Below are 144,179 nucleotides of genomic sequence, written 5' to 3' on the forward strand. Positions count from 1 at the left end.
TGCATCCAGCAACGCTGGGATTGCACAGGGTGAACAATGAAATAGAATGTGACAACCAGAGGGAGGTGAAGGCTTAATCATCATCCCTTCCTTACATGTTATTCAGAAGGGAAGATGCAATTCCATGAGTGAGGAAAAATTACTAACGACAGGAGGATGTTGTCCAAATGTCAGTTCTAACATTGACTTGAGATTGGAGACATTTCTGTCCCATAACAGTGGACAGTGGCTGAAAACATCTCCAGAAGGTCCTTGAGCTGCCTGTATATAATTTTTTATATATATATATATATATATATATATATATAAACAAACAATACCTGAGATGTGTCAGTATGGCACATTTGGCCACCTACTAGTAAGACCTATTTGGATGTAGGTCCTGCATTACCAGATCTCAAAGCCCTAATTAAGACTCAAAGATCCTGAAACTATTTGGACACAGGGACATCATGAGTCCACCTCAGTGTGAACATGACAAGTTGATTTCTTCAGCTTGTGAACAAGTCACCCCACTGCTCTTTTATTTTTTTCGCATGTTATTTTATGAAGTGTGTACTGAACCAGACAATATTTGCCTGAGGAACTACAAAAAATAATCATTGGCAAAAGCAGCAAACATGAAAATAAACCAGCCCATGGCATCTAATTCTCTTTTGTTAAAACATTTTTTTAGGGAAAAGTAACTCACGGAATTATCACCAGCTTTAAAAAGAATCTGAAGTGTACGGATTAAGTTCAGTCACCTCGCTTTATGGAGCCACTTCATGGCTACCAAACTCGGAGCACCTTGTTGACCGTAGTACCCTCAGCTGAACATTTTTAGAAATATAGCAAGAGACCTAGAAAAAGATTCATAATTAAAAGAAACTGAAGCACCCCGGTGAAGTTACTCCTCTACTTTTATGATTACTAAGATAACAAAACAGGGAGCACTTTGCAATTAATTTCCACTACGGGCAAGACCACAGCAAATATTCTCCATTCCACACGAAGACTGAACACACAGACCCTGAGCAGTTTATTGCAAAGTGGACATCAGCACCTGACAAAACCACGGGGATCTGCAGAGCTGAGAAATGCAGATTCACCCCACCCAAAAATCACAATCTGACCACTGGATGTCCTGAGCTGGAAAGACCCACAGGATCAGAGTCCAACCCCTGTCCCTGCACAGGACACCCCACAGGTCACCCCGTGTGTCTGAGGACGTTGTCCAGTCTCTTCTTGGACACTGTCAGGTTGGGGCCGGGACACCTCCCTGGGGAGCCTGTTCCAGTGTCCAGCACCTCTGGGTGAAGAACCTTTTCCCCATGTCCAACTGACCCTCCCCTGGCACATCTTCTGCCGTTCCCTGGGTTCTGTCACAAACCTTAAAAAAAGTTGGGGACTGTCAGGGCTTCCTCTCCGCCGCCTTCCTTCAGCGGTCACGTTTTCAGATGTCTTTTTGAAAAGGGAAGACAGGACAGTCTGGTTCTCAGGTGGCAGATTAGCCCAGCTCAGTAAAACCCACGGCAAGGGGCAGAAAGACAGAGGAGACACAGGAAAACAGAAGCAGCGATGCCGGAAGGTGGAGCGTCTGTGGCCAAAGACAATACAGCTATAAACAAGGGGCATCAGTCGTACCGAAGTGTGAGGGATCTAAAGGAGCATGGAACAAGAGGAGGTGCTGGTCTTGCTAGCAAAACAGAAGGTGCAAAACCAGAAAAACTGAAAAGTAGAAAAAAAGCGTGAACAGACACCATGGTTAGATGAGGTAAACTGCAGAAAGAGGAGGATGAGAAAAGCTGCAAGAAATAAGAACTCTAATGGGAAAGGAGGGCAGGGGAAAGAGGACGTAACTGTTCAAATCAGACTGCTGTGAGCAGCGAAAGGAAGGCTCTGGGCCTTGACGAGCAGCCAAACCAAAGTGATTTTCAGAAGCACAACAACGGCAGCTGCAACAGCATCTCGTCACCCTCGCAGAAATGAACCCAGCAGGGACACAGGGGGTCTGTCTGCACAGCGAGCAGACGCCAAGAGCTCAGGTCCTTCGGCTGACTTACTGTCTAAGCAGCTGTTTCTATATAAACCAATACAGATAATTCTTCTAGTTTTTAACTCATGAACATCTGATTCTGATGATTTAATTTGTTTAAAGTATTTAATAAAACACACTCGTAGTGGTAGCCTGGTGTAGCAGCCAAGGGACCACCAGGGAGAGCTGTGATTCGCTGTTACTGGTAGGGAAACAGTTGCACCAAATTCTCAGATAAGAATAGAATTGGTCCAAAAATATTATTCTTCACAACAAAACAATTAAAAAAAAAAGCTCTGAGAAATTCTACACTATTTGTAGCGACCAGATTCTAGAGGGCCTTGCGCAAGTACCAAATTGTAAATACATGTACAGGTAGGGGAAAAAAAAAAAAAAAAACCTAAAAACCCTCCAGCTATAGGCCTGACTTTCCAAAAAATATCTGCAGAGTCTAAGAAGTCCCTGACCTGCCTGGTCAAAGGTTGGGTGAGCTTTTGTAAGGCCATTCTACCAGCGGTATTATACAGAAATTCATGGCTGAGTCCTTCCAGCAGACGCCGGGACAGACTCTCAGTATCTTCACCCCGCAGAGTCCACACGAGCAGACCCGTGCTCCCGTCACTCCTCTTCTGACACCTCTGACTTCTCTTACATGCTGGTAGGTTGTTGTTGAGGGACCCCGGGTGTGGGCTGGCGAGGCAACGTGTACATGGCCCCGAGAAATTGGTCCGCGATGCGACCGGCTTCTCTCAGTCCGCTCAGCAAAGCGCCGTGAACGGTCGCGGGGTAGTTGCGAATCGTGTGTTCGCCTGCAAAAAACAGGCGAGGGATGGGCTGGGGGAACAGAGAAAGAACACGGTTAAGGCTTGTTCACGTTCTTCCAGATTCTGCAGCAACATTTGAATGTTTTATCTACAACTCTGCAGCCAAACTGATAATGTGTTTAAGAAGAATGATGGTTTCTGATCCTGGGACTCCGGCAATTCACTCAAATTAGCATCTTCTCTTTAAACTGAATCCTAAACCAGCTATTGACAGTGTCATAAAAAGTAGGACGAAAAGCAGACTTCTATACTCTGCATAGAATCATTTTGCCCATAGTTATGTTTATTGGCTTGTATCAGTTTTTCTAGCATACAAATGACACCAAAGACAGAATTCATGGATGGACTGAACTATTTTTCCAGGTTCTAATGATACACAACTTACCAAAACTTGTGATTAGATACACAGGCAGGTTACTTAGAAAAATCAGACGGTTTGAGGTTTTTCTAGAAAGAATCAGACATTTCTCACCTGAGGAGCACCTGGAATGGCTGGCCCTGGAGTAATGGGCTGGGCCATCAAATCGTAGTCATTTCCAGAAGATCCAGCTGCCACGTAGGAGTACGATCCCCGGGCCCACGGGTCCGCACGCCAGCGGGACACCACGGTCTCTTTGGGCTGAGACAAGACCGAAAATTCAGTTGTTGACACAGCGCGAGTTGTATGGTTCGGGCAAAATACAAAAAAATGCAAATTGCAAGAACAAGAGACACAAAATCCTGAAGGATGCGACAGTGAGAGCGTCACCGGGACTCAAACCACTCTCACTTCTAAGGCATACGAGAAAATGGGACAACTTTGTACCCACATGGACAAAACATTGAAAAGTGATGGGTGTGAACCTTAAAACAGCCCAGACTTCAAACGTGTAACCGAGTTTTAACTGGAATAATACCCTGTAAAAATACAAACATCGAGACAGGAACCTCATCTCCTCTCCTTGGGCGTGAAGACAGACACTCACTTGGAGATCTCATCACAACCAGAACTGCTTTCTCCTCTGAATGACTAACCAGATAGAGTCATTCGCTAACAGGATATTATCGGTTAACGCACTAAAATATTTTACAAGCTCAAATAAGTTCTGTAAATTTGATGTTTATCTACAGTAGAATCCACATTTCTTAAGAGTCTGCAATTCACTAGTGTGTGGGTTTTTTCACTTGAAAACCCTACTAGGGAAGAGCCGCAGTAACACACTTTCCTCCTGGTTCACTCCAGAGTGATTTTTACACCTTACATTAATCTACAGCACCTGCAGACAGAGAGAGATCTCATTGGGAAGTGAAATGTTCTTGTGAGTTCAGAGAAGGAGCTGTGGGGTTATCGGCCTGTGGTCTCCTTCTCTTGTGGTCTCTGAGATGGAAAAATCAACTGACTGTTTCTGAACTAGGTCGTCCGCTTGTTAATTAAAAATCTGCACGAACCTGCGGCACGGCGCTGCTGCCAAAGATGCCCTTGAGAATGGCGAGGCACCGGCCCACGATCACGTCGTCGCTGATGTTCTCCATGATCCCCGCTGCTTCTCCTGCGACCAACGCCAACAAAATTGGTGCTGGAAGGGGCAGGAAAGGAGACAGAGAGAAAACAACAATTGAATTATTGAAATGAAATTACCAAAATAAACCCAATGGCAAGAAACTCGCATTGACAAGAAGTGACTCAGGCCTGAGCACAGTTACTTAATGAAAACTCTTTCTCCTCCTGGAGAAGTTTATGAGCTCCTAAACTTAGCAAAGGAAAGTTTATTAGAGAAAAAAGATACTGGATTCTTCTCGTAGTTAAACTCCACTTTCTGAAAGATTGAGCCCAGTCTTTCAAACAATTGAAGGGAATTACAAAAACGTGGTTTCCTATCATCCATAGGCATTGGGAATATTTTTTGTCATTTCAGCAGCAAAGTTTTTCCCTCTTTTGCCATCCTTGACACAACAAGATCCTTGAACTTTCCAGCAATAATTCGGTCAATGTATTTTTTCTTGCTCAAACGAATGCATATTCAAAATGCAGCTCCCAATGAATTTTATTTCAATGTGCTAAAACTAAACTGGATGCCAGTCCCACTTGCATAAGAAGCTTCATGAAAGAGGGGAAGAGTTCAGACAGTGTTCCATGGAGCCAGAGAAACTCAGCTCCAAAGGGACTTACGAACTAAGAAATGGCTTTTCATTCCAAAATGCTGCAGAGACAAATCACCCTTTTCTTGGAGAACTCAATAAATCAGACATAGCCTGGAATTCAGAATTAGCAAACCCACACTCATCCATGTTCTGCCCTAATTTACGATAGAATTGTTTGCAAGTCAGTGGTGCTCCCTGCTGCCATTTGTCTTCCGACAAATATTATCTTCTTATTGTATCCACTAAAAGCATCCTAAAAAGTGCTCTTTTCTAGATCTGAAACTACACAAAGACTCTAGCAAAACCAGATGCAGGTACCTTTGTACAGGTTCCAAAATAGGAAGAGTTCTCCTCTGCTTGCAGTGGTGCTGCCAACGTGACCGAACAAATTGACGCTTGGATCCCAGAAGACGCGATCAAAACACAACACAACCTAGAAACGAAAAGAATCATGAGTTAGGGAGAGCGCACAGGAAAAATAAAAATAAAGACAATTACACTCATTGAGTAAAAACTCATTAAAAATTGTGTGGGAAATAGAGAAGAGGTCCTTAGAGTTCTTTGGGTAATTTTCAGCATCAAAATCTAGCGAAACAGCAGTGGAAAAAAAATACTTCCTCTCATCCGCTGTACATATTCCATACATATTTCAGATTCTACCTATTGCGACCCCGCAGTGACCGCGTCACCTTGTTGAGGTTTCCAAATCCCATCCGCTGCACTGCAGACGTTTTCCACTCTGGAAGAGGCGGCACAAACTGCACCGCTGGCGGCTGCTGCTTCAGAACGCCCAAGGGAAGGGTGCACAGCACAGCGTCACATTTGTAAATGAACGTCTGGCTGGTAGAGCGGGTATTGACAGCTATCACTTCACAGCCTGGACAGGGGAGAGAAAAATCGATCGTTTAATAGGCCAGGAGGCAAGCGCATTGGATTAAAATCTGAAGAAAGTACCATAAATCATATCCACATCAGAAAATATTTGGTTTATGGAGCAGCTTTACCTTAACAATTCCTTAAGTTGTAAGCAAGTTAATGTTAGTGGCCACATAGCTCAACTCCAGAAAGTGTAATCTGAAAATGGCCATACTGAGATAAGCCTAAAGGTTCATCTAGGCCAATAAATGATCCTTAAATTGGGGATCTGGCCTTGGCTGGATCGATGGGCTGAGCCCAGTTGTCTGAGGTTCACCAAGGGCAAGCGCCGGGTCCTGCACCTGGGTCACAACCACCCCATGAACGCTGCAGGCCGGGGAAGAGCGGCTGTAAAAGGAAAAGGAGCTGGGGGTGCTGGTGCCAGTGGCTGAACACGAGCCAGCGTGTGCCCAGGTGGCCAAACAGGATCCTGGCTGGTGTCAGGAACAGTGTGGCCAGCAGGCCCAGAGAAGTGATTGTGCCACCGTACTCGGTGCTGGTGAGGCCAAACCTTGAATCCTGTGCTCAGTTTTGGGCCCCTCATCATAAGAAGGACATTGAGGGGCTGGAGAGAGTGCAGAGGAGGCGACGGAGCTGGCGAGGGGCTGGAGCACAAGGGTGATGGGAGCGGCTGAGGGAGCTGGGGGTTCAGCTGGAGAACAGGAGCTGAGGGGAGACCTTCTGATCTCTGACCTGCCTGAAGGGAGCTTGGAGCCAGGGGGGGTCGGGCTCTGCTCCCCAGGAACAAGCGCCAGGACCAGAGGAAACGGCCTCAAGTTGCGCCAGGGGAGGTTGAGGTTGGATTTAGGAACAATTTCTTCCCCAAAGGGCTGTGGGGCATTGGAACAGGCTGCCCAGGGCAGTGCTGGAGTCACCATCCCTGGAGGGGTTGGACAGACGGACATGATTCTCAGGACATGGTTTAGAGGTGGACCTGGCAGTGTTGGGTTAACGGTTGGACTCAATGATCTTAAAGGTCTTTTCCAATTGACATATAATGGGAGGTTTTTTTACAAGACCAATCCTCACATTGGCTTCTGGAAGCACTGAAATCTAATTTCTATGATCAGCAGTTTTCCGGAGGAGCTCATTTCACTTACCTGATGCTGTATAGCGAACCTGTCGAACTGCTGTGTTTAATTTAATATCCAACCCTTCTGCCAAGGCCACGGGCACGCAGGAATATCCGTTCCTCACAGTTAAGTGACTGCCTGTGAATTCGAAGTCATCGTCCTAAAACGAAGACACATAAAAAGCATGAAATCATGGAATTCAAGAGAAATCTACACAATGGCAAAATTCGTTTCAAAGCTCTTTTCCAAAGAGTGAGTCGAATAAATTCAGAATCCTTTCTGTTTATTAGTCAAGAGAATGAAATAAACGAAGCTCAGGGTTTTAGTATATTGCTGAATGAATAAATTAATCAGCTACCTGGTCCCAGTGCTTCAGCGAAAGCGTAGACAGGGGTGTCGCATTAGCAAATTCCAGGTTTGCAAAATGCCAGTCGAGTATTTGCCTGTCTCTAGATGATAGATAAACATCACTAGGAAAAAAAAAACCCAAACATAATACATTTAGTTTGCATTGCTTTTGGAAATTTACTTACAATCCTTTTTGCTTGAGTCCCTCCTTGGTGGAGAAATTAAAAAAAAAAAAAAATGAAAAAGAACACAAGGATATTCTGTTTCAAATGTTCAGACCCCCCTCTTCATCAAAGTTGAAAAGTAGTAAGAAAACTGCTTTCCTGAGTATTTATTTTCATAGTTTGTATCTTTACCTTGGTGGATTGGCCTCAAGTTCTTGTAACTTCTCTTCTAGCTTTCCTTGTGTTTCTGCCAATTCATCGTACTCCTGATAAGATTAAAAGCCAACATTAAAATCCCTTTACATTTAAAAGGACTTAAAGACATCATGTAGCATCAGACTAGAGCTGATCTCAAGAGAAATCAGTGAAAGATTAATGGTTTTAGTGAAATCTAAATCAAGTTATTTTTGCAACATTTATTCCAGCACATTTTGCCTTTCTGCTGTTCGAAGTCTATTCTAATATTTCAAAATTTTACACATTCAGATTTGAAGAACATGAAGGTCCATTACAGTCCTGGTATTTTAAGGACTCAAGTCCTCAGAAACTACTGACTTTAGTGTTTAAATGTGTCACCCCTCACCTTGCAAAGCGCAGTCAGATCCCGGTGTTTGCTTTTCACGAGGAACTCGGCTGTGATATCCCGAGGTGGCTTCACTTCTGACGCTTCCTTATACTGTTGATGAAGCTCTTTAATCTTCTCTTTTAAATTCACCATCTTTTCCAGGCATGGTAGGAAAAGGGAGGAAGAAAGGGCAAAAATATATGTGAGGGAAGGTAGATTTCATGCAATTTGTGGTGTAAAATGGATATTCATCTCATACTATGCCATTATTGGCATATCCTCAAGGGTACACGTGGCTACGGTGGATCTTTCTGCACTGCTCATGGGAAACCCGCATGCTCGATTAGTTCTCTGAAGCGTCTGGACACCAACGCACGTAGCACAGGGAATAAACAACAAGAATTAGAGATCTACATGCGTTCACAGGGCCACGATCTCATTGCTATTACGGAGATGTGGTGGGACAGCTCACACGACTGGGACATTGTCATGGAAGGCTCTTTAGGAAACCCTCACAATCATGTGCCGTGGTTGTCATGGGAGATTTCAATCACCCTGACATTTGCTGGGTGGGCAACACAGTGAGCACGCACAGTCCAAGAGGTTCCTACAGATTGTCGGTGACAACTTCTTGAAACAAGCGGTGGAGGAGCCAACAAGAAGAGGTGTGCTGCTGGACCCTGTCCTAACAGACCAAGAGGAGCTGGTTGGAGATGTCATGGTTGGGGGCAGCCTCGGCTGCAGCGACCATGAGGTGGTGGAGTTCAGGATCCTGTGTGGAGGAAGTAGGACAATAAGTAGGACTAAAACCATGGACTTCAGCAGGACGAACTTTGGCCTCTTCAAGGTCCTGCTTGGAAGAATCTCATGGGTTAGAGCTCTAGAAGATAGGGGGGTCCAAGAGAGCTGGTTCATGTTCAAACATCACTTCCTCCAAGCTCAAGACCCTATGAGCAAGAAATCAAATGAAGGGAGTAAGAGTCCAGCATGGATGAGTAAGGAACTCCAGTCAAAACTGAGGTGGAAGGATGTTTATGTAGTGTAGAAAAAGAGACAGACGATCTGGGAGGAACACAGAGGCTGTTAGAGTGTGCAGGGGTGCGGTGAGGAAGGCCAAGCTCCACTTGGAATTACATCTGGCCAGGGGTGTCAAAGACAACAAGAAGGGCTTCTTCAAGTACATCAGCAGCAAAAGGAAGGTTAGGGAAAATGTAGGTCTGCTGCTAAATGGGGTGAGTGTCCTGGTGATGGATGATACAGAGAAGGCAGCGTTACTGAATGTCTTGCTAAGCCACTCTCCATCATCTTTGAAAGGCCGTGGAGAACAGGAGAGGTGCCCGAGGACTGGAGGAAGCCAATGTCACTCCAGTCTTCAAAAAGGGCAAGAAGGATGACCCAGGAAACTACAGGACAGTCAGCCTCACCTCCATCCCCGGAAAGGTGATGGAACAACTCCTTCTGGACATCATTTCCAAGGGCGTGGAAGAAAAGAAGGTTGTCAGGAGTCGTCAGCGTGGATTCACCAAAGGGAAATCATGCTTGACCAACCTGATAGCCTTCTATGATGGTAGGACTGGCTGGGTAGACAAGGGGAGAGCTGTGGACGTCGTCACCTTGACAAGGATTTTGACACCGTCTCTCACAACATCCTCACAGGCACCAGTACAGGTTGGGGTTGACCTGTGGGAAAGCAGCTCTGCAGAGAAGGACCTGGGAGTTCTGGGGACAACAGGGTGACCATGAGTCACCAATGTGCCCATGTGGCCAAGAGGCCAACGGTACCTGGGGTGTGTGAGGAAGAGTGTGAGCAGCAGGTCAGGGAGGTGAATCCTCCCCCTCTGCTCTGCCCTGGGGAGGCCACACTTGCAGTTGTGGGTCCAGTTCTGGGCTCCCCAGTTTAAGAAGGACAAGGAATGACTGGAGAGAGTCCAGGGAGGGACACAAAGATGCTGAGGGGTGTGGAGCATCTTTGTGATGAGGAGAGACTGAGAGAGCTGGGGCTGTTGAGCTGGAGAAGAGAAGCTGAGAGGGATCTGATCAATGGGATCAATATCTCAGAGTGGGTGTCAAGAGGACAGACCAGGCTATTTCTGACAAAATATGTTGCAAGTAACTTAGGATATGAAAGCTGTCCTCAGATATTTTTGAAAAACTTCCATGGAGAAGATGTCATTTACCACAACCACAAACATTCTAGGTAGGTCTAGAAACAAGAACATAAACATTTAAAAATAACCCCTCAAAACCTCAGTCATTATCAAGACCTCTAAAGAAACCTATGACACAGTTTATCATGTCTGTCTGTTCTGATAGTTTTCCACAGAAGTTTTTTTGTATATTTTGCTACTTTCTGAAGAACACTCTTGTGTCATCATCTGACCTTGTTAAGAAGATCTTTCAGTTCCTCCTGTGTTTTCACTATTTTTTTCCAATGTTCAATCTGTTCATCCTTCACATGCTTCTCCTGCAGCCTGGAAAAGGGGAGAAGTGAGAGTCAGTTCAGAATAAAATCCTTGTGTTATCGAGAATACTCATTCTCACAATCTAATCAGTGTAATGCAATGCAAGCACATGTCATAGGATATTTTGGTAATACAAGTTTCTGTAAATAAGGGATACCTGATTAGCTAAAACATAAATATGAAGTTACCTACTATTATTAAAAGGCATATTACAAACGCCATTAGCATGGGCTGTATGTACACCAAGTCAATTATCCACCACCAGTTACTGTAGCAGTGATTTTCAGAAAGCTTTTAAGAAAAGACATCGGCTTCTTTAACCATCTTCGGCATATTTTGCTTCAATAAACAAGAAACACATATGCAAACCAGAACTCAGCAGAGACCAAACACTCTATTAAGTGGGTGATGCTTACCCAAAATTGTTTCAGATATCTTTTGGAAAATCCTCCACAAAACAGGAAAGTTTACCACGAAGAGAGACATTACTTACTGTATGACAACCTCCAGAGCCTGCCCCAGGGAGACGGGCTTGTTATTGAGAACGTTAAAATCTAGCTGATGGCTGAGGTAGGAGGTGGCTTCCAGCAGACGGTTAAATTCTTGTTCCACCATTTCATCTTTCTCTTTTGGAACCTAGGAGTCAAAAGAACAAAGCTGCTTCTTAATAACCTATTCATAAATCAAAAAGAAGAAATATAACAGCATCACACCTGAGCAAGAAAATTCAAATTTGCTTTCTAGAGCTTCCATTTTCATTTACTTAATGTTTACCATATTATGTAACAACCTTTTAACAGTTCAGATGTTACAGGCAATGCAGAGATACATGATCAGATAGATGCACAGATACTAAATGTCACATAATGAAGATCATATTTGTGGCATCTGGATGGTGGAAGATTGAAATATTGGTCATCATTACTCATACCACAACTTCTCTTTCTAATTTCCTGTCCTAGTTCAAATATCTTCATATTAGATAGTTCAGTCAAATGTTCCAGAAGCTAAACATGACAGACATGCTAGGGAACAAGCAACTTTTGTTTATTTTTAAGCCAAGGAAAAGCACTCTGGTTCATTATGTAGACACCAAGACAACATTCCACACAAGGAAGTGATAAAATTCAGTCTGGAAAATAGATGCAGTCACACATACCCAGCTTTGTTTGCAACAAGCTGACAGATTTTGTGACATGCCTTTTTAAAATAGGTCCAGTGTTATAATACAGACTGCGGGATGAGATGCTGGAGAGCAGCTCTGCAGAGAGGGATCTGGGGGTTCTGCTCGATGGCAAGTTGAACATGAGCCACCAGTGTCCCTGGAGCCAAGAGGGACCCCTGTCCTGGGTGATCCAGCACAGCATCGCCAGCCGCACTCCATGATCCCTGTGGGTGCCTTCCAACTCAGGACATTCTATGATTGTAGGGCCAGTGTTGCGGAACAGCACAGACAGCAGGGTGGGTTTTCCCTGGAGCCTTGTGCACTCTTCCTTCAGAAGGGAGGGTGTTGTGTCATGTTCCTGCAGGATGTTCTCCACGCTCCAGCCACTGAACTCAGCTGTCTCTAGGGGTATAATGACCTGGCTTTTCCCCAGCCTGTTTCCTTTGGGTTGCCAAGGTTACACCAGGTCACCCACTGGATCTTTGGGACTCTTAAAAGACCTGATTAATTAACCTGATTAATGCCCATGCCCCGATACCAAGCCCAGAAGAGGCAGAATTCCAACTGTGCCTTCCCCGATGGTCCAGTTAACGCTATGTTGATGGATTTGGACCTGATGCAGGAGGGAGTAAGTTCTCTTGCCAGAGCTGTGAGAACGGGCTGCCCAGGGTCACAGAATTGTTTAGAGAGGCCTCTCGAGATCATCTCCTTGGCCCCAATCTGCCACTCGAGAAGGATCAGTGAGAGCAGGTTCCCCAGGAACGTGTCCAGATGGCTTTTGAAAGGTGGAATATATATCCACAAAGCCTGACAGTGTTCAAGAAGAGACTGGACAATATCCTCAGACACACGGTGTGAACTGTGGGGTTGTACTGTGCAGAGACAGGAGTTGGACTCGATGATCCGTGTGGGTCCCTTCCAACTCAGGGCGTTCTCTGATCCTATGGTGAGTGCCCTAGGGGCTGGTGAACAGAAAGGAGCGGGCAGCTGAACTCTGTGTGTCTTACTGGGTGGTGTTAACAGCGGGAGCCGCTTCAAATCGCACAGGGATGCATTTGACCCCAGCGAGATACTGAAGCACCACTTGGGCACATGCAGGTGCCAGGTCACAACAGGTTGGTGCCAAGGTTTGTTCTTTTAGGCCTCTAGCAAGAAGCTCAGTATCCTCACCCATTTTCTTGCAGAAGCTATTTATTTTTAAAAGGTTCACCAAAACAATACCAGACTTACAGCTTGTCCATTTGCTTCATACAGCGGGCATTTTTGTTTGATCTTGGCCAATTCCATATTCACTTGTTTGCTGACCACAGCCATGGGATTTCCTCCTGAAAAACATTAACAGAGCGCTCTTGCAAAGTTTGTCTGCAATTAAATAAACTCTGTGTTACCTCATTCAAGGCAAAGGCGAGATTCTTTTGGAAAGGAAACATTCGTGATAAAATAAATGTAAAAAAATATTACGGTCTTTCACTAGGAAACCAACTCACCAAGTCCTGTTACCACCATTGCTCCCAGATCAGCAACGTAGTTCCCTTTGCGAAAGGTGGCGACTCTTCCTCCCACTCGGTCCTTTGAAAAGCACAAGATATTAAGCGTCGGGTAACATTTGGCAATACATCTCAGTTATAAATCGCTGAAACTTGTACAGAATGTGGTATAAGCATCTTATCCAAAGGCTCAATAAATAGAATGTACGCTTTTCCAAGAACCTCTGCAAACGAACACTTAGATCTCAACTCATCTGCTTAAGTTAAGGAGAAGGGGAGAGGGAAAGGGAAGGGGGGAAAGGGCGGGAGGGGAACTAAACGGGGGGAGAAGAAGATGACGACATTTTCCTACCACTTTAAACTTAATAAGGCAAAAAAAAAAGCTGCCTTTCCCTGTTCTCAGCCCAGCCAGCAGGATGATAACAGAAAGAAATAAAGTACAACTGGGCAAAGATCCCCCAAAACTACCATTAATATAAAAATGTAAAGTTTTATTTTTAGTAATTAAATCAGAAGCACATAGACTAATATGGAAATAAAACAGCACAGAAATTCATACCCTGGCTTCCAGAACTGTGACGTCCATCCCAAAACTCTGCAGCTGGCGAGCGGCTGCCAACCCCGAGACTCCAGACCCAATGATGATCACCTTGCCTGTCTTCTTGGCTGAGGAAAGAGAAAAATCACAAAAAGGAAATTCAAGTAATTACGTACATAACATGGTACATAACATGTACATAACACAGAAAGGACAGACAAGTTCAACACTTGTAAAATTCAAGCATCATATAAGCACATAACAGATGTCAGGACAGCGTTGTTTGTCTTATGTTATTCAAACGAGGAACAAGGACAAATCTTTAGTGACAGTCACCAAATTATCTACAGATTTGCAAACATTTTCCCTCTCATAGTGATTTACTTAAATAATGGCCAAAAGAAAAAACATGATGATCTATAGCCAGAGAGCTTTCGAGCCCTTTGTTCTCAGCACAACAAACCTTAAAAAAAAATTTCACTTAAAAATTTGTCCTGACAAATCACAGAAGAATAAAACTTCAAGCTTCTTACTTGGCAGGGGCTTCACTCTTTTATAGATCCCGAAGTTGATGAGGCCGTGCCGCTCCAGATAGCTGTGCACTCTGTGAACGAGCACCGTGTCACCTAAAAAAGCAACACTTAAAGATTATTGCATACTGCAATATCCCATTCCGTACATGAACACACCAACAAAAGGATCCATTTGATATCCTCTCTTGATTCTGAGCAGCTTTTCCCCAACCAAAACTGAAAAAGAACAGCAATGACATGTACAGTATTGTTTTTTCCAGTAAAAGACTTGACTTACTGTTATAAGGTGCTTCCAACTGTTGGATAGTTGCCTCAAACGTCAACTGAATCTTCGGGTTATCCAACCAGAGCTGCAGCTGGATTTAAACAAACAATAAGATATGTTATATTAAGCAGATACCAAATTAAAGTGGAAATCATGCGAGTATAATACATAGGAAAGATTAAGAAAGGATTTGCATATAATTCGGGAGGCCATTTGAGGCAAATTTACTCACAAGTCTTCATCTTCTGTAGTTTTTGTAGTCTTCATTTTACTACCTCAAATAACTTAGTATGTGCAGCAAATTACCATTTCTTAAAATTCTGATTTTTAGACCCTCTACGAATACACAGAACAGTGCAAGACTTAAAAGATTTCAAGGCTTCCAAGCCCTGAATCCTGGGTGCGTGCTGAGGAACTAAAAGTGTTGTCACAATTTAAAACCATCATCTGCAAAACACAATACTGGTGTTTTACTAAAGTTTAAATTTCAGGCATGAAGTAAATGAACTTCCCAATTAATTATTTGAATGTTGCTTCTTCGTTCGATATTTGAAGTGGGGCAGAAATACTATAAATGTTCAGAAGCAGAATTTCATTTCTTCAATGGTACAATTTCTTTTATGAAATCCAAGCTGGCAAAATAACAATTGCGTTTGGAGAATGAGCCACACGACCAGCTCGATGTCTCAGTATTACAGCAACTGAATGCAAAGCAAAATTAAAAAATAATAGCGGAGAGGTTTGCTTTGTTCTAAGCAATGTCCTTGATTGCATATATTGTAAGTATTCTACAGAGACTTCCTTAAACTGAGATCAAATAATAGAATGTTTGCATCAGCTTTCGGTTTGTTTAAAAGCTGTATTAGCCGAATGATGTAGTTTTGATGGTTGTTATGGATATTGTAAATATACTACAGATTCTTTATGCTGCCTCACACCTTCCTTGGCAACTTCAAGCACAACACGATGCCAGAAATAAAACGCCCAGCATCTCAAAAACTAAAAAAAGTATCAACTGTTAGACACGGGAACTCGCAAAAAGCCTTTGCAAGGTACCCAAAGTCCTCCCTTTTTTTTACCGATACATCTATAAGAAACTTACGGTGCGGTTCCTGATGTACAGAAACACCTTCTGCGTCTGCTGCGGCCCGCTGATGATGTCGGGGAAGCAGGCGGCTTCTTGAGACGTCATGCGGTCGTGCGGGAGTCTGCTCTGGAAAGCTGCGCCCTCCACACCTGCAATAAAAGGACAAGTTGCCTCCAGGAACCGCTAAAATAAAGCCAAAATATCTATTAAGGTCCAAGCACAACAGACCCTTCTCACCTGGTTTTCAATAATTTATTTGCACTGAGCTCCTCCAGCTGGAGGAACCCACCTTAACCTCTCCTTTTGTATATTTTATATATATGTTCATATTAAACACAATCCTACTTATGCTTTTCTGTGTCCCCTCCCCAGGTGCTGCCTACGAACGACTCCACATTTCAGACTTTTAAGCGCTCCACGTGTAAAAGATTCATGTTGAACATACACAGGAGACATTTTCTCTATGGAAAGATTTCATTCGTAAAGGCACCTCTATCAAGGCAAACACTGGCAATGAAGCAATAATACGGGTGCAGAAAGTGGATCTTCAGCAAAATGAAATGCTGAGACGTGAAATACAGCAAGAACAATATAAACCTTGTATGTCCTAAGAAGTGACTTAAGATCAGGACAGAGTAGGGGACATTCAATCTGGAAAGACAGAAGCCAAGGGGAAAAAAAACTACAAGTAATGCAGTAAGATTAAGATCGTCTGCTGACAGTGGAATAGCTAAAAATACTATAATAAATACTAAAGAAAACATAAGCTCGTGGTGTGTTACACGAACCAAGCCAACTGTTGGGAAGTTTATGTCACTGTATTGGGTAGAGAAATTATCCTCTTTTCATACACACCTTGAACTTCCAAGTGTTTACACCTCAAAGGTGAAGATAAAACTTTAAGCAAGGAAACAGTTGCGAAGCTCACAAAATTAATTCACAAGCAAAGATGGGAAGATCTACATCTCTGATGACTCCAGGTAAAGAAAACTGATTATGATCATTTACAGGAATTTTACGACAAGGAGGAATTGGGGAGAGAGGCTACGTAGCACTGCAATAAAGGAAAATTGAATTAGCCACAGGAAAAGCTGACACATTCGCGAGGCTTCTTGGCACTAATATTCAGCTATGGAATAGAAACCTGGAGCTTTAGAACTTCAGCTTCTCCAGTAACCAATATCCCTTCTGTTGCCCTTCACCGAGCCACTGGGTTCATATGCATCCACATGATAAACTGGGAACTCCATAAAACCGTGTGGGTAAATCAAAGTTATCAATTCTCTGATACTATATTAACATTAACAAATCTTAATCAAGGCTGTAGACCGTCAGTAAAAAAGCTCAGCAGCGCAATTTTCAGAGTTAAAGATTCGAAATGCTGAACCTGACGCCCTCTCACAGGCTCATGCTAAAATAAACGTGCCTTCACCAGATACTTGCTAAGAAGTGTTAATTGTCACACGGCGATCGACTACCAGGAAATTCTCAGATGGGGATTTAAAGCGACTCACCAGTTCCTTGAAAAGCTTTGCGATTTATTTCCTTAAAGTGAGAAACCAGAAAAACTGGTGCTCCCGACAACTCCAAGGTGGGTTTTTTGTTGTTTTTTTTTTTTAAGGCCACATGTTGTTTGTGGCAACACCCAAACTTTAAAATGTCAGAATAGCTCCAGATGAGCACTGGGATTTAAAAAACAAACCGAAACCACCACACAACAACCAACCAACAAGGTTTGACACCAGAATTTAGGAAAAGCCTTGCTATTATTAGCAAAGATATCGATGTCTCTGAGTTTACTTTTGCAACTACACAGCTCAAAGGTGAAGAAATCCCCTCCCTACCCCACGCCTTTCCTGCATACATAGAAAATGCAAAATATACAGGATTTCCAAACAGCCAATGCCTGCCTAAAAATGAAATAGGCAACGCATCCTTAATCTGTAATACACCAAAAATTCTGTGCAACATTAAGATCCCAAGCACAACCAGGATCCTCTCCTTACAACAACAAGGATACTCAGATGAGTATCTTGATATTTGCTTCAATAAGGGCAACATGGAGGGACAGAAGAGGTTCTGGAGCCTTCGAGTCCTTTGCTTAAAACCCTCATCCTTAATCCCCGAGCGAGACTGAAAGTGGTAGAGTTGAAGAAGATTTTCAGTAGCATTTTTAGTACTAAAGACACCGATTCTGTGGGTTCAGCGATACTTCTAGCATCAGTACTTAGGACAGATGGCAAATCCAATTCACAATCCAGTCTGCCGAGAAGCAGACTATGAACCTCCTCAACTGACAAACCTCCTGGCACACAGCACAAACCCTTTCCGAAGAGAAAAAAAAAAACAAGGAGCAAAGAGGCTTTTCTGCAGCAAATTAGAAAAAGGTTCAACTGTGCTGAAGCCCAGGGGTTTTTTGTGTCATTCTAGGTGGTGGAAACTGGCTAAATAATAAGCATTTTTTTGCACATTTGGACTCCTCTAAACATGGAGAGGAGCGGAGGGATGAGAGATCGGCCTGAGGCGTTTCAACAAAGGCTCGCGGCCTTTTCCACAGACTGAAATTCATTTAACAGGTGGGTAAACTCCTCTACCTCTGGCTAAAAACTCCGGCCAACCGCACCCGTGCGCACTGCAAGCATCGACCCCTGGCTTGGCGGCTCTTGCTAAAGTTGCAAGCATCAAACGCCACCCTCACCTGATGCTTGGCCGTCTCCATACCCTCCAGAACTGTCGTCTTGAAGTCCTCCTGCTTGCCCTGTGGAAGGAAAGAGGAGAACTCAGGGACCTTACTCCAGAAGTTAAACCGTACTGGACATTAAGGCCTGGCAGTTGGCTTTGTAGGGGTTAAATTTCACCAACTAACTAAACGCATTTTGCTGAGAATCCCATTTTCTGGAACCTACGGCACCAAACTAAAGTGTTACCTGTGTTACTGGAATGGGAAATAAAGAAGTAAACAATATGTAGCATTTCTGGCGGCTTAATACTTATGATCGACTTCATTAATAGCTGGGATTTGAATAATAAGATCACATTTCTCACTGCCAAGATCTGGGGATGCAAACCATCAGATTCGACGGATCTCAAACCATAAGGATTTTATAATCTCACCCTTGCCACTCCTGAGTCTCCCCATACACAAAGGGATAGTTTGACCCATTCTCTTACTTTCAAGAGAACCTATTCTCTCTTTTTTTCCCCCCCAGAAGTCCTTCCTTGAAGCTTGATTTTTTTTTTTTCAGCTCAGGCCACCTAATTTTGGCTCCAGCGACCTCGATCCACCGACAAGTTCCAATACACTAAAACCACCTCTGAAGCCAAAGACACATCAATACCTTAATGTGATCAATACCCAGCACTGAAACACATCAGCCTTTCAACGTATCCAGGGCTGGAAACGCGGGGAAAGGCAAAGAACCCACCTAAGAGATCTGGAGAAGTCTCAAAATTACTTTATCCTGCACGTAAATCCTAAGTAGCAGCCTTGACAGCACTAAAACACAACCAGGAATAGAGTGTTTCTACAACAGAGAGATGTCTGTAGGAACACAGACACACTAACAAAAGAATTTCCTCTGAACTACAAATTTAACCCCTAAAGCAAGACACAGAAAGTCAACCAAACATTTTCACCCTTTGATAACATGAAATAACATCCGGAATGCTGGAACATTACAGATCTATAGATAAAGTAAAATAGGAACTGACACAAGAAATACATTTTCACTCGGTACTTTGACACCATCTGTCTACCAGCAGGCCTCACAAGTCCCGAAGTTGGGATTCTATGAGATCATGTACCTGCGATAGCAAGAGAAAATCCCTCACTTGACCTACACTGCAAGTATTTTATTTTGCTGGGAATATTATACGAGCTGCTTCCATTCTGGGAGAGACCAGAACGACTCAAACATTTATATTTACACTCTAGCACAGGACATTAATTTACAGGAAAAGTAAAGTAAGTTAAGAAATTGGAAAAATGCTGCCATCAGCCTGTGTCATTCATTATTCCCAAATTAGCAGATAATGAGTACAGGTCTACAAAGGAGCCCGCTTCATACAACCATCCACCGGCTTAAGGAACAGTGGCACAAATTACCACCAAATACTGAATTTATTTAGGAAAACAGACAGATGACAGACAAGACTAAGTTTGATTATTCACTTGACATTAATCTGGATCATACGCGTCTCTGACTTCCTTGGCAAACAGCAGCTAGAAACACAAGATCACCACAAAGTGAGAACATCGACCAAACTAAAGAGGGCTGGGAAAATAAATCTGCACAGCGTTATATAGAAATGAAAATCCGATATGGTGAGGGCAAACTAAAAAAGATGATGAGAGGAGAAAAACCGAAAGAAGTGAGCTCCCTAATTTCAAACAAAACCACAAGTGTCGTTCAGCACAAAGTGGGTTTAGAAGCTTTTTGCTATTTCTCAAGTAAAAGGAGAGATACTTGAAAGAAATAATCATGAAATGCTCTTATGCCTTTTAAAACTGCTCTGCAGTAACACGCGGTAATCTTGAAAATCCAGATTATAACAATCTGCACAGCCCAAACTGCTGGAATTCCCCACATTGATGGAACCCACCCCAAATAAACCCACCGTTTTTCTATCACCTACTTAATAACCCCGCTCTACTGTACACTGTGAGAACAGGCTCACGAAATACCAGCTACTGTCATTGTTGCTTTTTTAAGTTTGCACAATTGGGCTTTTCAACACAAAAGGTCATCACCTATAACATGACAGCTTTACATCTGCACTGAATTACTTATGTTTTTGCAGGCTTTAAACATACGAAGGAAATTATTAAGGTCTGCAATGAGAATAAATTAACAGCAACACACAAGCGAACTTTTTGTATTTTGTTAATTTGCAATATGCAATCCTGCTCTAGGATTACTGCCCTATTTAATATTTCTTATTGAATGCTTATATGTTGCTCCAAAGACAGGAAAGAGAGAGAAAATCTCAATTATAATCATTGGTCCTATACACAGCACTCCACGCCTCTTCCTGCTAACAATTATTTAAATTAGAAGTTTCAATACACTTGACAACATGATGCTCTTGACATTAATGAAGATAAAGATGGAGAAATCCACCAATGAATATATTTTCAGAAGCCTTTAAAAATACAGCAAGACTAACGATGAAATAACTGAAAATTTGGCATCTTCCTACATCATTGTTTCATTTCTAGGAATGGAGAAAGGATGTGATAACCTGAAATCTACTTATTTCTAAGCAGCTCGATATAGCCTGGTTAAAAATTGGGTGTATTTAGATGAAGATTTTTATCATTGCAAATATTTTAGTCATTCCTGTATCAAGCCAGGAGCCAAAAGCTGCAACTGAGGAGAGATTACAGGGGCAAAGCCGAAGAGTTGTGGCTTTTAATATATTTAATGAAAACGAAGGCGAGTGTCCGTAGACTGACCGAGTCTTGTTGTCTACGTTCGCAAACCTGCCAGCCAAAAAAGAGCTGACTAAGAGCAGCAGAACTAATAGTTATTCACACCAGCGATGAAACAGTGGAAGTTTCAGTAAACAGTATCCAACCAGAACTTAAGATCAGAATCATAGTTTAAAGCCACAGGAGCCACTGTAGATTAAATCTGTTCTCCTCCATAGCAGTAAATCCAACCCCTTTTCTCTCAGAGGAATAAGTGAATGTTGGTACATGAGCAGCAAACACCAAAGAGGCTGTTCTGGTCAATAAGCTTCCAAAGATGAGGCAAAGAATCTAGTAGGAGAGGTTTGGCTTTATTTGCAATTAGGTCTGTTCTTCTACGTTTTTCCCCTCCTTGTTCAGCAAAGAACACACTGCAGAACGATCACTCGAAACCAGCTCAAAACCAGGGACACGATTCACGATGCTGCACCCAAGCCCACTTAATTTAACAATAAACCAGGAAAGTGGTGTCAGAGGAGGTTTCTTTACTCACCAGACGGTTCCTCCGGCTCGCTCTCATTCTCTTCTTCTGCAGGGGCTGGTGGAGGTGGCGGCGGCAGCTTTTTCTCCTTCTCGGCTTTAGCGTTTCTCTCTTCTTCAGAGTAATACTCATCTTCAGAGAGGTTGGCAAGACTTTCATCCATCTCTCTGTACTCCACCTGGGAAAAGCAGAACGGAGGATAAACTCACTGAAGGTGTCTTGAAGTCTCACCACTAATATGAACATTGCAAGCAACAAAATTGCTCACAGCTCAAAGAAAAGGCCTGAGTTACCTTGTCCTGAGTGTTATTATGGCTACTGTGTTACAAAATATTCAACAGCTTAACAAGTTCCACATGTTTTTATTTCCTCTAAAAAAACATCCAATAGTAGGAACTTCCTACTCAACGTGAGCCCAGTTTCTGTGTATTTGTTACATCATCATTTAACTTTTCTCCTGTTCCATCACCTCCTTGTCAAACTCGGGGACAACAAATCGCCTCTGTGTCTAATCCATATGTTCCACCTTGAATTTATCTGTCAGAGGTGACCAAAACCATACACAGGATTTCGTCTTGCCCTGGTACAGGATCACATTTGACTCTGATGGTCACACTAGTGGCTCAACACAAGAAAAAAAAATCCTTTATTGCTATAGATGTTTTGTTCTGTTCTTCAGTGAAAATAAATCACATTAGTAGCTCAAAGCTAACGGAACATGGAAAGCCCAAGACATAACCTAAAAGGGACGCAGCTCATATTGTTTAACAATCCAAAGCTTTTTTCCAAAGTAATTCCATCCCTGGAGGGCTTTAAAAGGCGTTTAGACACGGTTCTCAGGGACATGGGTCAGTGCCAGAGTCAGGTTATGGTTGGACTCGATGATCCTGAGGGTGTCTTCCACCCAAAATGATTCTGTGATTCTAAGAAAGCTTTGTATACGGCTATTGAATTTCTCTACCTATTGGAAAGGGGAAAAAAGCACTTCTGACAATATGCAGCCAAGGGAAAAATAAGAAACCGGCTAGTTTACCTCCAACATCCTACAGGCCAGGTTGTACTGTGAGATGACGAAAGCAGCTCCGCATTTCTCACCAAAAGAATGACAAATCTTTCACAGTTGATGTTTGGCCACTAAGAAAAGGTATTAACGGGCACAATTCAAAGCAGCATTGGGAAGCCTAAATTCAGTAAAACACCTGGCCTTGAACACTTACAACAACAGGGCATCCACAGCTTCTCCGGGCAGCTGGTTCCAGCGTCTCACCACCCTCAGCATAACAAAATCCTTCCTTATGTACAACCCACATCTCCCCTCTTTCAGTTCAAAAAAATGTAACAGCCTGACCTACCCAACAGTTTCGATATGCAAAGGACCAGTCCAGCTATCACATCACGTAAAAGCTCTGAAGAGCAAGATATTCGATGCCACAGTTCCTAGAAGTAATTTCAACTTCCATATCAAACACACCCAGCTTTGTTTACAGCCCGGATCTCCAAGCTCCTCTGCAACAAGGTTTCCAAGAAAAAGTGTCACAAAACTAAAGGTACTGCTCTCAGACGTTCAGAATAACACTTGAGAATTATATACTACTGGAAGCTGTTGGTGGCCTTTAGATTTCTTTGCTAAATCTCACACTTCACACAGCATCAGCTCAACTCTCTGGCGGGGGGAAGCTGAGGAGCTGAGCGTGACAACCACCTTTATAACCCTGCAACACCAGCATCATTTCACACACAGAAGCCTCATCCACACATGCCCAGTAACAACACGAATGTGCTCTTAAAAATGTAAAATCGTTAAGAACTCAGACGCAATGGGAGAGTGTCTGTATGTTGTTTACCTCACCAGGCAGCCCCAGAAAGCTCCGGGGACCCAAGTTACGAGGGGGAGCTCTGACAACTCACATTGACTCCCTGCGCGTTTCATCTTTATCGCAGAATCCCAGAATGTCAGGGGTTGGAAGGGACCTCGAAAGCTCATCCAGTCCAATCCCCCCGCCGGAGCAGGAACACCCAGATGAGGTTACACAGAAGGTGTCCAGGCAGGTTGGAATGTCTGCAGAGAAGGAGACTCCACAACCTCCCTGGGCAGCCTGGGCCAGGCTCTGCCACCCTCACCGGGAACAAGTTTCTTCTCCTCTTTAAGTGGAACCTCCCGTGTTCCAGTTTGCACCCATTGCCCCTTGTCCTATCGCTGGTTGTCACCCAGAAGAGCCTGGCTGCATCCTCCTGACACCCTATTAATGTGCTCTTAAAAATGAGTAAGAACTCAGATTCAACGGGAGGCGGTTTTGTGTTGTTTATCTGACCAGGCAGCCCGATAGAGCTCCCGGGACCCGAGTTATAAGGGTGATGAGCCCTGACAACCCCCGCTGACTCCCCGTACACCTCATCCTCAGCCCGGACACCCGCCCGCCGCGCAGCACAGCCCGGGGAACACCCCCCCGCCCCGCGACGGAGCCGCCCCGCGGGAGCCCCGCACACCCACCTTGGCCCTCTTGCGGCGGCTGGTCCTGCGGCCCTCGGGGGTCTCGGCGATGCCGGTGGTTTCGGCGCCGGGCGCGGGGGCGGCGCCGGCGGCCGGCGGGTCGCTGAGGCCGCCCGGGGGGGAGGCCCGAGGCGGCTCCTTCTTGCGGGGAGTGCGCTCCGCGGCCCCGCCGCCCTCGGCGGAAGAGCCCAGGGCCCCCCCCGCGGCGGGCAGGGGCAGCGGCGCCTCCGGGCCGCCCTCCCCGCCACCCCCCACCGCCTCCGCCGCCTTCTTGCCCCCAGACAGCATCGCTGCGGCCGCACAAAGGAGGCCGCGACCGCGCCCCGCCGCAACGTCACTTCCTTCTGGACGTCACATCCGGCGCGCGGAGGACTGCGCCCAGCCAAGCCGAAGCGGCGCGGCGGCTGTGAGACCTCCGGGCCGCGCGGGGGCGCTGCCGCCTGGCGCCCCCCCGACTCCCCGGTCCTACCGCCATAAAGTCGCCCTGAGTCCCCAAGTTGTTTTTATCATTTTCCCCAAGTTACTCCGCTGGCCCTGCAGAGCTCAGCGCCAGCTCTGCATCCCTCGAGCGCACCCATCCCTTCAGGCAGCGCAAGCGGCGCCCGGCCGGCCGCTCGGCGCCACCACGCACACGAACCAACGCGTTTCTTCCACAGTTCCCTCGCCTAAAAAGCCTAAAAAGCATCAGGAGCTGTTGGCGACGAGGAAAGCGGGCGGCCCTGTGGCCACAGCGGCTCTGCGGATCCACAGGACGAGTCACAGCGTGCCCTGGAAAGCGCCAAGGCGGCCGAAGCGGAGACGCTTGTGCCCGTTCCCGTAAAACGTTCCGATTTTCAGCCGTCCCGGCTCCTTCCCAGGGCTGGGCCGGGCGCGTTCTTGTCCTGTCCTCTCAAGAAAAAGGTGGCGAGGCGGGGAATGGGAAGCCGGAGCTGTCGGCGTCCGGGCAGATGTTCCGCTCAGGTTCCCTTGCCTTGAATTATTAGCTAAAGGTACCAGAAAAACCCACTCTTGCTGTTTTTCTTGCCTCTCTCCTCAAAGCTGCTCATTAACGAGAAGGGACGCGTGGCTCATCCTAGTAGATGGCGTCACCAGGCCGGTCCTGTGGCTGTGCAGACGCCAGAGGAGGATTTAGGTCCCTGCACAGGATCCCTGCAGCTGCACAGGAGGACTGAGGTTTGATCTCAACCGTCCCCACAACACGCTGGAGACCGCGGCGCTGCGACGTGGAGCTGACGCGTCCCAGGCGTCTCCACAGGCAGGAGGTCAACAAGGCTCGTGCTGGGAAGCGACCGGAGCAAACTGGAACCAGCTCTGAACCCTTAGATGATGAAATCCAGCTGGGAGAACTGCAGAGATCAACTCCAAGCAGTGACGGGGAAGAAGAGGAAGCAGCAGGCAATTCCAAAACCAACACTATCTTCGCCTGCAAGACAAGGTGTTTCAAGTATTTAATGCTTCCTTCATTATACTCTCCTTTTGTTTGTGTTGAAGTAGCCACAAAAATAATTTTTGAGTCTGTTTTAACCATTTGTCTCGCCCATTAGGTTTCTCAGAGCACATTTAACATGTTTTCCATAGGTTTACATCAACCAACATCTCAAGCTCAAAACCTGACACATTCATGTACTCTTCTGAATTGACAGATTCGAGTTAATACTTTTTTTTTTTTTAAGGGCCATTTATTAAGTGCAGTTAAAATGACAAATATTTGTAAAACTGCCACTTAAGTCTGTATCTGTAGCTTAACTTCATATTCACCAGGGTATAAATACAATTAGAATAAGGCATACAAAGGACTTCCAGCAACATCTTGTGTCTTGTTGCACCTGAGACATCATCATGCCCATCATCTTTATAAGGCATTTTTCCCTGTCATCAGAAAAGCAAATTTAATCTGACAGTAATTTACTCTGACATCTGGAACAATGAGAATTTGCTTCAACGTCTCTCTTTGTACAGAGCCAGCAGAACTTTTTAATTTACTGCAAATATAAAAATCTGATTTTTAAATGAAGTATGTGCATTTGGTCCAGAACATTTCTGTGGCACATACACACTTGTATTAACTTTTATTACAACAAAAGTAAATTTAATTCCACCTTTCATCAAAAAAAATCTGAAATAATCAATGCAGAAGCCATTTCCACAACTATTTAGTTTGCCCTTCACTAATATATATGAACAAACTGTGTCTTGGGCTGGTTATATCAGAGCAACGATGAGGAATATTTTCTAAGTATCCAGCTATTTCAGCTGGATTTGTATTAATGGAAGGAGGACAAACCCCCTCTGAATGAAAGTTTGGCTTTGATTCACTGTCTGAGCAACCAGACGCTTCCACATACCCCAAAAACATAGACAAGGAGGTTTTATTAAGTAGCTTTTTCAATTACGACAGACACGAATCCAGAAGGCCTGTACTTGCGTTCAGCTTTTTGAAAACACAAAACCAGTGACCGGCGAGTACAAATGTTGTTCTACAGGAAATCACGTCGCTCAAACCCTCTTCGTTGTGAAGAAGGCTGAGACGGGGAAGGGTCACAGAATGCAGAGGATGGGAAAAGGATCAAAAGCAAACTGCAAAAATAGGTGTTTTGAAAGCTGTACTTTCGTTTTCCTCCCTTTTCAAGTCTATACTATGATATGGAGATAAAAGCCAGTGTGTGTGTGTGGGGAAGGTCCTCACCCGGTACTTTTTCTAAACTAAGTTCCACAGTTTTGTTTCTGTTAAAAAAAAAGTAATTTATAATTTAATTCAGGATTCTCAGATCTGCGGTGCTGTTAACATTGCACTTAACTGGCATTACCCATTTTTAAAAAGAAATTTAAAAGCAGCTCTGGACTTTGCTCCGGAGATGGAAGCGCTATCTGTGAATCAACGATTCCTGTCACTCCTGTTTTGCGTCTTTCAAGGCCTGAAGTCTCTCCAGGAGGGGCGGATGGGAGTAATGCCACATGGAAAAGATCCAGTCAGAGACAGGGAATCCTAAATTATCTTTGTTTAGCTTGATCAAAGCAGAATACAGGTCTTTAGCCTTCCCGAGCTCTTTGGCGAATGCGTCTGCTTGGAACTCGAATCGTCGGCTTAATACAGTCAAACAAAACGAGAGAACCTGTGGAGAGAAACGTATTCAAAATTATTTTACGATTCAGCTGCCTGTACATCCCTTACAATGTCAGTAAATATGACTCTATCTCCCTTCCCGCATTTTTTAAATAGTATGATACATCTTGAAAATAATTTACCTCATTGTAAGGTGAAAAAATGAACTGGAAAATAATCATCAAGCCTATCAGGGTGGGCTGGGTGTCATAGAACCCAAACGCAGCAAAGAGTTCCTTCCGACCAATTAACACAGCAAACAAGAAGAAGCAGAGGAAGGAATTCATCTAGAGAAGGGAAACAACGTTATTGATTAAGATAAAAACATTATGGAGTAAACAGACCATCAGTTTATCACAACTCACCTGGCTGATGATGATGTTTTTGATAGTGTGACCCAGTTTCCAGTGACCCAATTCGTGACCAAGCACAGCCAGAACTTCTTCATTTTTACATCCCTGTTTCTTATTCTGAGGGAATAACGAAGCAGAAGTAGCATCAGGTATGAATGAATGCAACTGAATAAATTTCTTACCAATTAGTTTGCTTTTTTCCTGGATTGTTCCCTCCAACCAGTGGTTTTCTATGTCTCTTTGGTGCCATCTGCACCACTCACAGAGCTCCAGAAATTCCAATTAGGAGCTCAGGGACACTTTGGTGTTGAAATCTTTAGGTTTTGGCTTTTAGCAACTCGCTCAGGACCTTTGATACATTCAGCAAACACAAGAGAATATCTCACCAAGGAGTCAATGTAAATAGCATGATGAAAAACAAAGAACAACTCACTTTGGTTTTAGACTTTGTCTCTTCATTCTCACCATCTTCTCCTTCTGCTGGCTCTTTGTTCAATGCAGAATAATCTTCCAGAAGGGTGTCGAAGAGAACTATCCGCTTATTCTTGAAGAATCCATAAAAATAAGCGTTGCTATGAGAGGAACGTTTGGAACCTGATGGGGAAAATTGACATTAAAGACCGTGATCTGAACAATCCCAGGCAATACTACATAGAACAGATTCTTCCAAAGCAATTCTCAGGGTCCCCAAATGAACAATTCTTTCAATGTGCCAGCAAAGATGATTCATAACAGATACAGATGGAGAGGTTGGCAACAGATAAGCAGAAGATGAACTACAGATATCAAGCAGTCCCTCAAAATTATGTTTGTTTGTGTCGTGGTTTAACGCCAGCTGGCAACCAAGGACCACGCAGCCACTCGTTCACTGCTCCCTGCCAGTGGGATGGGATTGCTCTGGTTTTTGCAGCAAAAGATAAAGATACTTCAAGTTGAAGGTATTTGTATGAGCTGCATGAACTCCGTAGGACACAAAAATATCCATGTTTCTCTCGCAAGCCAACCTGCAGTGTAGTAATGGGAACTTCAGCAATTTATTACAATATTTATACAATATTACAATAGTTGAGGACTATAAACAACAGCCCTACTATAACACCCACAATCAAAGCTAAAAAGCCACAAATTCAAAACTACAAAGTCTTTTTATTAAAAACATCCCACCTTCGACAACATACACTTTGGTCAACGGGAAGTCGATGCTCTTGGCCATGGTTTCGATTTGTTGCTTGAGCTCTCCCTCGGGAAGCGGGATGAATTTATCGAATAAAGGTGCAATATAGTCTGCGTAGATTGTAACGAGCACCTGCAAACACATACAGATACTAAATACAGATATCCTTTTAACGAAAAGATGGCAAGAATAAAAGTCGTCAATGACTGGTCTAAAGGAAGCTACGGAAAACATTTTTCACTTTCAGAAAATCCTGTCTTTTCTTTCAATCCCGAAACTACCAGTTCTTTTAAAATTTTAGCTTAATCCTTCTATGAAAAAGTCAATCTTTAAAGCCTTTAAGAGTAAAGACTTAAAAATATAAGCCAGATATCACACGAGACACTAATATTTCCCCAATTTTGCAAGTCACAAGGCTGCACTAGATTGACGGAGCAGTAGCTCAAATGCTGAATGATGATTTAAGAAAGAAAAATACTGATCAGAATCTGCACGAAATGTTCTTGGCCAAAGCACATTCTGCCTTGGCAGTTGAACTTGTGCCCTTTCTATATTTAAGAGAAAGCAAAACCCATCACCACATAGTGCTGGATTTCCGGCATCTATTCTAAAGCTTTTTGAATTTAGAGAAAACCCAATCTTCTCATACTCACCAAGGAAACAACTAACGTGAAGAGCCAGGCATAGATAAAGAAATAATCTCCTCCTATTTTAATAATATAAAGCAGAAGGGATGTCACTGGCAACAGGATACACTGAGTGACGATAAACTTCTTGATGGCGTCCTTAAGAAAGAACCCCAGCGTCTGCAAAGAAAGGAGATCGGTGATATTTTCAGTGTAAATATCCACATGCCACGGCGGTTCGTGAACTGAGCCCTTTGGCGGATGCGCAGAAACAAAATACAACGAATCACAAACCAGCAAGACTGATGTGATTGAAATCAGGGCTTGTTAAGAAAAGGTGGAAGAAGCTTTTTTACCACCTCTCCTGGGAGCTGTGGCTCTACATCCATATGGACCCCAAGCCAAACCGGATGCACTTTTCCTTGGTAAGATCTGACCCAAACCCTTGTTTTATGTTCACATATATAATTCATTAAAGGAAAAAACAAAAATTTAAGCGTATCTGTCCCTTAATTCCTTTACCAGTCTATATCCTCGACATTACAGGATTTTTAGAGCATAGGAAACTCTTCCTCCATTCATCTTAACTTTTAGTTACCACTAAGCTGATTGTCTCAACTGGAAATATATAGAAGTCATACTAAAGACCTTCAGATGTATATTGGCCGTTTTACTCCATGCTTCCACTGACACGCAGTTACTACTCAGGTAAGTGTCTTCGGTTTTAAAATTAGCATAACTTTAATAGCTCTTCTACAATCTAGGAGCAGAGCTATAAAATTCAACGGTGTCTCATCTTTGACCACCTCTTTCCTGCTTTCTACAGCAGATGTGACTTCAAGACAAATCTTGGTTTTCAGCAAGCCGCTCCGGTGGAAGAACAAGTCCATCTGAAGATTGAGAACCATTGCGAACCACTGAGAAATTCCAAAGTCTGGGCTGGTACCACGTGTGAATTTGGCTCGTTCACTAAAGGACCCAGCCCATCAGTCTGAAATGAAAGATGGAGATTTGACTCTGTTCTAAGACACGTGGTACCTCAAAGTTTGGATCGGAGCTAGACTCAGCCTTCAGTTCTTGGCATGAGGACGAGTGCAGCAAAATAAACCTCGTAAAAGATGCCACGTAGGTGGCTCAGTCAAGCACTTAATGCTCACAGGTGTCAGCGCCAAGTCTTCCTTTTTGCATCTGATGAGGTGCAATGACAGTGAAGCACCCAGAGAGCTCCACCCCACGGAGAAAATGTTCAGAGGCTATGCCCAGAATCCTCCTTCCCCTCTCCGAAGCACACAGAGAAACCACGTGGATTCTGTAAGCTCTCGAAAGACACTTTTAAAGAAGCCCAAGCTGCTAAGTTAAGTGTTTGACCCTCCGCATAGAGATAGGGCTTGATCAAGGCCTGATCAAATCAAGCTCTCCATCCATCCGCTCTAATTCTAGCGCTTTACAATCTTAATACTGACAGTCATCGGACTTTCGTGTCTCGGACATAGAGCCTGCAGATCTGGCACCAAGAAGGGAAGGAGATCTCCAGGACCACAGCTCAGAACCACCTGGGATATGAACGGCCACGTGCACCATCATTCTGACAAGGATTTACTTGCTGGTGAGAGAAAAAAGTGATTGTTGGAAGTGACACCTGTGTTTTTAGAAGCACAGAAGTTTTTTTTTATAAGACTAGAGAGCTAACTGGAATATAAAAAAAGGAGTTCTGAGTTGGCCACAAGGCTTATGACTAGCACAATCTTCAGATTTGCTTCCCAAAGACCGGCGCAGGAGCAAAACTTCTGCCACTAAATAATTGACGTGAACCAAAATACTACAGGCTGTGTTGGGAGCCACGTGCTTCTCTTTTAAATAGAATTGAGAGAGGGTACAAACTGCATCAGTGCTTTTTTTCTCACTTATTGTCTTGCTTGTTTTATAAAAAGGAATAAGAAATATCAGTTTAACAATACACCAGGAATATAATGAGTTTAGAAACAAACTGATTCTGCTTCTTTAGGTCAAGCTCAGTCTTCCTGCCTCCATAAAAACCAGAAGATGAAACTGTAGACTGGGTCCAAAAGCAGAAAACAAGTCTTATGGTCTGGCATGAAATGGCCAATGTGTCCCAGATTGAGGTTCCTCTCCCAAAAGGAAAATCTGATCTCAATGATACTGAAACAGGTTAAACTAAGGCGGTGAGAGACATTCAGAAAGCCAGGGCTGATGTTGAGTGAGTACACAAGTACAAAAAAGAGCTGAATTTTCTATTTTAATTAAGGCTGATACGTTAGGTCAGTGTAAGTGCGATCTACAATACCTGTTGATTGAAGCCGTGTTTCTCTTCTATGACAAACGTGTTATACAAACTCCATGGGAGACCGGTCACTGCACTGAAGAGCGTCGCAAGCAGCAGAAATACCAACGACTGAACGATCTAAACAACAACAAAAATAAATCTCAAATTTCTTATGCTTTTACTGTGCAGGAAGATCACGTTTAGGTTTAGTAAAAAGACAATGCGCAAAGAAAAAGCCCCCAAAACCCTTTGAACCTTGTATGTTTTTAACAAACAAGGCTATTTTAATTAGTTGGCTAATTTAAAAGTCATATGCTGTTATCAGTTCTCAGACTTACGCAATCATTCTGTTCACCAGAAAATTATTTTTACTCTATTGTACCTGTAGCTAAATCTCACTTTAAGTAAATGCAAGCTTAAAATTAAAAATTATTATAACAGTATAGTTCATGGACCAAATCTTCACTAAAATTTTAAGACTCCTTACCTCATATTCTGGTCCAAACCCAGCACGACCAGAGATCCGACCAGACAGGTTCCAGAGAAAAGGAATTCCCCCGCAGAGGAGAATCATCTTGAAAACAAAACCACAGAGGCAACATGAAACAGATTCGTCTTATTCTGCTGAAATTTCAGTGTGATAAGGACCTTTCGAGGGTGAACGAGAAAAGTTTTTTCTTCGCTCGGCTGGAATCTGAGAATCCCAGGATGAATTCTGAGAGAGACACAGCTCAACGTCACAGAAAGGAGCAATAACTCATCATCACGTACACGTGAAGAAGCAGCTGCACGTGGCCTAAACATCAGGGGATTGTGGAATAGAATTGTGGAATCATTTAGGCTGGAAAAGACCTTTAAGATCATTGAGTCCAACCATTAACCCAACACTATCAAATCCAGCCCAAATCATGTCTTTAAATGCCACATTTACACATCTTTTAAACCCTTCCAGGGATGGTGACTCCACGACTACACCTCTCTTACATCATTCCAAACGGGACCTGAGCGTTCAGCCACAAATTTTGCGACTTTAACATTAAATCCATCAAGAAAACTCTACAAAAGTCCGGGAAAATCCTGCAAAGAAAGAAGCGCCCAGCACCAAGATGTAAAACTTTAACCCAACGAAGAAACCCTGCTGCAAGGGTATCAGGAATAAAATATAGCTGTAGATGATTTAGCTCTAAGAAAAACTTATATTAATGGAGCCACAAAGAAGAAATGAGATGTAGAGAGAAAGCAAAGGCTGTGCTTTTCTTACATGGGCAAAATCACAATATCACAGAGTGGTTTGGGTTGGAAAAGACCTTTAAAGATCATCTGGTCCAATCCCCTCCCGCAGGCAGGAACCATCTCCCCCGGTCACTAACCCGCTGTTGGAGAACAGCTTCATTTTTCAATAGTATTTTGCAATCCTATTTTCATTCCCATTTTCATAGCTGACCTTTCTGTGCTCTTCCTGTTCCCACAGGTTTTTCTTTCTACCTTTGATGACTTTGATTTTATCTACAAATGAAAGCAGCTGCATCCCTTTGAATACAGAAAAAAGGTCCGTATTTGCAACAATTTAAAATAATTCTAATGAAAAGTATCGCACGAATGCAAGAGCAGCTCCGGTACTTACAGTGCCCTCAACCTCTGAATACAGGCCCGACCAAAAGCTGAAGGTGCTTTTGTCCAACTGGTACAGCCGAGATTTTTCAAACGTTTCCGAATCCATGATCTGTCCCAACTCCTGCGGCACGTGTGTCGTCGTTCTATACACACGTCTCTGGAAAATTGGAAAAGAAACTTCAAGTCTATATCTGACATTTTGAGGCGATAAGATGTAAAAGTGACACGTAACAGGATCCCATGGGCCACCATGGGAAGTTGAAAAAAACAAACAATCAGAAAAAAACCAGAAAATAACACATATTTCAGTTGGAAGAGACCCACAGGATCATCGAGTCCAACCATAACCTATGTGTGAACTATTTGGACCCTCATTTTTTTTTTTCAGGATAACAAGCTGAAATGAAGAAATTCAGAGTGATTTACAAATTGGAAGCTGAACAGCAATTAAAATAAAAGGCCTTAAAACATGTCAACCACAGTAACAGACTTTTTCCCATAAAATTAGATTTTTTTTTCATTAGAGTGAGCCATAGCCACTTGAACTTTGATGATCCGCCAAAGAAGAAAAAGTTGTTGTGCTTTTCTTTTTACTTTTTCAGACCGTGCTCACAGGATCTTGGCTGCTATAGAGCATCTTCTGCTCTCCTGTGTATTAACTTCCACTTAATGTCTCTGCAATAAAACGTCTTTGAAAATCTTGACACACATCTATACTAAGAAATAATTTATGCTAGTTACAATTGTTGAGTTTCTCACTGACAATACGTCTCTTAATGATTAGTTAAATATAAACTAAGCTCTCTGCTTCTAAGCAATGTATTTACTTAATTTTCTGTCTCCCTCTTTTCCGTAAGAATCTAAAACTTGAAAAATATCTCGTTTTGCAGGTGGGCAGCAAGCACTTCTCACGCCAATCGGTTAACGATGGGTACGCCTTTTATAACTTAATCACAGCCTACATTAATTCAGCGGCTTCTCTGCACTTCCCTTCCCCCGCAGCCGGGCCTCGAACCGCTGACCCCGCCACGGCCGCCGCGCCCAGCCCGCCCCGGGCGCCGCTCGGCCCGGCACAGCCCCCGCTGCCCCGACCTGCCGGTGCGCCAGGAAAGCCTCCCAGAGGTAGACGGCCCAGGAGAAGAGCAGCACGGAGCAGAAGATGCGCTTCTCGGCCGGCAGCTCTGCCCACAGCTCGCCGGGCAGCGCCATGGCCGCTCCCCCGCGCTTCCTTCCGGCCTTCCCGCCGCCGGCCGGCGCTGCGGCGCCCCCTGGCGGCCCGGAGGAGCCGCGGAAGGGCGGGGGGGCGGCCCGGGCGGGGGGCGCCGCAGCGGGGCCGCTGTGCCCGGGGGGGCTTGTGCAGCGCTGCCCGCAGAGCAGTCGGGACGACGCCGTGCTGGACGAACGGCCAGGGTCCGGGGCGCCCCTGGTGTTCCGCGTCCCGCTCTTCCCTCAGTTCATAACACGGTGTAATTTAGGTGCTATGCGCGCAAGGTGGTCTCCACCCGGTGACACGAATCTGACATAGGGGCTTCTAAAATCCGCTCGGGCCAACCCGGGTGTGACGGTGGCACGGCAGGAAGATCCTTCTCTGTGCATCGCTCTGGGGAGACGAGCACGCGTCCTGCCCCGCTGCTGCCCCGCGGAGGGGCCGAATGGACACCGAGGATCAAAACGCTTCGCTGTGAACACGCGCCGAAGAGCCGAGCCTCCCGCTGCACAAACTTCAAAGTGCCGTAACCCAGCGCCGAGAACGCGATCAATCCTCTGCCGATGCTCTGGGGCGAAGATGTAGGGACCGATGTTATGGACGTTCCCTTCCCTAGCTATTATATCCACCAGTACTACACGAAAGTGTATTAACTTCGTTAACATATACACTAGTTCACTGCAATGTGATGAGGTGGTGGAATTTTACTGGAGACTTTGGTGTCATTCATGCTCGAGTAAAACAAACTGAAGGGCAGCCCAGCCCTGGAAATAAGGACTCGGGGGCTCGGAGCTGTCCGTGGAGGACAAAGGAGATTCCGGGTCAGGAACTCCCAGCATCACCTGGAATAGAATCCCACAAATGCACTCATTTTGCAAAGTCTTACTGTGCTTAGTGATCAGAATGGTGAGTATTAGTGATGAGTCAAACCGTGTTGTACTTGAGCATTTGAAGGGTGTAAGAACCCCGTGTGAAACCACATCCGGGGCACCCCGGTTTGGCTGCGCCACCTCACGAGCACAGATAAATATTTAGCCTTGTAGTTCTACACTTTGTGCCCCGATGTCTCCTCGGCTGGCACAGGCCAGTTGCAAATGCTCGTTAACCCCGAGCTGTGGTTTCCCAGGGCCCGCTCAGAAACCCAACGGGAGCCGTGACCACAACAAATGTAAATACTTCTGTGGAAGCTGGCCAGGGTCGCAAAGGGTGTTGAGGACCAAGAGCTGGACAGTGACCTCACGAAAGGGGAAAGGCCCGTTCGGGGTTGTGTCTCCAGAAGAGGCAGAGGAATGGCTTGATAGAAATGGGGGAGAATTGGTTGGTCAAGGGAAAAATTAATACAATTCCCAAGTGAATCTGGTTGGCTTATGTGGGAATAACAAGCTCGGCAAGGAAGAGCGTTGCAAATACGCTCAAGCAACTAGAGAAACACATGAATCACACTAATTGTAGTTCAGCCTTGTGCGCTTCACAAGTAGAACCCCTCCCTGTGTTTAGATAACAGGCCTGTGAAAAAGGCATGAGATCAAAGATGAAAGCAGTGCGGTCAGCTGTGCCTGCGTGAGTCCCGACGTAGAGGCGAAACGAGCAGGCTCGTTGATCTTCACCAAGATCTTCTGCAGCGCCTACATCTCCGTTGTGTGACCTCTGCCTCAGGTGCTTCAGAAATCCCTCAGTTAATGAGGTAACAGAAATTAATTTGCTCTTTGTGTTGCGTCTGTGGTTTGTGGTCGTTCCTGTGACCTGCCCGTGTCAGCTCACACAGTCAATACACTTCTGAACTTGACCAAGCGCTTTCTGGCAGCACGTGGTGTGCACAGGAACCTCACAGAGTGGAGGCCAAAGGAGGAGCAGCACGTTGGTGGCTGCAAACTTGACCCAGAAAGTGGCGAGGTTTGGACCCAGGATGCTCTAGGAAGTGCAGTAAAACTTGATGTCAGCCCATTGATGTCTGGAGACTTGTCAGTACGTGTGCGTGGGAGGGATGCTGAGCTCAGCCACAGCGAGAGGGAGGTGGGGGATCTGCTGCCAGGATGTTGAGGGAGGTGGAACTTCCCTTTGGTCAGCACTGGTGGGGCCAAACCTGCAAGAGAGACATGGAGCTGCTGGAGTGAGTCCAGTGAAGGGCCGTGGAGATGATGAAGGGGCTGGAGCATTATCAGACAAGGAAAGGCCGAGACTGTTCAGCCTGGAGAAGACACATCAATGTGTGTAAATATCTAACGTGAGAGAATGAAGATGAGTGAGACTCTTCTCAGCGGGGCCCACAGCAGGACAAGAGGCAAAAACCCATAATATTCCATCTGAACACAAAACAATTTTTTACCGTGGGGTTTGTTAAACACTGGGACAGGTTGTCCAGAGAGGTTGTGGAAGACATTCCACCTTTGGAGATATTCAAAAGCCATCTGGACACGTTCCTGGGGAACCTGCTCTCACTGATCCTTCTCGAGCAGCAGGTCGGGGCCAAGGAGATGATCTCGAGAGGCCTCTCTAAACAATTCTGTGACCCTGGGCAGCCCGTTCTCACAGGTCAGCTCCACAAAGATGCCTTACTCCTTACTCACTTCTGCATCAGGTCCAAATCCATCAACATAGCACTAACCGGACCATCAGGGAAGGCACAGTTGGAATTCTGCGCCTTCTGGACCTGGTATCAGGGCACGGGCATTAATCAGGTTAATTAATCAGGTCTTTTAAGAGTCCCAAAGATCCAGCGGGTGACCTGGTGTAACCTTGGCAACACAAAGGAAACAGGCTGGGAAAAGCCAGGGCAGGGATATTATTCTGACACAAGCACATCGCATGTTGAAATTGATACGATGCGTTATCCATTCCATTGTCTCTAATTTCAGATCCTATGGAATCAAAACATCTTTTTCATGCTGCATTGTTTGCTCCACATGGATCTGAATTCCTGCCCTATCTCCAGCTCCACCTCCCCAAAATACTTTTCAACCGTCTCCATCTGATAACATCAGGAAATCTTCCACCAATCTTTGCTATTTTGATACTTTCTGCTGGTTCCTGCTGTTGCTGCTCAGCAATCCCGTCTGCATCCATTGACATCTGCCATTCTTCCCACTATTGGACAACATGAACTTACAGGCTGGAGTTTAATTACCTTTCCCAAACTACACCCTGCTCTCCCTGCTCCCCAGTGAAACTACGAATTTCAGCAGAAGACCTGCTTGGCTAACTTTTTTTCTAAATTTTTTTGAATCAACTGCCACTTATGGTAACAATAAACCTGATTTTTACAATAACAGATTTTTACAAATACATCCAAAAGTCAATATCAAAATAAACCCTTCGGAACTTTGCCCGTCATCTCTCTGTACAAGTACATACACGGAACAGGGAGCTGTAAAGGCCACAGCATGGCTGAAAGGGCTGTTGAAAGTCCCACGGCGTTCAGGCGGGTCGGGAAAGCAAACACCGGTACATTCAACCCGAGATGCGAGGGGAACCCACGAGGGGCAGAAGGCAAGGATGAGGAGTCTTCCCAAAGCAACTTTCTAGAGGTTCCTGCTGGATGAAGCTCAAGTGGGTGTTTTAACAAAGGAAAAACCTCCTTTTCCTCGGAGAAGAGGTGCAGGACACACACACCTGCATGGGGGTGGGGGGTTTTTTTTGCTTTATGTGTTTAAAAATGAGCATCAATCCATTTCTTTGCCCGTTCTGTATCCTCTCTTCAGCCGTATATAGTGCACTATATAGGATCTATACATTGCACCTGCACTTTAGTCCTTTATGTTCGTATCCCAGGCAGCGGATTCTCCTCAGACTCCTGGTCTCATTTGTCACTTCAAGTCCCAGCAAAACAAACACCTTACAGGGATTTTCCCATCCGAGCTTTCCTATCCAAGTTCCTTTATTATTGGATAGGTGCAAACTTTGCTGCTGAGGCCGGTCATCTCTGTTCCATCCTTTCACAAGCCCCCAGAGGTCTCTTTCCTCACTGCTTCTACAGAAAAGATCTCCTGGAACTGCTCTAATAATTTGGAACTTCTTTTTTTTTTTTAATACTGACTAAACTAGTATTTGACTGGTTTTTCTCCCTTGATATATTTTGCAGGCGGTCCCTTGACTGTCTCCTAACAGCTGCTTTTTTTCTCCTTGCAGTGGGGTATCGTTGACTCCAATTCTACTCGAGTAAGCTCTGTTAAGTCCTTTTTGAAATAAAACACACTTGCGCAACACACGTTCCATCAAGTCATTGATTTGGCTGCTGGCTCTGGGACTCCCTGTTGCAGACAGCCAAATCTCTCACATTCATTAGCATTAATAACTCGTATCTTTGAGCTGCAGCCCCATGCACTGTAACGCTAGAAAGGTGTTTAATTGGATGTTACCGTGTCCATTTTCTAACGTTTCAAGGTGTTAAATAAATTCACAGAAGTGCCGGCGCTGTGGTAGAGGAATCGGCAGATCAGAGCTGGGACCGGGGGAGCAGCAGAGACGCTTTCTGGCAGCGATGTTTGAAAGCAAGAAACTGGCACTGCCACATCTTCACTGCAAGTTCTGGTAGCACTTGGAAGGAAAAGAGTAACGTGAAAACCAAAATAGGAAAACTCTAAACTTAACCTTTCGGGGCCTCCTTCCCCAAGACCCGCCAGCGCCAGGCAGTTCGAAACCCAGACCAACACACCCAAGGAGACATAAGGATCAGGATACGGATTCCAACCGTATAGTTTTGATCAATTACCTCACCGAGCATTTTGTAGATGATAAAGAAGTGGAGTTCAAAGATCAAACACACCGAAATGGTTAAGATATTATTCCTATGCTTGGAAGCAGCAGCGTGACATCGGTATCTTTCAACAGAAACACGAATACACCTTGAGGCCACAGTATTAAAATCCCAGTGGTGCACGGGATTCCACATCGGCAGAGGAAAATGCCTCCAAGATGCTCTTATTTGGCAGGAGCAGAATAACTTTGAGGAAATAAGTTTCACACATGACTGTTCTGGGGAATTACAGAACTACGGTTGCCACAAAATTCATTATTAACATGCAAATTTGTTTATACAACAAGTAAAGTTTTTCTCTTTTACACAGAAAAGCTTCACCCACGCCCGGCAGAAACTCTTCTGTTCCGTATTTCTGGACAACTTCTGTGGTTCCAGAATCTTTTTGATGATAAAAAAGAATTAATTCACCAACTCTATGAGGTTGTTGACCAGGAATCTGTGATCATGAGCAGAGTTCCCAGTGCTGACTCTAAGAGGCAACAATAGAAGAGAACACAACTTGAAGTACAATCGAACTTGAGTATTGCTCAAGTGTAAAAAGAAAGAGAAGGAAACTGTGATCAGGGCGTTCAAGTGAAATCTCACCCCGTGTCAGGTTGCGATGTGGGCAACGGGGGCAGCAGCTCAGATCCGCGACTGGAGCCGCACCATTTGTGCCGTTTTTAAACCCACTAACCTGTTCTCTAAGAATCTCAAGTATTCATCAGAGGAAGGTCCGGTGAATGATGTCGGAATGAAGTCTAAAACAATAAAGGCAAACTTCTCTGAAAAGTCTTCTTGTATATACAGGTAAAAAGATCACACTGAGCTGTCAGCCCGGGTAAACAAATTTCGATCGGAATAATTCCCATTTTTAATTTTTAATTTTTTTTCTGGTTTCTGGCTTGCGTAAACACACAGGAGTATTTACCTTTCAAATTCCTTACGAAAACTTAGCTGTCCCCAGGTCGCCCAAGACAGCGTGAGGTCCTTGCCGAGGGCGATTCCAGCAGCGCGTGGTGCCCCCAGCGCCCGCGGGGCCACAGGGAGCGCGCGGTTCTGTCGCCTTCCCAGCAGACTCAGCTCACCCAAGGAGTCACCGCAAAACCGCCTCCTGCCTTCGAAGCAGCGTCTCGTATCTGTCCAGGCACAACACCCGCATCAGTCATCGCGTTTATTAAGTTTGTAGTTCCCCTCTTTTCCTGTTTTGAGATCCTGAAGATCCGAAGATGTTTGAACGTGACACAAACTTGGCATCTAAACTTTTTTTTAGAGACAAAAATGACTCTGGAACACACTTTAACTACTTCAGGTGTCTGACTCGGTTGCAATATTTAACCTTTTGACCCTGACTTTCATTTTTAAAAGCTAGAGGGAAGATTCACGCTCCATATTCCTCTCGAGGAGCTCAGAGTTTCGAGAAAGGTAACGACAGGAAAAGATTCGCAATACATTACACTTCTCCTGCTTGGTGTACGACTTTGAATCTAATTTTGATTGTCAGGGTGCCCAAATAACTTCTGTGAGTGTAGTATAAAGAGCTGGTTATAACAAAGTTCTCCAGATATTTTTTTTTAGATAACCTTCTTCATTCCTGCACCCAGCCAATGTTCATGATCTGGTTTAAACATAATTTCCCAAAGTTTTCTCCATTTCCTTCCCATTGCTGCTTTTCAGCTCACAGTGTAAAACCCAAACCACCCCAAAGAAACCCAGTGAGAATCAATTAGCAGCTGCGATTGGTGCTCGTTCATTAGCATCCTCATGGAAATCGGGACATGCCACATGCCACCGTTCTTTCAAGTCCAAATAAAGCACAGAGAATATGATAAAATAAGATGTAATACTTTACTTTTCTGTATCTATACTGGTTCATCAGTCCGATAAATCATCTACAAATGCATAAAACTTAAGCGACATCATCCAATGGTCCCAAATTACAAGTAAATCACATTAAAGATTTACTGTACAGTAAACAAATGGGTGAAAAACTGTAATTTATTGAAACTCATAACTCAAAAAAATATAAGATGCTGTAGTGTACAATATGTTACACGAAGCACCCTGGGGTGCACATTCAAGTCAAGTAATAACTCCGTCGCCCCCCGAACCCTGGTGCCCCAGTACTTGTTCCATATACAATCATGCACATTTACCCTTCGATAGAAAGCCCCCCGCGTTCTGATGTGTTAAACAGCACCAAAATCCATCGAAAAAAATGGGGAGCTAAATTAACTCGGCCAATATTTTGACAGATATTATACATTCATTGAATTAAACAGTCTACGCTAAACCTAAACAGTGTGCACTGTAACGATTACGGTTCTAATTTGGAGTTCTCCCCATGTAGCAGTAGTGGAGTCGATCCGCTCTACGCAAAACTACTTACGTGCTCCCTACACAAAGCTCATCGGCCTTTTTTGTGGGAAATAAGTCAATGAGGGGCGTAGAAAACTTGGATCTTTCAAGAACAACTACCGGTCGTAAGTAATGGAGCTGTTTTAAGGCAAGGTCTCCGCAGTCCGTCAGCGCCTTGTCCAAGATCGCCCTCAGATTTTCTAGAGAAGGTGCAGACGACGATTCTGACAACAAGGGCTGGATTTCTGTCAGCTGCCCGTGATTATTTTGGGTTAAAATTACATTTTTGTCATCTACGAAGTTGTTTACTGGTGCATCCCCTTGATCGTCTCCCTCTTTTTGCAAGGTCTTATCTACTGGAGCATCCCATTCTACCACCTCACATTCTACCATCTCATCAAAATCATCGTCGTCGTCATCATCTTTCCCCTCACTTTCCTGAATGAATTTTAAAAATGAAGACTCAAATCCCATGGGTTTATATGTCTTTAAATCAAACGGTTTGGACACCGGAGGCTTCTGAAATTTATCTTTTGTAGCACAAAGTACATTTCTCTTTGCGTTTTGATTAACGGCGCTGTGCTGACATCCTTCTGGGTCTTTCTCTCTTGGCAACTCTAATTGTAAACTGGAGAAATAAGAGCTATTCTCTCTTTCACTATTTTCAGAAAAATCTTCTGTTTTACATGTAATCGTCTCCCTGACCTTATGCTCTTCAAAACTGGTGTTCTGTGAACTGTGGTTATATTTTAAAGTGCCTGAATATGTTAAGTCGCTCGCGTCAAGACTCCCACCACTCGATGGACATAGTTTTTGGTCTTCGTTGCTTCCGTCTTGAGGATCACAGTCAGTATTTGGAACAGGAGGTTTTTCACCTTCCTGCACGCACTCAGGATTACCCGATTTATCCTCTTGATCTTTTTTATCCGAGTCTAACGCCATTTCGGAGCCAGACTGTTTCTCATTCATCACGCCACACTGAACACAAACAACGAGTTTCTGCATCCGCTGCTCTATGTACATGTTGGTCATCTGGTGTGTGCGCTTGTAGTGCCTCATGATGCTGCTCTCCAGTTTGACGACGGACAAACACCCCTGCACCATGCAGGGGTACTGGGTCTGGTTCGACTTCTCTTTGCACATCTGGAGCGCTTCCTCTTTCGTTTTGAAGTTAATCAAATGCTTTTCTCTACTCCTGCTAGTTCTTTTAGATTTTAACTGCTTCCCGTTCTGCTTGCTCACGTCAAGACTGTCTTTCAAGTAACGTTGTTCGTTTTTATCTTTCTCTTGATCGTCTTCCTCCTCTCTCTCATTTCTAAAGAGACTATTGTAATATTCACTGTGTCGGAAATACACGTGTTGAGAGTAATGGCTGTAATTGGTGAAAATCCGATTACAGCCATTAAGGTCACAATGGATTTCAAAATCTTTGTTTAGTTTTTCTTCATTGGCGTGTTCTTCTATTAGGTGCCGTTTCAGCTTATTAAAGGTATAAAACACAGCGGGGCAGTGGGCTTGGTTACAAGCAAATCTTGCAGATTCAGTGTCAGAAAGCAGCTTTTGATCCTCTACATGTTCGTTGTGAAAGTCACTACAATGCTTAGCGAGAGCTTTAGAACATAAAAAGCGCTTACCGCACTCTTTGAATTTGCATGCAAATATCTTTTTACATCTGACGAGTTCCCTTTTTGTTCGCGCTTTGTCCTTTTCTAAGCAGAGCTGCTCCTTGTTGTACTGGTGAACGGTTCGATAGTGGCGAATCAAACCCTTCTGGTTGGTAAACGCCGAGTTGCAGCTTTTGTGTATACAATGAAATGGTTTGTGGTACTTATGCAATATATAACATAAGTTTCCTTTAGCAACTGTTCTTTTGCTTCCTCTTCCCTGTCTCGCCTCCAGTTCCTCCCTGTGACTGTCCAGAGAACCCACGTTGGATGTTTTTCTCATTACGTTATTGTCCGTCTCTTCGCTGGACTCCAAATCCGTCTCGGAACTACAGTCTTTCTTTTTCGGGCGACACAGCTGCTCAGAGTGGTTTGAACGGTCGATGAATTCAACATTCACTGCACAGACGGGTGTTGGAACGGTGCTATTTTTGTGCACATCGTCTGTACACAAGCCAACGTGATCAAATTTTTCATTTGGACAAACCTTGTGAACTGCCCTCTCGCAGCCAATCTGATGTTTGTTTCTATAGTGAATTCTAAGGTGTGTTTTCCTTGTAAACGATCTTTGGCAAATGTGACACTTGAATGGCGAGTATCGATGCTGGAACATATTCAACTGCAGAACCATTTCCTTTGAGTAGTTATGCTTCCTAACGTAATGCATCAAGAGAGCTTCTCTGGTCACGAACTCGCACGTGCACCCTTGGCACTCACAGAAGAACGGTTTGGCTGCCAGCTGAGTAAGGTACTGGCTGGGTAAATTATCTTGTTGCTCTTGAAGCTGAAATTTTGAGGTAGTTTCATCTGACTCAGGGCACTTGGCGTCCCTGGATGAACAGGACTGTAAGGAGCGCAGAAAAGGCTTGTGTCTCGAAGAATTCTGAACACTGGAATTTTTTAAGCTTAGATGTTTCAAGCCTAACATCAGTTCCAACATGTTGTCATCGATATTTGATTCTTTGGAACTATCGTAAAAAGATGTCTCTGGGGAAGAAGGATAAGTTTCTTCCTTCAGGCCGTTGCTTCCTTTAGTATCTATCGTACAGCACAAGCTTTCTGGAGAGTCAGCGTTTGTATCTGAATTATGACCCAACTCTGTACTAACGTCCGTAGGGGATTTACTGTCCTGAGCGTCACTCAGCAGATCGAGAAAGTCTTTCGTTTTCACCTCCGTATTTTTTTTACCTTTGAAGTTATACGGATGGGCCCTGCGAAGGTGTTTTTGCACACTCCTGGAGTTTTTGTGCGTGGAACAGCAGCCTCCAAAACCACAGGCGAGTGTTTTTTCATCCAAGCAAACCGCTCCATCAGAACATGGTTGCTTCACATCTGCTGGATGGACGACTCCTTCCTGAGACATGAGGAAACCCGGAACCGATGGATTTCGAGCCATCGTTTCAATCCGCAGAGGCAACACCTGCCCTCGGTTCACTGCAGCGTCCCCACAATGGAGGCTGCAATTACTTTCGCTGTCCAGATCTTCGCTGTCAGAGAGCACTTCTTCCTTAATCTGCGGAATTTCCTGAGAGCCCGAGGGATCCAAGTTATTCAGACCGGAATTTTCAGATTGAGACTCTGGAAGACAACTGCATTTGTCTTTTGAAACCGACTCTTCAAGCGTCACTGTCGGTTTGACCTCCCCATTTGACACTGTGATATTATGCACCGCGAGGTGATTCCGAAACTCAGTTTTTGAATAATAAAACTTTTTGCAGCCGAAGAAGTTGCAGGTGTATGACGCATCTCTGAAGTGCTGCGCCTCGTGGTGGTAGAGCTGCCCTAAGTCGCTGAAAACAATATTACAGCCATTCAGCTCGCATTTATAACGAAGGTCATCATGCGTCTGTTTGTGATTGAGGAGCTCATTAACTGACCCGAACCTGGCGTAACAATCCATGGACACGCACATGTAGGGCTGGGGCCCGCAGTGCACGCGCTCGTGCTCCCGCAGGTGGAAGGACGTCATGAAGTGCCGGCGGCAGAACGCGCACTTCTCCCTCCGGTTCTTCATGTCCAGGTAGTGCTTGGCGTTCTCGTCGTTGTTTTGATGTTCGGCTTTCAGGTGGACGCTTAAGTATTTAAACTGTTTAAAGACCCTCGAACAATCCGTCCCGGGACAGGGGTAGATGTCTCTGTCTTGCAGGTGGCAGTTCTCCAGTTGGCTGAAAGTGACATATTCATGTGCATCATTTTCAAATGTTTCAGGCAGCTGTGGCTGATGTGGCTTTCCCTGAAACGCCGGGGGAGGGCTGCTGTTTGTTTTTTGTGGCGATCTCTCTTTTTTCAGTATGATTTTCTTTTTGTGTCTGTGCGTTCTACTAGGCGGCATTTTAACGTGTTCCATGACGTGCGGTACAAAAAATTCCTTTCTCTTGAACTTTTTTGTGCACACTGGACATGTATAAACACCGTCCTCCATGTGCATCTTGGAGTGATGCAGAATTCGAGCCTCTATACACTCCCTTTTGCAGAGCACGCAAAAAAATTTGTATTGAAGCCACCTCTGGTATCTTTCTGAAGAACCAATTGGTTTTTTCACTCTTGCTTTTTCTTTTGGGTGGTTCATTGCATCTTTTCCCTCGTAATATTTTTGTTCTTTTGTCTCATCGTAGTCACTAAAGAACGTTTCTAACATGTCGGTTTCATTGATGGACATATTACAACTTGCATCGTCCTCAGAATCAGAAGCTGCCTTCCCCAACAGTTTAAGGCAATGTCGCTTCAGAGTCTTCCAGTCCCAAAATTCAGGATCGAACGGCCAATACGCTTTTAAAGCCAACAGCAGCTCACAACGGAGGGAATTTGGAACCAGCGCGTTTTCTTCATCAAATTTTTGATCTGGCTGCATGTAGAGCTCTTCCAACACATTAAATCCACTCAAAGTTGGCTCAAGTAAAAATTCCGTGAGCTGACAAGCTCTTCGCACTTCAAGGTCTTCTGGTAAAAGGCAGGCGATGGTTTTACACACCGACGTCTTCATTTCATCGCTTCCATTGGATCGGATCTGAAGGGCTCTCACGCACAACAAAACAGACACCGCAAGTCCTGCTTCTTCTGCCTGTTTAAGAAAAAACCAGCCACAAAATAATGTTACTTTTCTTTGATAAGTAGATTCTCTCTAGAACTGTTCTATTAAAAAAAAACTGTGCAATGACAGTGTCCAATAGACTACAGTCCATCCAGAACATATCAAGCTTTTGAGTGTGAAGCATCTGAGTCACTGAGCATAGGAAGACACCTATAAATATTCTTCACATGCTGATTTTAAAAAAAATAATATATTCCAAATTCTACATGGACAAAATTTAAGTTTCCTTGAACCTGAATGCATGATGTAATTATTTAGTCATTATTAGTAAAGACATGTAACAGTTAAGGTATTTATGAATAATGTAGAGAGATGACCGGTCTATAGTTAACTATGTATTTATTTTATATAGGAAGTGCACATTCGTGTACATTTTAAATTAGAAATAGGTCAGGTTTAGAGAAATCGGGAGCAAACATTTCTCTGTGCTATCAGAGAAATTTAATTGAAAAAAGGAACCTCATCTGTTTTATCCATAATCCATATGACGCCCTAACTCTGAATTAACTCAAGTCCGTATAAGAAAGCAAAAAGACGAGCACATTGGGGAGGGTACCATTAATTGAAACATCCATAAAACTGAAGTTCATGTGGCAAATTCTACTCTTTGTGTGCAAAACGATGCTACTTTTCAGAAAGAAATACCTGAAATCTTTGGGAAACGGTGAGATTCCGAAGGGAAAATCCTGTATCTAATTTAAGGTCCGTGATGTGTGTAATACTGTTACTAAGACAGTTCAAATCCTGTTAATTCCGCCATTTAAGTGTAAAGTCTTTGCATTACTCCTCAAACTGAGATTATGAGTTTATAAAAATTGCTGTTAAGCATCTTTTGAACCTTTCCGCAAGTTTCTGAAGATAGGCATCAGAACAGAAGGTAGAAGTCCAGATGTGATTGTATCAAACATTTTGAGGAAAAGGTATTTTCGCCAAGTTTCCGTCTCTTTGAGATTCTGCAGAAAATTGTTGCTGTGCCTCACATTTCTAAGCAGGGATCAGGTCAAAACACAGCTACGCTTTGTTCGCATAATTCTGTATTTTCAGAGTAACAAACTATTTCACATTGATTGAAGATTTTTATTAGTAAGTTATTAGGCACTTAACCACAAAGTATGAATACTGGAAGAAGCTGTATTTTGTATCGGGTCAGCAGAATTATTCAAAAAAACAATAAATTAATGCAAACAGTTATGGCTGTAAATGCAGCTTACTTACTTCAGACTGGATAACTCTTATCAAGAAAAATAAATGCTGTAGTGTCTTGGCAATGATGCCAAACTGACGACACCTCTCCAAAAAGGAATCTAGAGAAGGATCGATTCTTCTCTGCAGTTTGCTCCAGAAAAGTGTCAGTTCCCTGCAAAGAGTTGAAAGCAGAATGTGAGAACAGTGGAGATTTGTCCAGAGTCCAGACGCTTTTTGAAAGGTAATTAACAGCCATTTGTAGTCAGGAAGAGACACCTGAGAACTAGACAGGCCTACAAGAAACTAAGATACAAACAGTATAATTCAAGGTGTTTTATTTTTAAATCCTAAAATAGAACTAAAGCGGGAAAAAGAGGCAGAAACCCAGAATATCAGCAACAACTTCTATTGTTGTGGCAGTGTGAGGAGCAGAAAACGCCTTGACTGTGCAAGCACAGCTCAGCAACAACGCAAGTATCCGTGTGTTATCACCGTTATTTTCATCCTAAATCCAAACCACAGCACTGTACCAGCTACTAGGAAGAAAATTAACTCTACCCCAGCCAGAACTACCCTTCCTGTCTTTTGATATATACACACAGCTGTTGTTCTCTTAGTGTACGGGCCATCCCTTTAAAGTGTCCATTGAGTCCATGACTTTGGGCTCCATCTGTCATGACAGTTCTTCAGAGAACAGTGTGTGGTGCTGGATGCTGAGCTCAGCTCTGGTTTCATCACTGCACTTTGCTCAAAGTTCATTCTTCATTAATCTGGGTGGTTCTTATTGGAATACCATTGATATGTCCTTCTACAGGACATGAAAGTTTTGAGCACCAGCACCAGCTCAGTGAGTAGATCCCCTAATGTCAACTAACTAGGTGGCACATTCATGGCTAACCTGTGCAACGGTGTTCACGAGCCCATCTATACGTTACATCTCTTCCTTGATGGCCTGAGGTGTCACGGGCCCACTGAGCTATGAAGAATTCACCCATATGTTTCCCAATTAGATCCACCTTTAATCTGAGCAGCCTGATCCACCTGCTGGTTGTTCTGATGTTCTTCAGTGGCCCAGCTCTTTGGAACGTGAACATCTCCGTGGCACTTTTACACCCACAATACCACAGGACCCACCAGCGAACAGGGCACATTGCTTCTCATTTTCCTCTGCTAATATTCCAAAATCTTGGCCTTCTGGCCAGTCCACGATCTCTCCCATGATTTCTGGACAACTGGGGTTTACTATTCAAGCTCATTGCAACTCACTGCATGTGGCCTCTTTCAGGTCACTCGACATCGAGGCCTCACGATCAGACTGTAATTTGGAATAAGCATCTTCCAAAAACCCGGCTGTCCCTGCTATGTCACCTCCCAACGTCTTTTGCACCCCTGGCCCACTCGCCGGTGAGGCAGCGGGAGACACAGAAAAGGCCTTGACACTGTGACTAAAACATCAGTGTGTTACCAACATTATTCTCATCCTACATCCAAACCACAGGACCGTACCAGCCACGAGGAAGAAAATTAACTCTATCCCAGCCAAAACCAGGAAATTATTTTGGTGATCACTGCAGTTTGTAGAGAGCAGAGGCCTCTTCATTTTTGCGAGACATAATATCCACTGCCTCTGTAATATGTAATCCCATGCCTCGTCAGTTAATCTGGCTGATCTGACAAAAGTAATCCTCCAAATTAAAAATTTTATGTCATATCAGCCACTTGAATTCATCTACCTTGTGGCTAAATAATCGCTAGATCTGCATCTGTCACGGGGAAAGCAGGTGGAGGTCAATCAAGAAGGCCTCCTGGACAACAGCAAATCATTGAGTTCACCCTGAAAGAATGTTGGCTGTTGTTGGTCTATTTGTTTACTTCTTTTTTTTCCTCATTAAAAAGAGATCATGGGATGGACTTCAGCCTCGTATCTCTTTGGACATGGCTCTAATCTCATCTCTAATGACACATTTTGGCAGTGAAAGCCAGTCAGCCTCTAGGATTTCCAAGTGTGGTGGACTCTTCCCCCAAGAAATTTTATAGTCATGATTTTGCCAAGGTCTAGAACCACAGTTCTCAGAGTTATGGAAATCACAAAAACATAAACATTACTCTTGTTTGACTAACTGCTCTACTACTACAGCAAGATGAGTCCTTATTTCTTTTGTCACAAGTTGTCTAGAAAGTACTCCAGTCTGATGTACTTCTCAACTTTTTCTACATATGTTTGTGCTGTATCAGCTCAATTCTCTTGCATTGAAGCCAGCGAGGAATATTTAGGAATAACAGTCAAACTCATTACTTACCAAGAGCAATACACATTTGCTGTTTGAAGCTGATGAGTAAGGTATGTTGTACAAAGAATAAACGCAGTGTTTTCTTGTCCCTCAGATTCCAAGTTGCATATGATGTCCAGCACTTCTTTGCAGTCTACCTTTGCAATCTTAAAGAGAGAAAATTAAAAGAAAAGGCACTTTATTATCAGCATGTTTAGTGTATCAAAGGAAATGGTCTCAAACACATGAACAAACTACTGTTTTATTTGAACACCCAGAGTTCATACCCCACCTTTCAGCTACAGAACAGCATGAGGAGCTGACATATGTTAGTTCAGATCCCTTCTCAGTGTTAGTTTTCTTTGGGACTATCTTCCATTTTGATCAGCTTAGCAAAATACATACAGGCAACAGTTTATCTACAACTTCACGGGAGGTTCCACTTAAATATGAGAAGAAACTTGTTCCCGGTGAGGGTGGCAGAGCCTGGCCCAGGCTGCCCAGGGAGGTTGTGGCGTCTCCTTCTCTGCAGACATTCCAACCCGCCTGGACACCTTCCTGTGTAACCTCATCTGGGTGTTCCTGCTCCGGCGGGGGGATTGGACTGGATGAGCTTCCGAGGCCCCTTCCAACCCCTGACATTCTGGGATTCTCTGCACTTGCAGGCAGCCCTATTTTCCTTTTGAAAATCAAAACCCAGGTCCGAAAAGGTCAAGAGATGTGAAAAATCCGGTCTCTTGTCCTTTTTGTCCACAAGCGCCAATTCTTAACAATCACACTCCAAAGTGTGACGTTAAAAATTGAAATAAGTGTTTAGGAGAGAAAAATCCCATCGAAGTTCTGGAACGCTTAGTTAAAGGTGGTACCTATCCCTGGATCAAAATAGGGCATCAGCTTGGTTATAAGCCAAGTATTTTTAGACCAAACAGTAATTATGAAGTTTGTCTTTGATAATTTTCACAATTATACACTGCTGTCTCCTTAATACTGTGGCAAACATTCTTAAATAATGCAAAATGCAGCGGGTTGATACAAGCCTGATCTTCCAGGTCCTGTTTTTTAGAAAACCAAAAATTGTCAGTGCATCAACAGCTGAATGAAAGTTCAGAGACTACAGGATGAACAGTACTAAGACACTTCAAATTAGAATAACAAACCCACGTTCGTTAACAAGAAGGATGCCAATTTATTCCTCATTCTATGTATCAAACAAACATGTAAGACTTGGCTTTGTCTTCTGGGTCATTTTCGTTGGAAGGAAAAGTTTTAATATTGCAAAAATATCTCATTTCTTATGTTATCATAAAAACCTTCTCCCGGTTTTTTCATAGGACATCTTGTTAATATTTCTTACCTAGGGAGACTTCTCCTTCTTTCAGGAGCTGGAGATACACCATGAACCCACTAAAAGCCATTTAGTAAATTCCCCCTAGCTGAACCGGAACAACGTACTCTCGAGTCTGTAAATGCAACAGCATATTACCTTATTTACATTAAATAATGCCGCTACAGCTGCAAGAATGTGGGAGCTGCTGCCTCAAAATTTAATAAAAGAACATCTTTGATATCAACAATATTGCATAAAGCACAGAGAGTTTGCAGAGAAAGGAAGACTTAGGTTAAGTTCTTGTAATCTTCCAACCTAGCTGGAAATTACATGGGAAAGAGAACACTTGCCTTGCAGAGAAAGCCAGCTTAAATCACAAAACATTTGGGGCTTCACGCTTTTTGCAATAGTAGAGAGTGTTCTCGACTACTCTGTAGGAGAACCTCTTTAATTAGCGCTTTAATTGGTTCAATGAAAATGGCGAGTTCAAGCCAAACGTTGGAATCGGTAACCCAGACAGCAATTCTGAGTTCTGTTCCTTTCTCTATTTCTCACAGAGCAGCACGAGATTCCTATGAACAAATAACTAAATAATCATATTTGTTACACGTGTGCCTTTGCTATCTTAACTCATATTCACCCTTTTGGCAAAAATTAATTTATAGCTGAGCCCTGTTCCTACTCTGAACTACAAAATGTCACTTAACCCTATCTTATTTTAATACAGTGAATTCTCTCATCCCCACCAATGGGTTTTTGTTTGTTGCCACTTCTCGTTCTCCAACAGCTGCTGTTCTTGGAGCTCTTCATCTTTTATCTCTTTTCCCCACTTGTCATTAGACCTGATTAACTTTTTACCTAAGACAATACGGAATATGAGGATATAACACAATACTCGACTTTCGAAAACAAAGGTGTTTCAGAAGTCTCCGATTTCAGCAATCTGTAAAGAGTGTCAACTCCACAACGTCTGTGGGCCAAGCATGCAAATTACATATTACATATATTACATGACATGCAAATTCTCATATTGCCAATTATTTACATCAACTTTCTGGCACTGTAACACCACAGCCTTTAAACTTTTCACAGTGTTGGCTACAGGTCTGGTTAAGTCAATAAAACATATTGTTTTAAGATACTGCTTTGATGCTTAGTGGCTTCATTTTCCTGTGAAAGGTTTAATTAAGCAATTACCATCATTTGGTTCAATTCATCAATCTGTGTTCTAGTTTATGCATACTTATCGACACCAGCGGTTAATACAAATGTTCTTTCCAGTCTGCAACAGATCATTTCTCTTTCGGAATTCTGCTGCAACAGTTTCATTCTTCAGCTCTTAATGTTGCAGAAATAAATCCTAAAATTTAATAAACAGACAATACAAAGCGACTATGGATTTCTAACCTCCTTAATGGAGTCTTCGTTCGGCAGCATCGAACACACACAGGTGATGTAGGCTTGTCGGAAAGACGAAGCGTTGGCGATTTCGGGTGAATCGGCGCACAATTTGGACAAGGACGTGGCTTGTGGGATGCAGTTTGACTTCATCAGGTGTTTGATTCGCATCTGCAGAAAGGAAGGCCCTTCTCGTGTAATCAATTTATTGGCTAGGAAAAGAAAAAAGCCTTTGAGAATACACCAATTTACAGCTGACGCTTAAGTGAAATTGTCTCATTGCGTTCATGCTTTATTTTATTACAAACTTAAGTATGGTCGGCCTTCTTAGGAAACTCGGGATGTGATAAAAAGCAACGGCAATAAATGGAATAAGGAAATATGGACGCTGATCAGACCATATAGTATTTTGAACAAGATACCAGTAGTTCAGTTGAGATTTGAAATAGTCAACTTTCAACTGTAGCATCATATTCCAAAGAACCAAACACATTTCAAAGCATTACATATTTTTCAACTGAAGTTGTTAAAGCCCCACATAATGCCAAACTAGACAAAATGAAGGTGAGGCTAAAAATGTTATTTTTGTGGTACTTTGGAAGGATTGTGACATGACAGGCTCATGGCCTGGACGGTGTATCTGCGATGGGTAAAGAACTGGCTGGAGGGCCGGGCCCAAAGAGCCGTGGTGAACGGAGCCAAATCCAGTTGGTGGCCGGTCACGAGTGGTGTCCCCAGGGCTCAGTACTGGGGCCAGTTCTGTTTAATCTCTTGATCGATGATCTGGACGAGGGGATCGAGTGCACCCTCAGTGGGTTTGTAGACACCGCCAGGTTGGGTGGGAGTGTTGATCTGCTGGAGGTCAGGATGGCCAGACAGAGGGATCTGGACCGGCTGGATCGATGGGCTGAGCCCAGTTGTCTGAGGTTCACCAAGGGCAAGCGCCGGGTCCTGCACTTGGGTCACAACAACCCCATGAACGCTGCAGGCTGGGGAAGAGCGGCTGGAAAAGGAAAAGGAGCTGGGGGTGCTGGTGCCAGCGGCTGAACACGAGCCAGCGTGTGCCCAGGTGGCCAAGAGGCCACAGCATCCTGGCTGGTACCAGCACCGGTGTGGCCAGCGGGACCAGGGCAGTGACCGTCCCTGTGCTGGGCTCTGGGGAGGCCAAACCGCAAATCCTGGTGGCAGTTTTGGGCCCCTCATGACACGAAAGCCCTTGAGGTGCTGGAGCGAGTTGAGAGAAGGGAACGGAGCTGGCGAGGGGCTGGAGCACAAGTGTGATGGGAGCGGCTGAGGGAGCTGGGGGTTCAGCTGGAGAACAGGAGCTGAGGGGAGACCTTCTGATCTCTGACCTGCCTGAAAGGAGCTTGGAGCCAGGGGGGGTCGGGCTCTGCTCCCCAGGAACAAGTGCCAGGACCAAAGGAAACGGCCTCAAGTTGCGCCAGGGGAGGCTGAGGTTGGATTTAGGAACAATTTCTTCCCCAAAGGGCTGTGGGGCATTGGAACAGGCTGCCCAGGGCAGTGCTGGAGTCACCATCCCTGGAGGGGCTGGACAGACGGACATGAGGGACGGGGGTTAGTGCCAGATTTAGGTTAACGGTTGGACTCAATGATCTTAAGTGTCTCTTCCAACCAAAATGATTCTATTATTTACTTGATCTGATCCTGAAGGTAAAAACGGTTTAAGTTAATCCAGCAGACATCTAGAGATAGTCAGATATTACAGAAGCATCTGACTTCCTGGCACAGAGAAAAGAAGGGACTGAACAAAGAAATTGAAGAGAAACCCAACCAAGGAGATTTGACTGATCATAACGCATGGTACGATGCAACTTCAGAGATCAGTTGGTACTTCAGAAATAACATCTGTAGTCACCGAATTACACTTGTCTGGTGATGCCAAGAAGATAAACCAGTTACATTAGCAGCACGATTTAGAAGCCTGAAGATTTTCCATGCCATAATTTGTGGTACAGAGAGCAGGATTTCTTTAAGCTTTCATTTTGCTTTGCACCAGAGTGTAGGGTACACAAATCTGGCACTTTCCTCTTGCCTTCTGAGAAAAGTCTCAACTTTACATACGCCTGCAATCTACTTCTCTCTTTCTGTAACATTTTAGAGTTTTACGACTCAGTGGCTCATGATATGCATTATTTTGATTTATTTAGGTTATTGAATAGCTGGCAACAATACAGGAGATTGAATCCTATGCCCTACATCAGGCGTGTCAAACTAATTTTCACCAGGGGCCACATCAGCCTCACGGTTGCCTTCAAAGGGCCAAATGTAATTTTAGGGTTCGGGCCGTGGGCCTTGTGTTTGCCACCCGTGCCCAGTGTTGTCTTTCCCAGCATTACGTTCTCTCCTACGATTCCCTGCAAACCTTCAATACCTGTTCAACATGCTCTCGGTCTCCCAAGAGGCTCAAAGCAACAAAACCAACCAAATAAAAACCCCCTCCATCCTCTGTAATGTAAGGACACAGAATTATTTAACTACTGAAGCATTACTTCATCTGACAGCCTGAAAGCAAGCAAAAAAAAAAAAAACAAACCAAGGTTTCCAAGACTGCCACAAAAGCAAGATGCTCGGTAAAAGGCAACATTTCCGGCAGATATTTGGCTTCTTCGAGCTGCCCTTTATTTAAACTGTCTAACTCTCTACATTACGATTTAACTTGAGAAATCTTCCTTTGACAGACTAGTCCAATAAGGGGTTCCGGAGTCAGGTTCCAGACTGTTTAAGAATCCCCTCACACGCACCTTTGATGCCTCTGAAAGGTGGGGACACACACAATGCCTGCCCTGTGAAGCACTCAGGAAAACATTTAAAAGGACAGAGTTACGAAGAACAAACCACCTCAGGGAACAAAATTTCTGGATTTTTTATGATGGAGAAAGAAGAAATTAATTTTTAAAAAAGGAGTTTCAAATATTCAAACTGATGGATAGCATAGCCCAAGCAGAGATGCATCAGCAAAGACACATTATTCAGGGTGCCAGTGAGACAGTTTCATCAGAAATATAATTTAGCAACATAAAAATACTACTGCACAATGCAATTTAAAATACAACTCTCTTCTGACTTCGAATCGCCGCTTCCCCACCAAAACTGCACCGAGTAATTTCTTAATAACCACATATAATCTCTAAAATCACCTTCTTACCTTCCTCAGTTTCTACTGGTTGCTGGGATAGAATTTTAAGAAGAACTGGATTTTTCCATATGCCTTCCCTTGTGATGTCCACCAGTATTTGGAGGTTGTTGTTGCCAAATTCTAGTAAAGCATCATGTGAATCCTACAAAATGCAAAAAACCAAACACACACGAGTCATTAAAAGTCTTTGCTAAAGATTAAAACAATGTCATTTTACATTATGTTCTAATATTTGACCTTGTTCTAATAATTTCACACCATTCTTCCGAATGTTTTGACACGTTTGAATTGGGAATTTAACAGTACAACGTCCTTTCACTTCTCTAATCCTACAGCAAAACTTCACAACATTTAAGTACTAAGTTCACAGAAATGGCGTAACTCAAAAAGCCTCTTCGCAGTTGTAACTCTTCTGCAATTTTTATGTTTCTCCATGTACACGTGTACATATAAGTGAAATTACAGAAATTACTGTATAAAACACAAAGGATGATTTTGTATCAAAGCATTTAGTGCCATTTAAGAAATCAGAATGAAGACTGAATAGTTTTCAAAGCAAATAACAAAAAGCCGAGAGCGTAAAATTTTACATTTGGCATTAACGTGAGTGAGATGAGCCGGTAAATTTACTTCTCTGAGAATCGCAGGACCACAAAAAGATGCGTATACTCCTACAAAGCTCTTTATTTCAACTACCTCCCTGCCTGCTCATCTAGCAAACAATGAGCTGTGAAATTGGAGAGGATGAGCAAGAACTGAAGGACATGAGTATCCGCCTGGTTTTCTCCACTTTGCAAGACTGAAAGCAAAAGGAAAGCCAAGGAAAGTGTGAGAACAGCTCAACAGGATGGGGCATCATGGAATAGAAGACCCTGCAGAACCACAGGCCCGTCAGCGTAACTTGTTCCCAGAAAGACAAATGCTCCTGGAAACCACATCCAGGCACCCGAAGAACAAAAATGTGATTCGGAACAGTCAGGATTTGCCAAGTACGAGTCACATTTTATCAGCCTGACTACCTTCTGTGAGGAGATGACAGGCTACAGATGACATTGGAGTGGGCAGACTTCGCAAGGTTTCACAGTCTCCCGTAGTATCTTGAAAACCAAATTGTTAAAGTATGGAAAAGTGGACAATAATGCAGGTGAAAAAGAATCATCTCAGCTGCCAGGCTCAAAAGTCTTGTGACCCTTTGTACAAAACCCAGCTGTTAGCTGTCTCCTAGTAGCATTTCTCAGGGGTCAACACTTTTAACATCTTCATTAATTGTCTGAATAACTGGACAAAGCCCATTCTCTGCCAATCCACAGCTTATACAGAACTTGGAGGGCACGGCTGACGTTAAGAAAGACATTCAAGAGGCTGCAAAACAGCGCTGAACTTGCTGAAATTCAACATGTGCAAACACAAAGTGTTGCACATGGCACAACCCCAAGTACCAGCAGAGGCTGGTAACGTGTCGCTACCTTCCAGTTTGGTCTGTAATTTAAGTGCAGGTCAGCAGGGAGCCCTTACTGCAAACTATGCTGAACAGCTTCAATCAGAGCATCACTGGGAGGCTGGTGAAGTGGTACCACCCTCTATGTGGTACTTTGGAGGCTCCGCTGGAGTCCAACGCTCAGCGTGCGGATTTGCCACAGTGGAGCAAGTCCAGCAAAGGCCACCAGAGAACCTGTAAAACCTTAGGACGAGAGGGTGAAGAGGGAAATTTCAGAACTGCCTTCATCTTTGTCTGGTTGGAGCTGGACTCTTCTTCCTGTGCAGATAGCGAGTCAATAGACAACTCCCATAAAAGTGAAATTCTGTAAAACATGTTTGTGGGAAGTGTATCGATGTTTGAAACACCCTCACTTTTAAAGGACTACCTGAAGTTTGTGCAACCTCCATTCTTTCAATTATTGTAGTTATTAAAAAACATCTGAACAGCAACGCAGCTGTTGGCCCCAAGTTGGATCAGGAAAACAAATTCAGCACAAAGAACCTCAGGAGAGGAATGGGGGGGGTTTGTTTTTAAAAAATAAAGCATCATCACACCCAGCTCAATGGCACATCAGCAGAATAATGCAGGTGAATGACAGACCTAATGCCTAAGACTTATGGGTTGGAAAATTAAACCAGGTTTAATAAAACAATAACAATGAAAAAGAGGATAATAATTTTAATCACAGAATCATGATGCTATGATTAAAATGACTATACTCTTTTTACAGGGTTTGGAGGGGATCGTTTGAATAAAAGCACATAACTCAGACACTCCCCACTCTTACTGTTGAGAAAAAGTTTAACAAACATAAGAAAAACAATCACCTCTTAAATTAACAGTCCTTTAATATACTGAAATGTACTGCAGGACATTTGGAATACCAAATACGAAACTCACCTACGTATTAGTAACTACCTAGTGACAATACACTCTATTCTAAATGCTCAGCTGACCCTGTCATTATTGGACCTACTGAAGAATATAAGAATGATAATAATAATAATAATGGAGTCTCCTTCTCTGGAGATTCGCAAAACCTGCCTGGACGCAATCTCAGTGTTCCCACTTTAGAAGAGGGGTTGGACTGGATGATCTCCAGAGGTCCCTTCCAACCGCAGCCGTTCTGTGAAATATTGACAAAAATCTACTACAAATACTTTGAAGAAATCTAATGCAAAATTCAAGTATACAGGGCAACGTAAACAGGTCCTGAAGACACAAGGTGTTTCACTGTAGATGACATCAGGGAAAGGATAATATAGTCAGAGCCTACAGGCAAAGTTAAGGAGAAAATACTCATTGGAACAGTTTACTGAAGACGCCAGGATTTTTCAGTCCATTTAAAGCCGTCAGCGGCTACTATAGCGTCACAAAAGTTTTCCGTTTGCAGCTTTAGAACAGCCCCTACACCTTGCTGCTTTGAAATCCAAGCCCTTACCTTTTTCAGTGCTGGGATGAAAATTTATTTGAAGTTTCATTACCTCTCACTACCTGTGCAGATTGTTATAGAGCAGGAAGATGTGAAAGTAACACCCCTGTCCCACATCTGCTGCAACTGCCAGTTACACCTGCAATTCTATGAGAGATGTGGGCTGGTGTCACTCTTCTACCCCTGAAATTTAACAGTTTCCAACATATTCAGTCTGAATAAAGCCACCTCTTGTCCTGATAGGACAAGAGGTGATGGTTTAAAACTAAAAGAGGGAGATTCAGGCTGGATATAATGAAATTGTTGGCCCTGAGGGTGGTGAGAGCCTGGCCCAGGTTGGCCAGAGAGGTGGTGGCTGAACCATCCCTGGAGACATCCCAGGCCAGGCTGGACGGGGCTCTGGGTAAAGATGTCCCTGTTTTACAGGGAGTCCCATGGAAAAGACGAGGGGCAACCAGGACAAGTTCCTCCTGGGGGGATTCCAACCAGACACAAGAGGCAAATTTTTCACAATGAGAACAATTGGAAAAATCTCCACAGGGGAGCGGTGGATTCCCCAACGTTGGACACTTTGAAGGCTCAGCTGGGCCAGCTTGTCTAGCCCAGGCTTGTGCCAAGAAAGGCTGGACCAGGTGATCCTTGAGGTCCTTCCAATCCTTTTCTTTTTTTTTAAAAAAAAAGTAAATTGGAAAATAAATTCGGAACACTTACCTGTATGGACTGATGGAATCCCAACCACGCCTCATGTGGCAATTCACTTTCAGGAACTGAAAGCAGCAGCTCGAAACAGCTCCTGGAAAAGTAAGAGGTAAATAAGCAAGTTATCTGAACACATTCTGCTGTTAGGTTAAATAACATCTGTGGCATGTATTACTTTGTATTCAGAGAAGAAATGACAGTAACATTGAGCCATGTTTGATAGCATGGGAGGGGAGCATTCAAATACCTACGGTGCAAACTCAAGAGCTCAACAAACAAAAAAACCCCCACCTGCATTGTTATACACAAAGATGTTCAAATTAAAGTCAGAGTTAAACAGATCAGAGTGTAAAATTCCCAGTTCGTTAATTCTGGGAGCTGCTGCATTTGTGTAGCTCAGTTATCTACACAACACTGGTGTGAAACATCCCCTTATTTCCTCTGCACAGAACAACGTGACCTCATCAAACTAAATGTGTTAACTATGACACTCTGCCTAGAGATCCACAAGATTTACACACAGCAAAATGTTCTCATTAATTCTGACAATATAAGGAAACAAAACTGGTCTAAGACTCCACACATAAATGCTATGAGCTACATCTTCATTGTTACATAGTTCCAAATTGTGCTATTTTTTCTTCTAAACTTCCACACCCAAATATTAAATAGAAGAATGACAAGACAACATATTCGGCATTCCCATAGAAAGAAGAAATGAGCTTGGGGAAAACAAACAGATGACCATAAAGCAAATGTGAGTTTCAAATCTGCTTGGTACCCAATTCCTTAATTCTTCAATTACTTCCCTTTCCCCCTTCCTCCCGGCTTTTGATAAATACCTTCACCACTGTCATGCAGTAATTAATCACATCATCAGGCATTAGAATCTCAATCATTACTATGCCCATGAAAATGTGGGCAACAGGATCACCAGATATTCCAACTGTCAGAGATCTCAACGTCATAAAATAATCAGGACTGACTTTTCCCTTGTGCTCGAGTTCGGCAATACAAGTTAATTCATCAGTTGTCCAGACCCAGGTGGTTGTAAAAAACAACTTCACAAAGTCTCACAGCAGCTGAACTCTATTTTAACATAAGAAAAACAAAACAAAACCCCCACCAAAACCAGAAAAACAACCACAAAAGAACCACCAACCAACGAAAACCCACCAAACAACCCCAACCAACTAGATGTGTGTCCAATTTTCATGCATGACTCTCTCCATCAAATAAAACATTTGCAAACTTCACAGTCAATGCACTTTCGAAAAATCTTTTGATGCACACCTCGTTTTCAGATTTAAGCTCAACCAATCCTACCTACTTCACAATTTTTGCAAATAAACTGTAACAGGTGCTGGAACGCTTCCATTATTTAAAAAAACCCATTCATCTCAAATACTCAGCTTCAAAATATCTTCCATGAGAAGGTCTCCTCAGTTTGAATTTCTTACTTTGGAAGGAAAAGCTTGAGGCAAAAATCAACATTATTCTGTAATCACTTGATACCTCATTTGCTGTTAAGACAGAAATTTTAAAAATTGAACTTTAAAAACTTTCAGAATTCTGTTCATCTTTGGGTTGTATTCCAAAACTTTTCTTATTTTAAGCTTCTTAGAGTTAACAAGACGACTAATTACACACACTGGGTACAACAAGCAGGTGAGGCACAGCTCTAAATTTTTGAGGTAGACCAGTTTTATCGGTCGAATCCAGTTTTGCTGCTTAGAACAGATGACACTAAGATCTCGTTTCTCTTTTTATGGTTCGTCCTCCACCACAAAGTTTTTTGAATATCCAAATTACCTCCTCACACTGAAACGTGGAAGAAACCATATTAGCAGAAGCTGTTGACTTCTATTGCAATTTAGTACATGGCAAAAAAAAAAAGCATTTGAGCAAGGAGCTCATTGCAAAATCCATCTGGAAAAGAACACTTGACTTCAGACCACAAAGCAAAACTAATAACAAAGAAACAACTGTAAAAAATATTAATGTACCAACTGAAAACTTACAGCACGAGTCTGCCGAGTACCAGAAGAACATCTTCACATTCTGTGGTCAAGTAAGGTCGCGCGTTCGCAAAGCTTTGGATGGAGATTCGATAGACTTCCAAAAAAGGTAAAATATGTTCCGAGGCGCCCCGGCTGCCCGCGTACTGGAGCAGGGTCTGGAAGAAAAGGAGATATCATTAATATTTCTTTTTGTCTAAAAAAACCAAATATCATACACAGCCAAAGGATTCTGGAAGTGATAAGTTTTTACTCTGGCGGCTATTTAAAAATGGTTAGTTCTCCCGTTTATTCAAAATATTTTCACTTATGAACCATAAAACTAAACAGTTCAAGTCCCTCTCTAACAGATTAATGAAAGATTTTATAATATAACTGAAATTAGATATGGCATTAGAAGCATTAAGATATCAAGATGTAATCCCTAGAAATACTCAATGACTATCACAAATCATCTGTTTAGTCAACCCAGTGACTACATTAATGGAAGATCAAACACACAAATATTTTCTAAAAATACACCCATTAAAACCAATCTAGTTAAAGAGCCAGAATGAGCACTCGATTATTTTGATGGACCCTTAGATCATAAACTATCTGGTATGAAGTGCAAGTTTTAGTCGTCTACTACAGACTCTTCCTGGCAGTCTCTATACAAGATAAAATCAGAACATTTTAAACTTGTCAGAAATAGATCACTGTGTACATCACTGATGTGCACACAGGACGGCAAATCCATCGCTGCCCCCAAATATTTCAGCTGCAGCTCCTTCCCAAGATCATATTTAGGCCAAGGAAAATTCAGCTTCTCTCTACGCATGTTCTGTTGTAGCTTAATAAGCTTATGACAAGACATCAGTGGTAATTGTTAATACAAAATTAAGTTGAATTCCTTAAGTTTCACTTAAGGGCAGACCTTAAATTTCATTGCTCAAGCTCTGTGCAACACACACAAACACCTCCAGGCAGGAGGAGAAACCAAGACGTAAAATTAGTTCCTGGCCGCATAATAACATCACAAATTCACACTCCATTGAAGTTGCTGCGTAACAGACCATCAGGTTCATGTTTCCAGTTGCACGTTCTCCATCAGTTTCATGTTTCCATGACAATCAGAAATGTCCCAAAGAGATGGCAACTCAAGACAGACCATTTTGTTTTCATCACAGTGTTCTAAAATGAAACCACCATTCAATAACAGCACAAAGACCTAAACAGGTCTATGTTTTTCGTGAGACAGGTTTGAGTTTGGTTTTGGTTTTTTTAGGTAACAACTGTTTTTCCATCAAACTCCATGATGAAGCTTTATCTGTACCAAACAAACCTGGGTGACTGGACCTCTCTATATATATTGATCACCTTGACAACCTCTACCAAGTGTCAGCCAAATATTTATTTCAATGACCTGATGCAATGGACGCCACTGGGAATAATTTTAGTAAAACCTGAAACGTGAAACGTGGAGAGAGCCACACACATGGCAGCGAGGTCACGGATCTCAACAGCCTAGAGCAGCATCTGCAGTTTGAACAGAGTTTTGCAACCTAACAAATGAACTCCTTGTCTTGTTTCAGTAGGTGAAAAGCTAAACATCCTCCCAGAATCATATGGCAAAGTGCACGACCTGTGGATGGAACATGGGAGAATGTGAAGGCCAATATCACTTGTAAGGAACCAACAGGGTTTTGTGTCATTTGGCAGCTGATTTTGCCATTCAGAGACAGCGGCTGGATGTGCTGAGCTGTGGCTAAACCAGCTTGTAAACCAGATTTTTTTATTTTTACTTTTATCTTAGAAACCACAATCTCTTGAAATTCAACAGGGACAGCTATGCAACCCCGTAACCTAACAATTATTCAAACTTACAGCTCATGATAAATGATGTTGTGGGTGGCGCAAAAAAACCAAACAATCAACCACTGAGAGAGCTTATTTAAGGATAAGTTATTTCCATCGCTGTGACTTGATTTGAGTTCTTCTGGACATTAGTGGCTCAATTCAGAACCTGCTGCTCCTTAGTGTCATCAAGCAAGTGTTCAGACGAGACCAGCAGAGCACAGAAGCTCATTCCATGACTTATTGTGTGGCAGATAGCACCCAAGGCAGAACACGCCGTTTGGATCCCAGGCAAAGGACAGAAAAAGCTGCACTGAGCAAACCTGCCCGCTCCACAGAACCCCCAGGGCGGGAGCTCATGGGGAGCGGCTCCTCAGGAGAGATGCTCTTGGTCTTGTCGCTCTTCCTTCTGCCTCTGCAGTCACTACAGAGTTTGGAGTTGAACTGATGTTTTGGGGTGTCTCTGAGATGATGTGTGCTTTTTCCTTTTTTTTTTTTTTTGTGAGCAGAGCCAAAAAATAGCTCTCAAATGGGGATTCATGACATGTCTCAATGAAGGAGGTCAGTATGTGCTCGTTTTACATAAGAGAAATGGGTGAAGTGCCTTGTCCTGCATCACCAGCAAGTTGATGACAAAGTTCAGGAAAATGTTTCGATGCACCGAGTTGGAGCTGCTCAGGTCAATCACCACCATGCACTGTTCCTAAATAACTCAACTGTGGCTTTCCTACACAACCCTATCACACGGTACCACCCCTTGGTGCCTTCACCACAGATGCTGAGTTGGGTGGTCACGGTAAACACCTGGAGCACAGAGCTCTGAGAGTGATGGGGTTGGGGCTGTTCAGTAACAGAACTTTATCTCTAGGCATGGGGATGCTCAATGCTGCCGATCCCAGAATGTCAGGGGTTGGAAGGGACCTCGAAAGCTCACCCAGCCCAATCCCCCTGCTGGAGCAGGAACACCCAGATGAGGTTACACAGAAGGTGTCCAGGCGGGTTGGAATGTCTGCAGAGAAGGAGACGCCACAACCTCCCTGGGCAGCCTGGGCCAGGCTCTGCCACCCTCACCGGGAATAAGTTTCTTCTCATCTTTAAGTGGAGCCTCCTGTGTTCCAGTTTGCACCCATTGCCCCTTGTCCTGTCACTGGTTGTCACCCAGAAGAGCCTGGCTCCATCCTCCTGACACTGCTCCTTTCCATATCGATCCCCGTGAATGAGTCACCCCTCAGTCTCCTCTTCCCCAGCTCCAGAGCCCCAGCTCCTCAGCCTTTCCTCACACGGGAGATGCTCCACTCCCTTCAGCATCTTCGTGGCTGCGCTGGACTCTCTCCAGCAGTTCCCTGTCCTGCTGGAGCTGAGGGGCCCCAAACCGGACACAATATTCCAGATGCGGTCTCACCAGGGCAGAGCAGAGGGGCAGGAGAACGTCTCTCGTCCCGCTGTGCCCTCGGCACACGGTGCAGCCACCTTCCTGCAGCGCGTGTCCCCTCTCCCGGGGAGGGATTCCCAAAATGGTTGTGACCGTCCCCGCGATTCAGCCATTACCACCCCCACGGCCACCCTCGTCCCCAGCCGAGCCAGCCGCCCAGGAGTAGCCGCCCAGGAGCAGCCCCCCAGGGCAGGAGGCCCGGCCCCGGCAGCGAGCGGAGCCCCCGAGCCCGCAGCGCTGAGGGAGCGGCCGGCGGGCCCGGCCCTGCGGCCTGCGGCCCGCGCCGCGGCCCAGCCCCCTTCACCCGGCCCTTTACCTGGCAGAATCCCCGGCAGTAAGCCCGGGACGAAGCCTCCGACACCTCCTGGTCCCGCAGCTCCGCCTGCAGCTGCCACAGGCGGGCCCGCAGCGCCGCCACCAGCCGCGGCATCTCGGGCCGCGGAGCAGCCGCCTCGGCCTCGGCGTCCGCCATCTGCGCCCGGCCCCGCTGCGCGTAGGCAGCGCTCACGTGACCCGCGCGCACGTGACGCCGGCGCCATCCGGGGCAGCGCGGGTTGGGTGGAGTGGCGTCACGTGACGCGGGCGGGAAGCTCCCCCCCCCGCCCCAAGGCGCCTGCGCGGGCGGGAGAGGCGAAACGAAAAATTGCTTGGGTTTTAGTCTTTTGAAAGTCCTTAGTCTTTTAGTCTTTTTTAATTTGAATTTGAGAACCTAGGTCAGGGGGGCCCTTGGCTTCTTCATGGGGATCAGGTTGGGGGTTTCTGCCCTCCCGTGGGATGGGAATCTTTTCATACTGAGGCACCTGCACAGGCGAGAGAGGCAAAACAAAAAAATTGCTTCGGTTTTAGTCTTTTAGCCTTTTTAAGCTTTAATTTGAGAATTTAGGTCAGGGAGGCCCGTGCCGTCTTCATGAGGATCAGATTGGGGGTTTTGGCCCTCTGTAAAACAACAGAAACCAAATGGCCGAATAAAAACAAGAAAAAACGAACCACCAGAACCAAACGACGTAAATCGACTGTAGTAAATGTTAGAGCGACCTAGTGATTCCTGTTGCTAGTTAAATGAGACGGCAGGTCGCTCGTGTTATTGATAAGGATGTTCTGAGTCTATTTTGACGTAAACAGATGTAGCAAAACACAGGAACAGGAACAAAGAAATCGTGGACTGAAGGACAAGAAGATGACCAAATGAGGGAGATAATAGAAACGAGAGACAAAGCCAGAAGGACAGTGATTTTTTGTCTACAAGGACCCCCGAGTTCAGGTAAAGGACAAACTGAGGAAGAGGAGAGCCTTCATCCTGGCGACCACCAGATGGGGAGAGAAGGCCCTGACACCACGACAGAGCATGCATATCTATTAGTATGAATATGTATTAGTAGGTGGGATAATTCCCCAAAATAGAGAATTGTAATAACAAAGGGGGGGTATATAATGACCACTAAAAACTTTGTCAGGTGTGCGTGTAGGTGGAACGCAGATTCCCCACGCACCCAACGCTGCTTTGCTTATCTCTACTACAATAAACTTCTCTTGAGCATAGACTCTGTCTGTGTCGAGTAAGTTTATCTATCACATCAACCTTCACAAAATGACGTAAAACAACCTAAACCGAGCGTCCTGAGACAAGCAGCATGCACTCAGGGAGAGGAAAACTGCCAGCAAAACATTAACCTGACCATGTTTCTTCTCTAAAATAAGCTATTTTTGAAGCTAAATGGCCATGACTGATGCCAGAAGTACGGAAATGAAATTCTGGTTAGAATCGCAGAATCATTTCGGTTGGAAGAGACCCTCAGGGTCATCGAGTCCAACCATAACCTGGCTCCAGCACTAACCCATGTCCCTGAGAACCGTGTCTAAATGCCTTTTAACCCCCTCCAGGGATGGGGACTCCCGTGGGATGGGAATCTTTTCCTTTTCTTACTCTGGGCAGGAACAGTGGGAGGGAAACGTGTCTGTGCCCACGTGGCAGATGCACTTGACCACCCTTAACCAAACCAGAGCAGTTTGGTCCAGGCTGCAGGGGAGGGAAGGGCCTGAGCCGCGGCCAAGAGCTCCTTTAGGAAACCCACAGGGAAGCAGAGCGGCAACTGAACCCCAATAACTTGTGGGCGCAGGGAGTCTCGTGCAGCCTTTTCCTACTGTGTGCAACTGACTACGAGTCAACCCCTTCATTCTATAAATACGACAGCCCGGATGAGCCCACTTTGAGCTCTCCCTGCTAAATAACTGAGCTGTACGGCAACGGTTTTACTATTCAGAGGTCAGTGGATGAGCCCAATTCAAGTTCGATATTAATCATTTAGCTTAAGCAAATGCACACCAAATGTAATGGGTTATTCAGAGATATAAGGTTGTATGATTTTTAATATACTCTTTGATTCATGTTACTTGGTAAGCTGGATTTGCTAAAATTTTAAGCTGGAAAGTCCTGCTTGTGTTTATCAAAAGCATCTACAAACTACACTGAACACTTGCAAGATAAGGTCCAGTTTGCACTTTGCTGGGAAAAATGGAACTGACAGGGGAAAATAACGATCAAAGGGTGACGCAGAGACATCACAGACATCTGCAAAACGCAGCCTATTTTGCACTTCGCTGAGAATAAAGGATTTATCCAGACAAAACGGCACCTTCAAGGTTATGGACAATAATCAATGCCTACAGCTGAACAAAACAAAGGCCCACGTGGAATCAGAGAAAAAGATGCAATGAGAAGCAAGAAGACCCCAAAGTGAAGTATTTTCTTGGGCTGAATCATGGTGTGAATGGTCTGTAAAGATATAAAAGTTCGTGGTTTTCTGTACTCCGGTTGGACCTCTGTGCAGGTTGCACTTGTCTTTAAGAAATCTAAACATTGTTCTGCAATGAGCAGAACCCTCAATTACTCCTCTGCAACAGGTAAGAATCACCTGCTTTTTTCCACCTCGGTCTCTACAAGGCAGATGAGAAAGGGAAAGGAGTGGAGGAGTCAGGAGGGCCTGGCGTGAATTGGTGTGGAACTATCTGGAAAGCAACCTGCATGATTTCAGCTCATGACTTGGTGATGTGAAGCACATGGAGTGCTTAACGTTTGGGTGAAAACTAAGACATGCGTTATGAATAGCAAAACTGTCCTCCTGCAGATTTGAAGCCAAAGGGGGTGTGGAGAGGTGTCCTGGGAAGGAGAGAAGAGATAATCCTTGTAGAAAGGCTTCTTTTCCATCTCTCTGGTGTTTTTAACCTTCTCCCCCCTCCTCAGGTCCCGTCGAAGCGCAAAGGGAACCCTCAGTGTTTCATCCTCCAGCGGCAGGAAGATAAACCTTTCCCTTTACCCTGGAGAAATATGAAAGGCCCTCAGGGCTGGGATGTTGCCCTGATAGCCGGTGTTCTGTCCCACAGGGATTTAACAACTCCTTGCCGCTGGTTACCTGCTGAAGGAATACGGCCTCAAATTGCACCAGGGGAGGTTGAGGTTGGACCTGGGGAACAATTTCTTCCCCAAAGGGCTGTCGGGCATTGGAACAGGCTGCCCAGGGCAGTGCTGGAGTCACCATCCCTGGAGGGGTTTAAAAGGCGTTTAGACGCGGTTCTCAGGGTTAGTGCTGGAGCCAGGTTGTGGTTGGACTCGATGACCCTGAGTGTCTCTTCCAACCGAAATGATTCTGCGATTCTAACCAGAATTTCATTTCTGTACTTCTGGCATCAGTCATGGCCATTTAGCTTCAAAAATAGCTTATTTTAGAGAAGAGACATGGTCAAGTTAAGGTTTTGCTGGCAGTTTTCCTCTCCCTGAGTGCATGCTGCTTGTCTCAGGACGCTCGGTTTAGGTTGTTTTGTGTCATTTTCGGAAGGTTGATTTGAGTTGTTTGCTTTAGGTCATTCGTTTTTCTTGTTTTTCTTAGGCTATTTGGCCTATGCTGTTTTATGAAGGTTCTTTAGGGTCGGTTGTGTTGTTTGGTTTGGAGTTTTGGTTTAGATAGCTCGGTTCAGGTTGTTCGGGTTGTTTTTTTGAGACAGGTTTTTTTAAGCAGGTGGTTTGACAGTGGTTATTGGGGCTGGTTCGTTAAGGTTGGTGCTTTAGTTTATTTTTGGCTTAGGTTGTTTGATGTTGGTTGTTTTAGGTGGGATATTTCAAGTTGTGTTTGTTTAGGTTGTTTTCATTTTTTTGGTTTACGTTGGTTTGGGTCATTTGCTTTAGGCCATTAGATTTAGGTCGTTCAGGCTATTTTCAGGTTTGTTATTTTAGGCTGGTTCATTTCAGTAGGTGGTTTAAGTAGGTTGGTATATGTACCTGTTTTTAGGTAGGTTGGTGTATGTACCTGTTTTTAGGTAGGTTGGTTTACGGTGGTTTGCTTTACATTATTTAGGATGGTTTAAATGTTTCTATTTAGGCTGTTGTTTTATGATGGGTTCGTTTAGGTTGCGTTGCTTTAGGTTGGGATGGTTTAGGGTAGTTTAGGTTTTTTGTTTGGTTTGGTTTAGGTTGTTCGGGACACAAATCAATAAACCAACCAACTGACCAACCAACCGACCAACCAACCCCCTAGCCAACCAACTGACAACCAACTGTCTTCTCAACCAACCACCCAACCAACCAAGCAATCCACCAACCGACCGACCAACCAATCAACTGCCAACCAACCGTTTTCTCAACCAACCACCCAATGACCCCCCCAACCATCTTCTCAACCACTCAACCAACCATGGGAACCATCATCTCCTTTATTCACCCCTCCTCTTTCAACCAAGGGATGGGGGGTGGGGCCACACTGAGACAAAGGAGGGGAAATGGGGAGGAAATGGGGGAAAATGTGGAGAAATAGAGGGAAATAGGGAGGGAATGGGGTGGGGGGAGAAAAGATGGGAAGGAAATAGGGGGAGAATGTGGAGAAATGTGGGGAATGGGGAGGAAATAGGGGAAATGGGGGAAGTTGGGGGGAAGCGGAGGGGAAGTGATGGGGACAGCAAGCTTGAGGAGGTGTCACCACCCCCAGAGTGACGTGGGGTCAAGACAAGGGGGTGGTGACCCGAAAACTCAACGTTGGGTCAACCCAAGGAGATGCCACCACTCAAAAACCAACAGGGAGGGAACCCCCTGGAGATGCCACCACCTCAAAGCCAACGTGGGGACAACCTCGGGGAGGTGTCACCAGCCCCGGAGTGACATGGGGTCAAGACAAGCAGGTGGCGACCTCAAAAGCCAATGTGAGGTGAACCCTATGGAGATGCCACCACCCAAAAAACAACTTGGGGACAACCTTGAGGGGGTGTCACCAACCAAAACCCAGTGCTGGGTGAACCCCATGGAGATGCCACCACCCAAAACCCAAAGGACGTGACATGGCAGGCGTGGAGGAGGGACACAGTCTGGACATGGACCTTAGTGGCTGGAAAAATGGGGAGCTTCGGGGGAATTTGGGCAAAAAATTGGAGGTATTGCAAAAAAATTGGAAGTATTGCGAAAAAACGGCAAATTTTGCCCTCCAAAATGGGAGATATTGCAAAATCCTGCCCCAAAAATTTGAGATTTTGCAACAAATTGGAAAAGCTTGCAAAAAAATGGGATATCTCATCCCCCCAAATGGGGAGGTGAACAAAAATACAGCGTAATTTTGTGCGATCTTGCACAAAAATTGGCAGTCTTGCAAAAAAAAAATTGCAACTCTTGCAATATCGTGTGTAAAAAATTGCGATTTTGCAAAAAAAGGGGAAAATATTGTAAAAATCTTGCAAAAACCTGGCAATTTGTACTTGCAAAAATTGCAAACTTGCCAATGATATTTGCAAATCTTATCAAAAAAGTGTAATCTTGCAAAAAATTCGTGATTTGCAATTGCAGAAGTTCCAATCTTGCAAAAAATATTGGCATATCTTGCCAAATCTTTGCCTCAAAAGTGTAATTTTGCCAAAAATGTGCAAATCTTGCAAAATCTTGCATAAAATGGGTAATTTTGAAAAAAAATTACGGATCTTGCACAGTAATGCCCCAAAACTTCATAATTTTGCCAAAAAGAAATCACAAATCTTCCAAAATCTTGCAAATAAATTTGTATTTTGACCATAAAATATGCAAATCTTGCCTCAAAATACTATTTCCCTCCTCTCCCCAAAATTGCAAATCTCACCCCAAACCTTTGCAATTTCACGCAAAAATCTGCAAATCTTGACAAGAAAATGGGTAGTTTTGCCCAAACTTGGCAAATCTTGCAAAAAAAAAAAAACAACTTTTTTGGGGGAAACACTAAGTTTTTGACCCATTTTTGTGGGGTAGGACCCATTTTTTTTGGGAAACACATTTTTTTGAGGAAAAAAAGCAATTTTGGTGCGAAAACCCCAATTTTGGGGCCATATTTGGGGAGAAACACCCATTTTTGGAACCATTTTTGTGGAGTGCACACATTTTTTGGAGGAAAACACTCCATTTTGGGGGGAAAACCCTCCATTTTGGGGGGAAAACCAATCTTGGAACCCATATTTTTTTGGGAAAAACTCTTTTTTTGGAACCATTTTTGGAATGAAACACCTATTTTTGGTACCATTTTTCGGGGAGTAGCACCCATTTGGAGGGGAAAAAGACCCATTTTTTTGAGGGAACACACTTCTTTTGGGGAAAAATCCCATTATTTGAGGTCTATTTTTGGGGGGGAAACACGGAATTTTGAGGAGAAACCCAATTCTGGGGAGGAAAAAAAACATTTTTGGGGCCCATATTTTAAGGCAAAACACTCAATTTGGGGGAAAACCAATTTTTAACACAATTTTTTGGGGGGAATCACCCATTTTTTGGAGGAAACACACAGTTTTGGGGAAAAAAACCCAATTTGGGGGCCTATTTTTTTTTAGGGGGAACACCCACTTTGGGGGCCATTTTTTAGTTTGTGCACCCATTGTTTGGGGGTAACACCCAATTTTGTGGGAGGAAAAAACAATTTTCGGGCTCATTTTGCAGGGGGTAGCACCCAATTTGGGGCCCATTTTTTGGGGGGGAGGAACCAATTTTTGGGGGGCACCCAAGTGCACCTGTGGGGAGACCAGGGGCACCCCAAAATTTCCCCTGGGTGCCCAAGAGCACCCACAACACCCTAAAAACTCCAGCGGCCCCCATGGGCACCCCAAAGCACCCAGGGGACCCCAAAACCCCAGAGGCACCCAAACTCCCATGAGCACCCTAAGAGCACCCCACGGGCACCCCAAACTCCCAGGGGAACCCCATGAGCACCCCAACCCCCCTCTGGGCACCCCAAGGGTCCCATGAGCACCCACGGGCACCCCAAAATCCCAGGGGCACCCATGGGCATCCCAAAACCCCTCTGGGCACCCCAAAGCCCCTGAGCACCCTAAGAACTCCCCATGGGCACCCCAAAATCCCATGAGAACCCATGGGCACCCCAAACCTCCTCTGGGCACCCCAACCCCCCATGAGCACCCCTGAGCACCCTAAGAACACCCCATGGGCACCCCAAAATCCCAGGGGCACCCATGAGCACCCCAAACTCCCTCTGGGCACCTCAAGGGTCCCATGAGCCCCCGGGGGCACTCAAAGCACCCATGGGCACCCTAAAATCCCAGGGGCACCCATTCGCACCCCAAAACCCCTCTGCACACCCTAATGTCACCCAGGGGCACTCCCAAAAAAACCCAAGGGCACCTCAGAACCCCAAGAGCACCCTAAGAGCATCTCAAAACCTCGATTTAGGTTTTGTTTCATTTAGGCTGGCTTAGGTTAGTTGACATTTAAAGTTGGTTGGTTTAGGTTTTTTATGCTGGTCGGCTCAGGTTGGTTTAGGTTGGTTTAGGTTGGCCTAGGTTGGTTTAGGCTGGTTTAGGCTGGTTTAGGTTGACTTAGGTTGGCTTAGGTTGGTTTAGGTTGGCTTAGGTTGTTTCATTCCTGTCGTTTCATTTTGGCTGTTTAATGCCGGTCAGTTTGGGCTGTTAGGCTGCTTGTTTTATGTTAGTTTAGTTTGGTTGGTTGAAGTTGGTCAGTTTAGGTTGTTTAGATTTTTTTAGTTTGGTTGGTTTAGCTTGTTTGGTTTAAGGTGGTTTAGGTTGATTGGTTGATGTTGGTTTAGTTCGTTTGCTTTAAGCTGGTTTAGGTAGTATGGTGTAGGTTGGTTTAGTTCATTTGGTTTTGGTTTGTTTAGGTAATTTGGTTTAGGCAGTTTAGGCTGGTTTAGGTTGTTTGGTTTAGGGTGGTTTTGTTTAGGTTGGTTGATTTAAGTTGGCTGAGTTTGGTTGTTTTACGCTGTATTTATGCTCAGTTTATATTTGTGGGTTTTGGGTGGTTTTTTTAGGCTGGTTGGTTGAGGGGTGAATTGTTGGTTGGTTGTTTTGTGTTGAATTAGTTTGTTTATAGTGATTTGTAGGTTGTTTGTAGGTCACCTAAGGCTGGTTGGAGCCTGTTGGTGAAGTTCGGTTTAGGTTGGTTGTCTTAGGTCACTTGGTTGAGGTTCGTTGGATGAGCTTGGTTTAGCTTCTTTAGTTTAGCTTGCTTGTTTTAGGCTGTTTTACGTCATTTTGTGAAGGTTGATTTGTGTTGTTTTCTGTAGGTGGTTTGTTTTTGCCTTTTTTTTTCTTAGGCTATTTGGTCTACGCTGCTTTAGGAAGGTTCCTTAGGGTTGGTTTATCTAAATACAAATTCTAAGCTGACTACATAGCGCTGTTAATGATTGCAAAATACAAGCTTGAAATCTAAACTTGGTATGACTAAGTGCACAAATCCTACCCAAGAGCGTCCTCCTGAGGGTGGGGAAGATAAGCTCGACCTATCTGATCCCAGGCTCAGCCTGTCGACTGGTCCCACAAGTCCTGTTAAGCTGGACAGATTTCTTCCCCTCTGCCTCTTATGCTGAAGATGTGGATATAGCTTTATTCTCGATAAGTGCATGCTTGGTATTTAGTTTCAATAATTTGCCCTCTCAGTAATTATTCCACATAAGGTCATGTTAATAAAGAATTACTTTCCTGAGAACGAGCTCTGGGGGGGGAATGGAACCGTCCTATCGGACAATAATTAACTAGGACTTCGCTCTCGATTGAGAACAAATAATTGGAGTAGTAAACAACGGTGAAAATAAATGAAAATAATCAGCAATGTGGGATGATGGATTAATGGGATAACATCAGTGCAGGGCATCACAAAAGATTAATGAATAAAATAATCAAACCTCACCAAACAGAAGTTAATATTAGTTCTAATAATCAAAAGGCAATTAATCCAAAATCCTTGAAGCGAACATAAATCAAGGATGAAACATGCTCTTAATCCAAATCACTTGATGCTCTGAGAAATGCTGAGTAAAGCCCAGATTGGAGATCACAAGGGGATCCCGGCTCAGACTCGGGGGATCCCCGAAACTTGAGGCTGATGATTCCAGCTGCCCAATCAAGTTCAAGGCAATTTAAGTTTTATTTCCATTCTGGGTCTTGAACACCGAGATGTAAGTCACAATTCTACTTCGAACCCCCTGCTGACCTTCCAACATGCAGGCATCTAGAGGAACCACAGGAGACGTTTGAAATTTGTACTGGGCCCCCTATAAATTAGAGGCACTGGCATGTCAGAATGGTACAAATGTACGTGATTGGGATTGGGGACCCAGAGGGCATTTGATTTCAAATTCAGCTAAGCCTGTTAATTTTTCACAAGTAAGCAACGAGATTTTTGACAAGTAAGCTGGAAAGTGCTCATCACAGGGGAAGAATAAACCTCGACGACTCTTCACACCTCTGCAATAAATATTTGTGAAGCAGCCTTGTTGTGGATAGGAGAGAAACAAAATGCTTTGGTTACCAGAATAAAATTGCATTGCGGCTTGGAATATACTCAAAAGAAGAGTCCCAGGTCCTGTGTACTTGTGCACCTTCATGTTCCTCCCATGGTCTCGACCCTGATCTCCTGCAGTTCTTCATCGCCCAGTCCCTGCCTTTGCCTTCTGCAGCTTGGGCCATGTGGCTGGAGCTCTCGCTGTCCAAGATTGAGGCCAAAAAGTCATTGAGTCCCCAGCCTGCTCCACGTCACGGGTAACCAGGTCTCCATTTCCTTCTGGAGGGGACCCACATTTTCCCCAGTCTTCCTTTTATCACCGGCATCCCTGGAGATGTCCAGAGATGCCTCCTGCGCCATTTGGATTGTTTGCAGGTGGCTTTGGGTTTGTTGTTTCCGTGTGGTTGCTTCTGGATGGTTGGTTGAGGTTGGTTGGTTGAGGTTGGTTGGTTGAGGTTGGTTGGTTCAGGCTGTTTTGGTTTACGTCGTCTGGTTTGTTTGAGGTTGGTTTAGGTCATTTGGCTTATGTTGCTCGAGGCTGGTGGTTGTTTGAGCTTCGTTGTTTACAGCTGGCTGTTTTCGGGTGCGTTTTTTACACTTTTTCAGGTTCTTTGTAAGTCATTTGTTTTTAGCTTCTTTGAGGTTCACCAAGGCCAAGCGCCGGGTCCTGCACCTGGGTCACAACAACCCCACGAACGCTGCAGGCTGGGGAAGAGCGGCTGGAAAAGGAGCTGGGGGTGCTGGTGCCAGCGGCTGAACACGAGCCAGCGTGTGCCCAGGTGGCCAAACAGGATCCTGGCTGGTGTCAGGAACAGTGTGGCCAGTTAAAGTCTGGCTGGCAACCTGCTCAGAAATTGTCCAAGAACACACTCTCCAGCGTGCACAAAACCTTTAGTAATTCCCCTCACCCCAGCAAACTTTCACCAAAAAACCCCCAAAACAAAAATAGAAGCCAAACAAAAATAGAAGCAAAACAAAAATAGAAGCAAAAATATAAACAAAACAAAATATAAACAAAACAAAATATAAACAAAACAAAACTATAAACAAACAAAAAGATAAAACATAAACAAAATATAAACAAAAATATAAACAAAACAAAAATATAAGCAAAATTACAAACAAAACAGAAATACAAACAAAACAGAAATATAAGCAAAAATAGAAATACAAGCAAAAATATAAACAAAACAAAAATATGAACAAAACAAAAATATAAACAAAACAAAAATATAAACAAAACAAAGCACCCGCCCCCCAACAAAACCACTTACACATACAGAAACACTCTCTCTTGTCCAAAAAAAAAAAAGCCCAGAAGTTGCAGAAGTTGGATGCTTTTAGGTGCTTCGTGTGCACACAAGTACTGTGAACATATTTCTGTGGTAACCTTAATTACAACTAACGACGGGCAGCGCGACGCTCCCCTGAGGGGATGAGGGGGCGCGGCCAACGGCCGGCGGCGCGCGGGGCCGAGGCGGCGAGCTGCGATTGGCCGGCCGGGCGCCGCGTGCCGCAGCGCGGGAGCGCGTCCGGTCGCCCTGGAGACGCAGCGGCCGTTCCCGCCTGAGCCCTCAAGCGGGACACAGGGCGGCAGCGCGGGCCGCGGCGGGGCCGCAGCAGCTCGGCCGGTGCTGGGGCGGGCATGAGCGAGGCCTGGGTTGCGGGGGGGACACGGGGCCTGGGGGCCGCGCCGCAAAGTGCCGAGAGAGCGGGGGCGCTGTGCATCTTCCCGAGTAACAAGTGGCAGGGTGAGAGGGAGCGGCCTGCGGTTGTACCAGGTGAGGTTCTGAGCGGTGGTTGGAAACTTCTCCTCACAGAAAGGGCTGTCGGGCCCTGGAACAGGCTGCCCAGGGCAGCGGGGGAGTCCCCATCCCTGGAGGGGTTTCCGCATGAGGTCCTGAGGGACGCGGGGCCGTGCCAGGGCTGGGTTATGGGTGCGCTCCGTGATCTGCAAGGTGTTTTCCAACCAAAATGATCCTGGGATCCAGCCGCGCGCTCGATTTTCACATTGTCCTAGAGCCCAAAGGTCACACCGGGGTTTGTATCATCCTGTTCAGGAGCATTCTCAGTGGGTCACGTCTGTGTCCAGAGGGAGATGGAAACAAAAAGAACGGGGAGAGAACAGTGGGAAGATGGAGGAGCAAGAGTGAAGGTAAATACCAGAGAGAGCAAGTGTGTCCAGATCACTGGTGATCACCCCCAAACCGGCAACACAGACGCGGCGCCCAAAAATCCTGCACCCCCATATCTTGCACCCCAAGATCCTGCTACCCTAAACCCTGCACCCCAAATCCTGCACTCCCCAAACCTACAACCCCAAGTGCTACACCTTGAGATCGTGGCCCCCAATCCTGCCCCCCAAATCTTACACCCCAGAACCCTGCCCCCCCAAATCCTGCACCCCCAGTTCCTAAAGACATGAAACCTGCAGCCCCAATCCCTGTACCCCCAAACCTTGCCCTACCAAACCCTGCACCCCAAGATCTTGCACCTCAAAACCCTGCAGCCACAAACCATACACTCGAAAGCCTGCCATTCCCAAACTTGCACCCTAAAGCCTGCACCCCGAAGTTCTGCACCCCAATATCCTCCACTTCAAAACCATGCACCCCAAAATTCTGCCCCCCAACTCCTGTATCCCTCAAAACCTGCACCCCAAATTCTGCCCCCAACCATGCACCCCAATACCCTGCAAGCCAAAACTCTTGATCCCTAAATCCTGTCCCCCAAAAACTTGCACCCCAAAACCCTGGACCACCAAATCCTGCACCCCAGATCCTTCCCCCCAAACCTACACCCCCAAATAATGCATCCCCAGATCCTGCTACCCTCAACCCTACACACTCAAAATCTTGCACCACCCGATTCTTCTCTCACAAACCCTGCACCACAAACCTCTGCACCCCCAAATCCTCCACCCCGAAACCCTGCAATACTAAATCCTGCACCGCATATCCTGCAACCCCTAACCCAGTAAACAAAACTTCCCCCCAACCCTTCCCTCCCAAATCCTGCACCCCCAGATCCTACACCCCAGATTCTGAATCCCCAAACACTGCACCCCAAAGCCTTGCATTCTCAAACCCTGCACCCCTAAACCCTGCACCCTAAATCCCTGCAGCCCCAAATCCCACCTAACCTTGGCGCCCCAAACCCTGCCCCCCCAAACCCTCTACCCCAAACCCTGTACCCCAAGATCCCGCTACTCAAACCCTCCAACCCAAACCGCTGCACCCCCAAATCCTTCACCCCAATATCCTGCACCCCCAAACACTGCACCCAAAATACTGTTCCCCAAACCCTGCAGCCCCTAATCCTGCACCCCCAGATCCTGCCCCCCCAAATCCTTCCCCCCCAGGTCCTGCACCTCAAAACCCTGCACTCTCAAATCCTGTACCCCAAGAAACGTGCACCCTCAAACCCTGTACCCACAAAACATTCACCCCCTAACACTGCCCCCCCCAAACCTGCACCCCTAATCTCTGGCCCCCAAACCCTGCTCCCCCAAATCCTGCCCCTCAAATCCTGCACCCCAAACTCCTGCACCCAAAGATCCTACTGCCCTAAACCCTGAACCCCCAAACCATGCACCCCCTAATCCTCCACTCCATAATTCCGCACCCCCTGTCCTGCACCCACAGTTCTTGAAAATGTGAAACCTGCACTCACAAACCCTCACCCCAAAGCCCTGCACCCCCAAATCCTGCCCTACCCACCCCTTCATGCCAAGCTCCTGCACCCAAAGTTCCTGCACCCTAAAACCTGCACCCCCAAATCCTGAGCCCAAGGAACCTGCACCCCCAGCCCCTGTACCCCCAAATCAGGCACCCCCAGATCCTGCACCCCAAACCCCACACCCCCAAATGCTATCCCCAAAACCTTGTAATCCTTAATCCTGCCCCCCAAATCCTGCACCCCTAAAACCTGCACCCTAAATCCTTCCTTCCTAACCCTGCACACCCAACACCTGGCCCCAGAACCCTGCACCCCAAAACTCCACACCTCCAAACCCTACATCCCAAACCCTTCACCCCAAAACTCTGGAACCCCAAATACTGCCCCCTAAACCCTGCACCCCAGATCCTGCACCCCCAAATCCTCCAGCCCCATGTCCCAAACCACTAAACCCTGCACCCTCAAATCTTGCACTCCCAAAAACCAAGCACCCCAAACCATTCTCCCCCAAACCCTGCACCCCCAAACAATGCACCACCAAACCCTGGACCCTCAGATACTACACGCCCGAACCCTGCACCCCCAAGTCCTCCAGCCCCATGTCCCAAACCCTCAAACCCTGCAGACCCAAAATCCTGTACCCCCAACACCTGTAACCCCTACATCCCCAGATCCTGCACCCCAAAACCTTGTACCCCAAACCCCTGCACCCCAAGGTCCAGAACGCCAGACCCTTCACGCCCCAACCCTGCATCCCCGATTCCAGCACCCCCAAATCCTGCCCTACCAAACCCTTCACCCCAAACCCTGCATCCCGAGATCCTGATACCCTAAACCCTGAACCCCAAACCCTGCACCCCAGGATCCTGTTCCCCAAACTCCTGCACCCCCTAATCATTCACCTCCTAACACTGCACCCCCAAAACCTTCCCCCCAACACCCTGCACCCCCAGATCCTGACCCTGAAACCCTGCACCCCAAACCCTGCACCCCCAGGATCTTACACCCCAAAATCCTGCAGCCCTAGGTCCTGCAACACAGGATCGTGCACACCAGAACCTGACACCCCAGAACTCCAGATCCTTTCCCCAACACCCTGCACCCCCAATTCTGCCTCCCCAAACCCTGCACCCCCAAACCCCCGTCACCCCGAGATCCTGCTACCTTAAACCCTGCACCCCCAAATCCTGCAACCCCACATTCTTCTCTCACAAACCCTGCACCCCCAAACAATGCACTGACAAGTTCTGGCCCCAAGTTCTGACCCCCCAATCAATGCACTGACAAACCCTGCACCCGCAAATCCTGCCCCCCCAGGTCCTGAACACCCGAAATCTGCTCCCCAAAATCCCTTAACCCCCATACCCTGCACCCCCAAATCTTGTACCCCCAGATCCTTCCCCCAAACCCTGCGCCACTAAACCCTGCACTCTCAAACCCTGCACTCCAAAACCCTTTATCCGAAATCCTGCCCCCCCACAACTTGCACCCTAAAACCCTGCCCCCCAAACCCTTCCCCTCCAAACCCGGCATCCTGAAATCCCTCACCCCAAAACCCTGCACTCTCAAATCTTGCACCCCCCAAAAACGTACACCTCCAAGCGATTCACCCCTAACCCCTGCACGTTAAAACCCTGCACCCCCAAACCCTGTGGTCCCCAAACTCAGCACCCCAACAGCAGGCACCCTAAAATCCTCCCCCCCACGTCCTGACCCCCAAATCCCTCACCCCAAAACGCTGCATCCCAGTACCCCAGACCACTGAATCGTGCACCTCCAAATCCTGCCCCCTTTAGCGCTGCACCCCAAAACCCTGCACCCCCAAATCCTGCCCCCAAACCCTGCACCCTCAAACCCTGCCCTCCTATATCCTGCACCCCAAAACCTAAAACCTCTAATGCTCCACCCCCTAACACTGCATCCCCAAACCCTGCACCCCCACATCCTGCAGCCCCACGTCGTGAACCCCTAAACCCTGCCCACCCAAATCCTGCACCCCCAGTTCCTGAACATGCGAACCCTGCAGCCCCAAACCCTCAGCCCAAAGCCCTGCACCCCCAAATCCTGCCCTACCCACCCCTTCACCCCAAACCCCTTCACGCCAAGATCCCGCTACCCTAACCCTGCACCCCAAATCCTGAGCCCAAGGAACCTGCACCCCCAGCCCCTGTACCCCCAAATCAGGCACCCCCAGATCCTGCACCCCAAACCCCACACCCCCAAATGCTATCCCCAAAACCTTGTAATCCTTAATCCTGCCCCCCAAATCCTGCACCCCTAAAACCTGCACCCTAAATCCTTCCTTCCTAACCCTGCACACCCAACACCTGGCCCCAGAACCCTGCACCCCAAAACTCCACACCTCCAAACCCTACATCCCAAACCCTTCACCCCAAAACTCTGGAACCCCAAATACTGCCCCCTAAACCCTGCACCCCAGATCCTGCACCCCCAAATCCTCCAGCCCCATGTCCCAAACCACTAAACCCTGCACCCTCAAATCTTGCACTCCCAAAAACCAAGCACCCCAAACCATTCTCCCCCAAACCCTGCACCCCCAAACAATGCACCACCAAACCCTGGACCCTCAGATACTACACGCCCGAACCCTGCACCCCCAAGTCCTCCAGCCCCATGTCCCAAACCCTCAAACCCTGCAGACCCAAAATCCTGTACCCCCAACACCTGTAACCCCTACATCCCCAGATCCTGCACCCCAAAACCTTGTACCCCAAACCCCTGCACCCCAAGGTCCAGAACGCCAGACCCTTCACGCCCCAACCCTGCATCCCCGATTCCAGCACCCCCAAATCCTGCCCTACCAAACCCTTCACCCCAAACCCTGCATCCCGAGATCCTGATACCCTAAACCCTGAACCCCAAACCCTGCACCCCAGGATCCTGTTCCCCAAACTCCTGCACCCCCTAATCATTCACCTCCTAACACTGCACCCCCAAAACCTTCCCCCCAACACCCTGCACCCCCAGATCCTGACCCTGAAACCCTGCACCCCAAACCCTGCACCCCCAGGATCTTACACCCCAAAATCCTGCAGCCCTAGGTCCTGCAACACAGGATCGTGCACACCAGAACCTGACAGCCCAGAACTCCAGATCCTTTCCCCAACACCCTGCACCCCCAATTCTGCCTCCCCAAACCCTGCACCCCCAAGCCCCCGTCACCCCAAGATCCTGCTACCTTAAACCCTGCACCCCCAAATCCTGCAACCCCACATTCTTCTCTCACAAACCCTGCACCCCCAAACAATGCACTGACAAGTTCTGGCCCCAAGTTCTGACCCCCAATCAATGCACTGACAAACCCTGCACCCGCAAATCCTGCCCCCCCAGGTCCTGAACACCCGAAATCTGCTCCCCAAAATCCCTTAACCCCCATACCCTGCACCCCCAAATCTTGTACCCCCAGACCCTTCCCCCAAACCCTGCGCCACTAAACCCTGCACTCTCAAACCCTGCACTCCAAAACGCTTTATCCGAAATCCTGCCCCCCCACAACTTGCACCCTAAAACCCTGCCCCCCAAACCCTTCCCCTCCAAACCCGGCATCCTGAAATCCCTCACCCCAAAACCCTGCACTCTCAAATCTTGCACCCCCCAAAAACGTACACCTCCAAGCGATTCACCCCCAACCCCTGCACGTTAAAACCCTGCACCCCCAAACCCTGTGGTCCCCCAAACTCAGCACCCCAACAGCAGGCACCCTAAAATCCTCCCCCCCACGTCCTGACCCCCAAATCCCTCACCCCAAAACGCTGCATCCCAGTACCCCAGACCACTGAATCGTGCACCTCCAAATCCTGCCCCCTTTAGCGCTGCACCCCAAAACCCTGCACCCCCAAATCCTGCCCCCAAACCCTGCACCCTCAAACCCTGCCCTCCTATATCCTGCACCCCAAAACCTAAAACCTCTAATGCTCCACCCCCTAACACTGCATCCCCAAACCCTGCACCCCCACATCCTGCAGCCCCACGTCGTGAACCCCTAAACCCTGCCCACCCAAATCCTGCACCCCCAGTTCCTGAACATGCGAACCCTGCAGCCCCAAACCCTCAGCCCAAAGCCCTGCACCCCCAAATCCTGCCCTACCCACCCCTTCACCCCAAACCCCTTCACGCCAAGATCCCGCTACCCTAAACCCTGCACCCCAAATCCTGAGCCCAAGGAACCTGCACCCCCAGCCCCTGTACCCCCAAATCAGGCACCCCCAGATCCTGCACCCCAAACCCCACACCCCCAAATGCTATCCCCAAAACCTTGTAATCCTTAATCCTGCCCCCCAAATCCTGCACCCCTAAAACCTGCACCCTAAATCCTTCCTTCCTAACCCTGCACACCCAACACCTGGCCCCAGAACCCTGCACCCCAAAACTCCACACCTCCAAACCCTACATCCCAAACCCTTCACCCCAAAACTCTGGAACCCCAAATACTGCCCCCTAAACCCTGCACCCCAGATCCTGCACCCCCAAATCCTCCAGCCCCATGTCCCAAACCACTAAACCCTGCACCCTCAAATCTTGCACTCCCAAAAACCAAGCACCCCAAACCATTCTCCCCCAAACCCTGCACCCCCAAACAATGCACCACCAAACCCTGGACCCTCAGATACTACACGCCCGAACCCTGCACCCCCAAGTCCTCCAGCCCCATGTCCCAAACCCTCAAACCCTGCAGACCCAAAATCCTGTACCCCCAACACCTGTAACCCCTACATCCCCAGATCCTGCACCCCAAAACCTTGTACCCCAAACCCCTGCACCCCAAGGTCCAGAACGCCAGACCCTTCACGCCCCAACCCTGCATCCCCGATTCCAGCACCCCCAAATCCTGCCCTACCAAACCCTTCACCCCAAACCCTGCATCCCGAGATCCTGATACCCTAAACCCTGAACCCCAAACCCTGCACCCCAGGATCCTGTTCCCCAAACTCCTGCACCCCCTAATCATTCACCTCCTAACACTGCACCCCCAAAACCTTCCCCCCAACACCCTGCACCCCCAGATCCTGACCCTGAAACCCTGCACCCCAAACCCTGCACCCCCAGGATCTTACACCCCAAAATCCTGCAGCCCTAGGTCCTGCAACACAGGATCGTGCACACCAGAACCTGACAGCCCAGAACTCCAGATCCTTTCCCCAACACCCTGCACCCCCAATTCTGCCTCCCCAAACCCTGCACCCCCAAGCCCCCGTCACCCCAAGATCCTGCTACCTTAAACCCTGCACCCCCAAATCCTGCAACCCCACATTCTTCTCTCACAAACCCTGCACCCCCAAACAATGCACTGACAAGTTCTGGCCCCAAGTTCTGACCCCCAATCAATGCACTGACAAACCCTGCACCCGCAAATCCTGCCCCCCCAGGTCCTGAACACCCGAAATCTGCTCCCCAAAATCCCTTAACCCCCATACCCTGCACCCCCAAATCTTGTACCCCCAGACCCTTCCCCCAAACCCTGCGCCACTAAACCCTGCACTCTCAAACCCTGCACTCCAAAACGCTTTATCCGAAATCCTGCCCCCCCACAACTTGCACCCTAAAACCCTGCCCCCCAAACCCTTCCCCTCCAAACCCGGCATCCTGAAATCCCTCACCCCAAAACCCTGCACTCTCAAATCTTGCACCCCCCAAAAACGTACACCTCCAAGCGATTCACCCCCAACCCCTGCACGTTAAAACCCTGCACCCCCAAACCCTGTGGTCCCCCAAACTCAGCACCCCAACAGCAGGCACCCTAAAATCCTCCCCCCCACGTCCTGACCCCCAAATCCCTCACCCCAAAACGCTGCATCCCAGTACCCCAGACCACTGAATCGTGCACCTCCAAATCCTGCCCCCTTTAGCGCTGCACCCCAAAACCCTGCACCCCCAAATCCTGCCCCCAAACCCTGCACCCTCAAACCCTGCCCTCCTATATCCTGCACCCCAAAACCTAAAACCTCTAATGCTCCACCCCCTAACACTGCATCCCCAAACCCTGCACCCCCACATCCTGCAGCCCCACGTCGTGAACCCCTAAACCCTGCCCACCCAAATCCTGCACCCCCAGTTCCTGAACATGCGAACCCTGCAGCCCCAAACCCTCAGCCCAAAGCCCTGCACCCCCAAATCCTGCCCTACCCACCCCTTCACCCCAAACCCCTTCACGCCAAGATCCCGCTACCCTAACCCTGCACCCCAAATCCTGAGCCCAAGGAACCTGCACCCCCAGCCCCTGTACCCCCAAATCAGGCACCCCCAGATCCTGCACCCCAAACCCCACACCCCCAAATGCTATCCCCAAAACCTTGTAATCCTTAATCCTGCCCCCCAAATCCTGCACCCCTAAAACCTGCACCCTAAATCCTTCCTTCCTAACCCTGCACACCCAACACCTGGCCCCAGAACCCTGCACCCCAAAACTCCACACCTCCAAACCCTACATCCCAAACCCTTCACCCCAAAACTCTGGAACCCCAAATACTGCCCCCTAAACCCTGCACCCCAGATCCTGCACCCCCAAATCCTCCAGCCCCATGTCCCAAACCACTAAACCCTGCACCCTCAAATCTTGCACTCCCAAAAACCAAGCACCCCAAACCATTCTCCCCCAAACCCTGCACCCCCAAACAATGCACCACCAAACCCTGGACCCTCAGATACTACACGCCCGAACCCTGCACCCCCAAGTCCTCCAGCCCCATGTCCCAAACCCTCAAACCCTGCAGACCCAAAATCCTGTACCCCCAACACCTGTAACCCCTACATCCCCAGATCCTGCACCCCAAAACCTTGTACCCCAAACCCCTGCACCCCAAGGTCCAGAACGCCAGACCCTTCACGCCCCAACCCTGCATCCCCGATTCCAGCACCCCCAAATCCTGCCCTACCAAACCCTTCACCCCAAACCCTGCATCCCGAGATCCTGATACCCTAAACCCTGAACCCCAAACCCTGCACCCCAGGATCCTGTTCCCCAAACTCCTGCACCCCCTAATCATTCACCTCCTAACACTGCACCCCCAAAACCTTCCCCCCAACACCCTGCACCCCCAGATCCTGACCCTGAAACCCTGCACCCCAAACCCTGCACCCCCAGGATCTTACACCCCAAAATCCTGCAGCCCTAGGTCCTGCAACACAGGATCGTGCACACCAGAACCTGACAGCCCAGAACTCCAGATCCTTTCCCCAACACCCTGCACCCCCAATTCTGCCTCCCCAAACCCTGCACCCCCAAGCCCCCGTCACCCCAAGATCCTGCTACCTTAAACCCTGCACCCCCAAATCCTGCAACCCCACATTCTTCTCTCACAAACCCTGCACCCCCAAACAATGCACTGACAAGTTCTGGCCCCAAGTTCTGACCCCCAATCAATGCACTGACAAACCCTGCACCCGCAAATCCTGCCCCCCCAGGTCCTGAACACCCGAAATCTGCTCCCCAAAATCCCTTAACCCCCATACCCTGCACCCCCAAATCTTGTACCCCCAGACCCTTCCCCCAAACCCTGCGCCACTAAACCCTGCACTCTCAAACCCTGCACTCCAAAACGCTTTATCCGAAATCCTGCCCCCCCACAACTTGCACCCTAAAACCCTGCCCCCCAAACCCTTCCTCTCCAAACCCGGCATCCTGAAATCCCTCACCCCAAAACCCTGCACTCTCAAATCTTGCACCCCTCAAAAACGTACACCTCCAAGCGATTCACCCCCAACCCCTGCACGTTAAAACCCTGCACCCCCAAACCCTGTGGTCCCCCAAACTCAGCACCCCAACAGCAGGCACCCTAAAATCCTCCCCCCCACGTCCTGACCCCCAAATCCCTCACCCCAAAACGCTGCATCCCAGTACCCCAGACCACTGAATCGTGCACCTCCAAATCCTGCCCCCTTTAGCGCTGCACCCCAAAACCCTGCACCCCCAAATCCTGCCCCCCCAGGTCCTGAACACCCGAAATCTGCTCCCCAAAATCCCTTAACCCCCATACCCTGCACCCCCAAATCTTGTACCCCCAGACCCTTCCCCCAAACCCTGCGCCACTAAACCCTGCACTCTCAAACCCTGCACTCCAAAACGCTTTATCCGAAATCCTGCCCCCCCACAACTTGCACCCTAAAACCCTGCCCCCCAAACCCTTCCCCTCCAAACCCGGCATCCTGAAATCCCTCACCCCAAAACCCTGCACTCTCAAATCTTGCACCCCCCAAAAACGTACACCTCCAAGCGATTCACCCCCAACCCCTGCACGTTAAAACCCTGCACCCCCAAACCCTGTGGTCCCCCAAACTCAGCACCCCAACAGCAGGCACCCTAAAATCCTCCCCCCCACGTCCTGACCCCCAAATCCCTCACCCCAAAACGCTGCATCCCAGTACCCCAGACCACTGAATCGTGCACCTCCAAATCCTGCCCCCTTTAGCGCTGCACCCCAAAACCCTGCACCCCCAAATCCTGCCCCCAAACCCTGCACCCTCAAACCCTGCCCTCCTATATCCTGCACCCCAAAACCTAAAACCTCTAATGCTCCACCCCCTAACACTGCATCCCCAAACCCTGCACCCCCACATCCTGCAGCCCCACGTCGTGAACCCCTAAACCCTGCCCACCCAAATCCTGCACCCCCAGTTCCTGAACATGCGAACCCTGCAGCCCCAAACCCTCAGCCCAAAGCCCTGCACCCCCAAATCCTGCCCTACCCACCCCTTCACCCCAAACCCCTTCATGCCAAGATCCCGCTACCCTAAACCCTGCACCCCAAATCCTGCACGCCCAATCCCTGCCCCCCAAATCTCCACCCCCACGTCCTGCACCCCCAAACCCTGCACCCCCAAACCCTGCACCCCCAAACCCTGCACTACCAGATCCTTCCCCCAAGACCCTGCACCCCCAATTCTGCCTCCCCAAACCCTGCACCCCCAAACCCTGTACCACTAAACCTTGCACCCCGAAACCCTTCTCCCCTAATCCTCCCCCCGAAAACTCTGCACCCCAAAACCTGTACCCCCAGATCCTTCCTCCCCAAACCTGGCACCCTGAAGTCCCTCACTCCAAATCCCTTCACGCTCAAATCTTGCACCCGAAAAAACGTGCACCCCCAAACCATTCACCCCCATATCCTGCCCCTTTAAACCCTGCACTTCAAAACCCTGCACCCCCAAATCCTTCTCCCCCAAACACTCTGCACCCATTAATCCTGTACCCCCAGATCCTGCACCCCTAAAACCTGCACCCTAAATCCTTCCTTCCTAACCCTGCACCCCCAACACCTGGACCCCAGAACCCTGCACCCCAAAACTCTGGAACCCCAAATACTGCCCCCTAAACCCTGCACCCCAGATCCTGCACCCCCAAATCCTCCAGCCCCGTGTCCCAAACCACTAAACCCTGCACCCTCAAATCTTGCACTCCCAAAAACCAAGCACCCCAAACCATTCTCTCCCAAACCCTGCACCCCCAAACAATGCACCACCAAACCCTGGACCCTCAGATACTACACCCCCGAACCCTGCACCCCCAAGTCCTCCAGCCCCATGTCCCAAACCCTCAAACCCTGCAGACCCAAAATCCTGTACCCCCAACACCTGTAACCCCTACATCCCCAGATCCTGCACCCCAAAACCTTGTACCCCAAACCCCTGCACCCCAAGGTCCAGAACGCCAGACCCTTCACGCCCCAACCCTGCATCCCCGATTCCAGCACCCCCAAATCCTGCCCTACCAAACCCTTCACCCCAAACCCTGCATCCCGAGATCCTGATACCCTAAACCCTGAACCCCAAACCCTGCACCCCAGATCCTGCACCCCAGGATCCTGTTCCCCAAACTCCTGCATCCCCTAATCATTCACCTCCTAACACTGCACCCCCAAAACCTTCCCCCCAACACCCTGCACCCCCAGATCCTGACCCTGAAACCCTGCACCCCAAACCCTGCACCCCCAGGATCTTACACCCCAAAATCCTGCAGCCCTAGGTCCTGCAACACAGGATCATGCACACCAGAACCTGACACCCCAGAACTCCAGATCCTTTCCCCAACACCCTGCACCCCCAATTCTGCCTCCCCAAACCCTGCACCCCCAAACCCCCGTCACCCCGAGATCCTGCTACCTTAAACCCTGCACCCCCAAATCCTGCAACCCCACATTCTTCTCTCACAAACCCTGCACCCCCAAACAATGCACTGACAAGTTCTGGCCCCAAGTTCTGACCCCCCAATCAATGCACTGACAAACCCTGCACCCGCAAATCCTGCCCCCCCAGGTCCTGAACACCCGAAATCTGCTCCCCAAAATCCCTTAACCCCCAAACCCTGCACCCCCAAATCTTGTACCCCCAGATCCTTCCCCCAAACCCTGCGCCACTAAACCCTGCACTCTCAAACCCTGCACTCCAAAACCCTTTATCCGAAATCCTGCCCCCCCACAACTTGCACCCTAAAACCCTGCCCCCCAAACCCTTCCCCTCCAAACCCGGCATCCTGAAATCCCTCACCCCAAAACCCTGCACTCTCAAATCTTGCACCCCCCAAAAACGTACACCTCCAAGCGATTCACCCCTAACCCCTGCACGTTAAAACCCTGCACCCCCAAACCCTGTGGTCCCCAAACTCAGCACCCCAACAGCAGGCACCCTAAAATCCTCCCCCCCACGTCCTGACCCCCAAATCCCTCACCCCAAAACGCTGCATCCCAGTACCCCAGACCACTGAATCGTGCACCTCCAAATCCTGCCCCCTTTAGCGCTGCACCCCAAAACCCTGCACCCCCAAATCCTGCCCCCAAACCCTGCACCCTCAAACCCTGCCCTCCTATATCCTGCACCCCAAAACCTAAAACCTCTAATGCTCCACCCCCTAACACTGCATCCCCAAACCCTGCACCCCCACATCCTGCAGCCCCACGTCGTGAACCCCTAAACCCTGCCCACCCAAATCCTGCACCCCCAGTTCCTGAACATGCGAACCCTGCAGCCCCAAACCCTCAGCCCAAAGCCCTGCACCCCCAAATCCTGCCCTACCCACCCCTTCACCCCAAACCCCTTCACGCCAAGATCCCGCTACCCTAACCCTGCACCCCAAATCCTGAGCCCAAGGAACCTGCACCCCCAGCCCCTGTACCCCCAAATCAGGCACCCCCAGATCCTGCACCCCAAACCCCACACCCCCAAATGCTATCCCCAAAACCTTGTAATCCTTAATCCTGCCCCCCAAATCCTGCACCCCTAAAACCTGCACCCTAAATCCTTCCTTCCTAACCCTGCACACCCAACACCTGGCCCCAGAACCCTGCACCCCAAAACTCCACACCTCCAAACCCTACATCCCAAACCCTTCACCCCAAAACTCTGGAACCCCAAATACTGCCCCCTAAACCCTGCACCCCAGATCCTGCACCCCCAAATCCTCCAGCCCCATGTCCCAAACCACTAAACCCTGCACCCTCAAATCTTGCACTCCCAAAAACCAAGCACCCCAAACCATTCTCCCCCAAACCCTGCACCCCCAAACAATGCACCACCAAACCCTGGACCCTCAGATACTACACGCCCGAACCCTGCACCCCTAAGTCCTCCAGCCCCATGTCCCAAACCCTCAAACCCTGCAGACCCAAAATCCTGTACCCCCAACACCTGTAACCCCTACATCCCCAGATCCTGCACCCCAAAACCTTGTACCCCAAACCCCTGCACCCCAAGGTCCAGAACGCCAGACCCTTCACGCCCCAACCCTGCATCCCCGATTCCAGCACCCCCAAATCCTGCCCTACCAAACCCTTCACCCCAAACCCTGCATCCCGAGATCCTGATACCCTAAACCCTGAACCCCAAACCCTGCACCCCAGGATCCTGTTCCCCAAACTCCTGCACCCCCTAATCATTCACCTCCTAACACTGCACCCCCAAAACCTTCCCCCCAACACCCTGTACCCCCAGATCCTGACCCTGAAACCCTGCACCCCAAACCCTGCACCCCCAGGATCTTACACCCCAAAATCCTGCAGCCCTAGGTCCTGCAACACAGGATCGTGCACACCAGAACCTGACAGCCCAGAACTCCAGATCCTTTCCCCAACACCCTGCACCCCCAATTCTGCCTCCCCAAACCCTGCACCCCCAAGCCCCCGTCACCCCAAGATCCTGCTACCTTAAACCCTGCACCCCCAAATCCTGCAACCCCACATTCTTCTCTCACAAACCCTGCACCCCCAAACAATGCACTGACAAGTTCTGGCCCCAAGTTCTGACCCCCAATCAATGCACTGACAAACCCTGCACCCGCAAATCCTGCCCCCCCAGGTCCTGAACACCCGAAATCTGCTCCCCAAAATCCCTTAACCCCCATACCCTGCACCCCCAAATCTTGTACCCCCAGACCCTTCCCCCAAACCCTGCGCCACTAAACCCTGCACTCTCAAACCCTGCACTCCAAAACGCTTTATCCGAAATCCTGCCCCCCCACAACTTGCACCCTAAAACCCTGCCCCCCAAACCCTTCCCCTCCAAACCCGGCATCCTGAAATCCCTCACCCCAAAACCCTGCACTCTCAAATCTTGCACCCCCCAAAAACGTACACCTCCAAGCGATTCACCCCCAACCCCTGCACGTTAAAACCCTGCACCCCCAAACCCTGTGGTCCCCCAAACTCAGCACCCCAACAGCAGGCACCCTAAAATCCTCCCCCCCACGTCCTGACCCCCAAATCCCTCACCCCAAAACGCTGCATCCCAGTACCCCAGACCACTGAATCGTGCACCTCCAAATCCTGCCCCCTTTAGCGCTGCACCCCAAAACCCTGCACCCCCAAATCCTGCCCCCAAACCCTGCACCCTCAAACCCTGCCCTCCTATATCCTGCACCCCAAAACCTAAAACCTCTAATGCTCCACCCCCTAACACTGCATCCCCAAACCCTGCACCCCCACATCCTGCAGCCCCACGTCGTGAACCCCTAAACCCTGCCCACCCAAATCCTGCACCCCAAATCCTGCACGCCCAATCCCTGCCCCCCAAATCTCCACCCCCACGTCCTGCACCCCCAAACCCTGCACCCCCAAACCCTGCACTACCAGATCCTTCCCCCAAGACCCTGCACCCCCAATTCTGCCTCCCCAAACCCTGCACCCCCAAACCCTGTACCACTAAACCTTGCACCCCGAAACCCTTCTCCCCTAATCCTCCCCCCCAAAACTCTGCACCCCAAAACCTGTACCCCCAGATCCTTCCTCCCCAAACCTGGCACCCTGAAGTCCCTCACTCCAAATCCCTTCACGCTCAAATCTTGCACCCGAAAAAACGTGCACCCCCAAACCATTCACCCCCATATCCTGCCCCTTTAAACCCTGCACTTCAAAACCCTGCACCCCCAAATCCTTCTCCCCCAAACACTCTGCACCCATTAATCCTGTACCCCCAGATCCTGCACCCCTAAAACCTGCACCCTAAATCCTTCCTTCCTAACCCTGCACCCCCAACACCTGGACCCCAGAACCCTGCACCCCAAAACTCTGGAACCCCAAATACTGCCCCCTAAACCCTGCACCCCAGATCCTGCACCCCCAAATCCTCCAGCCCCGTGTCCCAAACCACTAAACCCTGCACCCTCAAATCTTGCACTCCCAAAAACCAAGCACCCCAAACCATTCTCCCCCAAACCCTGCACCCCCAAACAATGCACCACCAAACCCTGGACCCTCAGATACTACACCCCCGAACCCTGCACCCCCAAGTCCTCCAGCCCCATGTCCCAAACCCTCAAACCCTGCAGACCCAAAATCCTGTACCCCCAACACCTGTAACCCCTACATCCCCAGATCCTGCACCCCAAAACCTTGTACCCCAAACCCCTGCACCCCAAGGTCCAGAACGCCAGACCCTTCACGCCCCAACCCTGCATCCCCGATTCCAGCACCCCCAAATCCTGCCCTACCAAACCCTTCACCCCAAACCCTGCATCCCGAGATCCTGATACCCTAAACCCTGAACCCCAAACCCTGCACCCCAGATCCTGCACCCCAGGATCCTGTTCCCCAAACTCCTGCATCCCCTAATCATTCACCTCCTAACACTGCACCCCCAAAACCTTCCCCCCAACACCCTGCACCCCCAGATCCTGACCCTGAAACCCTGCACCCCAAACCCTGCACCCCCAGGATCTTACACCCCAAAATCCTGCAGCCCTAGGTCCTGCAACACAGGATCGTGCACACCAGAACCTGACAGCCCAGAACTCCAGATCCTTTCCCCAACACCCTGCACCCCCAATTCTGCCTCCCCAAACCCTGCACCCCCAAACCCCCGTCACCCCGAGATCCTGCTACCTTAAACCCTGCACCCCCAAATCCTGCAACCCCACATTCTTCTCTCACAAACCCTGCACCCCCAAACAATGCACTGACAAGTTCTGGCCCCAAGTTCTGACCCCCCAATCAATGCACTGACAAACCCTGCACCCGCAAATCCTGCCCCCCCAGGTCCTGAACACCCGAAATCTGCTCCCCAAAATCCCTTAACCCCCAAACCCTGCACCCCCAAATCTTGTACCCCCAGATCCTTCCCCCAAACCCTGCGCCACTAAACCCTGCACTCTCAAACCCTGCACTCCAAAACCCTTTATCCGAAATCCTGCCCCCCCACAACTTGCACCCTAAAACCCTGCCCCCCAAACCCTTCCCCTCCAAACCCGGCATCCTGAAATCCCTCACCCCAAAACCCTGCACTCTCAAATCTTGCACCCCCCAAAAACGTACACCTCCAAGCGATTCACCCCTAACCCCTGCACGTTAAAACCCTGCACCCCCAAACCCTGTGGTCCCCAAACTCAGCACCCCAACAGCAGGCACCCTAAAATCCTCCCCCCCACGTCCTGACCCCCAAATCCCTCACCCCAAAACGCTGCATCCCAGTACCCCAGACCACTGAATCGTGCACCTCCAAATCCTGCCCCCTTTAGCGCTGCACCCCAAAACCCTGCACCCCCAAATCCTGCCCCCAAACCCTGCACCCTCAAACCCTGCCCTCCTATATCCTGCACCCCAAAACCTAAAACCTCTAATGCTCCACCCCCTAACACTGCATCCCCAAACCCTGCACCCCCACATCCTGCAGCCCCACGTCGTGAACCCCTAAACCCTGCCCACCCAAATCCTGCACCCCCAGTTCCTGAACATGCGAACCCTGCAGCCCCAAACCCTCAGCCCAAAGCCCTGCACCCCCAAATCCTGCCCTACCCACCCCTTCACCCCAAACCCCTTCACGCCAAGATCCCGCTACCCTAACCCTGCACCCCAAATCCTGAGCCCAAGGAACCTGCACCCCCAGCCCCTGTACCCCCAAATCAGGCACCCCCAGATCCTGCACCCCAAACCCCACACCCCCAAATGCTATCCCCAAAACCTTGTAATCCTTAATCCTGCCCCCCAAATCCTGCACCCCTAAAACCTGCACCCTAAATCCTTCCTTCCTAACCCTGCACACCCAACACCTGGCCCCAGAACCCTGCACCCCAAAACTCCACACCTCCAAACCCTACATCCCAAACCCTTCACCCCAAAACTCTGGAACCCCAAATACTGCCCCCTAAACCCTGCACCCCAGATCCTGCACCCCCAAATCCTCCAGCCCCATGTCCCAAACCACTAAACCCTGCACCCTCAAATCTTGCACTCCCAAAAACCAAGCACCCCAAACCATTCTCCCCCAAACCCTGCACCCCCAAACAATGCACCACCAAACCCTGGACCCTCAGATACTACACGCCCGAACCCTGCACCCCCAAGTCCTCCAGCCCCATGTCCCAAACCCTCAAACCCTGCAGACCCAAAATCCTGTACCCCCAACACCTGTAACCCCTACATCCCCAGATCCTGCACCCCAAAACCTTGTACCCCAAACCCCTGCACCCCAAGGTCCAGAACGCCAGACCCTTCACGCCCCAACCCTGCATCCCCGATTCCAGCACCCCCAAATCCTGCCCTACCAAACCCTTCACCCCAAACCCTGCATCCCGAGATCCTGATACCCTAAACCCTGAACCCCAAACCCTGCACCCCAGGATCCTGTTCCCCAAACTCCTGCACCCCCTAATCATTCACCTCCTAACACTGCACCCCCAAAACCTTCCCCCCAACACCCTGCACCCCCAGATCCTGACCCTGAAACCCTGCACCCCAAACCCTGCACCCCCAGGATCTTACACCCCAAAATCCTGCAGCCCTAGGTCCTGCAACACAGGATCGTGCACACCAGAACCTGACAGCCCAGAACTCCAGATCCTTTCCCCAACACCCTGCACCCCCAATTCTGCCTCCCCAAACCCTGCACCCCCAAGCCCCCGTCACCCCAAGATCCTGCTACCTTAAACCCTGCACCCCCAAATCCTGCAACCCCACATTCTTCTCTCACAAACCCTGCACCCCCAAACAATGCACTGACAAGTTCTGGCCCCAAGTTCTGACCCCCAATCAATGCACTGACAAACCCTGCACCCGCAAATCCTGCCCCCCCAGGTCCTGAACACCCGAAATCTGCTCCCCAAAATCCCTTAACCCCCATACCCTGCACCCCCAAATCTTGTACCCCCAGACCCTTCCCCCAAACCCTGCGCCACTAAACCCTGCACTCTCAAACCCTGCACTCCAAAACGCTTTATCCGAAATCCTGCCCCCCCACAACTTGCACCCTAAAACCCTGCCCCCCAAACCCTTCCCCTCCAAACCCGGCATCCTGAAATCCCTCACCCCAAAACCCTGCACTCTCAAATCTTGCACCCCCCAAAAACGTACACCTCCAAGCGATTCACCCCCAACCCCTGCACGTTAAAACCCTGCACCCCCAAACCCTGTGGTCCCCCAAACTCAGCACCCCAACAGCAGGCACCCTAAAATCCTCCCCCCCACGTCCTGACCCCCAAATCCCTCACCCCAAAACGCTGCATCCCAGTACCCCAGACCACTGAATCGTGCACCTCCAAATCCTGCCCCCTTTAGCGCTGCACCCCAAAACCCTGCACCCCCAAATCCTGCCCCCAAACCCTGCACCCTCAAACCCTGCCCTCCTATATCCTGCACCCCAAAACCTAAAACCTCTAATGCTCCACCCCCTAACACTGCATCCCCAAACCCTGCACCCCCACATCCTGCAGCCCCACGTCGTGAACCCCTAAACCCTGCCCACCCAAATCCTGCACCCCCAGTTCCTGAACATGCGAACCCTGCAGCCCCAAACCCTCAGCCCAAAGCCCTGCACCCCCAAATCCTGCCCTACCCACCCCTTCACCCCAAACCCCTTCACGCCAAGATCCCGCTACCCTAAACCCTGCACCCCAAATCCTGAGCCCAAGGAACCTGCACCCCCAGCCCCTGTACCCCCAAATCAGGCACCCCCAGATCCTGCACCCCAAACCCCACACCCCCAAATGCTATCCCCAAAACCTTGTAATCCTTAATCCTGCCCCCCAAATCCTGCACCCCTAAAACCTGCACCCTAAATCCTTCCTTCCTAACCCTGCACACCCAACACCTGGCCCCAGAACCCTGCACCCCAAAACTCCACACCTCCAAACCCTACATCCCAAACCCTTCACCCCAAAACTCTGGAACCCCAAATACTGCCCCCTAAACCCTGCACCCCAGATCCTGCACCCCCAAATCCTCCAGCCCCATGTCCCAAACCACTAAACCCTGCACCCTCAAATCTTGCACTCCCAAAAACCAAGCACCCCAAACCATTCTCCCCCAAACCCTGCACCCCCAAACAATGCACCACCAAACCCTGGACCCTCAGATACTACACGCCCGAACCCTGCACCCCCAAGTCCTCCAGCCCCATGTCCCAAACCCTCAAACCCTGCAGACCCAAAATCCTGTACCCCCAACACCTGTAACCCCTACATCCCCAGATCCTGCACCCCAAAACCTTGTACCCCAAACCCCTGCACCCCAAGGTCCAGAACGCCAGACCCTTCACGCCCCAACCCTGCATCCCCGATTCCAGCACCCCCAAATCCTGCCCTACCAAACCCTTCACCCCAAACCCTGCATCCCGAGATCCTGATACCCTAAACCCTGAACCCCAAACCCTGCACCCCAGGATCCTGTTCCCCAAACTCCTGCACCCCCTAATCATTCACCTCCTAACACTGCACCCCCAAAACCTTCCCCCCAACACCCTGCACCCCCAGATCCTGACCCTGAAACCCTGCACCCCAAACCCTGCACCCCCAGGATCTTACACCCCAAAATCCTGCAGCCCTAGGTCCTGCAACACAGGATCGTGCACACCAGAACCTGACAGCCCAGAACTCCAGATCCTTTCCCCAACACCCTGCACCCCCAATTCTGCCTCCCCAAACCCTGCACCCCCAAGCCCCCGTCACCCCAAGATCCTGCTACCTTAAACCCTGCACCCCCAAATCCTGCAACCCCACATTCTTCTCTCACAAACCCTGCACCCCCAAACAATGCACTGACAAGTTCTGGCCCCAAGTTCTGACCCCCAATCAATGCACTGACAAACCCTGCACCCGCAAATCCTGCCCCCCCAGGTCCTGAACACCCGAAATCTGCTCCCCAAAATCCCTTAACCCCCATACCCTGCACCCCCAAATCTTGTACCCCCAGACCCTTCCCCCAAACCCTGCGCCACTAAACCCTGCACTCTCAAACCCTGCACTCCAAAACGCTTTATCCGAAATCCTGCCCCCCCACAACTTGCACCCTAAAACCCTGCCCCCCAAACCCTTCCCCTCCAAACCCGGCATCCTGAAATCCCTCACCCCAAAACCCTGCACTCTCAAATCTTGCACCCCCCAAAAACGTACACCTCCAAGCGATTCACCCCCAACCCCTGCACGTTAAAACCCTGCACCCCCAAACCCTGTGGTCCCCCAAACTCAGCACCCCAACAGCAGGCACCCTAAAATCCTCCCCCCCACGTCCTGACCCCCAAATCCCTCACCCCAAAACGCTGCATCCCAGTACCCCAGACCACTGAATCGTGCACCTCCAAATCCTGCCCCCTTTAGCGCTGCACCCCAAAACCCTGCACCCCCAAATCCTGCCCCCAAACCCTGCACCCTCAAACCCTGCCCTCCTATATCCTGCACCCCAAAACCTAAAACCTCTAATGCTCCACCCCCTAACACTGCATCCCCAAACCCTGCACCCCCACATCCTGCAGCCCCACGTCGTGAACCCCTAAACCCTGCCCACCCAAATCCTGCACCCCCAGTTCCTGAACATGCGAACCCTGCAGCCCCAAACCCTCAGCCCAAAGCCCTGCACCCCCAAATCCTGCCCTACCCACCCCTTCACCCCAAACCCCTTCACGCCAAGATCCCGCTACCCTAAACCCTGCACCCCAAATCCTGAGCCCAAGGAACCTGCACCCCCAGCCCCTGTACCCCCAAATCAGGCACCCCCAGATCCTGCACCCCAAACCCCACACCCCCAAATGCTATCCCCAAAACCTTGTAATCCTTAATCCTGCCCCCCAAATCCTGCACCCCTAAAACCTGCACCCTAAATCCTTCCTTCCTAACCCTGCACACCCAACACCTGGCCCCAGAACCCTGCACCCCAAAACTCCACACCTCCAAACCCTACATCCCAAACCCTTCACCCCAAAACTCTGGAACCCCAAATACTGCCCCCTAAACCCTGCACCCCAGATCCTGCACCCCCAAATCCTCCAGCCCCATGTCCCAAACCACTAAACCCTGCACCCTCAAATCTTGCACTCCCAAAAACCAAGCACCCCAAACCATTCTCCCCCAAACCCTGCACCCCCAAACAATGCACCACCAAACCCTGGACCCTCAGATACTACACGCCCGAACCCTGCACCCCCAAGTCCTCCAGCCCCATGTCCCAAACCCTCAAACCCTGCAGACCCAAAATCCTGTACCCCCAACACCTGTAACCCCTACATCCCCAGATCCTGCACCCCAAAACCTTGTACCCCAAACCCCTGCACCCCAAGGTCCAGAACGCCAGACCCTTCACGCCCCAACCCTGCATCCCCGATTCCAGCACCCCCAAATCCTGCCCTACCAAACCCTTCACCCCAAACCCTGCATCCCGAGATCCTGATACCCTAAACCCTGAACCCCAAACCCTGCACCCCAGGATCCTGTTCCCCAAACTCCTGCACCCCCTAATCATTCACCTCCTAACACTGCACCCCCAAAACCTTCCCCCCAACACCCTGCACCCCCAGATCCTGACCCTGAAACCCTGCACCCCAAACCCTGCACCCCCAGGATCTTACACCCCAAAATCCTGCAGCCCTAGGTCCTGCAACACAGGATCGTGCACACCAGAACCTGACAGCCCAGAACTCCAGATCCTTTCCCCAACACCCTGCACCCCCAATTCTGCCTCCCCAAACCCTGCACCCCCAAGCCCCCGTCACCCCAAGATCCTGCTACCTTAAACCCTGCACCCCCAAATCCTGCAACCCCACATTCTTCTCTCACAAACCCTGCACCCCCAAACAATGCACTGACAAGTTCTGGCCCCAAGTTCTGACCCCCAATCAATGCACTGACAAACCCTGCACCCGCAAATCCTGCCCCCCCAGGTCCTGAACACCCGAAATCTGCTCCCCAAAATCCCTTAACCCCCATACCCTGCACCCCCAAATCTTGTACCCCCAGACCCTTCCCCCAAACCCTGCGCCACTAAACCCTGCACTCTCAAACCCTGCACTCCAAAACGCTTTATCCGAAATCCTGCCCCCCCACAACTTGCACCCTAAAACCCTGCCCCCCAAACCCTTCCCCTCCAAACCCGGCATCCTGAAATCCCTCACCCCAAAACCCTGCACTCTCAAATCTTGCACCCCCCAAAAACGTACACCTCCAAGCGATTCACCCCCAACCCCTGCACGTTAAAACCCTGCACCCCCAAACCCTGTGGTCCCCCAAACTCAGCACCCCAACAGCAGGCACCCTAAAATCCTCCCCCCCACGTCCTGACCCCCAAATCCCTCACCCCAAAACGCTGCATCCCAGTACCCCAGACCACTGAATCGTGCACCTCCAAATCCTGCCCCCTTTAGCGCTGCACCCCAAAACCCTGCACCCCCAAATCCTGCCCCCAAACCCTGCACCCTCAAACCCTGCCCTCCTATATCCTGCACCCCAAAACCTAAAACCTCTAATGCTCCACCCCCTAACACTGCATCCCCAAACCCTGCACCCCCACATCCTGCAGCCCCACGTCGTGAACCCCTAAACCCTGCCCACCCAAATCCTGCACCCCCAGTTCCTGAACATGCGAACCCTGCAGCCCCAAACCCTCAGCCCAAAGCCCTGCACCCCCAAATCCTGCCCTACCCACCCCTTCACCCCAAACCCCTTCACGCCAAGATCCCGCTACCCTAAACCCTGCACCCCAAATCCTGAGCCCAAGGAACCTGCACCCCCAGCCCCTGTACCCCCAAATCAGGCACCCCCAGATCCTGCACCCCAAACCCCACACCCCCAAATGCTATCCCCAAAACCTTGTAATCCTTAATCCTGCCCCCCAAATCCTGCACCCCTAAAACCTGCACCCTAAATCCTTCCTTCCTAACCCTGCACACCCAACACCTGGCCCCAGAACCCTGCACCCCAAAACTCCACACCTCCAAACCCTACATCCCAAACCCTTCACCCCAAAACTCTGGAACCCCAAATACTGCCCCCTAAACCCTGCACCCCAGATCCTGCACCCCCAAATCCTCCAGCCCCATGTCCCAAACCACTAAACCCTGCACCCTCAAATCTTGCACTCCCAAAAACCAAGCACCCCAAACCATTCTCCCCCAAACCCTGCACCCCCAAACAATGCACCACCAAACCCTGGACCCTCAGATACTACACGCCCGAACCCTGCACCCCCAAGTCCTCCAGCCCCATGTCCCAAACCCTCAAACCCTGCAGACCCAAAATCCTGTACCCCCAACACCTGTAACCCCTACATCCCCAGATCCTGCACCCCAAAACCTTGTACCCCAAACCCCTGCACCCCAAGGTCCAGAACGCCAGACCCTTCACGCCCCAACCCTGCATCCCCGATTCCAGCACCCCCAAATCCTGCCCTACCAAACCCTTCACCCCAAACCCTGCATCCCGAGATCCTGATACCCTAAACCCTGAACCCCAAACCCTGCACCCCAGGATCCTGTTCCCCAAACTCCTGCACCCCCTAATCATTCACCTCCTAACACTGCACCCCCAAAACCTTCCCCCCAACACCCTGCACCCCCAGATCCTGACCCTGAAACCCTGCACCCCAAACCCTGCACCCCCAGGATCTTACACCCCAAAATCCTGCAGCCCTAGGTCCTGCAACACAGGATCGTGCACACCAGAACCTGACAGCCCAGAACTCCAGATCCTTTCCCCAACACCCTGCACCCCCAATTCTGCCTCCCCAAACCCTGCACCCCCAAGCCCCCGTCACCCCAAGATCCTGCTACCTTAAACCCTGCACCCCCAAATCCTGCAACCCCACATTCTTCTCTCACAAACCCTGCACCCCCAAACAATGCACTGACAAGTTCTGGCCCCAAGTTCTGACCCCCAATCAATGCACTGACAAACCCTGCACCCGCAAATCCTGCCCCCCCAGGTCCTGAACACCCGAAATCTGCTCCCCAAAATCCCTTAACCCCCATACCCTGCACCCCCAAATCTTGTACCCCCAGACCCTTCCCCCAAACCCTGCGCCACTAAACCCTGCACTCTCAAACCCTGCACTCCAAAACGCTTTATCCGAAATCCTGCCCCCCCACAACTTGCACCCTAAAACCCTGCCCCCCAAACCCTTCCCCTCCAAACCCGGCATCCTGAAATCCCTCACCCCAAAACCCTGCACTCTCAAATCTTGCACCCCCCAAAAACGTACACCTCCAAGCGATTCACCCCCAACCCCTGCACGTTAAAACCCTGCACCCCCAAACCCTGTGGTCCCCCAAACTCAGCACCCCAACAGCAGGCACCCTAAAATCCTCCCCCCCACGTCCTGACCCCCAAATCCCTCACCCCAAAACGCTGCATCCCAGTACCCCAGACCACTGAATCGTGCACCTCCAAATCCTGCCCCCTTTAGCGCTGCACCCCAAAACCCTGCACCCCCAAATCCTGCCCCCAAACCCTGCACCCTCAAACCCTGCCCTCCTATATCCTGCACCCCAAAACCTAAAACCTCTAATGCTCCACCCCCTAACACTGCATCCCCAAACCCTGCACCCCCACATCCTGCAGCCCCACGTCGTGAACCCCTAAACCCTGCCCACCCAAATCCTGCACCCCCAGTTCCTGAACATGCGAACCCTGCAGCCCCAAACCCTCAGCCCAAAGCCCTGCACCCCCAAATCCTGCCCTACCCACCCCTTCACCCCAAACCCCTTCACGCCAAGATCCCGCTACCCTAAACCCTGCACCCCAAATCCTGAGCCCAAGGAACCTGCACCCCCAGCCCCTGTACCCCCAAATCAGGCACCCCCAGATCCTGCACCCCAAACCCCACACCCCCAAATGCTATCCCCAAAACCTTGTAATCCTTAATCCTGCCCCCCAAATCCTGCACCCCTAAAACCTGCACCCTAAATCCTTCCTTCCTAACCCTGCACACCCAACACCTGGCCCCAGAACCCTGCACCCCAAAACTCCACACCTCCAAACCCTACATCCCAAACCCTTCACCCCAAAACTCTGGAACCCCAAATACTGCCCCCTAAACCCTGCACCCCAGATCCTGCACCCCCAAATCCTCCAGCCCCATGTCCCAAACCACTAAACCCTGCACCCTCAAATCTTGCACTCCCAAAAACCAAGCACCCCAAACCATTCTCCCCCAAACCCTGCACCCCCAAACAATGCACCACCAAACCCTGGACCCTCAGATACTACACGCCCGAACCCTGCACCCCCAAGTCCTCCAGCCCCATGTCCCAAACCCTCAAACCCTGCAGACCCAAAATCCTGTACCCCCAACACCTGTAACCCCTACATCCCCAGATCCTGCACCCCAAAACCTTGTACCCCAAACCCCTGCACCCCAAGGTCCAGAACGCCAGACCCTTCACGCCCCAACCCTGCATCCCCGATTCCAGCACCCCCAAATCCTGCCCTACCAAACCCTTCACCCCAAACCCTGCATCCCGAGATCCTGATACCCTAAACCCTGAACCCCAAACCCTGCACCCCAGGATCCTGTTCCCCAAACTCCTGCACCCCCTAATCATTCACCTCCTAACACTGCACCCCCAAAACCTTCCCCCCAACACCCTGCACCCCCAGATCCTGACCCTGAAACCCTGCACCCCAAACCCTGCACCCCCAGGATCTTACACCCCAAAATCCTGCAGCCCTAGGTCCTGCAACACAGGATCGTGCACACCAGAACCTGACAGCCCAGAACTCCAGATCCTTTCCCCAACACCCTGCACCCCCAATTCTGCCTCCCCAAACCCTGCACCCCCAAGCCCCCGTCACCCCAAGATCCTGCTACCTTAAACCCTGCACCCCCAAATCCTGCAACCCCACATTCTTCTCTCACAAACCCTGCACCCCCAAACAATGCACTGACAAGTTCTGGCCCCAAGTTCTGACCCCCAATCAATGCACTGACAAACCCTGCACCCGCAAATCCTGCCCCCCCAGGTCCTGAACACCCGAAATCTGCTCCCCAAAATCCCTTAACCCCCATACCCTGCACCCCCAAATCTTGTACCCCCAGACCCTTCCCCCAAACCCTGCGCCACTAAACCCTGCACTCTCAAACCCTGCACTCCAAAACGCTTTATCCGAAATCCTGCCCCCCCACAACTTGCACCCTAAAACCCTGCCCCCCAAACCCTTCCCCTCCAAACCCGGCATCCTGAAATCCCTCACCCCAAAACCCTGCACTCTCAAATCTTGCACCCCCCAAAAACGTACACCTCCAAGCGATTCACCCCCAACCCCTGCACGTTAAAACCCTGCACCCCCAAACCCTGTGGTCCCCCAAACTCAGCACCCCAACAGCAGGCACCCTAAAATCCTCCCCCCCACGTCCTGACCCCCAAATCCCTCACCCCAAAACGCTGCATCCCAGTACCCCAGACCACTGAATCGTGCACCTCCAAATCCTGCCCCCTTTAGCGCTGCACCCCAAAACCCTGCACCCCCAAATCCTGCCCCCAAACCCTGCACCCTCAAACCCTGCCCTCCTATATCCTGCACCCCAAAACCTAAAACCTCTAATGCTCCACCCCCTAACACTGCATCCCCAAACCCTGCACCCCCACATCCTGCAGCCCCACGTCGTGAACCCCTAAACCCTGCCCACCCAAATCCTGCACCCCCAGTTCCTGAACATGCGAACCCTGCAGCCCCAAACCCTCAGCCCAAAGCCCTGCACCCCCAAATCCTGCCCTACCCACCCCTTCACCCCAAACCCCTTCACGCCAAGATCCCGCTACCCTAAACCCTGCACCCCAAATCCTGAGCCCAAGGAACCTGCACCCCCAGCCCCTGTACCCCCAAATCAGGCACCCCCAGATCCTGCACCCCAAACCCCACACCCCCAAATGCTATCCCCAAAACCTTGTAATCCTTAATCCTGCCCCCCAAATCCTGCACCCCTAAAACCTGCACCCTAAATCCTTCCTTCCTAACCCTGCACACCCAACACCTGGCCCCAGAACCCTGCACCCCAAAACTCCACACCTCCAAACCCTACATCCCAAACCCTTCACCCCAAAACTCTGGAACCCCAAATACTGCCCCCTAAACCCTGCACCCCAGATCCTGCACCCCCAAATCCTCCAGCCCCATGTCCCAAACCACTAAACCCTGCACCCTCAAATCTTGCACTCCCAAAAACCAAGCACCCCAAACCATTCTCCCCCAAACCCTGCACCCCCAAACAATGCACCACCAAACCCTGGACCCTCAGATACTACACGCCCGAACCCTGCACCCCCAAGTCCTCCAGCCCCATGTCCCAAACCCTCAAACCCTGCAGACCCAAAATCCTGTACCCCCAACACCTGTAACCCCTACATCCCCAGATCCTGCACCCCAAAACCTTGTACCCCAAACCCCTGCACCCCAAGGTCCAGAACGCCAGACCCTTCACGCCCCAACCCTGCATCCCCGATTCCAGCACCCCCAAATCCTGCCCTACCAAACCCTTCACCCCAAACCCTGCATCCCGAGATCCTGATACCCTAAACCCTGAACCCCAAACCCTGCACCCCAGGATCCTGTTCCCCAAACTCCTGCACCCCCTAATCATTCACCTCCTAACACTGCACCCCCAAAACCTTCCCCCCAACACCCTGCACCCCCAGATCCTGACCCTGAAACCCTGCACCCCAAACCCTGCACCCCCAGGATCTTACACCCCAAAATCCTGCAGCCCTAGGTCCTGCAACACAGGATCGTGCACACCAGAACCTGACAGCCCAGAACTCCAGATCCTTTCCCCAACACCCTGCACCCCCAATTCTGCCTCCCCAAACCCTGCACCCCCAAGCCCCCGTCACCCCAAGATCCTGCTACCTTAAACCCTGCACCCCCAAATCCTGCAACCCCACATTCTTCTCTCACAAACCCTGCACCCCCAAACAATGCACTGACAAGTTCTGGCCCCAAGTTCTGACCCCCAATCAATGCACTGACAAACCCTGCACCCGCAAATCCTGCCCCCCCAGGTCCTGAACACCCGAAATCTGCTCCCCAAAATCCCTTAACCCCCATACCCTGCACCCCCAAATCTTGTACCCCCAGACCCTTCCCCCAAACCCTGCGCCACTAAACCCTGCACTCTCAAACCCTGCACTCCAAAACGCTTTATCCGAAATCCTGCCCCCCCACAACTTGCACCCTAAAACCCTGCCCCCCAAACCCTTCCCCTCCAAACCCGGCATCCTGAAATCCCTCACCCCAAAACCCTGCACTCTCAAATCTTGCACCCCCCAAAAACGTACACCTCCAAGCGATTCACCCCCAACCCCTGCACGTTAAAACCCTGCACCCCCAAACCCTGTGGTCCCCCAAACTCAGCACCCCAACAGCAGGCACCCTAAAATCCTCCCCCCCACGTCCTGACCCCCAAATCCCTCACCCCAAAACGCTGCATCCCAGTACCCCAGACCACTGAATCGTGCACCTCCAAATCCTGCCCCCTTTAGCGCTGCACCCCAAAACCCTGCACCCCCAAATCCTGCCCCCAAACCCTGCACCCTCAAACCCTGCCCTCCTATATCCTGCACCCCAAAACCTAAAACCTCTAATGCTCCACCCCCTAACACTGCATCCCCAAACCCTGCACCCCCACATCCTGCAGCCCCACGTCGTGAACCCCTAAACCCTGCCCACCCAAATCCTGCACCCCCAGTTCCTGAACATGCGAACCCTGCAGCCCCAAACCCTCAGCCCAAAGCCCTGCACCCCCAAATCCTGCCCTACCCACCCCTTCACCCCAAACCCCTTCACGCCAAGATCCCGCTACCCTAAACCCTGCACCCCAAATCCTGAGCCCAAGGAACCTGCACCCCCAGCCCCTGTACCCCCAAATCAGGCACCCCCAGATCCTGCACCCCAAACCCCACACCCCCAAATGCTATCCCCAAAACCTTGTAATCCTTAATCCTGCCCCCCAAATCCTGCACCCCTAAAACCTGCACCCTAAATCCTTCCTTCCTAACCCTGCACACCCAACACCTGGCCCCAGAACCCTGCACCCCAAAACTCCACACCTCCAAACCCTACATCCCAAACCCTTCACCCCAAAACTCTGGAACCCCAAATACTGCCCCCTAAACCCTGCACCCCAGATCCTGCACCCCCAAATCCTCCAGCCCCATGTCCCAAACCACTAAACCCTGCACCCTCAAATCTTGCACTCCCAAAAACCAAGCACCCCAAACCATTCTCCCCCAAACCCTGCACCCCCAAACAATGCACCACCAAACCCTGGACCCTCAGATACTACACGCCCGAACCCTGCACCCCCAAGTCCTCCAGCCCCATGTCCCAAACCCTCAAACCCTGCAGACCCAAAATCCTGTACCCCCAACACCTGTAACCCCTACATCCCCAGATCCTGCACCCCAAAACCTTGTACCCCAAACCCCTGCACCCCAAGGTCCAGAACGCCAGACCCTTCACGCCCCAACCCTGCATCCCCGATTCCAGCACCCCCAAATCCTGCCCTACCAAACCCTTCACCCCAAACCCTGCATCCCGAGATCCTGATACCCTAAACCCTGAACCCCAAACCCTGCACCCCAGGATCCTGTTCCCCAAACTCCTGCACCCCCTAATCATTCACCTCCTAACACTGCACCCCCAAAACCTTCCCCCCAACACCCTGCACCCCCAGATCCTGACCCTGAAACCCTGCACCCCAAACCCTGCACCCCCAGGATCTTACACCCCAAAATCCTGCAGCCCTAGGTCCTGCAACACAGGATCGTGCACACCAGAACCTGACAGCCCAGAACTCCAGATCCTTTCCCCAACACCCTGCACCCCCAATTCTGCCTCCCCAAACCCTGCACCCCCAAGCCCCCGTCACCCCAAGATCCTGCTACCTTAAACCCTGCACCCCCAAATCCTGCAACCCCACATTCTTCTCTCACAAACCCTGCACCCCCAAACAATGCACTGACAAGTTCTGGCCCCAAGTTCTGACCCCCAATCAATGCACTGACAAACCCTGCACCCGCAAATCCTGCCCCCCCAGGTCCTGAACACCCGAAATCTGCTCCCCAAAATCCCTTAACCCCCATACCCTGCACCCCCAAATCTTGTACCCCCAGACCCTTCCCCCAAACCCTGCGCCACTAAACCCTGCACTCTCAAACCCTGCACTCCAAAACGCTTTATCCGAAATCCTGCCCCCCCACAACTTGCACCCTAAAACCCTGCCCCCCAAACCCTTCCCCTCCAAACCCGGCATCCTGAAATCCCTCACCCCAAAACCCTGCACTCTCAAATCTTGCACCCCCCAAAAACGTACACCTCCAAGCGATTCACCCCCAACCCCTGCACGTTAAAACCCTGCACCCCCAAACCCTGTGGTCCCCCAAACTCAGCACCCCAACAGCAGGCACCCTAAAATCCTCCCCCCCACGTCCTGACCCCCAAATCCCTCACCCCAAAACGCTGCATCCCAGTACCCCAGACCACTGAATCGTGCACCTCCAAATCCTGCCCCCTTTAGCGCTGCACCCCAAAACCCTGCACCCCCAAATCCTGCCCCCAAACCCTGCACCCTCAAACCCTGCCCTCCTATATCCTGCACCCCAAAACCTAAAACCTCTAATGCTCCACCCCCTAACACTGCATCCCCAAACCCTGCACCCCCACATCCTGCAGCCCCACGTCGTGAACCCCTAAACCCTGCCCACCCAAATCCTGCACCCCCAGTTCCTGAACATGCGAACCCTGCAGCCCCAAACCCTCAGCCCAAAGCCCTGCACCCCCAAATCCTGCCCTACCCACCCCTTCACCCCAAACCCCTTCACGCCAAGATCCCGCTACCCTAACCCTGCACCCCAAATCCTGAGCCCAAGGAACCTGCACCCCCAGCCCCTGTACCCCCAAATCAGGCACCCCCAGATCCTGCACCCCAAACCCCACACCCCCAAATGCTATCCCCAAAACCTTGTAATCCTTAATCCTGCCCCCCAAATCCTGCACCCCTAAAACCTGCACCCTAAATCCTTCCTTCCTAACCCTGCACACCCAACACCTGGCCCCAGAACCCTGCACCCCAAAACTCCACACCTCCAAACCCTACATCCCAAACCCTTCACCCCAAAACTCTGGAACCCCAAATACTGCCCCCTAAACCCTGCACCCCAGATCCTGCACCCCCAAATCCTCCAGCCCCATGTCCCAAACCACTAAACCCTGCACCCTCAAATCTTGCACTCCCAAAAACCAAGCACCCCAAACCATTCTCCCCCAAACCCTGCACCCCCAAACAATGCACCACCAAACCCTGGACCCTCAGATACTACACGCCCGAACCCTGCACCCCCAAGTCCTCCAGCCCCATGTCCCAAACCCTCAAACCCTGCAGACCCAAAATCCTGTACCCCCAACACCTGTAACCCCTACATCCCCAGATCCTGCACCCCAAAACCTTGTACCCCAAACCCCTGCACCCCAAGGTCCAGAACGCCAGACCCTTCACGCCCCAACCCTGCATCCCCGATTCCAGCACCCCCAAATCCTGCCCTACCAAACCCTTCACCCCAAACCCTGCATCCCGAGATCCTGATACCCTAAACCCTGAACCCCAAACCCTGCACCCCAGGATCCTGTTCCCCAAACTCCTGCACCCCCTAATCATTCACCTCCTAACACTGCACCCCCAAAACCTTCCCCCCAACACCCTGCACCCCCAGATCCTGACCCTGAAACCCTGCACCCCAAACCCTGCACCCCCAGGATCTTACACCCCAAAATCCTGCAGCCCTAGGTCCTGCAACACAGGATCGTGCACACCAGAACCTGACAGCCCAGAACTCCAGATCCTTTCCCCAACACCCTGCACCCCCAATTCTGCCTCCCCAAACCCTGCACCCCCAAGCCCCCGTCACCCCAAGATCCTGCTACCTTAAACCCTGCACCCCCAAATCCTGCAACCCCACATTCTTCTCTCACAAACCCTGCACCCCCAAACAATGCACTGACAAGTTCTGGCCCCAAGTTCTGACCCCCAATCAATGCACTGACAAACCCTGCACCCGCAAATCCTGCCCCCCCAGGTCCTGAACACCCGAAATCTGCTCCCCAAAATCCCTTAACCCCCATACCCTGCACCCCCAAATCTTGTACCCCCAGACCCTTCCCCCAAACCCTGCGCCACTAAACCCTGCACTCTCAAACCCTGCACTCCAAAACGCTTTATCCGAAATCCTGCCCCCCCACAACTTGCACCCTAAAACCCTGCCCCCCAAACCCTTCCCCTCCAAACCCGGCATCCTGAAATCCCTCACCCCAAAACCCTGCACTCTCAAATCTTGCACCCCCCAAAAACGTACACCTCCAAGCGATTCACCCCCAACCCCTGCACGTTAAAACCCTGCACCCCCAAACCCTGTGGTCCCCCAAACTCAGCACCCCAACAGCAGGCACCCTAAAATCCTCCCCCCCACGTCCTGACCCCCAAATCCCTCACCCCAAAACGCTGCATCCCAGTACCCCAGACCACTGAATCGTGCACCTCCAAATCCTGCCCCCTTTAGCGCTGCACCCCAAAACCCTGCACCCCCAAATCCTGCCCCCAAACCCTGCACCCTCAAACCCTGCCCTCCTATATCCTGCACCCCAAAACCTAAAACCTCTAATGCTCCACCCCCTAACACTGCATCCCCAAACCCTGCACCCCCACATCCTGCAGCCCCACGTCGTGAACCCCTAAACCCTGCCCACCCAAATCCTGCACCCCCAGTTCCTGAACATGCGAACCCTGCAGCCCCAAACCCTCAGCCCAAAGCCCTGCACCCCCAAATCCTGCCCTACCCACCCCTTCACCCCAAACCCCTTCACGCCAAGATCCCGCTACCCTAAACCCTGCACCCCAAATCCTGAGCCCAAGGAACCTGCACCCCCAGCCCCTGTACCCCCAAATCAGGCACCCCCAGATCCTGCACCCCAAACCCCACACCCTCAAATGCTATCCCCAAAACCTTGTAATCCTTAATCCTGCCCCCCAAATCCTGCACCCCTAAAACCTGCACCCTAAATCCTTCCTTCCTAACCCTGCACACCCAACACCTGGCCCCAGAACCCTGCACCCCAAAACTCCACACCTCCAAACCCTACATCCCAAACCCTTCACCCCAAAACTCTGGAACCCCAAATACTGCCCCCTAAACCCTGCACCCCAGATCCTGCACCCCCAAATCCTCCAGCCCCATGTCCCAAACCACTAAACCCTGCACCCTCAAATCTTGCACTCCCAAAAACCAAGCACCCCAAACCATTCTCCCCCAAACCCTGCACCCCCAAACAATGCACCACCAAACCCTGGACCCTCAGATACTACACGCCCGAACCCTGCACCCCCAAGTCCTCCAGCCCCATGTCCCAAACCCTCAAACCCTGCAGACCCAAAATCCTGTACCCCCAACACCTGTAACCCCTACATCCCCAGATCCTGCACCCCAAAACCTTGTACCCCAAACCCCTGCACCCCAAGGTCCAGAACGCCAGACCCTTCACGCCCCAACCCTGCATCCCCGATTCCAGCACCCCCAAATCCTGCCCTACCAAACCCTTCACCCCAAACCCTGCATCCCGAGATCCTGATACCCTAAACCCTGAACCCCAAACCCTGCACCCCAGGATCCTGTTCCCCAAACTCCTGCACCCCCTAATCATTCACCTCCTAACACTGCACCCCCAAAACCTTCCCCCCAACACCCTGCACCCCCAGATCCTGACCCTGAAACCCTGCACCCCAAACCCTGCACCCCCAGGATCTTACACCCCAAAATCCTGCAGCCCTAGGTCCTGCAACACAGGATCGTGCACACCAGAACCTGACAGCCCAGAACTCCAGATCCTTTCCCCAACACCCTGCACCCCCAATTCTGCCTCCCCAAACCCTGCACCCCCAAGCCCCCGTCACCCCAAGATCCTGCTACCTTAAACCCTGCACCCCCAAATCCTGCAACCCCACATTCTTCTCTCACAAACCCTGCACCCCCAAACAATGCACTGACAAGTTCTGGCCCCAAGTTCTGACCCCCAATCAATGCACTGACAAACCCTGCACCCGCAAATCCTGCCCCCCCAGGTCCTGAACACCCGAAATCTGCTCCCCAAAATCCCTTAACCCCCATACCCTGCACCCCCAAATCTTGTACCCCCAGACCCTTCCCCCAAACCCTGCGCCACTAAACCCTGCACTCTCAAACCCTGCACTCCAAAACGCTTTATCCGAAATCCTGCCCCCCCACAACTTGCACCCTAAAACCCTGCCCCCCAAACCCTTCCCCTCCAAACCCGGCATCCTGAAATCCCTCACCCCAAAACCCTGCACTCTCAAATCTTGCACCCCCCAAAAACGTACACCTCCAAGCGATTCACCCCCAACCCCTGCACGTTAAAACCCTGCACCCCCAAACCCTGTGGTCCCCCAAACTCAGCACCCCAACAGCAGGCACCCTAAAATCCTCCCCCCCACGTCCTGACCCCCAAATCCCTCACCCCAAAACGCTGCATCCCAGTACCCCAGACCACTGAATCGTGCACCTCCAAATCCTGCCCCCTTTAGCGCTGCACCCCAAAACCCTGCACCCCCAAATCCTGCCCCCAAACCCTGCACCCTCAAACCCTGCCCTCCTATATCCTGCACCCCAAAACCTAAAACCTCTAATGCTCCACCCCCTAACACTGCATCCCCAAACCCTGCACCCCCACATCCTGCAGCCCCACGTCGTGAACCCCTAAACCCTGCCCACCCAAATCCTGCACCCCCAGTTCCTGAACATGCGAACCCTGCAGCCCCAAACCCTCAGCCCAAAGCCCTGCACCCCCAAATCCTGCCCTACCCACCCCTTCACCCCAAACCCCTTCACGCCAAGATCCCGCTACCCTAAACCCTGCACCCCAAATCCTGAGCCCAAGGAACCTGCACCCCCAGCCCCTGTACCCCCAAATCAGGCACCCCCAGATCCTGCACCCCAAACCCCACACCCCCAAATGCTATCCCCAAAACCTTGTAATCCTTAATCCTGCCCCCCAAATCCTGCACCCCTAAAACCTGCACCCTAAATCCTTCCTTCCTAACCCTGCACACCCAACACCTGGCCCCAGAACCCTGCACCCCAAAACTCCACACCTCCAAACCCTACATCCCAAACCCTTCACCCCAAAACTCTGGAACCCCAAATACTGCCCCCTAAACCCTGCACCCCAGATCCTGCACCCCCAAATCCTCCAGCCCCATGTCCCAAACCACTAAACCCTGCACCCTCAAATCTTGCACTCCCAAAAACCAAGCACCCCAAACCATTCTCCCCCAAACCCTGCACCCCCAAACAATGCACCACCAAACCCTGGACCCTCAGATACTACACGCCCGAACCCTGCACCCCCAAGTCCTCCAGCCCCATGTCCCAAACCCTCAAACCCTGCAGACCCAAAATCCTGTACCCCCAACACCTGTAACCCCTACATCCCCAGATCCTGCACCCCAAAACCTTGTACCCCAAACCCCTGCACCCCAAGGTCCAGAACGCCAGACCCTTCACGCCCCAACCCTGCATCCCCGATTCCAGCACCCCCAAATCCTGCCCTACCAAACCCTTCACCCCAAACCCTGCATCCCGAGATCCTGATACCCTAAACCCTGAACCCCAAACCCTGCACCCCAGGATCCTGTTCCCCAAACTCCTGCACCCCCTAATCATTCACCTCCTAACACTGCACCCCCAAAACCTTCCCCCCAACACCCTGCACCCCCAGATCCTGACCCTGAAACCCTGCACCCCAAACCCTGCACCCCCAGGATCTTACACCCCAAAATCCTGCAGCCCTAGGTCCTGCAACACAGGATCGTGCACACCAGAACCTGACAGCCCAGAACTCCAGATCCTTTCCCCAACACCCTGCACCCCCAATTCTGCCTCCCCAAACCCTGCACCCCCAAGCCCCCGTCACCCCAAGATCCTGCTACCTTAAACCCTGCACCCCCAAATCCTGCAACCCCACATTCTTCTCTCACAAACCCTGCACCCCCAAACAATGCACTGACAAGTTCTGGCCCCAAGTTCTGACCCCCAATCAATGCACTGACAAACCCTGCACCCGCAAATCCTGCCCCCCCAGGTCCTGAACACCCGAAATCTGCTCCCCAAAATCCCTTAACCCCCATACCCTGCACCCCCAAATCTTGTACCCCCAGACCCTTCCCCCAAACCCTGCGCCACTAAACCCTGCACTCTCAAACCCTGCACTCCAAAACGCTTTATCCGAAATCCTGCCCCCCCACAACTTGCACCCTAAAACCCTGCCCCCCAAACCCTTCCCCTCCAAACCCGGCATCCTGAAATCCCTCACCCCAAAACCCTGCACTCTCAAATCTTGCACCCCCCAAAAACGTACACCTCCAAGCGATTCACCCCCAACCCCTGCACGTTAAAACCCTGCACCCCCAAACCCTGTGGTCCCCCAAACTCAGCACCCCAACAGCAGGCACCCTAAAATCCTCCCCCCCACGTCCTGACCCCCAAATCCCTCACCCCAAAACGCTGCATCCCAGTACCCCAGACCACTGAATCGTGCACCTCCAAATCCTGCCCCCTTTAGCGCTGCACCCCAAAACCCTGCACCCCCAAATCCTGCCCCCAAACCCTGCACCCTCAAACCCTGCCCTCCTATATCCTGCACCCCAAAACCTAAAACCTCTAATGCTCCACCCCCTAACACTGCATCCCCAAACCCTGCACCCCCACATCCTGCAGCCCCACGTCGTGAACCCCTAAACCCTGCCCACCCAAATCCTGCACCCCCAGTTCCTGAACATGCGAACCCTGCAGCCCCAAACCCTCAGCCCAAAGCCCTGCACCCCCAAATCCTGCCCTACCCACCCCTTCACCCCAAACCCCTTCACGCCAAGATCCCGCTACCCTAAACCCTGCACCCCAAATCCTGAGCCCAAGGAACCTGCACCCCCAGCCCCTGTACCCCCAAATCAGGCACCCCCAGATCCTGCACCCCAAACCCCACACCCCCAAATGCTATCCCCAAAACCTTGTAATCCTTAATCCTGCCCCCCAAATCCTGCACCCCTAAAACCTGCACCCTAAATCCTTCCTTCCTAACCCTGCACACCCAACACCTGGCCCCAGAACCCTGCACCCCAAAACTCCACACCTCCAAACCCTACATCCCAAACCCTTCACCCCAAAACTCTGGAACCCCAAATACTGCCCCCTAAACCCTGCACCCCAGATCCTGCACCCCCAAATCCTCCAGCCCCATGTCCCAAACCACTAAACCCTGCACCCTCAAATCTTGCACTCCCAAAAACCAAGCACCCCAAACCATTCTCCCCCAAACCCTGCACCCCCAAACAATGCACCACCAAACCCTGGACCCTCAGATACTACACGCCCGAACCCTGCACCCCCAAGTCCTCCAGCCCCATGTCCCAAACCCTCAAACCCTGCAGACCCAAAATCCTGTACCCCCAACACCTGTAACCCCTACATCCCCAGATCCTGCACCCCAAAACCTTGTACCCCAAACCCCTGCACCCCAAGGTCCAGAACGCCAGACCCTTCACGCCCCAACCCTGCATCCCCGATTCCAGCACCCCCAAATCCTGCCCTACCAAACCCTTCACCCCAAACCCTGCATCCCGAGATCCTGATACCCTAAACCCTGAACCCCAAACCCTGCACCCCAGGATCCTGTTCCCCAAACTCCTGCACCCCCTAATCATTCACCTCCTAACACTGCACCCCCAAAACCTTCCCCCCAACACCCTGCACCCCCAGATCCTGACCCTGAAACCCTGCACCCCAAACCCTGCACCCCCAGGATCTTACACCCCAAAATCCTGCAGCCCTAGGTCCTGCAACACAGGATCGTGCACACCAGAACCTGACAGCCCAGAACTCCAGATCCTTTCCCCAACACCCTGCACCCCCAATTCTGCCTCCCCAAACCCTGCACCCCCAAGCCCCCGTCACCCCAAGATCCTGCTACCTTAAACCCTGCACCCCCAAATCCTGCAACCCCACATTCTTCTCTCACAAACCCTGCACCCCCAAACAATGCACTGACAAGTTCTGGCCCCAAGTTCTGACCCCCAATCAATGCACTGACAAACCCTGCACCCGCAAATCCTGCCCCCCCAGGTCCTGAACACCCGAAATCTGCTCCCCAAAATCCCTTAACCCCCATACCCTGCACCCCCAAATCTTGTACCCCCAGACCCTTCCCCCAAACCCTGCGCCACTAAACCCTGCACTCTCAAACCCTGCACTCCAAAACGCTTTATCCGAAATCCTGCCCCCCCACAACTTGCACCCTAAAACCCTGCCCCCCAAACCCTTCCCCTCCAAACCCGGCATCCTGAAATCCCTCACCCCAAAACCCTGCACTCTCAAATCTTGCACCCCCCAAAAACGTACACCTCCAAGCGATTCACCCCCAACCCCTGCACGTTAAAACCCTGCACCCCCAAACCCTGTGGTCCCCCAAACTCAGCACCCCAACAGCAGGCACCCTAAAATCCTCCCCCCCACGTCCTGACCCCCAAATCCCTCACCCCAAAACGCTGCATCCCAGTACCCCAGACCACTGAATCGTGCACCTCCAAATCCTGCCCCCTTTAGCGCTGCACCCCAAAACCCTGCACCCCCAAATCCTGCCCCCAAACCCTGCACCCTCAAACCCTGCCCTCCTATATCCTGCACCCCAAAACCTAAAACCTCTAATGCTCCACCCCCTAACACTGCATCCCCAAACCCTGCACCCCCACATCCTGCAGCCCCACGTCGTGAACCCCTAAACCCTGCCCACCCAAATCCTGCACCCCCAGTTCCTGAACATGCGAACCCTGCAGCCCCAAACCCTCAGCCCAAAGCCCTGCACCCCCAAATCCTGCCCTACCCACCCCTTCACCCCAAACCCCTTCACGCCAAGATCCCGCTACCCTAAACCCTGCACCCCAAATCCTGCACGCCCAATCCCTGCCCCCCAAATCTCCACCCCCACGTCCTGAACCCACCAACCCTGCACCCCCAAACCCTGCACCCCCAAACCCTGCACTACCAGATCCTTCCCCCAAGACCCTGCACCCCCAATTCTGCCTCCCCAAACCCTGCACCCCCAAACCCTGTACCACTAAACCTTGCACCCCGAAACCCTTCTCCCCTAATCCTCCCCCCCAAAACTCTGCACCCCAAAACCCTCTACCCCAAATCCCGCCCCCCACAAGTTGCACCCTAAAAATCTGCACCCCAAAACCTGTACCCCCAGATCCTTCCTCCCCAAACCTGGCACCCTGAAATCCCTCACTCCAAATCCCTTCACGCTCAAATCTTGCACCCGAAAAAGCGTGCACCCCCAAACCATTCACCCCCATATCCTGCCCCTTTAAACCCTGCACTTCAAAACCCTGCACCCCCAAATCCTTCTCCCCCAAACATTCTGCACCCATTAATCCTGTACCCCCAGATCCTGCACCCCTAAAACCTGCACCCTAAATCCTTCCTTCCTAACCCTGCACCCCCAACACCTGGACCCCAGAACCCTGCACCCCAAAACTCTGGAACCCCAAATACTGCCCCCTAAACCCTGCACCCCAGATCCTGCACCCCCAAATCCTCCAGCCCCATGTCCCAAACCACTAAACCCTGCACCCTCAAATCTTGCACTCCCAAAAACCAAGCACCCCAAACCATTCTCCCCCAAACCCTGCACCCCCAAACAATGCACCACCAAACCCTGCACCCCCAAGTCCTCCAGCCCCATGTCCCAAACCCTCAAACCCTGCAGACCCAAAATCCTGTACCCCCAACACCTGTAACCCCTACATCCCCAGATCCTGCACCCCAAAACCTTGTACCCCAAACCCCTGCACCCCAAGGTCCAGAACGCCAGACCCTTCACGCCCCAACCCTGCATCCCCGATTCCAGCACCCCCAAATCCTGCCCTACCAAACCCTTCACCCCAAACCCTGCATCCCGAGATCCTGATACCCTAAACCCTGAACCCCAAACCCTGCACCCCAGGATCCTGTTCCCCAAACTCCTGCACCCCCTAATCATTCACCTCCTAACACTGCACCCCCAAAACCTTCCCCCCAACACCCTGCACCCCCAGATCCTGACCCTGAAACCCTGCACCCCAAACCCTGCACCCCCAGGATCTTACACCCCAAAATCCTGCAGCCCTAGGTCCTGCAACACAGGATCGTGCACACCAGAACCTGACAGCCCAGAACTCCAGATCCTTTCCCCAACACCCTGCACCCCCAATTCTGCCTCCCCAAACCCTGCACCCCCAAGCCCCCGTCACCCCAAGATCCTGCTACCTTAAACCCTGCACCCCCAAATCCTGCAACCCCACATTCTTCTCTCACAAACCCTGCACCCCCAAACAATGCACTGACAAGTTCTGGCCCCAAGTTCTGACCCCCAATCAATGCACTGACAAACCCTGCACCCGCAAATCCTGCCCCCCCAGGTCCTGAACACCCGAAATCTGCTCCCCAAAATCCCTTAACCCCCATACCCTGCACCCCCAAATCTTGTACCCCCAGACCCTTCCCCCAAACCCTGCGCCACTAAACCCTGCACTCTCAAACCCTGCACTCCAAAACGCTTTATCCGAAATCCTGCCCCCCCACAACTTGCACCCTAAAACCCTGCCCCCCAAACCCTTCCCCTCCAAACCCGGCATCCTGAAATCCCTCACCCCAAAACCCTGCACTCTCAAATCTTGCACCCCCCAAAAACGTACACCTCCAAGCGATTCACCCCCAACCCCTGCACGTTAAAACCCTGCACCCCCAAACCCTGTGGTCCCCCAAACTCAGCACCCCAACAGCAGGCACCCTAAAATCCTCCCCCCCACGTCCTGACCCCCAAATCCCTCACCCCAAAACGCTGCATCCCAGTACCCCAGACCACTGAATCGTGCACCTCCAAATCCTGCCCCCTTTAGCGCTGCACCCCAAAACCCTGCACCCCAAATCCTGCCCCCAAACCCTGCACCCTCAAACCCTGCCCTCCTATATCCTGCACCCCAAAACCTAAAACCTCTAATGCTCCACCCCCTAACACTGCATCCCCAAACCCTGCACCCCCACATCCTGCAGCCCCACGTCGTGAACCCCTAAACCCTGCCCACCCAAATCCTGCACCCCCAGTTCCTGAACATGCGAACCCTGCAGCCCCAAACCCTCAGCCCAAAGCCCTGCACCCCCAAATCCTGCCATACCCACCCCTTCACCCCAAACCCCTTCACGCCAAGATCCCGCTACCCTAAACCCTGCACCCCAAATCCTGCACGCCCAATCCCTGCCCCCCAAATCTCCACCCCCACGTCCTGCACCCCCAAACCCTGCACCCCCAAACCCTGCACTACCAGATCCTTCCCCCAAGACCCTGCACCTCCAATTCTGCCTCCCCAAACCCTGCACCCCCAAACCCTGTACCACTAAACCTTGCACCCCGAAACCCTTCTCCCCTAATCCTCCCCCCCAAAACTCTGCACCCCAAAACTCTCTACCCCAAATCCCGCCCCCCACAAGTTGCACCCTAAAAATCTGCACCCCAAAACCTGTACCCCCAGATCCTTCCTCCCCAAACCTGGCACCCTGAAGTCCCTCACTCCAAATCCCTTCACGCTCAAATCTTGCACCCGAAAAAATGTGCACCCCCAAACCATTCACCCCCATATCCTGCCCCTTTAAACCCTGCACTTCAAAACCCTGCACCCCCAAATCCTTCTCCCCCAAACACTCTGCACCCATTAATCCTGTACCCCCAGATCCTGCACCCCTAAAACCTGCACCCTAAATCCTTCCTTCCTAACCCTGCACCCCCAACACCTGGACCCCAGAACCCTGCACCCCAGAACTCTGGAACCCCAAATACTGCCCCCTAAACCCTGCACCCCAGATCCTGCACCCCCAAATCCTCCAGCCCCGTGTCCCAAACCACTAAACCCTGCACCCTCAAATCTTGCACTCCCAAAAACCAAGCACCCCAAACCATTCTCCCCCAAACCCTGCACCCCCAAACAATGCACCACCAAACCCTGGACCCTCAGATACTACACGCCCGAACCCTGCACCCCCAAGTCCTCCAGCCCCATGTCCCAAACCCTCAAACCCTGCAGACCCAAAATCCTGTACCCCCAACACCTGTAACCCCTACATCCCCAGATCCTGCACCCCAAAACCTTGTACCCCAAACCCCTGCACCCCAAGGTCCAGAACGCCAGACCCTTCACGCCCCAACCCTGCATCCCCGATTCCAGCACCCCCAAATCCTGCCCTACCAAACCCTTCACCCCAAACCCTGCATCCCGAGATCCTGATACCCTAAACCCTGAACCCCAAACCCTGCACCCCAGGATCCTGTTCCCCAAACTCCTGCACCCCCTAATCATTCACCTCCTAACACTGCACCCCCAAAACCTTCCCCCCAACACCCTGCACCCCCAGATCCTGACCCTGAAACCCTGCACCCCAAACCCTGCACCCCCAGGATCTTACACCCCAAAATCCTGCAGCCCTAGGTCCTGCAACACAGGATCATGCACACCAGAACCTGACAGCCCAGAACTCCAGATCCTTTCCCCAACACCCTGCACCCCCAATTCTGCCTCCCCAAACCCTGCACCCCCAAACCCCCGTCACCCCGAGATCCTGCTACCTTAAACCCTGCACCCCCAAATCCTGCAACCCCACATTCTTCTCTCACAAACCCTGCACCCCCAAACAATGCACTGACAAGTTCTGGCCCCAAGTTCTGACCCCCAATCAATGCACTGACAAACCCTGCACCCGCAAATCCTGCCCCCCCAGGTCCTGAACACCCGAAATCTGCTCCCCAAAATCCCTTAACCCCCAAACCCTGCACCCCCAAATCTTGTACCCCCAGACCCTTCCCCCAAACCCTGCGCCACTAAACCCTGCACTCTCAAACCCTGCACTCCAAAACGCTTTATCCGAAATCCTGCCCCCCCACAACTTGCACCCTAAAACCCTGCCCCCCAAACCCTTCCCCTCCAAACCCGGCATCCTGAAATCCCTCACCCCAAAACCCTGCACTCTCAAATCTTGCACCCCCCAAAAACGTACACCTCCAAGCGATTCACCCCCAACCCCTGCACGTTAAAACCCTGCACCCCCAAACCCTGTGGTCCCCCAAACTCAGCACCCCAACAGCAGGCACCCTAAAATCCTCCCCCCCACGTCCTGACCCCCAAATCCCTCACCCCAAAACGCTGCATCCCAGTACCCCAGACCACTGAATCGTGCACCTCCAAATCCTGCCCCCTTTAGCGCTGCACCCCAAAACCTTGCACCCCCAAATCCTGCCCCCAAACCCTGCACCCTCAAACCCTGCCCTCCTATATCCTGCACCCCAAAACCTAAAACCTCTAATGCTCCACCCCCTAACACTGCATCCCCAAACCCTGCACCCCCACATCCTGCAGCCCCACGTCGTGAACCCCTAAACCCTGCCCACCCAAATCCTGCACCCCCAGTTCCTGAACATGCGAACCCTGCAGCCCCAAACCCTCAGCCCAAAGCCCTGCACCCCCAAATCCTGCCCTACCCACCCCTTCACCCCAAACCCCTTCACGCCAAGATCCCGCTACCCTAACCCTGCACCCCAAATCCTGAGCCCAAGGAACCTGCACCCCCAGCCCCTGTACCCCCAAATCAGGCACCCCCAGATCCTGCACCCCAAACCCCACACCCCCAAATGCTATCCCCAAAACCTTGTAATCCTTAATCCTGCCCCCCAAATCCTGCACCCCTAAAACCTGCACCCTAAATCCTTCCTTCCTAACCCTGCACACCCAACACCTGGCCCCAGAACCCTGCACCCCAAAACTCCACACCTCCAAACCCTACATCCCAAACCCTTCACCCCAAAACTCTGGAACCCCAAATACTGCCCCCTAAACCCTGCACCCCAGATCCTGCACCCCCAAATCCTCCAGCCCCATGTCCCAAACCACTAAACCCTGCACCCTCAAATCTTGCACTCCCAAAAACCAAGCACCCCAAACCATTCTCCCCCAAACCCTGCACCCCCAAACAATGCACCACCAAACCCTGGACCCTCAGATACTACACGCCCGAACCCTGCACCCCCAAGTCCTCCAGCCCCATGTCCCAAACCCTCAAACCCTGCAGACCCAAAATCCTGTACCCCCAACACCTGTAACCCCTACATCCCCAGATCCTGCACCCCAAAACCTTGTACCCCAAACCCCTGCACCCCAAGGTCCAGAACGCCAGACCCTTCACGCCCCAACCCTGCATCCCCGATTCCAGCACCCCCAAATCCTGCCCTACCAAACCCTTCACCCCAAACCCTGCATCCCGAGATCCTGATACCCTAAACCCTGAACCCCAAACCCTGCACCCCAGGATCCTGTTCCCCAAACTCCTGCACCCCCTAATCATTCACCTCCTAACACTGCACCCCCAAAACCTTCCCCCCAACACCCTGCACCCCCAGATCCTGACCCTGAAACCCTGCACCCCAAACCCTGCACCCCCAGGATCTTACACCCCAAAATCCTGCAGCCCTAGGTCCTGCAACACAGGATCGTGCACACCAGAACCTGACAGCCCAGAACTCCAGATCCTTTCCCCAACACCCTGCACCCCCAATTCTGCCTCCCCAAACCCTGCACCCCCAAGCCCCCGTCACCCCAAGATCCTGCTACCTTAAACCCTGCACCCCCAAATCCTGCAACCCCACATTCTTCTCTCACAAACCCTGCACCCCCAAACAATGCACTGACAAGTTCTGGCCCCAAGTTCTGACCCCCAATCAATGCACTGACAAACCCTGCACCCGCAAATCCTGCCCCCCCAGGTCCTGAACACCCGAAATCTGCTCCCCAAAATCCCTTAACCCCCATACCCTGCACCCCCAAATCTTGTACCCCCAGACCCTTCCCCCAAACCCTGCGCCACTAAACCCTGCACTCTCAAACCCTGCACTCCAAAACGCTTTATCCGAAATCCTGCCCCCCCACAACTTGCACCCTAAAACCCTGCCCCCCAAACCCTTCCCCTCCAAACCCGGCATCCTGAAATCCCTCACCCCAAAACCCTGCACTCTCAAATCTTGCACCCCCCAAAAACGTACACCTCCAAGCGATTCACCCCCAACCCCTGCACGTTAAAACCCTGCACCCCCAAACCCTGTGGTCCCCCAAACTCAGCACCCCAACAGCAGGCACCCTAAAATCCTCCCCCCCACGTCCTGACCCCCAAATCCCTCACCCCAAAACGCTGCATCCCAGTACCCCAGACCACTGAATCGTGCACCTCCAAATCCTGCCCCCTTTAGCGCTGCACCCCAAAACCCTGCACCCCCAAATCCTGCCCCCAAACCCTGCACCCTCAAACCCTGCCCTCCTATATCCTGCACCCCAAAACCTAAAACCTCTAATGCTCCACCCCCTAACACTGCATCCCCAAACCCTGCACCCCCACATCCTGCAGCCCCACGTCGTGAACCCCTAAACCCTGCCCACCCAAATCCTGCACCCCCAGTTCCTGAACATGCGAACCCTGCAGCCCCAAACCCTCAGCCCAAAGCCCTGCACCCCCAAATCCTGCCCTACCCACCCCTTCACCCCAAACCCCTTCACGCCAAGATCCCGCTACCCTAACCCTGCACCCCAAATCCTGAGCCCAAGGAACCTGCACCCCCAGCCCCTGTACCCCCAAATCAGGCACCCCCAGATCCTGCACCCCAAACCCCACACCCCCAAATGCTATCCCCAAAACCTTGTAATCCTTAATCCTGCCCCCCAAATCCTGCACCCCTAAAACCTGCACCCTAAATCCTTCCTTCCTAACCCTGCACACCCAACACCTGGCCCCAGAACCCTGCACCCCAAAACTCCACACCTCCAAACCCTACATCCCAAACCCTTCACCCCAAAACTCTGGAACCTCAAATACTGCCCCCTAAACCCTGCACCCCAGATCCTGCACCCCCAAATCCTCCAGCCCCATGTCCCAAACCACTAAACCCTGCACCCTCAAATCTTGCACTCCCAAAAACCAAGCACCCCAAACCATTCTCCCCCAAACCCTGCACCCCCAAACAATGCACCACCAAACCCTGGACCCTCAGATACTACACGCCCGAACCCTGCACCCCTAAGTCCTCCAGCCCCATGTCCCAAACCCTCAAACCCTGCAGACCCAAAATCCTGTACCCCCAACACCTGTAACCCCTACATCCCCAGATCCTGCACCCCAAAACCTTGTACCCCAAACCCCTGCACCCCAAGGTCCAGAACGCCAGACCCTTCACGCCCCAACCCTGCATCCCCGATTCCAGCACCCCCAAATCCTGCCCTACCAAACCCTTCACCCCAAACCCTGCATCCCGAGATCCTGATACCCTAAACCCTGAACCCCAAACCCTGCACCCCAGGATCCTGTTCCCCAAACTCCTGCACCCCCTAATCATTCACCTCCTAACACTGCACCCCCAAAACCTTCCCCCCAACACCCTGCACCCCCAGATCCTGACCCTGAAACCCTGCACCCCAAACCCTGCACCCCCAGGATCTTACACCCCAAAATCCTGCAGCCCTAGGTCCTGCAACACAGGATCGTGCACACCAGAACCTGACAGCCCAGAACTCCAGATCCTTTCCCCAACACCCTGCACCCCCAATTCTGCCTCCCCAAACCCTGCACCCCCAAGCCCCCGTCACCCCAAGATCCTGCTACCTTAAACCCTGCACCCCCAAATCCTGCAACCCCACATTCTTCTCTCACAAACCCTGCACCCCCAAACAATGCACTGACAAGTTCTGGCCCCAAGTTCTGACCCCCAATCAATGCACTGACAAACCCTGCACCCGCAAATCCTGCCCCCCCAGGTCCTGAACACCCGAAATCTGCTCCCCAAAATCCCTTAACCCCCATACCCTGCACCCCCAAATCTTGTACCCCCAGACCCTTCCCCCAAACCCTGCGCCACTAAACCCTGCACTCTCAAACCCTGCACTCCAAAACGCTTTATCCGAAATCCTGCCCCCCCACAACTTGCACCCTAAAACCCTGCCCCCCAAACCCTTCCCCTCCAAACCCGGCATCCTGAAATCCCTCACCCCAAAACCCTGCACTCTCAAATCTTGCACCCCCCAAAAACGTACACCTCCAAGCGATTCACCCCCAACCCCTGCACGTTAAAACCCTGCACCCCCAAACCCTGTGGTCCCCCAAACTCAGCACCCCAACAGCAGGCACCCTAAAATCCTCCCCCCCACGTCCTGACCCCCAAATCCCTCACCCCAAAACGCTGCATCCCAGTACCCCAGACCACTGAATCGTGCACCTCCAAATCCTGCCCCCTTTAGCGCTGCACCCCAAAACCCTGCACCCCCAAATCCTGCCCCCAAACCCTGCACCCTCAAACCCTGCCCTCCTATATCCTGCACCCCAAAACCTAAAACCTCTAATGCTCCACCCCCTAACACTGCATCCCCAAACCCTGCACCCCCACATCCTGCAGCCCCACGTCGTGAACCCCTAAACCCTGCCCACCCAAATCCTGCACCCCCAGTTCCTGAACATGCGAACCCTGCAGCCCCAAACCCTCAGCCCAAAGCCCTGCACCCCCAAATCCTGCCCTACCCACCCCTTCACCCCAAACCCCTTCACGCCAAGATCCCGCTACCCTAAACCCTGCACCCCAAATCCTGCACGCCCAATCCCTGCCCCCCAAATCTCCACCCCCACGTCCTGAACCCACCAACCCTGCACCCCCAAACCCTGCACCCCCAAACCCTGCACTACCAGATCCTTCCCCCAAGACCCTGCACCCCCAATTCTGCCTCCCCAAACCCTGCACCCCCAAACCCTGTACCACTAAACCTTGCACCCCGAAACCCTTCTCCCCTAATCCTCCCCCCCAAAACTCTGCACCCCAAAACCCTCTACCCCAAATCCCGCCCCCCACAAGTTGCACCCTAAAAATCTGCACCCCAAAACCTGTACCCCCAGATCCTTCCTCCCCAAACCTGGCACCCTGAAATCCCTCACTCCAAATCCCTTCACGCTCAAATCTTGCACCCGAAAAAACGTGCACCCCCAAACCATTCACCCCCATATCCTGCCCCTTTAAACCCTGCACTTCAAAACCCTGCACCCCCAAATCCTTCTCCCCCAAACATTCTGCACCCATTAATCCTGTACCCCCAGATCCTGCACCCCTAAAACCTGCACCCTAAATCCTTCCTTCCTAACCCTGCACCCCCAACACCTGGACCCCAGAACCCTGCACCCCAAAACTCTGGAACCCCAAATACTGCCCCCTAAACCCTGCACCCCAGATCCTGCACCCCCAAATCCTCCAGCCCCATGTCCCAAACCACTAAACCCTGCACCCTCAAATCTTGCACTCCCAAAAACCAAGCACCCCAAACCATTCTCCCCCAAACCCTGCACCCCCAAACAATGCACCACCAAACCCTGCACCCCCAAGTCCTCCAGCCCCATGTCCCAAACCCTCAAACCCTGCAGACCCAAAATCCTGTACCCCCAACACCTGTAACCCCTACATCCCCAGATCCTGCACCCCAAAACCTTGTACCCCAAACCCCTGCACCCCAAGGTCCAGAACGCCAGACCCTTCACGCCCCAACCCTGCATCCCCGATTCCAGCACCCCCAAATCCTGCCCTACCAAACCCTTCACCCCAAACCCTGCATCCCGAGATCCTGATACCCTAAACCCTGAACCCCAAACCCTGCACCCCAGGATCCTGTTCCCCAAACTCCTGCACCCCCTAATCATTCACCTCCTAACACTGCACCCCCAAAACCTTCCCCCCAACACCCTGCACCCCCAGATCCTGACCCTGAAACCCTGCACCCCAAACCCTGCACCCCCAGGATCTTACACCCCAAAATCCTGCAGCCCTAGGTCCTGCAACACAGGATCGTGCACACCAGAACCTGACAGCCCAGAACTCCAGATCCTTTCCCCAACACCCTGCACCCCCAATTCTGCCTCCCCAAACCCTGCACCCCCAAGCCCCCGTCACCCCAAGATCCTGCTACCTTAAACCCTGCACCCCCAAATCCTGCAACCCCACATTCTTCTCTCACAAACCCTGCACCCCCAAACAATGCACTGACAAGTTCTGGCCCCAAGTTCTGACCCCCAATCAATGCACTGACAAACCCTGCACCCGCAAATCCTGCCCCCCCAGGTCCTGAACACCCGAAATCTGCTCCCCAAAATCCCTTAACCCCCATACCCTGCACCCCCAAATCTTGTACCCCCAGACCCTTCCCCCAAACCCTGCGCCACTAAACCCTGCACTCTCAAACCCTGCACTCCAAAACGCTTTATCCGAAATCCTGCCCCCCCACAACTTGCACCCTAAAACCCTGCCCCCCAAACCCTTCCCCTCCAAACCCGGCATCCTGAAATCCCTCACCCCAAAACCCTGCACTCTCAAATCTTGCACCCCCCAAAAACGTACACCTCCAAGCGATTCACCCCCAACCCCTGCACGTTAAAACCCTGCACCCCCAAACCCTGTGGTCCCCCAAACTCAGCACCCCAACAGCAGGCACCCTAAAATCCTCCCCCCCACGTCCTGACCCCCAAATCCCTCACCCCAAAACGCTGCATCCCAGTACCCCAGACCACTGAATCGTGCACCTCCAAATCCTGCCCCCTTTAGCGCTGCACCCCAAAACCCTGCACCCCCAAATCCTGCCCCCAAACCCTGCACCCTCAAACCCTGCCCTCCTATATCCTGCACCCCAAAACCTAAAACCTCTAATGCTCCACCCCCTAACACTGCATCCCCAAACCCTGCACCCCCACATCCTGCAGCCCCACGTCGTGAACCCCTAAACCCTGCCCACCCAAATCCTGCACCCCCAGTTCCTGAACATGCGAACCCTGCAGCCCCAAACCCTCAGCCCAAAGCCCTGCACCCCCAAATCCTGCCCTACCCACCCCTTCACCCCAAACCCCTTCACGCCAAGATCCCGCTACCCTAAACCCTGCACCCCAAATCCTGCACGCCCAATCCCTGCCCCCCAAATCTCCACCCCCACGTCCTGAACCCACCAACCCTGCACCCCCAAACCCTGCACCCCCAAACCCTGCACTACCAGATCCTTCCCCCAAGACCCTGCACCCCCAATTCTGCCTCCCCAAACCCTGCACCCCCAAACCCTGTACCACTAAACCTTGCACCCCGAAACCCTTCTCCCCTAATCCTCCCCCCCAAAACTCTGCACCCCAAAACCCTCTACCCCAAATCCCGCCCCCCACAAGTTGCACCCTAAAAATCTGCACCCCAAAACCTGTACCCCCAGATCCTTCCTCCCCAAACCTGGCACCCTGAAATCCCTCACTCCAAATCCCTTCACGCTCAAATCTTGCACCCGAAAAAACGTGCACCCCCAAACCATTCACCCCCATATCCTGCCCCTTTAAACCCTGCACTTCAAAACCCTGCACCCCCAAATCCTTCTCCCCCAAACATTCTGCACCCATTAATCCTGTACCCCCAGATCCTGCACCCCTAAAACCTGCACCCTAAATCCTTCCTTCCTAACCCTGCACCCCCAACACCTGGACCCCAGAACCCTGCACCCCAAAACTCTGGAACCCCAAATACTGCCCCCTAAACCCTGCACCCCAGATCCTGCACCCCCAAATCCTCCAGCCCCATGTCCCAAACCACTAAACCCTGCACCCTCAAATCTTGCACTCCCAAAAACCAAGCACCCCAAACCATTCTCCCCCAAACCCTGCACCCCCAAACAATGCACCACCAAACCCTGCACCCCCAAGTCCTCCAGCCCCATGTCCCAAACCCTCAAACCCTGCAGACCCAAAATCCTGTACCCCCAACACCTGTAACCCCTACATCCCCAGATCCTGCACCCCAAAACCTTGTACCCCAAACCCCTGCACCCCAAGGTCCAGAACGCCAGACCCTTCACGCCCCAACCCTGCATCCCCGATTCCAGCACCCCCAAATCCTGCCCTACCAAACCCTTCACCCCAAACCCTGCATCCCGAGATCCTGATACCCTAAACCCTGAACCCCAAACCCTGCACCCCAGGATCCTGTTCCCCAAACTCCTGCACCCCCTAATCATTCACCTCCTAACACTGCACCCCCAAAACCTTCCCCCCAACACCCTGCACCCCCAGATCCTGACCCTGAAACCCTGCACCCCAAACCCTGCACCCCCAGGATCTTACACCCCAAAATCCTGCAGCCCTAGGTCCTGCAACACAGGATCGTGCACACCAGAACCTGACAGCCCAGAACTCCAGATCCTTTCCCCAACACCCTGCACCCCCAATTCTGCCTCCCCAAACCCTGCACCCCCAAGCCCCCGTCACCCCAAGATCCTGCTACCTTAAACCCTGCACCCCCAAATCCTGCAACCCCACATTCTTCTCTCACAAACCCTGCACCCCCAAACAATGCACTGACAAGTTCTGGCCCCAAGTTCTGACCCCCAATCAATGCACTGACAAACCCTGCACCCGCAAATCCTGCCCCCCCAGGTCCTGAACACCCGAAATCTGCTCCCCAAAATCCCTTAACCCCCATACCCTGCACCCCCAAATCTTGTACCCCCAGACCCTTCCCCCAAACCCTGCGCCACTAAACCCTGCACTCTCAAACCCTGCACTCCAAAACGCTTTATCCGAAATCCTGCCCCCCCACAACTTGCACCCTAAAACCCTGCCCCCCAAACCCTTCCCCTCCAAACCCGGCATCCTGAAATCCCTCACCCCAAAACCCTGCACTCTCAAATCTTGCACCCCCCAAAAACGTACACCTCCAAGCGATTCACCCCCAACCCCTGCACGTTAAAACCCTGCACCCCCAAACCCTGTGGTCCCCCAAACTCAGCACCCCAACAGCAGGCACCCTAAAATCCTCCCCCCCACGTCCTGACCCCCAAATCCCTCACCCCAAAACGCTGCATCCCAGTACCCCAGACCACTGAATCGTGCACCTCCAAATCCTGCCCCCTTTAGCGCTGCACCCCAAAACCCTGCACCCCCAAATCCTGCCCCCAAACCCTGCACCCTCAAACCCTGCCCTCCTATATCCTGCACCCCAAAACCTAAAACCTCTAATGCTCCACCCCCTAACACTGCATCCCCAAACCCTGCACCCCCACATCCTGCAGCCCCACGTCGTGAACCCCTAAACCCTGCCCACCCAAATCCTGCACCCCCAGTTCCTGAACATGCGAACCCTGCAGCCCCAAACCCTCAGCCCAAAGCCCTGCACCCCCAAATCCTGCCATACCCACCCCTTCACCCCAAACCCCTTCACGCCAAGATCCCGCTACCCTAAACCCTGCACCCCAAATCCTGCACGCCCAATCCCTGCCCCCCAAATCTCCACCCCCACGTCCTGAACCCACCAACCCTGCACCCCCAAACCCTGCACCCCCAAACCCTGCACTACCAGATCCTTCCCCCAAGACCCTGCACCCCCAATTCTGCCTCCCCAAACCCTGCACCCCCAAACCCTGTACCACTAAACCTTGCACCCCGAAACCCTTCTCCCCTAATCCTCCCCCCCAAAACTCTGCACCCCAAAACCCTCTACCCCAAATCCCGCCCCCCACAAGTTGCACCCTAAAAATCTGCACCCCAAAACCTGTACCCCCAGATCCTTCCTCCCCAAACCTGGCACCCTGAAATCCCTCACTCCAAATCCCTTCACGCTCAAATCTTGCACCCGAAAAAACGTGCACCCCCAAACCATTCACCCCCATATCCTGCCCCTTTAAACCCTGCACTTCAAAACCCTGCACCCCCAAATCCTTCTCCCCCAAACATTCTGCACCCATTAATCCTGTACCCCCAGATCCTGCACCCCTAAAACCTGCACCCTAAATCCTTCCTTCCTAACCCTGCACCCCCAACACCTGGACCCCAGAACCCTGCACCCCAAAACTCTGGAACCCCAAATACTGCCCCCTAAACCCTGCACCCCAGATCCTGCACCCCCAAATCCTCCAGCCCCATGTCCCAAACCACTAAACCCTGCACCCTCAAATCTTGCACTCCCAAAAACCAAGCACCCCAAACCATTCTCCCCCAAACCCTGCACCCCCAAACAATGCACCACCAAACCCTGCACCCCCAAGTCCTCCAGCCCCATGTCCCAAACCCTCAAACCCTGCAGACCCAAAATCCTGTACCCCCAACACCTGTAACCCCTACATCCCCAGATCCTGCACCCCAAAACCTTGTACCCCAAACCCCTGCACCCCAAGGTCCAGAACGCCAGACCCTTCACGCCCCAACCCTGCATCCCCGATTCCAGCACCCCCAAATCCTGCCCTACCAAACCCTTCACCCCAAACCCTGCATCCCGAGATCCTGATACCCTAAACCCTGAACCCCAAACCCTGCACCCCAGGATCCTGTTCCCCAAACTCCTGCACCCCCTAATCATTCACCTCCTAACACTGCACCCCCAAAACCTTCCCCCCAACACCCTGCACCCCCAGATCCTGACCCTGAAACCCTGCACCCCAAACCCTGCACCCCCAGGATCTTACACCCCAAAATCCTGCAGCCCTAGGTCCTGCAACACAGGATCGTGCACACCAGAACCTGACAGCCCAGAACTCCAGATCCTTTCCCCAACACCCTGCACCCCCAATTCTGCCTCCCCAAACCCTGCACCCCCAAGCCCCCGTCACCCCAAGATCCTGCTACCTTAAACCCTGCACCCCCAAATCCTGCAACCCCACATTCTTCTCTCACAAACCCTGCACCCCCAAACAATGCACTGACAAGTTCTGGCCCCAAGTTCTGACCCCCAATCAATGCACTGACAAACCCTGCACCCGCAAATCCTGCCCCCCCAGGTCCTGAACACCCGAAATCTGCTCCCCAAAATCCCTTAACCCCCATACCCTGCACCCCCAAATCTTGTACCCCCAGACCCTTCCCCCAAACCCTGCGCCACTAAACCCTGCACTCTCAAACCCTGCACTCCAAAACGCTTTATCCGAAATCCTGCCCCCCCACAACTTGCACCCTAAAACCCTGCCCCCCAAACCCTTCCCCTCCAAACCCGGCATCCTGAAATCCCTCACCCCAAAACCCTGCACTCTCAAATCTTGCACCCCCCAAAAACGTACACCTCCAAGCGATTCACCCCCAACCCCTGCACGTTAAAACCCTGCACCCCCAAACCCTGTGGTCCCCCAAACTCAGCACCCCAACAGCAGGCACCCTAAAATCCTCCCCCCCACGTCCTGACCCCCAAATCCCTCACCCCAAAACGCTGCATCCCAGTACCCCAGACCACTGAATCGTGCACCTCCAAATCCTGCCCCCTTTAGCGCTGCACCCCAAAACCCTGCACCCCCAAATCCTGCCCCCAAACCCTGCACCCTCAAACCCTGCCCTCCTATATCCTGCACCCCAAAACCTAAAACCTCTAATGCTCCACCCCCTAACACTGCATCCCCAAACCCTGCACCCCCACATCCTGCAGCCCCACGTCGTGAACCCCTAAACCCTGCCCACCCAAATCCTGCACCCCCAGTTCCTGAACATGCGAACCCTGCAGCCCCAAACCCTCAGCCCAAAGCCCTGCACCCCCAAATCCTGCCCTACCCACCCCTTCACCCCAAACCCCTTCACGCCAAGATCCCGCTACCCTAAACCCTGCACCCCAAATCCTGCACGCCCAATCCCTGCCCCCCAAATCTCCACCCCCACGTCCTGCACCCCCAAACCCTGCACCCCCAAACCCTGCACTACCAGATCCTTCCCCCAAGACCCTGCACCCCCAATTCTGCCTCCCCAAACCCTGCACCCCCAAACCCTGTACCACTAAACCTTGCACCCCGAAACCCTTCTCCCCTAATCCTCCCCCCCAAAACTCTGCACCCCAAAACCCTCTACCCCAAATCCCGCCCCCCACAAGTTGCACCCTAAAAATCTGCACCCCAAAACCTGTACCCCCAGATCCTTCCTCCCCAAACCTGGCACCCTGAAATCCCTCACTCCAAATCCCTTCACGCTCAAATCTTGCACCCGAAAAAACGTGCACCCCCAAACCATTCACCCCCATATCCTGCCCCTTTAAACCCTGCACTTCAAAACCCTGCACCCCCAAATCCTTCTCCCCCAAACATTCTGCACCCATTAATCCTGTACCCCCAGATCCTGCACCCCTAAAACCTGCACCCTAAATCCTTCCTTCCTAACCCTGCACCCCCAACACCTGGACCCCAGAACCCTGCACCCCAAAACTCTGGAACCCCAAATACTGCCCCCTAAACCCTGCACCCCAGATCCTGCACCCCCAAATCCTCCAGCCCCATGTCCCAAACCACTAAACCCTGCACCCTCAAATCTTGCACTCCCAAAAACCAAGCACCCCAAACCATTCTCCCCCAAACCCTGCACCCCCAAACAATGCACCACCAAACCCTGCACCCCCAAGTCCTCCAGCCCCATGTCCCAAACCCTCAAACCCTGCAGACCCAAAATCCTGTACCCCCAACACCTGTAACCCCTACATCCCCAGATCCTGCACCCCAAAACCTTGTACCCCAAACCCCTGCACCCCAAGGTCCAGAACGCCAGACCCTTCACGCCCCAACCCTGCATCCCCGATTCCAGCACCCCCAAATCCTGCCCTACCAAACCCTTCACCCCAAACCCTGCATCCCGAGATCCTGATACCCTAAACCCTGAACCCCAAACCCTGCACCCCAGGATCCTGTTCCCCAAACTCCTGCACCCCCTAATCATTCACCTCCTAACACTGCACCCCCAAAACCTTCCCCCCAACACCCTGCACCCCCAGATCCTGACCCTGAAACCCTGCACCCCAAACCCTGCACCCCCAGGATCTTACACCCCAAAATCCTGCAGCCCTAGGTCCTGCAACACAGGATCGTGCACACCAGAACCTGACAGCCCAGAACTCCAGATCCTTTCCCCAACACCCTGCACCCCCAATTCTGCCTCCCCAAACCCTGCACCCCCAAGCCCCCGTCACCCCAAGATCCTGCTACCTTAAACCCTGCACCCCCAAATCCTGCAACCCCACATTCTTCTCTCACAAACCCTGCACCCCCAAACAATGCACTGACAAGTTCTGGCCCCAAGTTCTGACCCCCAATCAATGCACTGACAAACCCTGCACCCGCAAATCCTGCCCCCCCAGGTCCTGAACACCCGAAATCTGCTCCCCAAAATCCCTTAACCCCCAAACCCTGCACCCCCAAATCTTGTACCCCCAGATCCTTCCCCCAAACCCTGCGCCACTAAACCCTGCACTCTCAAACCCTGCACTCCAAAACCCTTTATCCGAAATCCTGCCCCCCCACAACTTGCACCCTAAAACCCTGCCCCCCAAACCCTTCCCCTCCAAACCCGGCATCCTGAAATCCCTCACCCCAAAACCCTGCACTCTCAAATCTTGCACCCCCCAAAAACGTACACCTCCAAGCGATTCACCCCTAACCCCTGCACGTTAAAACCCTGCACCCCCAAACCCTGTGGTCCCCAAACTCAGCACCCCAACAGCAGGCACCCTAAAATCCTCCCCCCCACGTCCTGACCCCCAAATCCCTCACCCCAAAACGCTGCATCCCAGTACCCCAGACCACTGAATCGTGCACCTCCAAATCCTGCCCCCTTTAGCGCTGCACCCCAAAACCCTGCACCCCCAAATCCTGCCCCCAAACCCTGCACCCTCAAACCCTGCCCTCCTATATCCTGCACCCCAAAACCTAAAACCTCTAATGCTCCACCCCCTAACACTGCATCCCCAAACCCTGCACCCCCACATCCTGCAGCCCCACGTCGTGAACCCCTAAACCCTGCCCACCCAAATCCTGCACCCCCAGTTCCTGAACATGCGAACCCTGCAGCCCCAAACCCTCAGCCCAAAGCCCTGCACCCCCAAATCCTGCCCTACCCACCCCTTCACCCCAAACCCCTTCACGCCAAGATCCCGCTACCCTAAACCCTGCACCCCAAATCCTGCACGCCCAATCCCTGCCCCCCAAATCTCCACCCCCACGTCCTGAACCCACCAACCCTGCACCCCCAAACCCTGCACCCCCAAACCCTGCACTACCAGATCCTTCCCCCAAGACCCTGCACCCCCAATTCTGCCTCCCCAAACCCTGCACCCCCAAACCCTGTACCACTAAACCTTGCACCCCGAAACCCTTCTCCCCTAATCCTCCCCCCCAAAACTCTGCACCCCAAAACCCTCTACCCCAAATCCCGCCCCCCACAAGTTGCACCCTAAAAATCTGCACCCCAAAACCTGTACCCCCAGATCCTTCCTCCCCAAACCTGGCACCCTGAAATCCCTCACTCCAAATCCCTTCACGCTCAAATCTTGCACCCGAAAAAGCGTGCACCCCCAAACCATTCACCCCCATATCCTGCCCCTTTAAACCCTGCACTTCAAAACCCTGCACCCCCAAATCCTTCTCCCCCAAACATTCTGCACCCATTAATCCTGTACCCCCAGATCCTGCACCCCTAAAACCTGCACCCTAAATCCTTCCTTCCTAACCCTGCACCCCCAACACCTGGACCCCAGAACCCTGCACCCCAAAACTCTGGAACCCCAAATACTGCCCCCTAAACCCTGCACCCCAGATCCTGCACCCCCAAATCCTCCAGCCCCATGTCCCAAACCACTAAACCCTGCACCCTCAAATCTTGCACTCCCAAAAACCAAGCACCCCAAACCATTCTCCCCCAAACCCTGCACCCCCAAACAATGCACCACCAAACCCTGCACCCCCAAGTCCTCCAGCCCCATGTCCCAAACCCTCAAACCCTGCAGACCCAAAATCCTGTACCCCCAACACCTGTAACCCCTACATCCCCAGATCCTGCACCCCAAAACCTTGTACCCCAAACCCCTGCACCCCAAGGTCCAGAACGCCAGACCCTTCACGCCCCAACCCTGCATCCCCGATTCCAGCACCCCCAAATCCTGCCCTACCAAACCCTTCACCCCAAACCCTGCATCCCGAGATCCTGATACCCTAAACCCTGAACCCCAAACCCTGCACCCCAGGATCCTGTTCCCCAAACTCCTGCACCCCCTAATCATTCACCTCCTAACACTGCACCCCCAAAACCTTCCCCCCAACACCCTGCACCCCCAGATCCTGACCCTGAAACCCTGCACCCCAAACCCTGCACCCCCAGGATCTTACACCCCAAAATCCTGCAGCCCTAGGTCCTGCAACACAGGATCGTGCACACCAGAACCTGACAGCCCAGAACTCCAGATCCTTTCCCCAACACCCTGCACCCCCAATTCTGCCTCCCCAAACCCTGCACCCCCAAGCCCCCGTCACCCCAAGATCCTGCTACCTTAAACCCTGCACCCCCAAATCCTGCAACCCCACATTCTTCTCTCACAAACCCTGCACCCCCAAACAATGCACTGACAAGTTCTGGCCCCAAGTTCTGACCCCCAATCAATGCACTGACAAACCCTGCACCCGCAAATCCTGCCCCCCCAGGTCCTGAACACCCGAAATCTGCTCCCCAAAATCCCTTAACCCCCATACCCTGCACCCCCAAATCTTGTACCCCCAGACCCTTCCCCCAAACCCTGCGCCACTAAACCCTGCACTCTCAAACCCTGCACTCCAAAACGCTTTATCCGAAATCCTGCCCCCCCACAACTTGCACCCTAAAACCCTGCCCCCCAAACCCTTCCCCTCCAAACCCGGCATCCTGAAATCCCTCACCCCAAAACCCTGCACTCTCAAATCTTGCACCCCCCAAAAACGTACACCTCCAAGCGATTCACCCCCAACCCCTGCACGTTAAAACCCTGCACCCCCAAACCCTGTGGTCCCCCAAACTCAGCACCCCAACAGCAGGCACCCTAAAATCCTCCCCCCCACGTCCTGACCCCCAAATCCCTCACCCCAAAACGCTGCATCCCAGTACCCCAGACCACTGAATCGTGCACCTCCAAATCCTGCCCCCTTTAGCGCTGCACCCCAAAACCCTGCACCCCCAAATCCTGCCCCCAAACCCTGCACCCTCAAACCCTGCCCTCCTATATCCTGCACCCCAAAACCTAAAACCTCTAATGCTCCACCCCCTAACACTGCATCCCCAAACCCTGCACCCCCACATCCTGCAGCCCCACGTCGTGAACCCCTAAACCCTGCCCACCCAAATCCTGCACCCCCAGTTCCTGAACATGCGAACCCTGCAGCCCCAAACCCTCAGCCCAAAGCCCTGCACCCCCAAATCCTGCCCTACCCACCCCTTCACCCCAAACCCCTTCACGCCAAGATCCCGCTACCCTAAACCCTGCACCCCAAATCCTGCACGCCCAATCCCTGCCCCCCAAATCTCCACCCCCACGTCCTGCACCCCCAAACCCTGCACCCCCAAACCCTGCACTACCAGATCCTTCCCCCAAGACCCTGCACCCCCAATTCTGCCTCCCCAAACCCTGCACCCCCAAACCCTGTACCACTAAACCTTGCACCCCGAAACCCTTCTCCCCTAATCCTCCCCCCCAAAACTCTGCACCCCAAAACCCTCTACCCCAAATCCCGCCCCCCACAAGTTGCACCCTAAAAATCTGCACCCCAAAACCTGTACCCCCAGATCCTTCCTCCCCAAACCTGGCACCCTGAAATCCCTCACTCCAAATCCCTTCACGCTCAAATCTTGCACCCGAAAAAACGTGCACCCCCAAACCATTCACCCCCATATCCTGCCCCTTTAAACCCTGCACTTCAAAACCCTGCACCCCCAAATCCTTCTCCCCCAAACATTCTGCACCCATTAATCCTGTACCCCCAGATCCTGCACCCCTAAAACCTGCACCCTAAATCCTTCCTTCCTAACCCTGCACCCCCAACACCTGGACCCCAGAACCCTGCACCCCAAAACTCTGGAACCCCAAATACTGCCCCCTAAACCCTGCACCCCAGATCCTGCACCCCCAAATCCTCCAGCCCCATGTCCCAAACCACTAAACCCTGCACCCTCAAATCTTGCACTCCCAAAAACCAAGCACCCCAAACCATTCTCCCCCAAACCCTGCACCCCCAAACAATGCACCACCAAACCCTGCACCCCCAAGTCCTCCAGCCCCATGTCCCAAACCCTCAAACCCTGCAGACCCAAAATCCTGTACCCCCAACACCTGTAACCCCTACATCCCCAGATCCTGCACCCCAAAACCTTGTACCCCAAACCCCTGCACCCCAAGGTCCAGAACGCCAGACCCTTCACGCCCCAACCCTGCATCCCCGATTCCAGCACCCCCAAATCCTGCCCTACCAAACCCTTCACCCCAAACCCTGCATCCCGAGATCCTGATACCCTAAACCCTGAACCCCAAACCCTGCACCCCAGGATCCTGTTCCCCAAACTCCTGCACCCCCTAATCATTCACCTCCTAACACTGCACCCCCAAAACCTTCCCCCCAACACCCTGCACCCCCAGATCCTGACCCTGAAACCCTGCACCCCAAACCCTGCACCCCCAGGATCTTACACCCCAAAATCCTGCAGCCCTAGGTCCTGCAACACAGGATCGTGCACACCAGAACCTGACAGCCCAGAACTCCAGATCCTTTCCCCAACACCCTGCACCCCCAATTCTGCCTCCCCAAACCCTGCACCCCCAAGCCCCCGTCACCCCAAGATCCTGCTACCTTAAACCCTGCACCCCCAAATCCTGCAACCCCACATTCTTCTCTCACAAACCCTGCACCCCCAAACAATGCACTGACAAGTTCTGGCCCCAAGTTCTGACCCCCAATCAATGCACTGACAAACCCTGCACCCGCAAATCCTGCCCCCCCAGGTCCTGAACACCCGAAATCTGCTCCCCAAAATCCCTTAACCCCCATACCCTGCACCCCCAAATCTTGTACCCCCAGACCCTTCCCCCAAACCCTGCGCCACTAAACCCTGCACTCTCAAACCCTGCACTCCAAAACCCTTTATCCGAAATCCTGCCCCCCCACAACTTGCACCCTAAAACCCTGCCCCCCAAACCCTTCCCCTCCAAACCCGGCATCCTGAAATCCCTCACCCCAAAACCCTGCACTCTCAAATCTTGCACCCCCCAAAAACGTACACCTCCAAGCGATTCACCCCTAACCCCTGCACGTTAAAACCCTGCACCCCCAAACCCTGTGGTCCCCCAAACTCAGCACCCCAACAGCAGGCACCCTAAAATCCTCCCCCCCACGTCCTGACCCCCAAATCCCTCACCCCAAAACGCTGCATCCCAGTACCCCAGACCACTGAATCGTGCACCTCCAAATCCTGCCCCCTTTAGCGCTGCACCCCAAAACCCTGCACCCCAAATCCTGCCCCCAAACCCTGCACCCTCAAACCCTGCCCTCCTATATCCTGCACCCCAAAACCTAAAACCTCTAATGCTCCACCCCCTAACACTGCATCCCCAAACCCTGCACCCCCACATCCTGCAGCCCCACGTCGTGAACCCCTAAACCCTGCCCACCCAAATCCTGCACCCCCAGTTCCTGAACATGCGAACCCTGCAGCCCCAAACCCTCAGCCCAAAGCCCTGCACCCCCAAATCCTGCCATACCCACCCCTTCACCCCAAACCCCTTCACGCCAAGATCCCGCTACCCTAAACCCTGCACCCCAAATCCTGAGCCCAAGGAACCTGCACCCCCAGCCCCTGTACCCCCAAATCAGGCACCCCCAGATCCTGCACCCCAAACCCCACACCCCCAAATGCTATCCCCAAAACCTTGTAATCCTTAATCCTGCCCCCCAAATCCTGCACCCCTAAAACCTGCACCCTAAATCCTTCCTTCCTAACCCTGCACACCCAACACCTGGCCCCAGAACCCTGCACCCCAAAACTCCACACCTCCAAACCCTACATCCCAAACCCTTCACCCCAAAACTCTGGAACCCCAAATACTGCCCCCTAAACCCTGCACCCCAGATCCTGCACCCCCAAATCCTCCAGCCCCATGTCCCAAACCACTAAACCCTGCACCCTCAAATCTTGCACTCCCAAAAACCAAGCACCCCAAACCATTCTCCCCCAAACCCTGCACCCCCAAACAATGCACCACCAAACCCTGCACCCCCAAGTCCTCCAGCCCCATGTCCCAAACCCTCAAACCCTGCAGACCCAAAATCCTGTACCCCCAACACCTGTAACCCCTACATCCCCAGATCCTGCACCCCAAAACCTTGTACCCCAAACCCCTGCACCCCAAGGTCCAGAACGCCAGACCCTTCACGCCCCAACCCTGCATCCCCGATTCCAGCACCCCCAAATCCTGCCCTACCAAACCCTTCACCCCAAACCCTGCATCCCGAGATCCTGATACCCTAAACCCTGAACCCCAAACCCTGCACCCCAGGATCCTGTTCCCCAAACTCCTGCACCCCCTAATCATTCACCTCCTAACACTGCACCCCCAAAACCTTCCCCCCAACACCCTGCACCCCCAGATCCTGACCCTGAAACCCTGCACCCCAAACCCTGCACCCCCAGGATCTTACACCCCAAAATCCTGCAGCCCTAGGTCCTGCAACACAGGATCGTGCACACCAGAACCTGACAGCCCAGAACTCCAGATCCTTTCCCCAACACCCTGCACCCCCAATTCTGCCTCCCCAAACCCTGCACCCCCAAGCCCCCGTCACCCCAAGATCCTGCTACCTTAAACCCTGCACCCCCAAATCCTGCAACCCCACATTCTTCTCTCACAAACCCTGCACCCCCAAACAATGCACTGACAAGTTCTGGCCCCAAGTTCTGACCCCCAATCAATGCACTGACAAACCCTGCACCCGCAAATCCTGCCCCCCCAGGTCCTGAACACCCGAAATCTGCTCCCCAAAATCCCTTAACCCCCATACCCTGCACCCCCAAATCTTGTACCCCCAGACCCTTCCCCCAAACCCTGCGCCACTAAACCCTGCACTCTCAAACCCTGCACTCCAAAACGCTTTATCCGAAATCCTGCCCCCCCACAACTTGCACCCTAAAACCCTGCCCCCCAAACCCTTCCCCTCCAAACCCGGCATCCTGAAATCCCTCACCCCAAAACCCTGCACTCTCAAATCTTGCACCCCCCAAAAACGTACACCTCCAAGCGATTCACCCCCAACCCCTGCACGTTAAAACCCTGCACCCCCAAACCCTGTGGTCCCCCAAACTCAGCACCCCAACAGCAGGCACCCTAAAATCCTCCCCCCCACGTCCTGACCCCCAAATCCCTCACCCCAAAACGCTGCATCCCAGTACCCCAGACCACTGAATCGTGCACCTCCAAATCCTGCCCCCTTTAGCGCTGCACCCCAAAACCCTGCACCCCCAAATCCTGCCCCCAAACCCTGCACCCTCAAACCCTGCCCTCCTATATCCTGCACCCCAAAACCTAAAACCTCTAATGCTCCACCCCCTAACACTGCATCCCCAAACCCTGCACCCCCACATCCTGCAGCCCCACGTCGTGAACCCCTAAACCCTGCCCACCCAAATCCTGCACCCCCAGTTCCTGAACATGCGAACCCTGCAGCCCCAAACCCTCAGCCCAAAGCCCTGCACCCCCAAATCCTGCCCTACCCACCCCTTCACCCCAAACCCCTTCACGCCAAGATCCCGCTACCCTAACCCTGCACCCCAAATCCTGAGCCCAAGGAACCTGCACCCCCAGCCCCTGTACCCCCAAATCAGGCACCCCCAGATCCTGCACCCCAAACCCCACACCCCCAAATGCTATCCCCAAAACCTTGTAATCCTTAATCCTGCCCCCCAAATACTGCACCCCTAAAACCTGCACCCTAAATCCTTCCTTCCTAACCCTGCACACCCAACACCTGGCCCCAGAACCCTGCACCCCAAAACTCCACACCTCCAAACCCTACATCCCAAACCCTTCACCCCAAAACTCTGGAACCCCAAATACTGCCCCCTAAACCCTGCACCCCAGATCCTGCACCCCCAAATCCTCCAGCCCCATGTCCCAAACCACTAAACCCTGCACCCTCAAATCTTGCACTCCCAAAAACCAAGCACCCCAAACCATTCTCCCCCAAACCCTGCACCCCCAAACAATGCACCACCAAACCCTGGACCCTCAGATACTACACGCCCGAACCCTGCACCCCCAAGTCCTCCAGCCCCATGTCCCAAACCCTCAAACCCTGCAGACCCAAAATCCTGTACCCCCAACACCTGTAACCCCTACATCCCCAGATCCTGCACCCCAAAACCTTGTACCCCAAACCCCTGCACCCCAAGGTCCAGAACGCCAGACCCTTCACGCCCCAACCCTGCATCCCCGATTCCAGCACCCCCAAATCCTGCCCTACCAAACCCTTCACCCCAAACCCTGCATCCCGAGATCCTGATACCCTAAACCCTGAACCCCAAACCCTGCACCCCAGGATCCTGTTCCCCAAACTCCTGCACCCCCTAATCATTCACCTCCTAACACTGCACCCCCAAAACCTTCCCCCCAACACCCTGCACCCCCAGATCCTGACCCTGAAACCCTGCACCCCAAACCCTGCACCCCCAGGATCTTACACCCCAAAATCCTGCAGCCCTAGGTCCTGCAACACAGGATCGTGCACACCAGAACCTGACAGCCCAGAACTCCAGATCCTTTCCCCAACACCCTGCACCCCCAATTCTGCCTCCCCAAACCCTGCACCCCCAAGCCCCCGTCACCCCAAGATCCTGCTACCTTAAACCCTGCACCCCCAAATCCTGCAACCCCACATTCTTCTCTCACAAACCCTGCACCCCCAAACAATGCACTGACAAGTTCTGGCCCCAAGTTCTGACCCCCAATCAATGCACTGACAAACCCTGCACCCGCAAATCCTGCCCCCCCAGGTCCTGAACACCCGAAATCTGCTCCCCAAAATCCCTTAACCCCCATACCCTGCACCCCCAAATCTTGTACCCCCAGACCCTTCCCCCAAACCCTGCGCCACTAAACCCTGCACTCTCAAACCCTGCACTCCAAAACGCTTTATCCGAAATCCTGCCCCCCCACAACTTGCACCCTAAAACCCTGCCCCCCAAACCCTTCCCCTCCAAACCCGGCATCCTGAAATCCCTCACCCCAAAACCCTGCACTCTCAAATCTTGCACCCCCCAAAAACGTACACCTCCAAGCGATTCACCCCCAACCCCTGCACGTTAAAACCCTGCACCCCCAAACCCTGTGGTCCCCCAAACTCAGCACCCCAACAGCAGGCACCCTAAAATCCTCCCCCCCACGTCCTGACCCCCAAATCCCTCACCCCAAAACGCTGCATCCCAGTACCCCAGACCACTGAATCGTGCACCTCCAAATCCTGCCCCCTTTAGCGCTGCACCCCAAAACCCTGCACCCCCAAATCCTGCCCCCAAACCCTGCACCCTCAAACCCTGCCCTCCTATATCCTGCACCCCAAAACCTAAAACCTCTAATGCTCCACCCCCTAACACTGCATCCCCAAACCCTGCACCCCCACATCCTGCAGCCCCACGTCGTGAACCCCTAAACCCTGCCCACCCAAATCCTGCACCCCCAGTTCCTGAACATGCGAACCCTGCAGCCCCAAACCCTCAGCCCAAAGCCCTGCACCCCCAAATCCTGCCCTACCCACCCCTTCACCCCAAACCCCTTCACGCCAAGATCCCGCTACCCTAAACCCTGCACCCCAAATCCTGCACGCCCAATCCCTGCCCCCCAAATCTCCACCCCCACGTCCTGAACCCACCAACCCTGCACCCCCAAACCCTGCACCCCCAAACCCTGCACTACCAGATCCTTCCCCCAAGACCCTGCACCCCCAATTCTGCCTCCCCAAACCCTGCACCCCCAAACCCTGTACCACTAAACCTTGCACCCCGAAACCCTTCTCCCCTAATCCTCCCCCCCAAAACTCTGCACCCCAAAACCCTCTACCCCAAATCCCGCCCCCCACAAGTTGCACCCTAAAAATCTGCACCCCAAAACCTGTACCCCCAGATCCTTCCTCCCCAAACCTGGCACCCTGAAATCCCTCACTCCAAATCCCTTCACGCTCAAATCTTGCACCCGAAAAAACGTGCACCCCCAAACCATTCACCCCCATATCCTGCCCCTTTAAACCCTGCACTTCAAAACCCTGCACCCCCAAATCCTTCTCCCCCAAACATTCTGCACCCATTAATCCTGTACCCCCAGATCCTGCACCCCTAAAACCTGCACCCTAAATCCTTCCTTCCTAACCCTGCACCCCCAACACCTGGACCCCAGAACCCTGCACCCCAAAACTCTGGAACCCCAAATACTGCCCCCTAAACCCTGCACCCCAGATCCTGCACCCCCAAATCCTCCAGCCCCATGTCCCAAACCACTAAACCCTGCACCCTCAAATCTTGCACTCCCAAAAACCAAGCACCCCAAACCATTCTCCCCCAAACCCTGCACCCCCAAACAATGCACCACCAAACCCTGCACCCCCAAGTCCTCCAGCCCCATGTCCCAAACCCTCAAACCCTGCAGACCCAAAATCCTGTACCCCCAACACCTGTAACCCCTACATCCCCAGATCCTGCACCCCAAAACCTTGTACCCCAAACCCCTGCACCCCAAGGTCCAGAACGCCAGACCCTTCACGCCCCAACCCTGCATCCCCGATTCCAGCACCCCCAAATCCTGCCCTACCAAACCCTTCACCCCAAACCCTGCATCCCGAGATCCTGATACCCTAAACCCTGAACCCCAAACCCTGCACCCCAGGATCCTGTTCCCCAAACTCCTGCACCCCCTAATCATTCACCTCCTAACACTGCACCCCCAAAACCTTCCCCCCAACACCCTGCACCCCCAGATCCTGACCCTGAAACCCTGCACCCCAAACCCTGCACCCCCAGGATCTTACACCCCAAAATCCTGCAGCTCTAGGTCCTGCAACACAGGATCGTGCACACCAGAACCTGACAGCCCAGAACTCCAGATCCTTTCCCCAACACCCTGCACCCCCAATTCTGCCTCCCCAAACCCTGCACCCCCAAGCCCCCGTCACCCCAAGATCCTGCTACCTTAAACCCTGCACCCCCAAATCCTGCAACCCCACATTCTTCTCTCACAAACCCTGCACCCCCAAACAATGCACTGACAAGTTCTGGCCCCAAGTTCTGACCCCCAATCAATGCACTGACAAACCCTGCACCCGCAAATCCTGCCCCCCCAGGTCCTGAACACCCGAAATCTGCTCCCCAAAATCCCTTAACCCCCATACCCTGCACCCCCAAATCTTGTACCCCCAGACCCTTCCCCCAAACCCTGCGCCACTAAACCCTGCACTCTCAAACCCTGCACTCCAAAACGCTTTATCCGAAATCCTGCCCCCCCACAACTTGCACCCTAAAACCCTGCCCCCCAAACCCTTCCCCTCCAAACCCGGCATCCTGAAATCCCTCACCCCAAAACCCTGCACTCTCAAATCTTGCACCCCCCAAAAACGTACACCTCCAAGCGATTCACCCCCAACCCCTGCACGTTAAAACCCTG

The 144,179-nt window shown here is 50.7% G+C and overlaps 3 protein-coding genes across 5 annotated transcripts; all 3 read right to left on the reverse strand.

Annotated features, from left to right (window-relative positions):
• Positions 1-884: 884 nt before the first annotated feature.
• Positions 885-24,294, reverse strand: KDM1A (lysine demethylase 1A). The gene is made up of 20 exons (XM_065650349.1): positions 24,007-24,294; positions 21,528-21,693; positions 18,263-18,322; positions 15,580-15,713; positions 14,490-14,568; positions 14,213-14,305; positions 13,701-13,807; positions 13,142-13,223; positions 12,885-12,979; positions 10,983-11,125; positions 10,408-10,498; positions 8,046-8,180; positions 7,655-7,728; positions 7,309-7,420; positions 6,978-7,110; positions 5,652-5,839; positions 5,281-5,395; positions 4,270-4,397; positions 3,314-3,460; positions 885-2,851 (listed from the first exon to the last, which is right to left on the reverse strand). Exons 1-20 carry the CDS (start codon positions 24,292-24,294, stop codon positions 2,666-2,668), a joined length of 2,556 nt encoding a protein of 851 aa, XP_065506421.1. The 3' UTR covers positions 885-2,665.
• A 1,389-nt stretch (positions 24,295-25,683) lies between these two features.
• Positions 25,684-34,383, reverse strand: ZMPSTE24 (zinc metallopeptidase STE24). The gene is made up of 10 exons (XM_065650764.1): positions 34,253-34,383; positions 33,171-33,317; positions 32,034-32,120; positions 31,568-31,684; positions 29,290-29,442; positions 28,627-28,768; positions 27,896-28,056; positions 27,475-27,579; positions 27,253-27,396; positions 25,684-27,119 (listed from the first exon to the last, which is right to left on the reverse strand). The coding sequence occupies exons 1-10, from the start codon at positions 34,367-34,369 to the stop codon at positions 26,895-26,897; spliced, it is 1,398 nt and encodes a 465-aa protein (XP_065506836.1). The 5' UTR covers positions 34,370-34,383; the 3' UTR covers positions 25,684-26,894.
• Positions 34,384-39,739: 5,356 nt separating this feature from the next.
• On the reverse strand, positions 39,740-64,960 carry RLF (RLF zinc finger). 3 transcript variants are annotated; one of them, XR_010607484.1, is made up of 10 exons: positions 64,766-64,922; positions 61,185-61,339; positions 59,176-59,257; positions 55,562-55,694; positions 52,405-52,607; positions 49,701-49,837; positions 47,431-47,572; positions 41,492-46,185; positions 40,034-40,241; positions 39,740-39,863 (listed from the first exon to the last, which is right to left on the reverse strand). XR_010607484.1 is itself a non-coding variant. In XM_065650706.1 (9 exons), exons 1-9 carry the CDS (start codon positions 64,919-64,921, stop codon positions 40,199-40,201), a joined length of 5,745 nt encoding a protein of 1,914 aa, XP_065506778.1. In that variant the 5' UTR covers position 64,922; the 3' UTR covers positions 40,022-40,198. The 3 variants fall into 3 exon arrangements, 2 of the variants coding, with proteins under 2 accessions (XP_065506778.1, XP_065506779.1); XM_065650706.1 differs by lacking the exon at positions 39,740-39,863 and having other exon boundaries at positions 40,022-40,241; XM_065650707.1 differs by lacking the exons at positions 39,740-39,863; positions 40,034-40,241 and having other exon boundaries at positions 41,023-46,185; positions 64,766-64,960.
• Between the last annotated feature and the right edge of the window lie 79,219 nt (positions 64,961-144,179).

This window comes from Caloenas nicobarica, chromosome 23, assembly GCF_036013445.1.
Source record: "Caloenas nicobarica isolate bCalNic1 chromosome 23, bCalNic1.hap1, whole genome shotgun sequence".
NCBI lineage: Eukaryota > Metazoa > Chordata > Aves > Columbiformes > Columbidae > Caloenas > Caloenas nicobarica.

Bases quoted from the DNA above. Each gene is read 5' to 3' on its own strand.
- KDM1A (XM_065650349.1), bottom strand. From the start codon at position 24,294: ATGCTGTCTGGGGGCAAGAAGGCGGCGGAGGCGGTGGGGGGTGGCGGG. The intron at 21,694-24,006 runs GTGGGTGTGCGG...TGCTTTTCCCAG, and splicing joins GCCGCCGCAAGAGGGCCAAG to GTGGAGTACAGAGAGATGGA. The intron at 14,569-15,579 runs GTAAGTTTCTTA...GTTTAAATCCAG, and splicing joins TGTACATCAGGAACCGCACC to CTGCAGCTCTGGTTGGATAA.
- ZMPSTE24 (XM_065650764.1), bottom strand. From the start codon at position 34,369: ATGGCGCTGCCCGGCGAGCTGTGGGCAGAGCTGCCGGCCGAGAAGCGC. The intron at 32,121-33,170 runs GTAAGTACCGGA...TTTGTTTTCAAG, and splicing joins ATTCAGAGGTTGAGGGCACT to ATGATTCTCCTCTGCGGGGG. The intron at 27,580-27,895 runs GTGAGTTGTTCT...TTATTCCCTCAG, and splicing joins AGACAAAGTCTAAAACCAAA to AATAAGAAACAGGGATGTAA.
- RLF (XM_065650706.1), bottom strand. From the start codon at position 64,921: ATGGCGGACGCCGAGGCCGAGGCGGCTGCTCCGCGGCCCGAGATGCCG. The intron at 49,838-52,404 runs GTTAGAAATCCA...TCTCTCTTTAAG, and splicing joins ACGAAGACTCCATTAAGGAG to ATTGCAAAGGTAGACTGCAA. The intron at 47,573-49,700 runs GTAAGTAATGAG...AACTCTTTGCAG, and splicing joins GCAAATGTGTATTGCTCTTG to GGAACTGACACTTTTCTGGA.